Source organism: Myxocyprinus asiaticus, chromosome 14, assembly GCF_019703515.2.
Source record: "Myxocyprinus asiaticus isolate MX2 ecotype Aquarium Trade chromosome 14, UBuf_Myxa_2, whole genome shotgun sequence".
NCBI lineage: Eukaryota > Metazoa > Chordata > Actinopteri > Cypriniformes > Catostomidae > Myxocyprinus > Myxocyprinus asiaticus.
The window spans coordinates 9568884-9713062 of NC_059357.1; the positions used below are offsets into that span (position 1 = coordinate 9568884).

General features: G+C 37.2%; 9 protein-coding genes and 1 pseudogene across 14 annotated transcripts; 1 reads left to right on the forward strand and 9 right to left on the reverse strand.

The window, feature by feature from the left end:
- Positions 1–131: 131 nt before the first annotated feature.
- LOC127451405 (homeobox protein Hox-B3a-like) lies at positions 132–8633 on the reverse strand. 5 transcript variants are annotated; one of them, XM_051716099.1, is made up of 3 exons: positions 8092–8623; positions 6641–7404; positions 1145–1282 (listed from the first exon to the last, which is right to left on the reverse strand). In XM_051716099.1, the coding sequence occupies exons 1-2, from the start codon at positions 8582–8584 to the stop codon at positions 6644–6646; spliced, it is 1254 nt and encodes a 417-aa protein (XP_051572059.1). In that variant the 5' UTR covers positions 8585–8623; the 3' UTR covers positions 1145–1282; positions 6641–6643. The 5 variants fall into 5 exon arrangements, with proteins under 5 accessions (XP_051572064.1, XP_051572059.1, XP_051572061.1 ...); XM_051716101.1 differs by lacking the exon at positions 1145–1282 and adding an exon at positions 2419–2526; XM_051716100.1 differs by lacking the exon at positions 1145–1282 and adding an exon at positions 2641–2822.
- A 23492-nt stretch (positions 8634–32125) lies between these two features.
- Positions 32126–34533, reverse strand: LOC127451419 (homeobox protein Hox-B4a). Its single transcript, XM_051716134.1, has 2 exons — positions 33409–34533; positions 32126–32453 (listed from the first exon to the last, which is right to left on the reverse strand). Exons 1-2 carry the CDS (start codon positions 33830–33832, stop codon positions 32137–32139), a joined length of 741 nt encoding a protein of 246 aa, XP_051572094.1. The 5' UTR covers positions 33833–34533; the 3' UTR covers positions 32126–32136.
- A 12329-nt stretch (positions 34534–46862) lies between these two features.
- On the reverse strand, positions 46863–49680 carry LOC127451417 (homeobox protein Hox-B5a). The gene is made up of 2 exons (XM_051716132.1): positions 48591–49680; positions 46863–47977 (listed from the first exon to the last, which is right to left on the reverse strand). The coding sequence occupies exons 1-2, from the start codon at positions 49168–49170 to the stop codon at positions 47730–47732; spliced, it is 828 nt and encodes a 275-aa protein (XP_051572092.1). The 5' UTR covers positions 49171–49680; the 3' UTR covers positions 46863–47729.
- Positions 49681–50125: 445 nt separating this feature from the next.
- LOC127451421 (homeobox protein Hox-B6a-like) lies at positions 50126–53511 on the reverse strand. Its single transcript, XM_051716137.1, has 2 exons — positions 53010–53511; positions 50126–51945 (listed from the first exon to the last, which is right to left on the reverse strand). Exons 1-2 carry the CDS (start codon positions 53437–53439, stop codon positions 51692–51694), a joined length of 684 nt encoding a protein of 227 aa, XP_051572097.1. The 5' UTR covers positions 53440–53511; the 3' UTR covers positions 50126–51691.
- A 7566-nt stretch (positions 53512–61077) lies between these two features.
- On the reverse strand, positions 61078–65565 carry LOC127451422 (homeobox protein Hox-B7a-like). Its single transcript, XM_051716138.1, has 2 exons — positions 65002–65565; positions 61078–61816 (listed from the first exon to the last, which is right to left on the reverse strand). The coding sequence occupies exons 1-2, from the start codon at positions 65420–65422 to the stop codon at positions 61566–61568; spliced, it is 672 nt and encodes a 223-aa protein (XP_051572098.1). The 5' UTR covers positions 65423–65565; the 3' UTR covers positions 61078–61565.
- A 1279-nt stretch (positions 65566–66844) lies between these two features.
- Positions 66845–69505, reverse strand: LOC127451420 (homeobox protein Hox-B8a). 2 transcript variants are annotated; one of them, XM_051716136.1, is made up of 2 exons: positions 68623–69505; positions 66845–67813 (listed from the first exon to the last, which is right to left on the reverse strand). In XM_051716136.1, exons 1-2 carry the CDS (start codon positions 69044–69046, stop codon positions 67500–67502), a joined length of 738 nt encoding a protein of 245 aa, XP_051572096.1. In that variant the 5' UTR covers positions 69047–69505; the 3' UTR covers positions 66845–67499. The 2 variants fall into 2 exon arrangements, with proteins under 2 accessions (XP_051572096.1, XP_051572095.1); XM_051716135.1 differs by having other exon boundaries at positions 66845–67816.
- Positions 69506–76154: 6649 nt separating this feature from the next.
- On the reverse strand, positions 76155–80483 carry LOC127451418 (homeobox protein Hox-B9a). The gene is made up of 2 exons (XM_051716133.1): positions 79725–80483; positions 76155–77552 (listed from the first exon to the last, which is right to left on the reverse strand). The coding sequence occupies exons 1-2, from the start codon at positions 80236–80238 to the stop codon at positions 77317–77319; spliced, it is 750 nt and encodes a 249-aa protein (XP_051572093.1). The 5' UTR covers positions 80239–80483; the 3' UTR covers positions 76155–77316.
- A 4494-nt stretch (positions 80484–84977) lies between these two features.
- On the reverse strand, positions 84978–88276 carry LOC127451412 (homeobox protein Hox-B10a-like). The gene is made up of 2 exons (XM_051716116.1): positions 87241–88276; positions 84978–86045 (listed from the first exon to the last, which is right to left on the reverse strand). Exons 1-2 carry the CDS (start codon positions 88010–88012, stop codon positions 85828–85830), a joined length of 990 nt encoding a protein of 329 aa, XP_051572076.1. The 5' UTR covers positions 88013–88276; the 3' UTR covers positions 84978–85827.
- Positions 88277–101829: 13553 nt separating this feature from the next.
- Positions 101830–103176, reverse strand: LOC127451416 (homeobox protein Hox-B13a-like). Its single transcript, XM_051716130.1, has 2 exons — positions 102513–103176; positions 101830–102077 (listed from the first exon to the last, which is right to left on the reverse strand). Exons 1-2 carry the CDS (start codon positions 103174–103176, stop codon positions 101830–101832), a joined length of 912 nt encoding a protein of 303 aa, XP_051572090.1.
- A 15666-nt stretch (positions 103177–118842) lies between these two features.
- On the forward strand, positions 118843–119827 carry LOC127451504 (homeobox even-skipped homolog protein 1-like; annotated as a pseudogene).
- Positions 119828–144179: the final 24352 nt, after the last annotated feature.

Below are 144179 nucleotides of genomic sequence, written 5' to 3' on the forward strand. Positions count from 1 at the left end.
TAGCAAGGAATAATAACAACAACAAAAAAATCCTAAAATTAAGGTGTCTTTTCTAAGCCTATATTAAAATATTATTATTAAAAAACAATTCAATAAATCTTATTAAATCAATCACTCTCGCTCCACCGTAATGTTTTTTATTTTTCATTTTATTATTTCAACTATGAAAATAACGTACAATAAATAAATTTAAAATTTACTATTAAAGAATCTCAATAAATAAACTAGTTCGTAAATTATTCAACTGGGACAACGCCCGTCTTGAGAGAATTCCTAAAAGCAGTTCAACTACCCTTATGTCTGCACAATTCCTGAGATTCCAATGATTGAGTTTCACTGTAAAAGTCCGCAACCATTCAGCTGTTAGTCGACTAAAATCCAAGAATCAAAAGGCAATAAAATACCTGAAACTTCACTCTGTTTTTTTTTTTTTTTTTTTTTCTGTCTTAATTTAGGAATGTTGCGTTTGAGAAGCATGTATGACATTGTTGTAAATTTGAGTTCGATTGTTCTTGTATGCTTTTTGATATCATTACTGTCGTTCAGAACTGTAAATGCTGCAAATCTATTGTACAAAGGGTGCTCGTAAACAAGTCAAAATCTTCCTCTGAGAAGTCAACGGGACTGTCCAGTGAGCTCTGCAAACTCGGCGATAAAGCGTCCGAAATTTGTAAGCAGGAGTCCGTCGAAAAGAAATTCAAATCGGGAAGAGAGTTGGCATCCTGCGGCTCTGTGAACGAATGCTCCGGCCCAGCTGCACGGCCCTCACCCATTGTGGTGGGGTTATCTGCAGTAGGCGTTGGATACGGGGGGGAGTGAACCGCTGTGTCAGGAACAGATGTAGGCTCCGGCAGGTTCGCCTGGCCCTCCTCAGGCGTGGGCTGGCTTTTGTCCGCAGTGTTCGTGTAGGAGGCAGTTGTTTGACATGTATCACTCTCGGAAGCTGCTGTCGAACCAGAGCCAGAACCAGATATATCCAAAGATTGGCTCGAGTAAGGTGAAGCAGCGTCGGTTCCTTCAACGGGCTCGAAACCGCTGGGCTCGCCTTCTTGCCCATCCCGGTGGTGCGTAGTTTGCCGTTTGTGCTTCATGCGTCGGTTTTGAAACCATACTTTGACTTGGCGCTCGGTTAGATCCAAAAGCGCTGCAATTTCAACGCGTCGGGGCCGACAGAGGTATTTATTAAAGTGGAACTCCTTCTCCAGTTCAAGTAGCTGCGTGTTGGTGTATGCGGTCCTCAGCCTTCGTGAACCGCTACCATTATCCAGTCCACCTTGAGCTTCTGCAAGAATCAAAACAACACGCATAAGTCCCATATAAAAGGCGAAGTCATCGAACTTCATGTGAGAACTTGTCCAGACAACAATAAAATACCAGTGTATAGAAGCCCTGTTGTTAAGCTATGTCATAGTCACAATGAAAGCAGTGGTTAGGCATGTCTTGATGTACATGCGTTATTTCAGCAAGCTCCTTCTTTTCTTTTGGTCCACAGCTTCCACAATATAGGCTATACTGATATCCAAAATGGCTACCTAAAGCCATGAGGCATGGTTGAGTATAAATATTGAGTCTCAGCTGACATAAAATGCAATTAAATCGTTATACCAGATCAAGAAATTCAGCAACTTAATCTCTCAGAGTGTGTACAGTTTTGTATATATGCCAAGAAATGGGGTGTCTGTTATGTTCTAAAGATATTATAGAAATGGGATGTTTAAAATAATAATAATAATAATAATAATAATAAAATAAAATAAAATAAAATAGTACGGATTATACACACCATTCATGCACCCTTAATGGTCCTTGAAATGTAGATATGAGATGAAATCATACAAGTATTCCTAAATAGACAAAGCTGACGAGAAATGAAATACTAGTCCATGTCAATCAGGCTATGCTCCTTGTATATCACTCATAAACTGGACAAAGAACATAATTGCGGCTGGACAATAATAATTGCGTAGAAATCTCGAAGCATGAAAAATCACATCATATTAAATCTGTTCCCAATAGCAGTCAATAAGTGTAAACGAATTTTAGTTCTAGCTAAAGACTATTGACATCTATTCGGTTCATGAGCCATTCAACGGAAAATGTCGAAAATGAAGAAATGTAGAGAAAACATGTTCTCTGCTTTGATAAACGTACCCGTCGGGGACTCCAGTCCCGCGGTTGTGTAACCGGAGGATGCATGAGAGGGAGAGGCTGCTGCTGCAGGGGCTGCGGTCTTGGGGCACTTCTTCGAGGACTTTTTCTCTTTCATCCATGGAAACTCATGGGCCAGGGGTGCGCTGCCCGACAGCGGGGCCGGGCCTTGCTGGTGCAGCGTCGTCGGTGCTGTTTGTGTCCGGAGCTGGAGGCCATTGGAGACAATTCGCTTTTGGCTCCTCGGTCGCGCCTGGTTGCCTGTGCAGGGACTCAGACTAGGGATGGTGTGCTCGAAAGGAGGTGGAATTGCTGTCGAGTCCTTGATTGATGAAGTTTGAAATGACTCCAGGACAGCGGGGAAAGACGTCAGGCACTCTGCAAGGGAAGGCTGGCTGTTGATGAACCCAATCTCCCTCTCAAATTCAAAATTCATCGCTTCGCCTGGGCAAGAAGGGCGTCCAGCGACACCAACATACGCAAAAAATAACATCCAAAACGCTAGAATTTATTTTGCGTTCCTGCTATGACTGCATTTGCGGGCTTTAATAATTGTGTATATTGGTGATATTACTAGCGTATGGGGACCGGGGTCTACTAAACTGAAGACTATGGGTGAAATTGCAGCCAATTCCTGGTCACATGACTCATCTCAGCCAATCGAAATTCGTGGCCTGGTGGCAAAAGAAAGCAATATTTGTCTGAATTCATAAAAAATAAGGTACAACAGTTATTATAATTCATGTCTTGTATGAAATAATAATAATAATAAAAATAAAAAAACTCCTGAGGTCCTTGTGCTCAGACTGTCCTGTTTGTCTTGAGAGGTAAAGAGAGGGCCTCTGATGCTAGACAATAACCATCCAAATGCAGTGATGTAATCCACAGGCCTAGTTAATAAGCACATCCACAATATGCTTTCTTGCGTATTTACAATCAAGAGTCATTAATCTTTAAAGTTTTGACAAGAGTAACAGACAAGAGATGTAGCTATTGAAATGTTCTTTTTATCAAGTGCATAAATAAGGATGTGCAAGAGTGATAGAAAGATTGTCTGCCATATTTGTGCGGTAATGGATGGGAATCTCCTATCTGGCAAAGTTTTTTTTTTTTTTTTTTTTTATTTTATTTTTTTTTTTTTTTTGAGGGGTTTACCTTGAATTAGATTGTTACTCAGCCTCTGAAGGATTTCTGAAACCACAGGACCTTAACGCACGAATATTTGCAGTAAAATTCAGGTTAGACAATTATTCTATTTGGACGAATATTTTACTTATTTTCAAGCTTAACAAGGCTATAGATGAATTTAAACAGTACGAATAAGAGTTGTGTGTGTGTACGCGCGCTTGTGTGTGTGTGTGTGTGTGTGTGAGTGAGAGAGAGAGAGAGAGAGAGAGAGAGAGAGAGAGAGAGAGAGAGAGAGAGAAACGCTTAGTTTGTTAAAAATGTATGAATAGCCAAAGTTAATCGTGACTTGTGAGGTCACGTTTACGAATGGAAATTCTCACCAATTCCGTGTGTTCATTTATAAATGCATATCTTTTGCTGATTGGACGAAGTAACCAAGAATATAATTTTAGTTGATGAAAAACTGGACTAAATTGGTTGCGTCAAAGTTGAAAACGAATAGGAAAAGGGGGTAGATATTTTTAGAGCAGGAGTGGAGAGGCAGCAAGGGTGATCAATCTTTTCGCCGGCAAAGCGCTTGACAGCAGCCACCCTCAAGAATTCGTCTTTTTTCCTTCAAGATCACAACAAAGAAAACCCCCATTATTCTGCAGATTTGTGGATTTTTCCAGAATTAAGTTTTACAGCAATGGATACATTCTATTGGCGCGTCGTATTGATAGGATTATGCACAACAGAGGTTAACACTAAACTGTGTTGCAGCTGGCACGCTGTAATAAACTTCACAACATTAGTTCGGATTTGTAAAACACGAGCTCCGTTTTGTCTTTTTTTTTTTTTTTTTTTTTTTGCCTAAAAGAATGTGGAAACAGCTATAACCATGTGTGGGTGTCTTGGCATTATAAGGCAAATACAAAGCACGCTGTAGGCCGTGGGCACTTCGGGAAAAGGTCAATCTGCAAGGCCCTTCTCTACTTCAGAACAGAGTTGACTGCGAGAGACATGGACGCAATGATAATCTCTCTTTTTATTTCTTGTTTGAGTGTTTTTATGTGTTTATATTTCGCACAGTGCTTACATGAACAATTGATGAACAAGTGATTTTATTTTTATTTTTGCATCTGGATGTTTTTCACTAGAAAATAATAATGATGATGTTCTGGGACATAACAAAGGGATGTGTATTATCCGAGGACAGCGGTTTTAATTATTTTTTAAGATCTATCTATCTATCTATCTATCTATCTATCTATCTATCTATCTATCTATCTATCTAATAATGTATCTAATATCTAAAAGTAAGGCTTCCAGGAATGCATGAAACATTGTTACAACATTAGACTGTGTGATACCTCATGTTTGTACACTGCATCCGGATATGATGAGATTTTTCACTGTATTTTGTTTGTACAGCAATAAGCAAGCTTGCTTAGTGAGGTCTCTCTGTGATGATAACGCTAGTGTTTTTGCATGGGCTATTTAGAAACATCAAGGCAGTATATATGTTAACAGATTGTAATGTTTAATTCGATACAAGATTCACATATGCTACTGAGACCGTAATTGCAAACTGTTTTGTATAGAATGGAAAATTAGTTGTATCGTTTTTGTTTTTTGTTGTTTTTTTTCTTACAATTTGATATGATGTTGTTATTATTGTTGTTATGAATAAACACGGGTCCACATGTAACTTCTCTGTTGTTTATAAATCATTCGTTTAGAGTTGCTCATAACCAAATCTGAAACCATATCTATCGAGATCTAACAAAAATATGTATATGTCATATTTTACTTTCCGCTTTATTCTTGGAATTATTTGTAATCATATATTTTAATCTTATAAACAGTAAATGGTGTTCAGCAATTCTATTGGACTCGCACCATGTGACCATTGCAGGCTCAGCCATGCCCCACCCCCACAACCTCGGTAAACTCATGAATCTCTAGAGTGAAAATGAATAACATAACATTTTATTAAAGAATTGTTCAACAACCAACTCTTAACAAGGAAATAAAAGTAGTTACAAAGGACAAATTAAGTTCTCAAAATGTTTCGCTATATTCGCTAATTCTCGACTATGCAGGAACGGTTTGATTCCGTTCTTGCGCCCCCTGTACAAGTCAAGACATTATTTATACAAGGGTAACATAAACCTACATATCTCTAAAATACAAGAACTAAAAATTAATTTGTTACAATGACAAGAACACAACGTCTTTTTATAACAGGTAGATACTAAAAAAAGTACATTTTATCGATATAAATACATGGGGATAAATAATACAAAAAAGAAAGTATTTAAACTGGCTATAACAAATAAATATATATTTATGAATGTTCACTTGAACACACTTAGCGAAAGACGCTGATTGAAGGCCTTCCGATTCAAAATAAGATTTACTTTTCTTCCTCACCCATTAAATGTAAACTAAGTGCAACAATGATGCCCAGACGAGAGCGTATTAGGCGTAAACTGCGCCGTAGCTCGGTTTCCCGGACATGCATTTTTGTTCAGATATACCCTGTTTCCACGTTAAGTCAAGACATGATAAAATATGGGCCTTCCGTATTAGTTTAGACTATTGTAGGCGAACCCAAAGCTTGGGAAGGATAGAGAACTGGGAAAAGAGTATGAGGAGGAGGAGAGGGAGAGGGAGGGGGAGGGGATTGAATTTACTAGAATTCTCAACTATTTTTTATATTTTTTACCCTGTTTCAAAGCCATTACAAATTTATACGTACTTATAAATAATAGGGGTCGTGAGCATATTTTGAACTGAATTGAACCCTTTAAAACAGATAAAGAGGTGAATATCTTGATCACTGTGTCTTGCTAAAGACAAGGCACAGTTTGCTGTTGTTTGGCGAACAAGTTCATAGGAGACTGACTGTTTAGTTAGACATTTAAAAAGAGGTATGTAAAATAAGGGTAGTGGACGAAAACAATCCAGTGGTTTTCTTGCACCTGCAGTAACTTTAAATGTAGGCTATACCGTACCGGCCTTTAAAGGACCTAAGTGTGAAAAATGCAGCAACAATGCTGAAGAAATACAAAAACGTTTACAATGATGTAATGAGGTCATACAGCTAGAAAATCTATTCCTTGGCATAAACTAGCCATTTTTATGCAAGTATCATGAAGTTTTTCACTTTAAAGGGGTATTTAGACCTATGGATTCTAAATTCGTGTAAAATTGGTAGGTTCACATATGAAAGAAAGGACAACATTGACAAAAATTGGTCTTCTAGTTATGGCAAGAAACCACTGGATCATCTTATTCAACCCCATTGCATCGCCCCATGGGTTAGTCGGTTTTGTTTGTCTTCCTTTAATTTTTCTTTCTTTTTTTTTTATGTCCAAACCTGCTACAGATGAGTCAACTTGGGTGCTTCTTGGATTCTACCCTGAGAAGGATGGTGCGCAGACAGATCCGTGTATGTCGGATGTGGGTCACACGGTCCATGGTGCTGGTTCGCAGACATCTGTGTGGCTCCATTGTAGTCCATGCTAGCCGACTGGTGGTGTGGTAGGTGATTGAGGCCATACATAGATGGCCCAGTGGCAGGCATGGCATCAACATAGCTGCCTCCTACATACACAGGGCTACCCTGCATGTTTGGTGTCCCATAGGTGCCACTGTTACTCTGTAGCCCATGTGGATCATAATCCGGAGCAGTGTTTCCATACTTTTGTTGTGGTGGGCAACCCTTCATTGGGTTCTGATAGGCTGTTGACATGGCATATGCATTTTGATGGGGCTTGTTGAAAGATGGCGGGGATGGAGCATCATAACTGCCCATCGAATGCATGGAGTTCATGAAACTAGCTGAAGACTGCATCGGAAGGGGGGGACTTCCTGTGGGGGATGGCCCACCTGAAGATGAGCCCATGCCTTTTGACTTTTGATCTTTTTTGTACTTCATCCGCCTGTTCTGGAACCAAATCTTGATCTGCCGCTCACTAAGGTTGAGCAGATTGGCCATCTCCACACGCCGTGGCCGGCACAGGTATCGGTTGAAGTGAAACTCCTTCTCGAGCTCCACCAGCTGTGCGCTGGTGTAAGCCGTGCGTGCTCTCTTTGAAGCTGCAGAACCCGGAGGGCTTTTCTCACCACCGCTGCTCTCCGCTGGGGTGAGAATGAAATAAAACATAATTACTCCACACGGAAATTGAAAGCATCGTTGCCACTAATAAAGCCGGCCATGAAAAACTTATCCCCCTGATATTGGTTGTCAACACTTCATAACTTTGGCATTTATTAAGAGACGCATGCCCTAACATTGACCTTGTGTATGTAAATCACATTACAACTAAAGCCCAGGGCCAGAATCACACTGTGCACTAGGCAACGGTGTCTTCTCAACATGGTTTGTCTTTTAATAGTTTACAGTGTGGATAAAGAAGATAGAAGACTTTATGTACAAATTCAGAGGCTTGTAGGAAAAATCTTTTGTTATCTGGACACAATAACCATGTATGACAAGTGATGTGGCATTGCTCTTATCTAAAATCAAAATATGAATCTGTGTTTACTCTTATCTTCTGCCTCTTTGATGGTTTGAAACATTCAGGATGTATAATGATGTTATCATATCTATTGTGAAACGTTTTTTAACTGTACAATACATTGAAATTGACTAGTCTATCCTCTGTGAAATATCCAATCAAAAATATAATTTAAAGTTAATGAGTGTTGGGCAACATTTGTCTCAGTCAAGCAGGGCAGCAAGTGAAGAGAAGAGAAGAGAAGAGAAGAGAAGAGAAGAGAAGAGAAGAGAAGAGAAGAGAAGAGAAGAGGGTTTGGCAAACACACCGTTAACAGAGCTTGCATTGGGGGAGCTGTTTTTTTGCTTGGTGTTCTGACGTGACTCCTTCATCCAAGGAAAGATTTGCTTGGTGAGGGCTGGGTTTGGGGCTAGAGAGGATGACTTGGATGATGGTTTGGCTGTTCCCCCACTGCCAGCCCCACCACCATTGCTGCTACCACCTGGCTGCTGGGTAGCATTAGATGCAGCAACATTTATAGGGTTCTGAGGTGGGGAAACCTGGGGGGTTGGGTGGTGTTCAGGTGGCAGGCTGGGCCGCATGCAGCTGCCGTTAAGCTCTTTCGTCTTGCCATGCTGAGGCTGTGGGGGTGCACTGGTGCCGAGCGACTGTAGGGAGCATGCAGAGCTTTGGTAGTCACCCTCAAGATGCGCTGAGCTCTGGAAGGCTGGTGCCGGGGCATCATAGCCAAAACCGTTTGCCCCCTGGTACGAATAACCTCCAAAAAGTGTTGAGTTGTCGTAGTAGGTCGTTTTCTGCATTTCCAAAAGTCGAGTTACCGGCTACCAGGGTCCTGACGACCTTCTGGAAGAACATTGGCACGAGATGTCACGTGACGGTCTCTTTCCAATGGCCCCTTGGAAGCTGACCTAAAAGGTTATAAGAGGCACATAATAAGAAGGGCGCGAGGTAAATCCATCTTACTGCACTGAAAGACACCATGACATGAATAGCATGTTCCCACAACGCAGTCTGCAGATGCTCTCTCTCTCTTTCCCCCTCTCTGTTTCTCTCTTTCACACATAATAACAAACAATGCATGCAGTCCAGCAATACATTTGATCAAATCATTGTTTTTTTCTTTTGCATGTTATTGTTATTGAATTTGTACTAATTTATTATTTTTTTCTCTCTCCAAATCATTGTTTTTCTCTTGGTCATTGTTCCTTCACAGAATGTAAATCAATAAATAAATGAATGTTCAAAGTTATCATTACTCTTGTTTTTAAAATAAAGATGTTACAAATCATTGGCCTAGATGTGTTTTAGGTATTAATTGTTGACACTAGAGCACCATGCTAAGCTTCTTACACTGTGTGAAATCATAAAAATAAAAAAATAAAATGAAAATTTATATAATATATATATATATATATATAATTATTTATTTAAAGTTGTATTCAGCTTTATGTGCAATGAAAATAATCTATAACAGAACTGAACAAACGATCTGGTGAAATATGCAAATCCTCGACAACAAAGAGTTACTAAAAGAAAAAAGAAACATGGACAACATGGACTGTGATGTTTTGCGGACATATCGGTGTTTTTGCCTCCGACACAGAGGCCATCCAGAGGGCTTTCTCCAGTTACAAACAAACGTATTTGGGCAACATTAAAAACCTGAAAAACCGGCACTGTGCCTTGAACTTTGTTGCTGTCCTCTCTGAAAGCTGAAAGTAAGGGGTCCCCGGAAGCATCGGTTGGTATTATTTATAATGGTCGCTAGACCGAAATGGACATTATCAGCCCTGGAAAAAACTCAAGACATAGCAGCCTGGCGCTGAGGTTGCTGAGAGGACTGGGCGAAAACGATCACTCAAACACTTACAAGCACCTGGCATTTATTCCCACTCGCCTGGGTAGTAAATGTTATTAAAAAGAGGGGGGAGATGCTAAAGATGTTTTAGGAGGGCTTTTTGCTATAGCTATCATTTGTCAAGATACTTGCAAGTTCAATTCACAGAGGGCGAAAATAATTTTTCGACATGATTTTATGTCCTTCCTCCAGTCGCTACAAATTATGTATTTCAACTGGGAATTTTAAAAGAATTATGTGTATAGTTACAATTAAGTTACATATAAATGATACATTAATGCACTAAAATTGCAGGAACACCCATAGTAGTGTTTAACTGCCGTACCAGATTTCGTTGGCTACATATACATGACAAATGCAGGCGAAAGCATAAAATGTTTAATCGAAGACTAGTTTTACAATGTCTTGGATTGCGTCTTATGCCATTGTGTTTGTTTACCTCCGTTGAGAAAATCAGAAACCAAAAGAATCTATCCAATTGATAAAGAAAAAGAGAGAGAGAGAGGAAAAAGTAGAAATCGTTTATATCATCGTGTTTACAGTATATATATATAAAAAACAAAATCAAGTGTTCCACAAAATGGCATACGTGGTCTCCAATTTTTTTTTTTTTTAATCTTCCTGAAATTATATTAGTCTCATAAAACAAATGACAAAAATGCGAATGGGAGCTGACATAAACATGCCTAAATTAAATCTTGGGCCAACATCTAATATAAGATCATCTGAGCTCTAATGCTCATAGATACATTATTGCAGAAGCTAACTAATAAATAAAAATTAAATAAAAATATAATTTGTTAAAATAGACTATAGTGAATTTATCTTGACAGATAAAGATTATAATTGTTTTTAATGTATTTTCATGCATAAAGGGATATTTCCTAAATGCCCAGATTAATATTTTGTTATTTAAATAAAAATCTGTAAACACTATAAAGGAGAAGTCTGCGTTTCTGCTATATAACGCGTGAATGTGAGCTACAGCTTTTGGACATCAACTCTCAACACGTCACAAATGTCGGTCATTTATCTTCGAAGAGGACGGCCGGAATCCTAATCATTTACTCTAAGGAATTGTTCAGGGAAGAGAAAGGGGAGAGGAAGAGGGGGATATAAAAAAGGGTATAATAGATATGAAATCATATCGCAGTTACATTAAATGGAACACGTAATGTCTTGGCCCTCTTGTTACGGTAACACAGTAACCAACTTTTCTGTAAATTCAACTCTAATACAATTACGGAGTCGAAAGTGGACGTAGAAGGGGGACCAACCCAAACGTCAACAAAAACAACAGACAGAACATTGCTAGTGCTGAAAATAAGTTACCTCGTATTTCTGTAAATGTCTAAAAGCTAGCTGTCATAACTTTGTTTGCATATAATTTAACAACATTTAACCGATGAAAACGGTAAATAAATGTTTCCATTAGAGACACCCACACAGTCTTTGTATTAGGAGAGAATAGGCCTTGAACGTGCAAATTCAATATCAAATCAAAATACACCTCCGTGACAATCGAAAACATTTGGCGAAATCGTTAAAAATAATTTGTATGTTTCATATTGATATTTAACCACGGTATTAATTTGATCACGTAAAAAACATCACCTCAGTCTTGAAAATAAATGCATACTTCCCAATCAAAGCATATATGAAAACAAACACCCCGCAAAAATGATTTCCTTTGTTACGTAACAAAGCCAAAATGAGACTAGATAACAGAATTTATGGTATATATATATATATATATATATATATATATATATATATATATATATATATATATATATATCCAGAGGTAGAAAAAGAAAGCTCCAGCTTCGATGGAAGCTTAAACCATTGTGAACTCTTCTTGAACCGCGTTTGGAGTCATACGGTCATAAATCACTAGGACACACATTCCGCCATTCACAAACTGATAGCCTATTTCAGACCAGCTTACCTTAACCTCTGACGAAAGACGCACGGGCAGGCATCATATTTTCCACATTCGGCCACGCTGCAATCAATAAAAAAGCCCAAAGCTCATACCAGTTTCGGTTTTCCGGATAGACAGCGCGCGTCATACACCGGGTATCTCGAGCACGGCTGCCCCCGCGCCAGAGTGCGGGCGCTGCTGGACGATTCCCCTCGTTTCGCGAAAGGGGGAGACGGTCTAGCATGAAAGATCTGAGGTATGCGAGGGGGGCTGTAAATGGACAGGCAGCGCTGCTTCTGGCCGCACTGTCGACTGGTACGCCCTGCTCGCAGATAACAATGGCCTCAGATTTCGCCTTCAGTCTTCCCTCGCCTCTTCCTCACGGAGCAAATTTGAACATCATAATCCGAGGTGGGCTCCCGACTCGTCGTAGCATCTCCCCGTCTCATGTCGGGGCCCAGGGTTTGCTTGTATTATTTGTTCGTCTTTAGCTGGGTTATTGTATATAGTCAACACCAGGCCTGTCCAGCTATTGGAAATAACGGAGCTGGTTGGATGTGAGAGTCGCAAGCGTTAATCCCCATCAAACAGCGTCACCAGCGAAAACTTATGCTAATTGCAGGCGCTGGGGACAAGATAAAGGTTTTTTTTTTTTTTTTTTTTTTTTTTTCTCTCGAATCTGATTCACTTGTGTGGTTTATTTGTTAGGCTCTGGTAACATTGTTTTATAGGCAACTATAGTATGGGAGACCCATTTATTTCTCCCCTCTTCTACTCTACCGGTGAATATTAAATTACCAGGAAATACGTTTTTAGTGCCGGCTTGCTTCTAGCTTGAAGCAGAAACAACATTATATCTGTATTGTGAATATTTATTCACATCCTTGCCAACACACCCAACTAGTTTAATAACATATGTGCAAAAAATAAAAACCACTGTGGTGGGGGTTTATGAACGAGAGAACAGACAACAGGCGGGCTTAAACCTGAGGGAGGGTGTGAAAAAAAATCACCAAAAAGGAAAGATATTATTATTATTTTTTTAAATATATTTATATGCTCAGCCGAGTTCTGGTCACACAAGTCCTGCGACTAGCAAGGATGGTGAGTGCACGTTTCTTTAAAAATACACGAGCAAGTTTTGTTTTCACTGTAGGCTATATAGGACTTTGTCACACAGGAGAAAAATAATAGATCATAATATATTTTAAGGATGGGGACAGAAGGTGAAAATGCATGGAAGAAAAACGCAAGAAGAAAACAAGGAAGAAAATCAACGCGAGACCAAAAAAAAAAAAAAAAAAGTGTTCAAGAGATACTGGGATACTGGTCTTTCTCTCTCTTGAAGCCAAACACCACGTCTTCCTCTTTCTCACTCTCTCTTACTCCCTCTCTCTCTCTCTCTCTCTCTCTCTATTTTTATTATTCAGGACACTACCCCCGTCGTTTATGGCTACGTAAGATTTATGACTTCCACCATACACAAGCAGCTGTAAACAGGCAACTTTAAAAAGATGCATTTCTTCTTGGTGCTTGAATAGAGAGCATCACAAACGGTGTGGGAGGAAGGCACAAGGCAAAAATGTAGGTGTCTGCAACTTTTTACTGAACGGTATTGTTCCTTATTTTGCAACCTTTGCTAAACGGATTCAATGGGGAGCCACTTAAAAGGGCAATAATTAACTAACACGTGGGCTGAAGCAACGAAATATAGAAAACACAATTAGTGCTGTTCTATTTTGCCATCTTTCAGCTGTGATGTAAGCATAAACTATTATTTTTGAGATTATGTAACAGTGTTGAACTGTACAGTTCGGATAAAGACATGGCGGTTTTCATGGACTGGGAATCGTATTTTATTTTAATTTAAGGAGAGCACATTTAAACGCGCGGTTATGGATGTTAATAGTTCCCTCTTTTCCTGTGGAATACAAAAAAGACAACCACAACCTCGCCGCATTATTTCAATGGATGTACCTCTCGAGAGCAAGAAAAAAACAACAACTTCCGGACACACTGTCCTGCCTCAAGCGGACCCTCCTTGGACCTTGGTTTTGAAATTAAAATGAACAATGAGTTCGTTTGAAAGGAACTGTCTATTCATGTTTGTGGAATAATTAAATTAAAGAAATTTTAAAATTGTAAATTGCACAATAGAGACTGTATTTTGTACGTGCCTATATCGAGTATACTGATTTTTGTTTGTTTTATATTATTTATATATTTTAAAATACCAACATTTTCAAAAGAGTTATGATCCTTTTTTACAGTCTGGGTGTTAAATCAGTTTTACAGGCTGCAATAAAATCAAAATTTAATTAGTGGCGTAGGAAATTTTTGAAAAAGAGAGGGGATGTATAAGGCATGGGTTTCTATAAACAAGATGAATGTAGTATTTTGAAAAAACAAACAAAGAGCCTAAGTAGCCTTTTGGCAAAACATTTAATGAGCTGCTGCTTTTATTGTTTTATGTTTACTTACATGGAAGAAAACATGTTGTGAGTGTTATTCTAACGTAGGTCTCCCTGTGAGTTGCGAGTCACCGTTTGCAATCCCATTATTTAAGGTGTCACACGATTTCTCAAAGACTTCGCAAAATGTATATACGCCAGTCATCATTCCAGTCCCACACTATTATGTCATTGCAATGCAGATTTCACAGACATAAACATTTACAACAGAGGGGCCTGTAGAATTTTGTGAGATTGTTCACACAGTATGCATATGATTCATTATTTACAATCAAACATGCATGCTATTGAAACTGAATGACATGACATTAAAATGCTTATTTTTTTTTATTATTATTATTATTATATATATATATATATATATATATATATATATATATATATATATTTTTTTTTTTTTTTTTTTGTTAATAAAAGGCAATACTTCAATTCAGTGACTTTGTAATTATAACATATTTCAATAAAGCATGTGGATTTGCAAAGCTGTTTTTGAATCAGTAAACATATACATTTATAATAATAATACAAACGTTAAAAAAAAAATCGAAACAGAACGGAAATATACATTCTCTTTCTTTAACACATTACCAGAGGGTATAAATCACGGTCACACGATACAGTTAAAAAAAAGAAAAGACAAAAGGATTGAGTAACTTACCGAGATTTCGTCCTTTATCACTTCTAGATTTTATGCAAGGATTCAGCTTCTTAATAACGGGAAGGAACTGTAACTAGAAGAACAGAAAAGGGGAGAGATACAATCAAAACGGGGTCGCCAAAAATCCAATAGAGAGCATCAGACCTCATTGAAATTGACCACGAAGACAATTTGATGGTTGGTCACTGTTGACCGACATGATAACCTTAAATCATGTTCAAGAGTACAGAGAGAAATTCGACCCCAACAAAAATATTTATGCTGTATCCCAAAGTCCCTTACTTCTATTGATTTTTGTAACATGTATTGAATTAAGCATTATATTTATAATCGTTTAGAAGAGAACCTTCGGCCTTCCTGAAGGGTTTTCAGAGAGAAGGATATTTAAAAATATATTTTAATATATTAAAATATATTAAAAATTATTCTCAAAACCATAAATGCGCATCTTATTTCAACTCTGAAGCATCTGAAAAGAAGAAGAAGAGAAAAAGAATAGACGAATAAAACTGTGATCCTGGCGGTCTAGTATTTAAATTTTCTATTTCTTCAGTAATACGCGTTATAGCAACATAAGTTTCCTTGGCCTTGTGATAAAGAATGGCCTACTTTCAGTCTTAGGTATTTTTATAGTTATATACAATATCAGTAATAATAATAATAATTATAATAATAATGCATTTTATTTTAATTACAATAATAATAATTATTAGATCAATAGAATACAACAACTTAAGACAAATTACAAAACAAAAATATATAACATGCGACAAGGTATTGCGACCACTGAGAAAGCAATGAAGCACAAGCCCCACCATTCTGGTACAAAATCCGCACACAAACTTGATAAACACAACCCTTAATCCAAACGGGAGCCCGGGAGAACCGAAAATGGATATATACAGTAGGCGAGGGCTTGAACAGAAATGGAATGAAATGGCCTTGCTGGACTGCATAACAGCGCTTATTAAAAGTGGAATAAAAATGTTGGACGGTTTCGTTCGCCGGCTCGTGACAGCTACCCCAAACACATAAATCAAAATGAGGATTCCCCCGACCTCCCCGACTCTGCGGCCTACAGCGCTATAAAGTTATTTATTGCATCCCTGCACTTACGCACGCCGTTGGCTCGATTCCATTCCCAGCACCCGGGCCCGTTTCAACCGCTGTCCGGGTTGTTTTTGGTTGATTGTTGTCCCCGGTAACACGCCAGCGACCCGCAGCCTTGCTGGACTAACCTAAAGTTACCTATAAAGTGAAGGGTGCTCGTGCCCCAGCAAGCAGGAACGCTGCTGCTCTCAGAACAAAGGGAGGAGGCAGCTCCCAGCCAGAAGAGCTGATGAGCCAATTTTTAGTGAGGAAAATGGGAGAGAAAGCAACCAGAGAGCAACGACTAAGCCGAACCAGAACCAGCCTTACTTCTAATGCATGGAAAACAATATGGTATAATTATTGTTGAGGCTATGGAAGGGTCGAAAGGAAACAACAACCGGATTCACATGCTTTCATTATTGTGGGCTTTGCAACAAAGGGCTCTTGCATCATTTATATAAATGCATATTAAGTGGGTGCACAGGCATTGGGAAACTGTGTTCGTTTTTCAGACTGAGAATTTGAATTAAGCTATTCTCAAATTTCATAGTTCACACTGTGAGCACATTTACACTCAAGTCTGACGGTTACATAGTTACATTTCCAACTTTATTATTAAGTTTTCCCGCCCCCTCCTCCTCGCGCTCCGATATTCCATCACCCCTCAACTATATAGTCGTACACCATATGAAATACAGCTCTTCAACTGCAAAAAGCACTCACCGTGAGTCAGTTTCAAAAATGTGAATGCAACACGTACATAAGAGCATGGGAGATGCGCGCGGTGTGGCTTTGACAGATTGGCACTGGGTTTGCAGCTTGACCTTTCCGTGGAGGTGCGATAACTCACCAGATTAATGATCAATCAGAAGTACTTTGGAGTTCCCTTGTAATGTCTTATATTTATGTATTAATCCCCAGTCAAGTAATGTCCACAGGCTCTCAAAAAGCCAGTATGGCACCTTGGGAAGTCAGCGGAAAGCAGACCTCACCCCATTTGTTGTGTAATTACCGGGCTGTTGTGAACAGGCAAGTTAGAAGACTGGGTGATACCACAAGGGCCCTCTGTCCAAAAAAAAAAAAAAATAATAATAATAATTTAAATCCTGGATTCTTCACTCACCTGACACGCATGCGTCAAATGTTTTTAAAACGAAACACGTCTTTTTTCTAGTCTAATAAATCCACAGAAACACTATATGCATTATCTGTTATAGTCCAAAGTTGACGGCAATTCTTGACTTGACTGCCACCAAGCAAAAAGATTGATATCGCCTGCCCATCACAGAAACTGTGTTCTTTCATCAAGTCCGTTCGTTGGATTCCAAAGCTTTGAAATGAAATGAGCTCGAACGCTTAGAATACCCAAATGCCGAGAGAGGAGGCTGTTTTAAGCTGGGAGCGGCTAGATATGTCTTCCTTTCTCTTGCATTCTGGTGGATGACATGCGACTTTCAACACTACAAACTTCAATGTGAGGCCGCTGGATATGCTAGGCCTTCTGTGGCCAATCTTTGAGCGATAAAAGGGGGTTTCTGCTCTCTAAAGCAGACTGAATGGGCAGGGGCTTGGTTTGACACCCACGCATATAGCTTCAACTAAAGATTTCTGGATTGCAAATGTCTCATTCGTTTTACTAACCTGTGTACGATGCACACACAACAACAATTTTCTCTTACATGCTAATTATTTATCATTTATTGTGAGGCAAGGACGTTTTCTTTGTGCATGTTAACTTTAAACTCCGTAAACACACATTCTCTGATTTGCCTCTCTTTACTGTGAAGCTTTGACTTGATAAAGGTGATCAGACAATACCTCCTTAAAATATTGTCCAAATAGACTTGCAATGTCGACAATGTCGACGATTCTGCATTAGTGCTCAACGCCCCATAAAGCTCCATGCTCAAATAGTTCACATGAAAAAGATCTTATATAAAAAGTGAAACCTTCAGCTTTTTTAACACAAAGTTAATTTTTAAGGACCATCTGTGCACATGGTGGATAATATTTAACTTGTTTTGAATGAAGACACTGACTGAGAAAGAGCCAGGGTCTTTGGGTCAAACAAGGCCCATGCCCCCAGGGTCCCCAAAACTGCCAACCTCACGAATCTGACAAATGAGCAGGGAAAATACAACTGCACCCTGTTAGAGGCAGTTGAATCTGATTTTAACTTAGCGTAATGGATAGAAGTCAAATAAGTTCCTGAGTGATTATGTGGCATTTGGTCACTGTTTAAAGATGTACTTTATTAAAGTATATATAAGACCACACTACATTACAGCTATTGGAAGCCCATGAAATTAATTGACTATTATAATTATGGCAGCAGTAAATTGGTCTGCGACTAATATATATATATATATATATATATATGTGTGTGTGTGTGTGTGTGTGTGTGTGTGTGTGTGTGTGTGTGTGTGTGTGTTCTATTTGAAAGTTCCCACTGTACTGTAAATCGCTGTCTCACTGTACTCTAAGTTGCTATCTTGTCCTCTCGTTGTGTGTGATTTATGATCAAATCAATTAAATTATAGCCACTTAGAGTTTTGTGGTTTTATTCAGACCTGTACGCTAGTCTACGGAAACCACTGATTCACTATTTCTCTTTTATCTGGTCTAATGATGATCAAGGCAACAACAAATTCCGAAATATTAGGCTACTAAGAGTAGAGATTCTTCAAAATGTGTCCGAGTGCGCAAATCTACTAAGAGCGTTGTTTTTCTGAGCTTGTACCTTTAACATTTGTTGCTCATGTCTGCAAGTAACAATATGGTTTTTACTCGTCTGGCGTAAAAACATTTGTGTCTAAACATTTGCTTTAACTTATAGTCAGAACATTTCTTTATATTTAATTATATTATTTCCACATCTAAGGTGATATAATGACAAATTTCCTTAACTACATAATTTACCAAAGTGCCTCGTTTTTAGCATGCATGATATATATATATATATATATATATATATATATATTTGTTGTTTGTAGTTTCCTAATAGCTATATATACATTCGTGGTTTTAAAATATGGAGCGAAGCAAATACAAATAAAGTTCTTCTGACTACAAACAAATTTATGTAGAAATATACGGTACATTCCCATCGATTTATTTCGAAATAACAGCACGGCCATAGTAAAACGTGACTTTATTCATAAACACCTGATGACTCAAAGGCGGCAAAATTCTTTCTTTCTTTCTTTCTTTCTTTCTTTCTTTTCTTTTCTTTTGACCCTAAACAGTCCACATTTAAACACCCAATGAGTAGGGGAACTCAGAGTAGACATTATGTTTAATATAGCCGTCCACATAGAGGCCACATTTGAATTATTAGCCGTTCTTCTATTACCTTAGACAGCTTGTGCCTACTGTAGGTTTCAGCAAAATTTAAAAATATTAATAAGCTGTAGTGGTCATATGGTGTACATTTCAGATACCTGTGGCGCAGATAGGGTAAAACTAAGCACAGGTCGAAATTAATAGCTGTTAGAGTAAGCAATCCTCTCTTTCGGTCATAAATCTGTCAATTATTGTATTTTTACAACTAACTTTCAAGATTCACACTTAGGCCCCTTTCGCAAATCTCAACACTTACCAAACTGATGAAGATGCCTCGCAAGGTTTTGAGAAATATCTTTTTATGAGGTTAAATTATTAAAAGAAAAAAAAATAGATCTGCAGAGTAATGAAAGTGAGGTGTTATGGGGAACGAGCCGACATTTAGCCCTCATCGGTTACCAATTTGAAGGCAAATGTCTCCTGTTGTTTGAAGACAAAAAAAGTTTTCGAACTCGTCCACACCCAGGGATGACTCCAGGTCACACAACGGATAATTAATGACTTGTCGGCAGAAGAGCTCGGGACACAAGGAAGAGTCCAGGCATGCGGCATCAGTCGAAGCTTGCAAACCTTACCTGACATCCAGCATTCCTTCTGGTCTCACCGCCGAAAATGGGCCTTTGTTTTTGGAATACTTAACCAATGCCACGGAACAGATTGACTGCCATGAAAGGATTGTTGTATACAGATGTATATTATATTGGGATTCGATGCGAGAAGACACCGAACTATAGCTTTCTTGTCTATTTAAATGCCCACCTAAAACGATGCACTTAGACTACTTTGTGGATCAGAACGTTCATAGGCGCGTTGGGAACAGCAAATGTTCGCACACTCCTCTCAGGCGTCTTCAACCCAATACTCCGGAGCTCAGCGTTTTTCCTTCAGCCAAACCCCGGGCTCTGAGTCTTGGCGTGTGACTGTCAGCAGCAACAGTCACCAGCAGGCGATAGATTCCACCTCTACCCTCAAGCTGTCTTTCCGCCTCTCGCTGCTTGCGCGGAGCAGGGTGAATTGACACGGTGAACTAGTGAACCAGTGGACTGACAGGATACAGGGTGGAGAAGCCAACGGGGTTCGTTTGTCCAATAGGGAACAACACGGCTACGGGGCCAACACATGGACCATATGGTTATTACAACCTGCAGGCTTCGGCAAGGGCGAACACGGTTAACCTTATTCGATAATTGTTCTCTTTCCTGTCGACATCCAAAACGTTCATGGTCTCACATTTTTATTTGAAGAGAACTATAGCAAATTCCAATATACAGAATTGGAGTTATCCTTGAGATTTTTTTCTTAAGTTTAAAAAAAATAAGGGAGCTCATACGGTAGGGTTGGCTTCACTCGGTAGCGGTTTTGTTTTGCCATTGCTTTGCACTAATGCCTATTGACTGCATTCATAGTCTTATATTACAAACCTCCAAACTAAGCCACTGCACTTGGCTTTGGTTCTAAGAGGCTTTTGTGTGCTGGGTTGTACACTGCCCACGCAAAGGTAGCCGAAAACACACGCTCACACACACAGCAGACATAGACGGAAGTTCAATTATAACTATTTAAAGGTGTAATTATAGTATCCTTGCTATTCTTAACTACTGTATAAAAAGGCAGACATTGGCTCGAACATTTCCGGCTGAATTCTTTTATTGTGCTCCCCCATGCTCCTCAAATGGATGAAAATCCTCTGCGTCGCCTCTGGATAGCGTTTCACCGGTCATGTGCTTTCAATCGTTACTCTGTGTAGACCGTTATGAATCAGCGAGGGGTTTGATATTGATTTATTTCCAAATGGGTAATTATTCCTGCATTACGAGACAGGGAGAACACATGGAAAACTTACCTACGCTAACATAAAGTAAATCGTATATGTACAATTGCTACTGCTGGCCTACTATAATGTCGAATCCAATGAAAGACAAAGAGAATTAAAGCTTTGATATGGGATCCAAAACGTGATTTCATCTAGACAGCAAACGACGGAGAATTTAACAGTTGTTTATAACTGATGCACTAGTGGTTTGATTCATTAATAATCGGTCTCTGTGATTCTGACATGGCATTCAGGATCAGTCTGCTGTTAAATGTATTTTTCTTCTTTGTGGATTATGAAGCGTCAATCATTTTATATACCTTTATTTTCTACATATATGTAGTATTCAACAGAAAACAAGGTGGTTTATCCGACTTAGCTTTAAAACCATACGTAAATCCTTGATCGGAAATTGACTGAAATTGAAACTGTTTCTTCTTCTTCTTCTTCTTCTTCTTCTTCGTCTTCTTTTTTTCTTGTCTTTTATGTTATTTTGCACTTGGATTAGCTTAAAACCAGCCCACTCTGTCAATTATGGTACTGTTAGCCTTAAATTAATAAAAATAACAAAAGTTTTAAACTTTAAAATCGAAACAGCAGCTTGGTTCATACTTTGCTTAACCTTTGTAGTGTACATTTGGAAGCAATAAGAGTACAATATGGCCGACATCTTATCCAAGGGCTGGAGGCTATTCCTTGTGCTGAACTACTGGAATATTGTCTCATAATCAAGGATAAACGCTATCAAGCATTAAAAAACCCCGCCATATACATAGGTCTATCCAATGCATACAATTATCAAAACGTGTAGTGAATTGATAGGTTTATTTATACAATTAGGCCTATATGTTTGTGCCTATTTCGGCTTGACATTTAAATGATTTTTGTTGTTTTCTTTCAGATTTTAATTCTGGAAGACACTTGCTTGGATTAATTGTTACTTCAGTGGGTTTGCATACTCTACCTTACGTTAGTAATCATTTATATAATATGGTAATAACCTATATATAGGTTTACATACATATTATTTGATCACTATTGATGACTTTTGTGGTATCCCTAACTGTCTAGCTACAGATGAGAAAAACAACATTTTCTTCTGCAAAGAATTGTGGGCTCTTAATGTCTATCCAAACTGACTGGCATTTTGAATCATTTATTCAACCTCGACTGTCACTGAGCACATGAAATCAGATATGAGATTCGCGCCTGGCACGTCCCTGCACGAAAAAATGTACCATATCTTGGCCCCTGCTCATCCTCCAAAATGAGCTCGGATATTGTTTTTGACACAGCGCCCGGCAACAAGGAGCGCTGCTGGAATTATACATTTTGAAAGTGCTCGCCCATGCGGGTGTGCCCATTAATATTTGATAGGAGCCAAGGAGTTATTCTAATTTTGCTACACAAAGGTTTATGCTACACAGGTGGAGGGATACAAAAAAAAACAAAAACGAAAAACAAAACAAAAAACAAACAATGACAATGATAATGGGTCTTGGAATCCAACGTATTATTATTATTATTATTACTGATGTTGTTGTTGTATTATTCCTATTACTCAATTATTACTGTTTAATTAAATTACACTTTCGCAGTTTTTCTTTGACCATAAGATTATACAACACAATGCAGTATTTTATTTTTGGCCTGTTTTACAATGTGCTTATAGTTGTTTGAAGAAAATAAACAATAAAGGCTTATTTTTTATAAGAGAATAAATTCGACCTCTTTGTTTGTGGTCTTCTTCAGCGGCGCATGTGCACTGCACAATAATAACCATCTCGACGAAATAACATTAACACGTCATAAACAAGATTTACTACAGGTAAAGCCGGGGGGAGGGGGGGATACCTTGCCTTGCCAGCCAATGAGGCAGATTCCGGTGCTATTCTTTGGTTTACACACTTTTAAAATTACTTATGGAGAAAAAACAAAACAAAAAAAAAAAAACAAAAAAACACTTGAAACAATGAGAGGGCTATTGAACGTCTTCTGTATGTAACAGATAGGTTTAGGCTACTCTTAAATAGGCAGTTTTAGTTTATGGTCAAGTTCTGTCTGTCATAAAATTGAAATATATCAAAATAAAGAAGAAGTCTTCTCTGTGTCTTTTATTGTGTCTGAGAGACTAGTCCGTGACCCTCTTTTTGCTTAAGGGCAATCAAGCTCTGTCGATGGTCTAGTTAAGAATAAACAAATGCTGTAGCTACCCCTTTCTGCTCAGTAAGTTCTCCAATTAAGTTTTTTACACCATGAAGAAAAACAACTGCAATCCAGGTATGAGACCCCTGGCTATGAATTTCCTGGCGGGCGCAGACACTTTTATGAGATTTATAAGGCGGTGAGGCGTTCCCGTTTTGCCAAATTTAAACAAATCTTCCCATAATTGGTAATTGCATATATAGTAACTCAAACCCTGCAGCTACTTAGCCTTCATATTAGCCGCTGATCCATTGTCGTAAATCGTCCACAATAATCAACTTGGGGGTCTTAAAGATGAGGGGAGAGGGCAAAAGAGAGGGGTACACCGGCTGTTTCAGAATCAAAAAGCCGGTGAGCCAAACGTTAATCCAGGGAATCTCTTCCTCATTCCTACGTATCGTCGCTCCCTATCATTTTCAAAGAGAAATGATTTATCGTGCAGACGGCCATAAACAACACAACACCCTCACAAATACACAATGGCAGCCCCGCTGCCGCTGACACACATATCACTATAAATCAAGCGAAGTAGCTTGCTGAAAAGACGGTAGAGAGAGTGAGAGAGAGGGACATGCAAAGGAAGGGAGAAAGATGGGTTATGAGGAACGGTGAGGAAAAGAAGAGTAATACGCTACTTTTCAAAAAATATATATGCATTGATATAAATGGAGCACAGTGTAATGCAATGACATGTCGCATCACTCCTGTTGGCAGCTGCATTCAAACGATGGAATGGGCTTGTGAGACATACATACATGATGACAAGGGATGGCGAGGATGAGTATTTCTGGACAATATTTACCACAACATCACAAAACAGCAAATAAATGCAAGGAGTTGGGTTAGCCCGGAACGATTGCGGCGGTCGAAGTGGCGTTCCCCGTTTCCTCTGTACTCACAAGCTTCACACGGTGAGATGCTCCCCCGTCCAAATTTGTTTTATTGCAGCCTCCGCGAGGGTCTCTGCCTGCGCTTTTTTCGCTCCGCTATAGGGCTTGTTTTTAAAAGGACAGTTGAATTTAACGTCAGACACTAGGAGACCATGTCTGCGATATTCCTGACGAATACATATCTATTCTGCAACCACTGCATTAATTATTTAATGAATCACGTGACCACGAGGGGGATGGGGGCACCAGGCTTGCACGCTCGCGGGATTACTATGACCCAACACTCCACAGCTACACAACATTCAGTCTTTTTATATGTAAAATGAAATTCTCCATACTATATGCTCCATACTCCATACTCCAACCGTATACATGGTAAATGGCATCCTATAGTAGACATTAGTAAGTGGTAGAAGTTGTTTTATGTTTTCAGTAGCACTTTATTACGGTCATTTTCTGTATTTTGTCTTATATTAGTTTAGTATTAAAGGTTCATGAAATACCTTTGCAATCCACTTTCGAAATGTAACATTGTTTCATTTAATATAGTCCCACTCTGTAAAATATATTTTTAAGTTTTCGTTTTGCGTGTTATATTGATGACTGATATGAAAGTCATCCGATCTCACTGTAACAGTATGTTGACTATTAAAACAATGATCAATACGAAAGCAACTCTTTATCGTCTCTCTCTCTCTGAAGAAATTCTAGTGATAACAAGCACTCTGATGAATGACTGTTGGCATTACAACTGATATCACATACCCAATTTTCATCACTGATTCTTTGCCATCATATTTAACACTTCAGCCACGCGTTTATGACATCGTTTTATCGAAATTAAGTCGATTTATTCATATTCTATGCAGAGAGTACCTTTGGAAGTTTCTAAATGTGTTGATGGTTAATTAGCTCAAATTTACCTCACAAACTGTATTATCAAACTTTTTAGTTTTGTATTCTCTCTGAGAAGTTAATATGCTGGTATACGACAGGTAACATGCGACAGAGAAAGGGAAAAATCCCTTGTGGAGACCCTGTCGTGAGTCCTAATCTACAATGGTAAGGATGCCCTTCTGCACAGCGCCCAGACAAAACGGAGACAATAGACCTGGGGCTGTGTCAAAAGAAACCGAGCAGTACAGAGACTTTGAAGGTCAAACAATAGCCTGACTTGCTGTGTGCTTCCATGAAGTATAGAAAATAATCTGCAGCGCTTTTTCTCTAGCCAACAGCACTCATAAAATGCACATTTAAAGTGTAGCGAAGTCCAGTATAAGAGATAGTCTTTATCAAATTAAATTATACTATTTGCTGAAGAAAGTACATGCAGTAAAGTTGAGCTTTATGTGCAATTGAGCATCTGCGTTTTATTCGCCAATGTGCAATTGAATCTGTGCATTTTTCCAGCATGCAAGACAATACATACAATTATGTTTATGTTAATTCCATAAATGGTAACAAGAAGACTAATTTCCCTGAAGATTAAAGCATTCACGTGTTCGCTTCTTTGTAAGAATGAAAGGAAATTGAGATTCTCAACTACAGCGAAAGGCAGAGGCACATGTGAAATGGGGCTCTGCTTTGAATAAACCATTATACACATTTCACGTTTAATGTTAAAAGCAAGGGGCATTTTAAGGTCTGTATTCTAGTATTATTTACGATGATAAAAAGCGGGACAATGCATTTTATTATTGCTCAAAATATAAATAATAATAACGATAAAATCCCACGTGCATATCTAAAAAGTGAGATTAGAGTTAACATCCGTATTTAAATTAGTGGCCAAATCATTTGGAAAATGATTACTATATTCTAAGCCGCATCAGCAAGAGCAGGAAGAGAATTTGTTAGAATGCAAGCATGCTGAAATATACCCTTTTTATAAAATATAATATAAAATATGCATCAACAAGAGCAACAATAATAACACAATTTATAATTGTGTTATTATTATTATTATTGCTGCTGTTGTTGTTATTATTTAAAGAGAACAAATCATTTTTAAATCAGTCAGTGAAAATCGCATATCTTGAAAAGCGCTTAAGTAAACAGACGTTTTGCTAAAGGCTAGGTTTATACAGAGCGGAGGAGATTGATTTACGGCGCACAGCATACCCTCTTTTATTGGGGACTGTAAATCTGTCAAAAGTGGCAGAACGCACAGTGCCTCTTAAAAAAATATTCTTTGATAGGGATATACCGCAAGACAGTTGCTTGGTCGTTTATTTTATTTATTTTTTTTTATTTTTTTGATCGCAGTCTAAAATAGAATAATTGAATGACGAATAACCCAAATATGTGTCGCATTAAATGTAATGTCATTAAAATCTAAATATTATTTGTGTTGTTATTATTATTTTTTTATTATTATTATTATTATTATTACTATTACTATTACTTTTAGTATTATTATTATCATTAGCCTATGATTATTACTATTATTATCATTATTACTATTACTATTACTATTATTATTATAAAAATACTATAACTTCTACCTGCTATCAGTGAACTTCATTATTATCACTATAATTGTCAATTGCAATTGCTGTGGGAGAGCTGTGATTTCCACATTAAAACGAGAAGTCGCGATTTCAGAAGCACGGAGTCAGAAATAAAGCGCCTGAATATTCCTCTTTAGTGAGCTCACTCATTACTCTTCGCTATCTCAGGCTATAATGGAATCTGTATCGCAGCAACCATTCAGTTAGTTAAATATTAATATCGAATGAAGAGGGCCCAGCAGGAGAGATACGGAGAGTTAAAAAAATAAATGCACACGTTGGTCTGCATTTTTCAAAACAAGAGAATAAACAAATTTACTAAATAGTTGTAGCAAGCCAATGTGTAGGTAGAGCTCGGTAATACTACAATAATATTGATGTAATAGTAGATTAGTAATGCAGCAGAAAAGGGAGGGGTGGAGGGTTGCGTTTTGCTGGCAATGTTAATAATGGTGCTTTACCTTACTTAATATGTGTCTCTTTAAAACACACACGCACATACAGGCTCTCAGTCCAGACCCACAAAGCTGGCGCGCGCGGACCATATATCTCCGTGACTATGCGGCGCTGACCTCCGCTCCGTGGCTTTTCACAATAATAATTCAGCAATGCGCGAGGGCTATTTGTTTCGCAATTAGTGACGTGAGCTAAAACAGGCACCACACCATCACATCAGCGTTACAAGGCCAAGCGGCTGAGCTTTCCAACAAACCTTGAAGGGGTTTAGAAGAGGGAGTGTGGAGAGAAGAACAAGGAGAGAGAGAAGGAGGGGGCTTACATGATACAACACGAGGCGTTGTCACACAAAATAGCCGTCATATTTCTGAAACGAAAGGCCCTCTTGACCTCCCTCGCAGAGCAATAGCTACTGATATACATATAAAGGATATCTTAAGGTAATATCGTGCTGTGTATTCTGCAGGTCTTGACACGTGTGGAGACTTCTCGGTTTTTCTCAAGTGCTTCAAACCAAAAGACGGGAGATATGTTTAAGAATGGGTCTTTGCAAGGCCACGACTGTTGTTTTAAGGGCCCCGATGGTTTAGTAGACTGTCTGAGGAAAGAGATAGCATGGTGCCCTCGGGTTACAGTGCCCCGGCCGCGCTGTTATGACAAACTCGCCCTAGGGCTTTGTTGACCATGTAACACGTAGCGTTGTCCTGTCTGAGCCGGGTCAAGGGTTTCAGAAGGGTCAGTCTGAACCTTGGCAACAGACCTAATCGGTCAGAAAAACGTGTCCTCTAGCTGAACCCACTTCTACCATTCTGCTTGCCTGCTCCAAGGATCGATTTTTTTTCTGTCATCCTTCAACTTCCCTCAATATCGGCTCCTAAATTTTTATCGTTTCTTCTGTATTTTTCCCCCCGCAACGCTTCATGCCACACAGATCCGCAGAGGGAAGCGAAAACCGTAAACCAGAACCACTGGCCTTTCCTCCAATACGCACAAGAGATTGATTCGCAGGGGTTAAATGGCGGTGAGCCCATATCTGAGCATTCGTGCTCATCAAAGCACACAACATGCAATTGAATCAATTTGCTGCAAGTCGTTTGTTTTAGGCAAATAATTGCTCTAGAGACATTCTCTTCAGTACTTTTCATTTCTATCTGACCAGCAGAGCATCGAATAATTTATTCTCGAGACCGGCCGCTTTGCACCTGTGTGCCACCCAAGAGCTCTGATGGAACAAAAACTTTTCAAACTGTGGAAACACACACATAGCAACACACTCTCACAATATGACTTGAAAACGAAATAAAGTGCCATTAACAACAGTCATTCCGGCAGAATGTTGTAAGCAGCATGTAGTGTTCGCAGCTGAGGGGTCCTTGTGAAAGTTGTAACATAGTCTCATTAGAATTCGTCACAATACTATGAGGTTGTTACGACTTCATTTGTACGAAAGGTACGACTTATACATCAACCAATCATATATGCTTCACAAGCACGTGTTCGAAACCCGGAAGTGTGGCTTTCTTTCGTATTATTGTTAGGTTTAGGTAAGGGGTTTTGGTTAGGGAGAAAACAGTTTTCACAGAAGTGTTTCTCATTGGTACCATTTCGTACAAATTCGCCACCTCATACTATTGTGACGAATTATCGTGTTTAACACATTGCATATCCAGGTATTGCTCTCATATGTATATGGCACATGCAACTCATGCATATTCACAGTGTTGATGCAAGACACACACATGCTCGTTCACTTGCACAATTAAGGACAAAGGCACACAGATTATTGTTATTTTTCTTTTTTTTTTGTTTTTTGTTTTTTACATCTACACCCTTAAATGAGCCATCTAACAGAGGTGTTACACTAATTCAAGATGGGAAGGACAACATGACACTTCTTTCATTGTGATGGTACACACCAAGAAGGAATTACAAACATACAACAGCTGGTTTCGAAAAGCCACCCTTTCTGTCAAATCAGCCATAAAACCGATCCGTGGCTCCTACACACAACGACAAATGCGCCTCTGCTACCCAACTGCGAGATGAAGGCCATAAAGCAATAAAAGTGTTCCAAATGAAACAAAAGTACTTTACCTTACACGCTGCCATCCCTCGTCCTGCTAAGATTCTCTCTTGCGTTAACATTTCAAGAGGATTCTCCTTCATGGGACATCCCTCGCAAAAAAAAAAAAGTTTTCTTGTGGCATGACTTGGTGAATAGAAGATGGTAGAAGAGGGAGGGGGGATGTCTTCAAGTGCCCTCCAAGATTTCACTCCCCTCCTAGCAGAAGGTCCGAGCAGTTGTGCTGCCGAATGACAATAGGAGAGAAGACTTGTTTAAAGAAAAGCCGTGATTAATGATTTTTCTGTATAATTCTCACATTTTTCTTTAGGCCTCTGTCTGCAAATAATGGCTGTGAACTTTTGAGGCCCTCAAAAGAAATCTGTTCACTCCTATTCAAACCACTGTTGTAGAAGGCTATTTTTCTAAAATATATGTGAATACAAGAATAGAATTCCAAGATGCATACAGATGCCACACACAAATTCATCAATTTTATGTCGAGAGTGTCTTTTGAGGGGAGACAAATGTTTTTAAAAATGTGTTACCGTTTGAACATCACATTTGGAAGTACAATTTGGGTTCAAACCCCAAACACCACAATACCAAATGGATATATTTGGGTATACAGAAAGTCTATTTATCTTTGTTAAATATGTATGCAACTTTTCGTAGTCAGTTTTAGCACTTAACAAACAGCAGATGAGCTTGTAAATTTAACAGTTGTAATTATAGAATGATTCCCACATGATTCACTGACTCACATTATTGCGTGTTAAAGTGTTTGACGTTATGTCCTGAAAGTGTTTCATAAATAAAAGCTAGAAAACAGACAAATGGCTTCAGCGGGCTGTTTGGCGATAAGGCCCCTCTGATATCAACGAGCAAGTAATAGAAAATCTTCTTGGTGCCACGGAATGCTAGCAGACCAATTTAGGGCCATACTTTTGTGTAAAGTTCAACGCCAGCAAACGGAATGTTATTTTCTCCGGCTCTATATTTTCAATACCTGCTCTGAGAAAAGAAAATGAAAATTAATACAAGGGCTGCGCCTTCCAAAAGAAGCCATTTGTCTTCTTGATTATCTATTTGGTTGTCAGGGTTTGAGCTATGGCACCGACCCGCTCCTTTGAAATACAAAAAACACACAGCTTGTGCTGGCAAACAGTCGCGAAACTGTTGTGCAAGAATTACACTCATTAAAGCATTAAAAGGCCACGAGCCGAGAAACTATTTAACTTGTTTTTTGTTTTCAAAGGAGGATCCATATTTTAGGCGCATTCACGGCGTCGGTGAGCAGCGGGTTTGTGCACCGTTAAATTAAGGAGAGGGAGACAGAAAGGAAGGGTTTTGTGATTAAGAATAAGATTACAAGGCGTAATGTACCAGGATTACTAGCAGTGCGACGATATAAATCACCAGACAGATATGCAGTGATGTCCAAGACAGGCGAGTGCTACAGGGCTAAAGAAAATGCGCAAAGGCAAGCCAAATTCAATTAAATTGTGTTTTAGCAAAACACAATGGACGATGGTATCCATTATATAAGAAATATGCATTATATCCACCTTATTTAGAAATGTGCATTTTTAAAAGCATATCTGGCTTAAAAATTAAAAAGAAGACATGACACATGAAGACATATTATACTTTTCCGCCATTTATTAAATTTCTAGAGCTATTTACATGTAACAAAGGTAAACAGTGAAAGGTATAAGCAGAAAGGAATCAACGTACAAACATGTAATAGGGTAAATTTACAAATAATCAGTTCGAAGACTGATCTTTGGAATGCAATAATAATAGTAATAATAATAATAATAACAAAGTAAAAAGTAAAAAAATAAATATTTTTTTTTAAATTACCCAAGATGGCACGAGACAGAGAAAATGAAGAAAGAAAGAGAGAAAAAGAAAGAGAAAAAAGAAAGAGAAAAAGAAAGAAAGAGAAAAGAGCAGAGAAAATGAAAGAAAGAGATACGGTATGTGCGCATGTCTATGTACCATAAAATAAAAGTAGGGTGGTAGTAACATAATAAAGTATAAACAAAAATATAGTGTATCCACTCATGCAATATACGCACATTTTCTCTATACAACCCTGGCCACACTTAACTTAAATTACATTTCAAATTACAAACAAACGCTGAGAGTACTTATTGCAGATATGTGCTATTACTTCAAAGGAGTTTAAACGTATCACGTCATAAAACTAGACAAAAATAAAACTGAGGTAATTCAAATAGTACTTTGCAGTGCTCTCATTAAAATGCTTTGCGTTGTACCGGTTTTGGTTATGCATATCTAGCCACTCAGCCTCATTCAACTTTTATATTTAATCTGAATAACGACCTTGCTGTTCTCAACCTGAATTGCGCTGCCGTGTGGCTAGGAAACGAGTCTCTGTATTTTTTAAAGAGCGACAAATGGACCACACACACAATAACTCCCAGTCCCACTGACATTGCATTCAAAATGCAAACAGTAAATGCAAGATAACGTAATGGCTACAAAATACAAAACTTCATATCAGATGAAAACATTCGGCTGGTTATTATTAAGCCAGGGGAATAAAGGGGAGTTAGAAAACAGAGCTTCTTGACAAAACAGAGCGACTCATTTATTAAGCACAACGCTAGACGTCGAGGTAATGGACAGGCCTACGGTTCATCCTTTGTACCACAGAGTAAACATGACAAATGGGACCGAGTTTGGCGTGATTAAAGATGAAACACGGATCCATCTTCAGCAAATCTGAAAACTATCTTCCGTCTTCTGTTTTAATAGAAGGGACGAGTGAGTAGGAGAGGTGTACAGGATAAAATGTGAATCAGAGTGGGAAGGCAACTCATCTAGTATTTGAGTTCGAGTGTTCATCCTCTTAAGTATTGAAACGATTGACATTTTGCACCGTTTCCCCACACCTTCCTCGTATTATATCCCTTTAATTAAAGAGAGTGCAGAGGAGAGTAGGGAGACATAACGCAGGTAAAATCCACGCTCTACACTCCAGAAACTGAGTTTTTATTTATTTATTTATTAATGTGCATGTTTTTGGCAACAGAGGAAGGCTAGAGACTTGGCGGAGGTCCGCTTGCTCGGTTCTGATTGCTGCCCAAAATCGGGCCGCCGCTTGAATTCGTGTTTGCAGAATTGCTGCGTATTTTTGTGTTGGGAAGCTTATGGTCCTTCTTCCATTTCATGCGCCGGTTCTGAAACCAAATCTTAATCTGTCGTTCGGATAGGCATAGTGTATGGGCAATCTCCACCCTCCGTCTTCGGGTCAGATAGCGGTTGTAATGGAACTCTTTCTCCAGCTCCAGGACTTGCTGTCGCGTGTAGGCTGTGCGTGAGCGTTTGGGTTCACCACCTGAATAGTTCGGGCTCACTGTTAAGAGACAGAGAGCGACACGTTACACAAGTTTAACACACACACACACTCACACACACACACACACACACACACATACACACATGGACATGTAGGCTACACTGCAATTTATGAACAGCCACACGCAAATACACTCATTCACACATTCTTTAATAAAGATATCAAAATAAAAGTAAAACATGAACAAAGCTATCTGCTCGTGTTTTCAAATGGATTATTTGGCTGTTCAAATGTTCAGTTAAGAAAAAATGTTAAACGCAAAAATGAGTGGTCATTGTCTATTTAGGCTATTGCTTTAAGAAGGGCCCGTGCAATAACACTAAATTCCAATCTTAAAACCTCAATCTACACTGCATCAAAATAAGAATAACTTCACTTTCAGGATTAACAGGACGAAGGAACAGCATATGCTTTGGTTGAGTATTGGCGGCTTATGTTAACCGGTGACTTTGTAAACGTCGTGTTTGCTCCCCTTTTCAGCGTTCTCCGTAGCAGTGCATGAAATACATGCGCTAATTATTGCAGAATAATAGTGTGGGTTTATAGAAGAGTCCTACTGTTTGTATTACCATTAATGGTTTATTATCGTCGTCATAAATATAAATATTTTAGCTGCCATAAAGCGTTTTCACTAACAGTCGTGAAGTGAACCCATCCAACCACTTAAAATCAAATTATTAAAACATAAAACTTAACTTATGGATTACATGAGAACTCATAAACTCTTCCCAGAAAGAAATTAGAAGGAGAAAGTGGCATATACCCCGAAAGAGCTTCAAGAATGAGAGCAATAAAAAATTTATGGAGGGTGTAATTATATTGCCCTGCAAACAGGCGATCGTAAATCTCAACCAGGGGCAACTTCATAAGAGGAGCAATAGATTTAACGCCGGACATTAGGCTTAAGTAAGTGAGAGCACGGACACGAAAAGTTAAGTTTAACTGCACTTACCGATGTTTACGTGGACTTTTTTCATCCAGGGGTAAACCACGGGATCTTTTCTTGAGGTGGCCGTTGAATTGTTTTGGCTAGTGGGAGTCGGACCGCAGGCAGGCGGAGGACTTGGAGTTACGGAATCGCAGTGATGGCTTGGTTCAGGGAGTGGGGTCGAGAGTGCGGCTGTGGGTAGAACGTGACCTCGCGGAGAGATCACCGCTGCGGGCTGCCCCGGACCCTGGCACGATGAGTAGGGTGGGTCGGCGCAGCCCGACCGCTGGTGGTAGATCGACTCATGCTGGAACGATGGGTCTTGCCTTTGGGCGCTGTAGTATTCCGGAGAGTGACTGGGTAGGTAGTCGCTCTGGGAGTATTCCTCGCAGGGTGGAAACTTGGGGTCCACATAGTTGGAGTTGATCAAATAGGAACTCATGGCCATTAATTTCTTTGAATTGCACACAAAATATACTAAAATTTATATGTATCCCTTTACTCGTTTTCCTGTTTCGTAAAACCCTCCTACTTTCTGTCAAGTGAACAAAGTTAAGAGTCCATGTGACATTGTCAGCCAATGGCGTGGATCTTCGTGATTCCCGGATAAGGAAATGGGATTAGGCAGCTTAGACCGCGCTCACCAATTTATGACTGGGAGTAGTAGAATATTCCATACTTTCTCATACAATGGTATGCGCTTGATAAGATGGTGAGAGAATCAAAACAATAACATACGACAGCAGACACGCAGAAAAGGCATGCTGGAATCTAGCAAATGTAAGCAACCCCACGGTTAGTCACGCCCCCCAGACAGTCCCCCTCAGTTCATCAGCCCATCGTGTACATGGCTACTCCTAGAACTGTTCAGATTTGGTAAACTGAAATACTTCTAAAATTTGGCTAGTGCTTATGAAAAGTGATACCAGGGGGAAAAAATGCAAGGAGTTCGCCTCGGTCAAGCTCTTAAATGCACTCGCTATTACGGTGAGGGAATGGTCAATGCGTGAGCAGCATGCCAGAGATGAATCTGGGCTTGTTTAGGATCGATAGAAAATTCATCAACTAATTCAGGTTACAAAGCCTCCTAAATCACAATGGAGACCTTCTGCATTTAAACGGAGTCTGCAGTCAATCCCCTCCAAACAACGCGTTTATTCTGCACCCCATATCTACACACCTTGAATAGTAATTCACTGTTTACAATTCACTATTAACACCAGAAGCAGATATTTGTAATATTTACTGATCAAAACTCACAGCATTCGAAAGGTCACAGATCGGTGCATTTTTATCTGTACAAATTATTGGTCATTTCGAATTCGTGAAAGGTTCACCATAATTTGTCTGGCGACAAAAAAACAAACAAAAAAAACAACAATTGCAAGCAGTTAAATGAAAATCTTGAAACTTTCGTTTCTACAGGGATATTGCACAAAACAGTCGTTCTATATATTATAACAAACCAAAAGTAACAATAAACTGACATCTTCTTTGCCCGTTGAAGTTGAAATGTAGCCTATACATCAACTACATACTCCCCTAGATACGAATTTGTGACTGTGCGTCTGTTTACACAAATCCGGATCTACAGGGTATATATAGATGACAGGTATCCTCTTGACAGGTATTGAGAAAGGTTGCTCACCTTGACAGCGCCTTCCCAGTGTCAAGTCATTGCACCTGGAACAGTCTGCCCATAAAGATATCAGCAATCTGTCACTCTGCTTAATGGATATGCGCTTCCTATAACTTTGCTAATGCTGTGTGGTACACACTGGACTTTAGCAACTAAACACAGCCTAAAAAGGGAAAAGGTTCCATAGAACCATAGAAGCACCATGCACGTACAGTTCAATATATACTGATCGGAGAGCACACCTTTGTCGTTCACTATTAACAAAATTCATTCAATGTTGGGGGGAAAAAACATGCAATTTGAGGCTAAGACTTTTGCAGCTACATTACACCTATCCACAAAGGTGAAACAAATGCTCACAATAAAATCCAATCATACAAAGTCCGTGCAGGCCAAAAAGATAATGCGAGCGCGACAGATCTCAAGAAGGTCAAAGAAAGCTGCAGCGGCCACTGAAATAAAACATGTGGGTTTTATGGCAGGTCAGCTCTGTTTGCTGCCGGCTAACACCAGTCAAACGGCGAATGAATCGCGAGGTGAGAGGGTATAAAACAATAAAATATGCACGTAGTAAAATACCAGTGGTTCTTTTAACCCCCTAACACCAAGCAAGGATTTTATTACTCTTTAAACAAGGTTTCTCACGCCAAACACTCGGTTCATCATTTCACCCAAAACGTTCTGAAATAAAGAACTCAGTGCACTCGAAGGAGTTTCTCTTTATTTTGGGAAGACAGCGATAAATCCAGACTATTTTAGATTGCAGAAAAGGTAAGTTTTTTAACTATACACTGTTACAGGGTGTAGTGGTAACGTGGAAAGAGACGAAATGGATTAATATCTTGGAAATACAGTTAATCTATTTGCCATTGAAAATCTCGTCCTTATTTGATTTAGTACAGCTACACAGAAAATGAGGGAAGCATCTTTATTTAAAGAGTAAAATTAAATCTGTTATTTTTTATTTTTTATTTTATTTTATTCTACACGGAGAAAACAAAAACGCAGATTCTAAAAGAAAAATAAATTACGCCAGGAGAAAATAAAGAAACAATTGTTACAATTTCGTACGAGATTGCAATTGTATCTGCTAACATTATTATCATGCTGCATGCCAAAAAATGATTAACATGCTTAATCACGAAATAAATCATAATACAGAGAAACACAAATACTTTATATATATATATATATATATATATATATATTATGAATATATAAATATATTCCTCAATAAACTTTCATTTAGAAATATAAAGAGATCTACAAGTCTTCATTTGAATTAATAATATTGTAAGATTTTACTTTATTAAACTGCAAAGATAGATTTTGTAAGTTAGTCGTAAAATAGGAACAGATAAATATGTAACTCAATCGTCTTTATATCTCTTCGTAAAATTTAAATTTGGAAAGTTTATAGTTTTGTTCTGCACTGTTGAGGTGAAAACGTGTATTAATTTCATTTCAGAGTAACTTCATATTGACGAAATAAACGGTATAGTATCGAAATATTCTTGAGCGAAACAAAAGAATATTCTATTCACTGATCAGTTTGAATCATATAAAATAAATCTGTAGCACCCCTAGCGTTTGGCAGTCAAAGCTCCACATTTTTTTATTTATTTTTTTATTGACTTCCTTGCCATTTCAGCTCTTTCTCTCAATTTATTTTGATTTCTGTTCAGTACAAATCGTGCCAAGCTTCTGTCTCTGAAATTATCGCCCATGTCCGAGTTAAAAATTGAAAACGGCCAATACTTTCATTGCATTTTGGGGACACCTTATTTCACATTTTAGACATGCAAAGCCATTGTAGTAGCAAGGGAGAAAGTTCAGCCTCGGTGTCCACTCTAACCCTTTCACCACCTGAAGTCCCCGACCTCGCCTTCACCCCCGTGAGCCATCTCCTTCTAAAAGCCGTAGGGACCTCGAGCCATCTGCCTCATTATGGGGTTAATGTGTACACCGACAGGCATTCAAAGCCGCGGTTCAGAGACTATAGCCAAGGTAAATATTCACCATATAAAACCCACACATGCAACAGCTCAGCTCGGTGGGGTTCGAATTTAAAGTCATAACTCCGTTATAAAAGGAGGGGGACCCGTACTATCTCCACAGTGTGCACGAGCACGTGGTCCGCCCAGGGAAAGCACCTGCTGAAGAGAGCACGGCAATATGTAAATGAAGCGCAAATATCTTTACTTACTTTTTGACACTGACGGTTGCATCTCGCCTCTCGGTGTTCTCTCACCCATATCTTCTCTCCCGGTATTTCCACCGATTGTAGCCGCTCCAAAGATTTATTTCCGTTTCAACCGTTCTGCGAGCCCCTCCGTCTGCCCCCCCGACTCTTTTCTCCTAAGCCACAGATTTAGCCCGTGACCTCGCCGTGGTACCTTTGTGTGCTCAACTCCCTCTTATTTCTGTAGGTCCCTCGAGCTCCTCTTCAACAGCACCCAGCGATAACAGACAAGCGGACATCAAAACAATCCAGGACAATCTTCAACCAACATAACATATACAATTTTATAATATAAAATGCCTAGCAACCAACTTCGACAGCATCGCAGTCTTATCTGTATTGAAGCTTTATCTTGCTAGCAACAAGAAGAGGCTTTCCCCACACAACGTAGCCTTCTCTGTCATAAAACAACTAAAAATAAAATGCACGTTAGCCTCACGCAGTTGTGAGCTCTACAACACCATTGGGCGCTACAAGGCATTTTGTTGTGGACTCTCAAGTTTTCATATTAATCTTGCACTTTGGCAGTCTTTGTTAAAAAGCGAGGCGTGTCACAGTCCCAGTACATTTTAATATTTGTTAGACGCGCTGACCTCCAGTTCACCCCTTCTCTGGGTCTCTCCCACTCACAAGTTCTATAGTAATGAATGCATAGTTTGCTCGTTCATATTGAATTGTGCCCCGGTCTTCACTTTGAAGAAAAATGGTTAGAGAGAGGGGGTTTCAAAAAAGGCTTTCGAAGCCCACAAATCAGTTCAGCTCCAAAGCAATTCTTTATGTCCCTAGTTGAATTAAGAAAGCTAAAGACGACGTTGGGGAACGTCTAACAGTCCAGTCTAATAAACAACGCTTTTTATGAAGTTTGTTACCTTTATAAAATCTTTGTAACCTTTAAAAAATATTGCTGGTAATAACAATCAATTTCAATAGGGTACAATAATGTAAAGCTGATTTTTTTTAATCTTCTCTTTAGATAGTGACGGGGCCAGAATGCATATATGTTCCTCTTTATTTCAGGAAAATAATGATGCAGAAGAGAACATTAAGACATTTCCAACGTGATACAAATTATTACAGTTTTGTCCACTTCAAATAAATGAATAAATAAATGAATTAATTAATAAATAAATAAGAAAATAAAGGAATGACGACATTAGTTAACTGGGAAAATATTAGGCTTTTCACAAAATATAATAATTATAAAACAACAACAACAACAACAACAACAACAACAAAAATACAAAATTTATTTGTCAACTAGTTAAAACGCCATGTGAACCCGCCAAAAAATTGTAATGCAGGGCACAACACTGCCCAGCAACCAAACATGTTAGAATGGAATGGAAATTAATTCTGTGAACTCTAGCTGAACTCCAACGGGGACGATTTTGTAATATAATTATTCACCACTTACGCACGTTGTTTTTCAGAATACCGAGTCGTTTAGTATCACATCACATATAGTACCTGACTACTACCATTAGTACAAATGTTCATGCCAATAAATTAATGTTCATGACCAAATTATCAATTGTCCAATTTCTCTGTAGCTTTATCCAGATTCCAAACATGCCTTTTGAAAATCTATCAATTAAATGTATCACATAAATATTAACGATATTGCAAACACCTAATCACACGGTCTCAATCTTCCGCTGAATTTAAGATTTAACGTTTTATTTTATAACTGAAATGAATTTGCTGATTCTTTCCAAGTTAATACCATTATTGCTTTAGCTATAATTTTATTATAATAATGATTATAATGATTATACATTTTATTTATTTCGGTTATTTGCTTAATTATTTATGCTGATCAGTGTGGTTTGATGTAATCGCACTAAATGTGAGCTAAGGCTGCGGTTTGCCTTTGAAAGGGAAATGGGCGTCTTAAGCAAATCTCCTTTGTTTGTTCCAGTTGTGGGTAGGACGAACAACTTGTCCACATTTAAACATGCAAACAAAATACCACAGGTGGTCATCCGTTTCGAAAATGGTCCATATGATCAACAAGGAAAATACTGTGAATGTACTGTAGAAATGAATATAATATTTCTAAAGTAAAGTATAGGGCATCGCTAATCTAATTTAAATTCTCTCACAATCATCAAGAAAATATGTTATTGGCGAATTTTGCATTGAAAACAGACAGTGGGCAGTCACACACGCTTTATTTTTACCTTTTAAAGTGTACAACAATTGTCCCTGTCTTCTGTTCTATTTTACGCGTAAATGTCATGACGTCATAAAGTTGATGCCAGTCAGAACGTATAGGTAAGCAGTTGGCTATTTGTAATTACACAATTCATATAAATGGCTCTGGGCTTTTCCCAATAAGATCGATCTTAGTGGTTAAGAGCGTTTTCTACTAAAGATTTTACGAATGTTCGTTATATTTTACGTGCCTTTCCCAAAACTGCACTTAACACGTACGTGCGAGGACGCGCTTTAAGTGCTACTTAAGAGGGTCGCTGTCCGGATGAGGGTGCTGAAATATTAATGTATAGTGCTGCTCCTCATTGTAACTTTATTCTATTTGTACATAACTTTACAATCGTTTGTAATTTACCTCGTTAATATTTGTTTAAAAATATTTTCTTAAAATAAACTACATATTAACATAGTGTAATACAATAATTTTGTGCAGAACGATCTATTTATTTTACACAATCTGCTTCCATAATCAGGCCTGCTTGTGATATTTCGTTTTCACACATTTCTCTCGATATGAAAGCTTCCAGGATTGGTGAAGACAGAGGAGGCCCCGTGTATGATCTTGCTAATTACAAGCATTCATTGAATATTACGAGGTTCACCATGTTTTCACGCAGCGCAAAATAAGGAGATGTTTGGAAGATGCGCTTTAGGGACATTCACCGATAAAGCGGAGGTCTGCTCTTTACTCCCAAAATTGATAACGGTGACAGCAATGCTGCATGTGTGGTGCTACACAACTTGTAGTGCTAGCCAGAGCACATTTGGGTGTCAGAAAAGGAGACAAGGATGATGAGCCAATATATACAGACGATTTTCATGCAGTTATTAACTTTTTTCTTCTCTCTCTGATTTTAATTTATACAGTTGTCTGCATCAATCATGCCACCACTTTGCTGTTACCAACTAGTCCACAAATAACTTTATTTGTTTACCAATTAATATATTCATTCATGTAGACTGTCTATTTTATGCATTTCATTAATATTCTTACTTTTATTAATATTATTATTATTAGACATGTCTGTAAAATAAAACATGATATTAAAGTTTTAGCATAAAGTGTATACAGTATATAGGTATTACATTGTATCAGTTGTAATTTCGCGTTTGTCCTGCAGGGTGTCTGCATAAGTGTATGTGCTAACGATGCTCTTTGCGCTGTACAAGGACTCCAGAGCATTCCTGAATCTACTAGCATTTCCAAGTACCTTTAAGCTATGATTCTTTTGGGAAACAGGCCGCGAAACTAAGATGAATCGTAAGATGGATTCTACAATCTACTTAGGCTTACGATTCTTTTGGAAAAGGAGGCCAAGGACAGATAACACAGAGGAAGTGAAAGTACAGAATAAATAAATAAAATAAAAATGATGCATTATGTTTTGCTGTCAGTTACTTTGACAGAATAAAAGCTAGGAAACGACATATAAACAAAAAACATAGAAAACAAACATAACAGCAGCAACTAATTTTCGTAACAACAGCAATAATAATAAACACACACTCATGGCGAAATCGTCAGTATTCGTACGACTTTTCTAAATTTGGCTAATTCGTATGATATCATGACTGCACTTGTTTGAATCCCTAGGACTTTCACTACAGCCAATGATGTGGCTGGACATCCTTTCCATCTAATATGGGACAATTACTTGCTTCTGTCACAAGCAACAGCTTCCTATCATGTTTACACACTCTAAAGATTGGTTAAGTTTAGATAAGAGTAATAAGAGTTTATGCAAACAACATCCTGCCAGACCAAAGGACATAGCCAACTCGTAAATTATGTACGAATTTTCATTAAGATCGGGTTAATAATAATCATAATCATATCCTCTTTGGTCTATGAGGTAGGTCTAATTGTCAAACTGGCTAAGATGATTTTACCACTAATTGCTTCAGGAGTCATGTTTATAAGGTTCACAAATAATTCTTTAAATAAATATTTTGTTCAGTTTTCTTTTGTCTGGCCTTAATCGGCTAATGAACAAGCCGCTTTTTATTTATTTATTTATTTACAAAATGCATGAACTAAAAGCACACCACGAAAGTAATAAAGAAATATTTTCCACCTGTAAAGACTAAATGCAAAATTAAAACGGCCTTTTGCATTTTTGCAGAGACGGAAACAAACGCAGATTTACAAATGTTCTCAGAGCAAGACATTGGACTTTTTCGTTGACGTGCCCAACCTTAAAAAATCGATTCTTCTCCCTTTTTTTCCTCAATACACCATTTCGCTGGAACACGCTTTGTTACAAGGCCGGTGTGTGCAGCTCTGCTCTTGCTATCATTTCTCTCATCGTTTAAAAAGAGACAGTCTGAAACCCCTCACTCCCCCGTGGCTGCTCCCTCTCCTGTTTCTCCCCCTCCCTCTCTCCCTCTCCTACTTTGCCATTGACATCCAGCAATTGGTCAAGCACAGCGAGTCGACAGCCAACGACCGAGTCACGCACTACGTAAACTTTTGACCCCTCAACTCTTTGACCCGGCCAGATCTTGCGCCACTCTTAACGAGACTACGTTCACATTCTCTCGCTCCTGTGAATAAAACGTTGACGGAGAGTCGGAGACTTAGTCTTTCTTTTACCTAAAACTACCAAAGCCATTGCACACCATTGATTTATAACAAAAGCTTTGAGCCAAGCTGGTACGCATTGTAAGATATTACTTACAAAATGCTAATTGATTCTAAAGTGATATGATTTGAGATGGGATGGAATTTAGAGTAATAATGAACATTTAAATTTCGTTTTTAGACGTTTCCAAGCCTTTTATTGTTAGAATAGGCAGAGGACAAGCAGAAATCATCATCTTCAGCAATCATGATCTTGGTCTGAAGCGGGCTCTGCTGGCGACGGAGGAGAGTTACATCTCAAAAAAATCATACGCAAACATAACGTCAGAAGGAGGAAAACATATATATATATATATATATATATATAACTGAAAAAAAGGATTCAGATTTAGTTATGTCTAAACATTGAGCCATGTATTTTACACTTTCCCTGTAACCTTATGGTTATATTGAAAACTGATCAGTAAAATTTTTACTTAGAGGGCAGATATTATTATTTGCAGCTATTTACTATTTAGGCTACAATACATTATGATGGTAGTTATTTTTAATATCTTGTAGAAATGTTCTTATTTGTTATGTTTCTATTTTTTACTTTTATATGTAGGCTATGTTAATATATTGCAAAAATGGTGATGTATATTTAATCTCACATATCCAAGCTTTTCACAAAACAAATAGTCTTATCATGAGTCGTATTTCTCTCTAAAAATTGTTCACACGAATAAATGCAACCTAGTTAGACAACAACAGAAATCATAATCAGGGATTTCTCATTTCTCATTTCAAATATGATTTAAACCTATATAGTATGCAGCGCTCAATTAACTTTATGCATTTTTTCCTTTTGAGTTTTCGGTAAAATGCTTTCTTATGAGGAAAAAAATAAAATAAAATAAAAATAATAATAACAATCTTTATATGGCTGGAGCCGTGGCCTAGTGGTTAGAGCAGATTCACAGGTTGAGCTATCCTTCTCATGAGTTCAAATCCAGCTTTTTCGTTTCCCGTCTTATTCCTGCCATTTCCTGTCCACTCTATACTTTCCTATGCATAAAATTGGCACACAAAAAAAAAGAAAAAAAAAAGTAAATAAAAGAATTTTAAAATTTTGTTGTCCTGGGTTTTCCTATTACAGCTCAACACCCTCCACCACCTTTTGAGGATAAATATTGCGAAATTTTGCAATCCTTTGGCCGTCTGCTGACCCCTGGATGATCCCGTCCTTATGCATTATGAATGAGATATACTCGCAGATTGCCCCTATCAATATGCAAAGCGAATTAGGCTTAAAATGGCTATTTAAATGTTCAAAATTGCTGCGTCTATAAGGCAGAGACATCTCAGATTCTGATGTGGCAACACAACCAAATGGACAGAGAAGTCGGAGAACTGTATATTGAAATATTCTACGAAATCCGTTCTCTGAACCCAAACATTAAACAAATGAGATACGTATCAGACTAGATAAACACGACATCGTTGCATTAACAGCAAAGTATAGCAATGGCAAATGGTCGTACATTTCTTTTGGCCAAACTTTAAAACCAAATTCATAGACTGTAGCCTTTGATCCCCCAAGTGTGTGTCGAAATGTATCTCACACACCCAGCAAATATTTTTTCTGACGCACAAACACACCTAGAATTAACGCCTAGTCGCCTTAGTGACTCAAAACAAATATAAACACACGAGGTATAAGGCAATTCCTTTTTTTTACATATTATATTGCATGCTGCAAGTATGGATTGTATGAGATTGACATTTATTGTGGTTTTATATACGTTTATTTTTGTAAGTGACTTTATAGAGGCATTTTTGCTTGGTCTCCAATAATATGTCATTATAATAGGAAGCCGATAAAAAATAAAATTGTAACCTTCGATTCATGCTTTCGACCTGAGTTTCGCCTTCCTGTTTACGGCCTGAGACTTCCTAACTCTGTTTGGTGGACATACCCACACACACATACTCACAAAACAGTTTTTTCGTCTCTCTCTCTCTCTCTCTCTCTCTCTCTCTCTCTCTCTCTCTCTCTCTCTCTCTCTCTCTCTCTCTCTCTCTCTCTCACTCCCTCTTTTTTAAACACAGAAATATTACATAGAGGGCCATAAAACATGAAAACTTGAAACATTCTGCACTCTGAAAACTTAAGATCCTTTGTTTTAGAGGTGAATTTGATATTTTATGCAAAAGAGCAGGAAAGACAATCACGACATTTTATATTTTTATATGAAAAAGTAAACAAGTATATTTTATTTCCTCATAATTTGCTATGTGTTTCTAACAAAGGTTCAGGGTTATATATATATATAAAACAATAAAACATTTATGCAACATTTTGTCAGTGCCCAGTTTATTTTTTTTGTATTTTTTTTTTTTTTAATAATATGACAAGCCTGTGTCATTTTATACTATTATTATACTAAAGTTAGTATATTCCCAATAATATGGTCAATTGAATTTCGGAAAATACAATTATGTTTTATGCATGTTATTAAATTATATACGGTAAATTGTTGGGAGAAAAACGTGGATCACATTTCAAGATCATAGTGCTGACTGTGGATTGTTCTTGTAGCCAGAATCTTTGTAAACTTACAAACTTTTACTGTAGTTACTGCAAACTTTGGTAACATTTACTTAGCCATGACAATTAATCGCAGTAATATCGTCTAACTTTCTCTGTTGCTGCAGAGATAGAAAATAGTTTTCAAAGAAGGAGTAATTCACGCTTTCCTGAGTGTAACATAATGATATACAGACTCAAACTGTATACTTGAGTTGAACTCGAGCTGACCCGAGGCGGGAAAAAAAATGGTCTGACAGAACAATCAAAAATATTTACTCAAAGTATAGCCTAATTTTACGGTGTGATTCTTCTATATTCTCATAGCTATTTGTCTGTGGTAAACAAAAAGTTAGATCACAGTGCTAACTAAACACTTTCCTCGAGCTTTCAGAAGGTTCGCAGTAACTGTGTTCCTTTACGCTTCCTTTATGGAAAATACAGGGGCGGGGAAGGAACAAAGCTTTGCTTGTAGAACCTTAGGGAGGCATATTGTCATTATTGTGTGTGTGTGTGTGTGTGTGTGTGTGTGTGTGTGAGAGAGAGAGAGAGAGAGAGAGAGAGAGAGAGAGAGAGAGAGAGAGAGAGAGATGATTTCAACTAATTCATATATGATTCATCTTAGCATGCACTAAACAACTGTTACAGTCAATTAAAATACTGTCAAAAAAAATTAAATGGTATATTATGAAAAACAAAACAGCAAAAATAAAAATGTATACAAGAAAAAAATAAACTACACCACTTATCACTCAAAGTAAAATGTTAATAAAGTATTAAAAACGTAATTGAAGGCATACCAAGAAATATTTCCATACTCTACCTCATAGTAAGTGTCCATTGAATATTTTGAATATGAGAACATATTATACAATATTTAAAGGTTCCTTGGTCAGAAAAGGTAAGTATGTGATTATTAGATTCGACTGGTGTTCAAAGTGTGAAAACGTACATCGATATTTAGTTTAAGACTAAAGTAAACTGAAAACTAAATAAATTTTAGCAAAACGTTTTTTTATAAATACAATTAGTAAAACTGACCCTTAAGGCTACAGCTAAAGTTAATATGCTAGTGCTTTTGCAAGTTAACACCTGACACCTTGTTATAACGCATTAGTGTTTGACAGAACTTCGATCTAACATCGAAAGACCTCTCTTCACAGTCAGAGAAACAAAATGATTGACACAACTTGAGACGTACCCCTCCTTCCCTTCCCACGTCTTCCTAGACCAAATCACCGGCCAATGCAAGCTTAAATTGAACTTACTTTGAGCGCACACAGTCCTCTATCCATATTTCCCCCTCCAAATGGGTAGAACCGGAGAGACATTACACTGACTAGACATGGGCACTGTAGTGGCCTACTGGTAGGCTCTTCCTCTCAACTGACCCTTTAGAATCCCCTCGAAGCAGTTAAACCGTCACTTGCATTCTAGAATGTGAAATATATAGTACATTGTCAACTCCCCAAAACCATAAAACTAACTTTATGGACCCCACGTGACTTTTGAGAGCCAGTAAGGGGTATCTGTCTGTAGCTTGGGCGATTTTTACGATCTAACTTCAAGATAAAACGCTCATCCGTTTGACATGTAAATGTCATAGCTACTTGTTGTATAGTTTGGGCGAAGGGAAAAGCAAAATTGCAAAAGGCAAGTGGCCGTTGGCCGTTGGTCGTTGGCCGTTGGCACACTGCTGGGACCTATACTCGGCTCTCAAAACTCGCTTTAGAGGTAGAAGAATTTGGCACGCATGGTAAGTTTAAAGGTTCAGTGCATGTTATATATGGTGTACAGTTTGTAAATTATATCATCTTTATGGGAAATCATTTTTTTTAAAAAATTGTTTTAACAGGATGAGTTGGATTATAGAAATTATAAACACGTCTTAACTTCAATACACTTGTAAACATGTCAGATGTCGGTGAATATTTATCTTGTTGTCTTTTCTCGCTTCATTTTAATGGCTTTAGCGTTTTGCTTTTTCCAAGCATAGTAGTGTAAGAGTCAGTTTTGAACGGTTTTGCAATGTGGCGTTGCAAACAAATTAATAATTCTAAGGACCGTACAACATTTTGAGTTTCAGAGTGTAATAGGAATGTGTAATCGATAACTGTCAACCACTGACAAGAATTAGTTGACTGGACTGTGCGTAAATTAAAGAGCAAAATTTTACATTTGAGACCAAAGCTTGTAAGGACAGAATGATGCAGAAATCTCTGTATGTATTGGATTTGAATATGAGGAACTTTATTTTTTACTCCAAGTTAAACTACAAACAAATACAAAAAGCTGTTTGGCAAAATGCTAACAAGGCAGTTCGACATGACATTGCTTTTTTAATGTTTTCCACACGTTTGCCGTTCATTCTGCCTACTACAGATAGCCAACTGGTCACAATAAAAATGTCCAATATGTACATCCTTTTGGAACATAAACATGATCCAGCAATATACAATTACATATTTGGAATACAACTATACACACGAATGAACGGGTACAATAATCTAGTGAGGACTATTTACACTTTTCCCTTTTTTCTCAAAAATAACAGGAGAGATTGAACACATGAAAAATCGAATGTGATTATTTAGACAATGATAAAACAGAGGACCATGAAACATACAGAGGCTTCTGCTAAATTTACTGCAGTCACCACTGAACTACAGCATAACTTCATACTAGGACAGATGCGTTTCTAAGCTGTAAACTCAAAAAGTATACACGTGTATAAGTAGTAAATAAGTTATAAAATTTAAGAGCTCACATGCTAACTCTCAAGAAAGCATTTAACATAGCACTTGACACAAACAATATTCATAACAAGAACAACAGGCGGTATATTGATAGCTTCTTTCCCCTTCAGTTTTACTTACTTGCCAAAAATGAAAGTCACTATAGTTTTAAAAGAACAACATATGAACACTAGCTTTGTTTTCATTATAGCAGTACCACAGTAGAATTTTAAAATGCCTTGAACATCCATAACATGCCGAAAGGTGCCGCGATGTACAGTACTCTGTAAGTAATGTTTTGAAACCTATTTTCATCTGGTTTTCCTCGTGATTTTCTTTAGCACACGTGCATGGGATACACACAGCTATGGCTGGAAAGCGCTACCTGCGGTAGCCAGGCTCATGCTCTTCAGTTTATTGTCCTTTTTCCATTTCATCCGCCGGTTTTGGAACCAAATCTTAATTTGGCGTTCTGAGAGGCATAGTGCGTGGGCTATCTCTATCCTCCTCCTCCGGGTGAGGTACCTATTGAAATGAAACTCTTTTTCCAGCTCTAGCGTCTGATAGCGGGTATATGCAGTTCGGGCCCTTTTGCCGTCTGGTCCAGTCATATCTGAATAGTATGGACAAAACGCAAAGGGGAATAAAGATTAGCGAGAATGGAGCTGCACAAGATCTGAACAGCAGTTTCCAACAACTTTTTTTACTATATGGACTTTCACATTCAGATACACACGAGTAACTCACGATTTACAAATGAATGCGTGCAAGAAAATCACCAAATGACTCTGTAGGCTTTTGGCGTTTCCTTTGTTTTTGTTTCGATGTACCTTTTTAACCTCAATATGTGGCATATTTAATGAAGCATCAAGCATCCTTAATTATCATACTTTTTTTTCAAAGCCTGTTTATCCATTCCACTATCCTCACCTTTCTTTCCTTGTTGTTCTCCAACACTAAACTAATTGCATTCCCACACAGAATAAAGCTGAACTTTTCAAATAAACAACAACTTCCAAGCCTTATTGCCTCGATGCCCTCTGTTCCACCCCGCTCCCATTCTCTCCTCTACAGTTTGCGAGGTTTCACACTTGATAGATTTATGGCACTTTTGCGGAAATCTAAAATAAAGGCTGTTTCTGACGCCACACTTGGATTAAAACCACAAATGAACACAATGCTTATTCGCTAACAAACAACGAGGCGTAAACATAATACGTGTGTACCATGGCTAATATGTAGTTTCCTCATCCATGGGAATATTTGGGGAGCTTGGCCATCGGACGTCGCCAAGCTAGTGGATGTTGCCGTGGTCTCTTGCTTCTGCTGTGTCCGGGGTGCTGAGTTGTTCGCTCTGTGAGAGGCTTCCTCGGTCTCCGAAGAAACGCTGGCCTCGTCGATTTCTGTGAAATGTGTGTTGTTGGTGAGATTACTACCCGCGGTGGTGTTGCTTTGGTCGGAAGGGGGCGAAGAGCCTTTGGGTCCAAGTGTTTCGTTGTTGGAACAAGGCAGCGGCTCCTGAGACGCGAGCGAGCAGCTTGACGGCTGCCGGAATCGCGTCTCCGGGACTGGAGACTGGAAGCCCCGGGAGTTGTCCCCAACCGCCCCAAAGTGGCCAGTGTTGGTTGAACGACTGACGCTTAGGTCCATCCCATTGTAGTTGTAGCCGTAAGAGCCTGAATGCATGGTGCCGGAGTCCCTGTACGAGGCGTTCATAGCGCTGCTGCTAGTTCCATAATTTAGTAACTGATAGTCAGGGCCATTTGGGTAGCGCCCTGAGAACGAGTTTACAAAGTAAGAGCTCATTTAGGTTGTTTTAGAGGGCTTGATTTGTAGATCTTGGTCGTTATAACGCTGTGCTTCACGATTTATGATGTATTAATGAATTATAGCAATGCACTGTACTTCGTTTTTGCTATGTATGCGGCCAAATATGGGGGTGGGGGTGCGTTTGAGAATCACGTGCTTTTGTTGACCAGTCGTAAATTCTCACTGATGACTTCAAGAGGTAATTCATGCTCTATGGTTACAAATGATGACGAGACGAGGAGTCGTTAGACTAAAGTCAACGTGTTCCTCCCATTGCAGGGATTTGCTGCATGTGAGCAGACAGCGTCACCTACTGGGAATAAAATAAATTGCACTCAAAGAAGATAATGTGAACTCTAAACCCTACGTAATTCTCTTTTAGTGGGAATTAAAAAATGATTTGTTTAGCTCATAAAGTTCTTTATAGCTTGTTGTGATCTTAATAACGTTTAGTGTATTTATTGACTCTTTATGCGTTCAAAAATTGCCTAGAATCTATAACCAATGTCCTTGATACGCAAATATTAATATAACTAAAGGTAAAATCACATCCTTCCGGATTAAACAACTTGCGTATAATAGAAAATTCAGAAAATAGAAAACAACTATATTTTTAGATTTTATTTCTCGATATTACTAACCTTAAGCCTATCCCCTGGGGTCACTCTGATAGTAATAAAAAATACACTTTTTATTAAGTTCTAATCATGATAATAAAACATAAAATATTGATAAGAATATTAGCTACGTTAAATATATACATATAAATATATTTAATGAATTCCAGATTAATTCCAAATCATATATTACAAAATGTTAAACATATATAGCCTACTATTCAAAGATATATTCAAGATATAATATACAAACTGAAGGCTTTTTAGTAGATGTGCGCCAAAATGATGAGTTCCTGGTCGCACAGTGTATGGCCTGAATATAAGGAATGCGAGACCGTGATATATGATCCAAGATGATATATGGTTTATTTACAAAAAAAGCAATTGCTATTTCATGTATGTGCACGGTGACATACATCTGTACCACACTTCCATACCCTTTGCTTACATTAAAACCGGTAAAGGACAGTTGAAATACATCAGATCAGTGTTCACACTGACATTCTTTAATACGCGGAAAAGTGCAGAATTTAGCAATGAGTAACAGGTTAACAATAACTACCCTGCGCAGAAGCGTGACATACTGTGCTCCTGTCCTGTATGAACCTATACACGTGGTTTTAATAAGGATGTAAATATAATTTAATGTGTGTCGCACAAGACGTTGGTTGTCTGTTAAAAATATCTGCTTAATTTATTTTATATTATGTCAACTGTGGAGCCTGTTTTGGAGGTGGATTTCTTTTTACACAATTTGGAGCCGCCACCTGAGAAATGTGGGCTATTGAGTCTCTTAGCCCTGCAGGCTTTTGAGTCTCTCAGGGTGAGTGACCAGTACGGACAGGTCAGCTTTCTCTTTTGGTTATCTATGAAAGCCTGCTGAACCTTCTCGCCTCTCACTTTGTAGGACGTATTTTGGAACCAAGCGGGTAACTGTTGGCCTCTTAGCGATACAAAAAACGAAGCCAGATCCCTGACTGACGGGTTATTTGGCTTTTGTGTGTACCTATTTCATGTGGAGGGCACTGTCGCCTGCCTGACCACTATTGGTAGCAAAATATCATATGCACAATAATAAATATATTAAACATTTACATATTTTCAGGCAGGTACTAAAATTTAATACTGGTTACGCAGCTGTGTGGATGTTAATTGCGTTGACCAGTAGACTAGAATCACTTAAATGCTACTAAAAAAAAAAAAAAAACTCGATACATCATCACCTATTGGTCTATCGTAAATTTGTTTAATCTAGATTTCTTGTCAAAAAATAAAAAGCCAAAAGGGAAAGCATACAGGTGTCACACCGCAATAAGGATCAATCATTTCATATAACACGGCCTTCAGACAGTATGACAGTCGGAATTATTTTTTAGATTTATTGAAGGGTTGAACAACAAACAGAAAGCACGTACAAAAAAATATAGAATACTGCACCAGTATAGACTAACATACCTCTACCATGCTTCTCTGGAATATTTAAGTGCTCCAGCCCTTTCCACCCAAACTCTATAAATTAAGTCAAACTGTCTAAACGTCTAAAATAAAAAAAATAAAAAAAAATAAAAACATTTTTTGTTTTTTTGTTTTTTTGCAAACAATGGGAATTTACTTTATTTTTTGCACATTTTAAATATGATCACGACTATGACAGATTTCAAATCTCTTTGTTCAACATGGAAATTTCAGGTAAAAGAGCAAATCTAAAGTCTGGGTAATAGCGCACAAAACCACATGTAAAAAAAAAAGCGAACAGAAATCACAATAGAAATTAAATGTATGAGTTAACAGGAATGCTACAGTTGCTAAAATGGTGGAAAGTCTTCATTTGTGTGATTAGAGAGTGGTGTCTGCTGCCCTCTGTGACAGTTTCTTTTTCATGGGATTTATCGTTCATAATTTCAGTCTGTCCTCTTCTCCTCCTCCTCTTCGCCGCTGGTCTGTGAGTTGATCAGTTTGTTCTCTTTTTTCCATTTCATTCGCCGATTTTGGAACCAAATCTTTATCTGACGTTCTGTCAGGCACAGTGCGTGCGCAATCTCAATTCGGCGCCTTCGGGTCAGATACCTGTTAAAGTGGAACTCTTTCTCCAATTCTAACGTCTGGTAGCGAGTGTACGTCTGACGACCCCTTCGTCCAGCGTTACCGAAGGTCCCTGTCCATAAAATCAAAAGAGGAACAGGAAAAGTAATTAGAACATTAACACTGAGACTGTGTTTATTACAGTGATAGATGAATCCGGAGGGGAAAAAAACAGCTCGAGAAGGACATCATGACATGAAACTGAAGTCAGCTGCTAAATGCATACAGTAATCACACATGTTTGCCATATTTTACATGTGTAAATATTTGTCTCGATGATGATCTTTACATATTTTGTCCATTTGTGCAAATATGTTGAGAGCTCAAACAATTTTACATGGGAAACGCCTATATCGATATTTAGATACATATTTATTTATTTTTTAAACAAGAGATACAGCCTGTTTATTTAAATGTTTCATAACAACTTCATATAATTTAACAACATAGACGCAATGCGTCCACTTGACAAACTTGTCCTTTTGTATTAAACGTGCACGTGTACAAAGATAAACATACGTTACGTTATAGAGAATTCAATTAGAAGAGCCATATATGAGAGCATTCAAAAAGTAAGAAGAGCTTGCATTATCCCGTCGAGTTTCATGAAATAGATAGCCCTATTGCATGATCATCATGATATCTTTCGTGTGTTTTATACTGCCATGTACTCGTCATAAATCTTATCTCAGTGGTACAGTGTGCGGCTGTCAGAGCAGTTATACGATTATAAATGTATTTGCCTTGTGATCTTGATGATATCGCACAATAAGGCAGCTGGGGACATGTCAAAACTACAAGACTGGCCATTTTGCGATAAGCCACTCGCCTGATGCAGCAGCTCTTCTGTTCAAAATTAGACATGGCTCATGCATAACCCCATTATCCAATATTTTAAATGAGTTGTGGCAATCATACTTATATATTTCTTCCCTTAAAAGCAAGTACATATAAGGGATTACACTAAATTTTACAGGAGTGGCTTTCAGTGTGACACTACAGTATGGTGGAGAGGAACGTATTTGCACTGTATGGGCTTCCGGCACTGTACAATGAAGCTTTATGTCACGTAGCACGTTCTAGCTTCGTGTATATTAGCAATGACCGAAAAAACAAAAAACAATAACATGGACTCACCGTTACACGAGTTCATCCGTTGCATCCAAGGATAAACAGGCGCTGACGGCTTCTGTTCGTCGACCTCAGAGTAGATGCTTTTCCCCGTCGACCCCGTGCAGTCTGTCTTGCGGTGGTCTTGGCTGAGAACGAGCGAGTGTTCCTCTATGCTAGCGAGGGCGCAAGCAGGGTCCTTTTCCCTGTAGAAGCTTGCGGTCGCGTAATCGCAGGGACCGGCTGCGGTTGCCCTACTGTAGGCACCATTCGCTTGCTGGTAAAAGGAGGATGGGTAGGTCTTCTCTTGGACACCGGTAGCTCCATAAGCAGCCCCGGGATAGTGTCGCAAAGGGTCTGTGTATCCGGAGGAATATAACGGTATCTGTCCCAAGAACGACTCCTGTCCTCCAGGCAGAGTCACTGGGAAAGTTGAGTTTACAAAATAGGAACTCATTGGGAGGGCACGGCTCTTTTGCTTGGTTTATGATTTGTTGTGTTTTATAGTCCAAGTGGTTTAGCTATTAGTAGTTTATCGGAGATTGGGTTTTAGGTTGGGGGGGGGGGGGGGGGTTGGGGGGGGGGGTGCTGGGTGGCTATGTGCCAGTGCGGGACAGAGGGAAATCGTACCATCTGACCAGCCACTGACCAATAGCAGCGGACGTGCCTGCAAAATAGCACCCTTGAGGGGGGCTGTGATTGCACGCGCTGGGGGACCCCGGAGCAGAAAGCTATGTTTTTAATCCCTTCTCCCTCTCTACTCCAAAGTACACAGTACGAATCGCATAGGAATTTTAGAACGGTAAATTGAATACATCATCAAATTTCTGCCCCCTCATACAGTCGGCTTATACCGTTGAAGATAAAGGTGTCAACATTCAAGACCCAGAGCAGGAGATTTTCATAGTAAATATTATTCCGTACCGCTTTATTAATTTTTCATCTCTACATCAGTGAGGGAAATGTATTTACACTTTACATATGTAATTTAGTGACCAGAATCGCACAAATAAGTCACAATAGATAAAATTCATTCATTATAAATTGTAAACGATGTCTATGTACACAAACCACGAAGTAAATAAGCCTGAACAAAACTTAACAAAATAGCTAATACAAATTTAAGTAGGTAGCCTAGTAGATGTGCTGCTGTCGATACTTTGATGTTTTATATTACTTGGCCATAATATAAATATAATGTATATTCAAGTGTGACAGATATTGGCAGTTGTTGGAATTGTTATACCAATATGTGTATATATGCATTCTCCAAAGATGCGTGCTGTGCACGAGCTTTCCGAGTATTTAGTTGCTGTTGTTGTTGTTGTTGCATTTTTGTTTATAAGCATGAAAACAAGCTTTTTAACAGCATTTCGCACAAGATGTTAACTATTTTACTTTAATTGATGTTTTGGGAATGCCAGCAAATAGGTCAACCGCATTTCTGTTTTTTGTCTATGTTCCAATGCACTGGTCCAGCGTGCGTGTGTTTTTCATTAACCAAAAGCACAGTTATAGTGGCAGGGTATCCTGTCGCTATACGACCAGTAAACCATTTGCGGCACAACAAGTGGATATTTTTAAAGGTGGCGCACGGGGGGTTGCGTGCGTTTTACTTTCATTTCGGTTTCCTATGACGAGGATGCTGCGTTTCCTTTTGCATTGCATAGTATTCTGAGAACGGAAAAGCATCTATTGTGTTTCCATTTGTATAAGTAAGCGATGGAGAGAAGGGCCATGTCAACATTTGTTAATTATGAATTAGTAATAACTACTATCAGTTGTTATATTCATTCTTAGTCAAATCTCGTTTGTGATAGTCCAATAATAATACAAATAAAATAAAAATTCATCAAAAATTCATTTTTTTTTTTTTTACTTCATTTCTACTTCATTATTAACTTATTCATTTTTTTTTCTACAGGTATTAATTTTCGTCTACGAGAGACAGGACACAACTTCCAACTGAGTGACAAAGTCATATTACAACTTTTTTGAATACATCGGCTGAAGTCACTTTTGTACTGATGAGGAAAAATTGACATTTTGGTACCTATTTGGACATGGAATGGCATGCGTTGTCGCTTAACTTTTCGTATAGTGTGCCAAAACGTCCCGTTAATGCCATGGAGTGTGCAGCATTACATTGAGCGCATGTGAGTATGTCATATATGCATTATTTGAACATGCAACACACGTGTGTAACTAGTCTGTTAATAATTTATATTGCATTTACGTTTGCTTTGAATAGTTTAAAAACCTGTTTTATAATGTTTATTATGTTTGTTTCGTTTGTTTTAAAGGTTTGGCTGTATAATGTTTTAGTATTTTGTATTAAATGGTGATTTTAAAATGTATTAATTATTTCACTGATTTTACACTCTGTAAACAGCGTGCCCTTTTTATATTAAAATATATCAAAAGATAACGAGTTGTCTGTTTGTTTGTTTTTATGCTGGTATGAAAAAAAATAACAATTCTTATGCTTTCATGGTTTATCTTCTTCCCTAAATGCCCGAAGCTCATTCAGAAATATATGCTTTTATCAAAATATTTTGATATTTTAATACTTTATTTTTTATATTTGTGAATTGTGCATAACACATATGATTTTCATTATTGTGTGAAACATTTAGCATTATGACTTCTTTTAGCATTAGAACAACTAGATTTACACGCACACACGCACATATGGTTTTAATGCTAAATGCTATATATAATGAGAATATTTGTGGTGAAACACATTAACAAATGTGCATGCATTTCACTGTCAAAAAGCAGGGGGAAAACTCGCAAACTTAGGCCTTGAGGTGTGCTTTGTCCTTACACGCGAAAGTCAAACTAACGTGTAAACAAATACATCACATTTATATTGAACTATAAACGCACGCATCTCCGTGTAAAAATACGAGTCAAGAGAAGCTAAGTTCCGCAAGTTAGATAACAAATACAAAATGAATGCAGATGTCTGTTTCTATACGTACTAGTAAGACAAATTAATCATTTTTACCTTTAAAAAAAAAAAAAGAAAAAAAAAGTTCTTTATGTAGCCTATACCATCCAGTTTATCCTAGAACAAAATCCCAGCGGATAAAATCTTCAGCATTGCTTCCAGGAGCCTTGTCAGCCATCTATAACGACAGATTTGCAGATGCAAATATATTGGTTTTAATGCTAAAAGAAGGCATAGTGCTATCTGTTTCCCTCAATAATGGCTATTATATGCGTTTTGTTGGTCAACATAATAATACGCATATTAAACTTATCGCGCTGTTATCCCATGCAGATGTTAACAATACTTCAAAAGTTAAGATAATATAGAATTATCCGCTGCAGGTTCTGTAATATCATAATTCATTGAAGTTACATACGACTGCTATGCAAATAAACGGAGTGACTACTTGAATTGCTCACAAATGATCCAACTAAATGTGCAAATGGACAGAGTCGATGAATAAATAGAAACACCAAGAGACAAACCATATCACACATTCCCTCTGTACGACATTAAACAGGAGTCATACTCTTCCCAATCAGTCCCACCTCTCTCTCTCTCTCTCTCTCTCTCTCTCTCTCTCTCTCTCTCTCTCTCTCTCTCTCTCTTTCCGGCTACTATGAGCAGATTGAGCTCTACCATTTTGTTCTTCCTTAAGAGAGAATGTCAAAGAAATAAAAAGTCAGCTTTAGAAATTATTTAGGGTTTTGTGGAAGTTTGCGTGAAAGCGCACAGAGGTCGGCTTGCGCTCAGGCCTCGACGCGCTTGTTTCCCTGTACAGTGGAATAAACATAGATATGTGAAATGCTAAAATTCTGGATGAATTTCAAGATGTGGTGAAGGAATATAAGCCCTTCGGGTCTGAGTTTTTCTGTGTGCCACAAATCTCTCCCAAACGCAGACACTTCAAAGAGCAGCAACAACAGCTCCGAGAATTTACAACCCCTACATTCTTTTACGTTTCACTGCCAAAAACCCCTCCCTGTCTTTCCTGTTATCTGTGGCTGCAATGTGTGCGAGCTTTACTCCATACAACATTTAAGAGAGGAATTATTAATTTCAAAAAGCTAAACCACACATCTGTTGGTGAGTTGCACATGCTGATGCGAGTTATAAAAGAGAAAGACAGGATACGGCGCACATAGAGTGGCCAAACACTCACAAAGCAATAAAAGGTGCTTTAGAAAAACATTAAACACACTGCCATAAAAAGTCACGTCGTGCGTATACACACATACACACACAATATATATATATATATATATATATATATATATATATATATATATATATATATATATATATATATATATATATATATACTGCACTGTAATACATTTCACTGTCTTGCACTGTTAGGGGAAAAATCACCGATGTTGTCATCATGCAAGACTGGCCACTAGATGGCACCAGATAGCGGGGAAATGAAGCCTGTGTCAGAAGCGCTTACCACATGAATGCATTAGGGAATTAAAAAAGGGAAATGCATATCGGCAGATCGGGGCCACCTTAATTTACCCCACATTGATGTATTTGAAATATATACTATATGTTATATAGCCTATAATTTATTTATATACAGAGATGTGACATATATGCGAGGATTTGAACCTCATTGGAAAAGTGACTGTTCGTGATGCATTCTTGAATTGAATGAGGATAGATAGATAGATAGATAGATAGATAGATAGATAGATAGATAGATAGATAATGACTAGCATTAAATTATGTTTCTTTAAAAAATAATGTAATTATTATTGCCCATGTAATATCAACTAGTTCACGTGACATTTTTGGTATTAAAAGAATATAGTTTTGTTTTGTTTTTGTCCTTCAGTTGCAATAGCCCATAATTCTTGCTCTGGTATGCGTGGCGTCATGAGGTGTAAAAGTAGAGGGAAATGAGCATATGAACAAATGGGCAAAAAGCTCAAGGCACGTAGCAAACGGGCTGGACCGGATAGAATGCATGAGAACCGAGAGAGGAAATATGTCAAGCAGAGCCACGGGGAATCATTCCCTTCCTCTCACATGAAACTAGCAGCTGGTAGAATAACCTGGAAGGTTTGCGCATTTGATCTGGAAGTGAAAGGCGCCCCTTCCAGGAAACTTGGGTATTTTCAGCATATAGCACGTTTTACACAAGTCTAACGATTTAACAGAGGCCTTCGATTATTATTATTGTTTATCATTATTATTATTGCGGTTTACGGTATTTAGTAATGTCACTTTTAATGGAACACGGGAATGTCGCACAGCAGAGTATATCTTCATTAAGCATTTTACGTAATAAGTGACCTAGGAATCTAGTACAACGGTGCGATTGCTAAGACTGCAGCTCAGTTCAAACTCGCCCTCTCGCCGCAGCCTTTACTGCACTCTCTCCATACCATAAATACAGGAATGCAGCAGCAAAAGTCGAAATCAGCACATCGAAATCTCTGGAAAGGCACATCATGCATTTGGTTTAAATACACCAGCAGTGACACGAAGAAAACACATGGCAAACACCTAAATGCTAAATGCTTACCCAAGATGTAAAAAAATAATTGGATTTAGACAAGGTGTTTACAAATAACTAAGCCACAAGTGTACAAAATCTTAGAATGCAAATATACGAGGTCTCCATCCAGTGCGCATGATAAGGTTTAGTCAAGCTCTTACCTCAAAGAAACGATGCGGTTGCGAGACAATGACAGCCTTACCTCTGTTGATAATTCGTCATCCAGCACCAGGACAGACAGGCAAACCTCTCGCCGTAGTTCTCGCTCGGTAAGTCCTGTTGCTCTTCTTGGTCCCGCCATTAGCACGAACATTGACAATGACAGCGGCACCATTGCTTCCATCCGTTTCACCCGCTTTAATCAACGGGAGTCAGATCCCCGTTTGAAAAATTCGATGGGACCGTAGTGCGTGTCTAGATCTCAGTGAGACTCCATCGCAGTGATATCCCAATCACAGACGGCCACATTAGCATAGCAGAGCTGTGAGGAGGCTGGTCTCTCCCTGCTCAATCTGAGAACATCAGCCTGAACAATGCTCTCAGACTGTGTATTTTCTGTTTTTGCCAAAATATACCCTTTACTAGAGCAAGAACATTTAAGGAGCACAGTACAGCCACATTAGGTGCGGCGGCCAAAAGAATGCTGCAAAATAACCACTTGGGAAATCATAAAAAGTTCATGTTCACGGTTACCCGTCCACATGACCATCCTCGTCCAATCCCAGGACCAAGGCACTCATAAACTTCTATCACAAAGTTGTAAATTTTCATAAAACAACAAGGAATTTATTGCATTTCTTCATGACTGTTTTAACAGCAGCTCTTCTGCAGTCGCCATCTTTTTCCTATTCAAACGCGAGGCAATCCTCAAATTTTAAGTATTTTAGTGTTTGTTTTTCATGCTCGGCTATCCTTAACTAGAAGGATTATTAGTCGAACATTTACAACAATTGCTATGCATGTAGCCTACATTATTTGAAGTCGAAGTAAAACACATCAGGACGGTATGATAATTGTGTCATGGTTTTAAATCTATTTAGAGCGGATGTCATAGCTTTTATATAAAATGACAAAGGCCGCAAAACAAGGCATATTAAACGTGTCACTGTGGTGGAATATGTTTACGACGCTATAAACTCCTGGTAGGTGACTTAATATAGAAAGTTGCTTTGCTTGGATGGAAGTATCTACTTCAAGAGAGAATGTTCGGTCTTAATTTCTATCTTAAATTGAGGATTATTGGAATACTAGAGGCATAATAACGTACAATAACATGTATAACATCTCGGTTTATTATTCTGGATTTACTATTAAGAGTTGTCTATTTTCTTTTGGATAATATTAATAATCTCGATTAAAAAAAAAAATCTCTCCCGACTAGAATATGACGTATTATTATTATATGACTGATTTAGATTAATTAAAAACAAAAACATTTCAGAAATTGGTAATAAGGAAAATATGTTTGTCACATAATTGTAATAGTGCACCAGAGCCCTGGCAGCTCAAACGAGACACACATACAGGGCAATTTCGCACTGCGACAAAAACACATTGTTGAAGATCATAGTAGGCAACAGCAGATAGCGCTGATATATTTGCTTCAACCCAAAAAAAAAAAAAAAATGTAAAAAAAAATTAAAAAAAAAGCGAGTCACTTTTAATGTTACAGTTTATTCGGAAAAGATAGGCCTATTGTCACTAAATCTTAGCTATAAGGGCTGACGCAAAAAAAAAAAAAAAAAAAAAACAGACCAATTTCCCATTTTGCTGATTATTATTTGTCCTTTTTATGGCATTTCCGGCTTTTTATTGATGCACTAAACACATTAGTTTACAACCCATACTATAAAAGCCTTCTTTTGGTCTCACACGATACAGAACCTGTGACTTCCGTCTACGGGCTCTCTTTTTCACAAGAGGAGCAATATTATGCCACACTGCTCAAATTAATAATAATGCCTTACCACGGCAATCAAATAATATCAAATGTGCTAATCACAACAATACCATATATTTAAATAAAGATAGTAGCCCTACCAGGCTTGCTGCTTTCTCTGATTGTACCAAATCTGTGTGAAACATTTCTCCTTTTTTGTCAGAAGCAGAAGCTTTCGTGGCGACAATGTTGTTTTTAATTTAAACTGTTAATCTGTTTTCAGTCGTTTTATCCACAACAAACTTAGTACTGTTTTCCGTGATACGTGTTCACCAATTTAACTAGAACAGCTAAGATTTATCAATGAAGAACCACGGTAAACAGAAAAAAAGAGGCTTATAATTATTATTATTATTATTATTAATAAAATAATAATAATAATAATAATAATAATAATAATAATAATAATAATAATAATAATAATTAAAAGCGCCACGCAATGCTGGATTTTCCATGAGCTTTTTGTGGGACTATTTTAAAGAGGCATGTCTTTTCATATTGAAGGATAAAAAAGCATGAAATATCAAAATGCAAGTGTGAAAATCTAAGCCCATGCTACGAAGAAAAGAAAAGAAAAGAAAAGAAAAGAAAAGAAAAGAAAAGAAAGGAGAAAGGAAATTCCTACTGAGGCAAAAATTTACATCACTGTTCACTTCGTTTATTTAAACACTTCTGCGAAACAGGACAACATTCTATAATACAGAATAGCGGTGTCAAAATCAAAACCATAAATATATATATGTACAAAACTTGTTTAAAGCCGCTTTCTCCCTTCTGTAAATAGGCCGAACAAAATAGGTCACAAATAAGTGAGCATGTAAAACTTAATTTTCAATAGTTTGAGATCTCTCTCTCTCTCTCTCTCTCTCTCTCTCTCTCTCTCTCTCTCTCTCTCTCTCTCTCTCTCTCTCTCTCTCTATCTATCTATCTATTTCAGATATTTTAATAGTCTCTAACATTAATACAAGTCAAACACAAGTTACGGTGGCAGCCGAGATCTTGACACTGTCTGCAGTAACTGAGTAGTAGTAGTAGTAGTAGTAGGTAGAATCTTTTTTCGTCATGAATTAAAGCAAGTCAAATTGCTCTTCCAATTTTATAGCACAGTCTATTTTTTCTGTTCATATTCTTTCTTGCTTTCCATCGCTAATTATCTTCCTCGTCACCCGCGATTTGGTCAGCAGCAGGAGAGCAAGTGTCCGCCGATTTATTATCTTTCTTCCATTTCATTCTTCTGTTTTGAAACCAGATTTTGATCTGGCGTTCGGTCAAGCAAAGAGTGTGTGCAATCTCGATACGCCGTCGCCGTGAAAGGTAACGGTTGAAGTGGAACTCTTTCTCCAACTCTAGTGTTTGATAGCGCGAATATGTCTGGCGACCTCTCTTCCGGTCCACACCTGTGGAAAATGTAAAAGGAGCCCAGGTTAGATAGCGAATGGATCAGCCAACACTAAAGGCCTAAGCAACAGCAACAACAAGAGCATCTTTTGGATAGACAGAAATAAAAAAAAAAAAAAAAGATTTTGTGAATCCGCATGTTGCACGTGAATTGGTACAGCCCAATCTCACTTGGTTTGAATTAACCAAGAAGGAACGAATAATTTATTTAAAATAATAAAATAATAATAATAATAATACAATAATATATGCTAATTGAACAGATAAAAGAACCATTCAAATTTAAGCAAAACAACTTGAAGTTTGTAAAGACACCTGAATGTGAGTATGTAAGACAATAGATTCTACATACTCTCTGTGATATGACACACTGGGGAAAATCTAATCATACGCATGCTGCTTGATTCTTACACATGTGTGGACTGCTTGTGTTTTCCCATAAACAGTACTGCCAATGCGTTGTGATTTTACAAATACATGCTTTGATACTTATTTTTGTGACCACTTAAATACAGATATTTTTCGCTCTTTCACTTTTAGGATTAGCACAGATTAGCCCCTTGCAGTGCCAGTGCGGTTGTTCTTTGAAAGGATGTTATCTATATAAAAAAAATATTAATTCTTTACATTGTGATTACATTAACGACAGTAAAAATAAAAATAAAAAAGAATTTAAAAAGACACATAGGACTACACATTAAATACAAACAAGTCATTTGCATCTTTTTAGCCTTAATACGCAGTTGGATTAAGAAACACAATAACTAGTTTAGATAGACCAATGTTAAAAAAAAAATGTAAAGGTGAAATGTAAATTATAAGCACTGAGAAAGTCCACAATTACCCTTGATGTTATTTTCTCACATGCATATTCTCATGTCTCTGGGGCGCTGGTCGATTAGACTTCCTCCTAAACATGACGTTCAACAACAGGATCTAGTTCCTTTACACTGAAACGCTGTAGTACTGTCTGTCCATCTTGGTAAAGCAGCCATCTACATTATCTTTAAGAGGTATATTTTGTTAAGAAAAATCAAACTAGACTTTCAAAGCCTTGCTCACGGTCAGTGACTTTCTGCTGTCCCTGCGTTTCCGATTCTAGCAGACTGTCGACAAATGGAGACAGTTTTGAGTTTGAGTGCTTTTACAACTTTTTATTGCACTCTTCAGTCGCTGCATCTTATTTCCGCGTCTGACGTCGTGTCACTTCACTAATTGAAGACAAACTGCAAGTCAAAGCAAGAAGAATTTGGGTAAAAAAACGCAGAAGAAAGATTATAGTAGAAATAAATAAAAGTGTGCCTCTGGATTTAAATCCTTCGTTATTTCGTTCACTGAGTAGTATAAATGATGGTGCAGATGTGTGTTCTCGCAGAATGAAACGCTTTTGTACGAGTTAAAACAAGGCCGACCATTGTTTTCTAAAACTATGCAGTGTCTTTGACGCAAAGTTTCCCGAATGATAAAAGTGGGAATTTAACTCCATCTTGTAAGAGTGTGTGTGTGTGTTGTGTGAGAAACAAGCGAGAGAGAGTCATTTGAGACATCTGAAATATCACAGAAATTAATTAATTAATCTTTGTGTAATATCAAATAAAAGCACAAAAAGGCAGCTGCCCATAGTAAAGCAGATCCATAGTAGGCCTATATATGTCTCATACGTTCAGATTTATAGGAACACCCATTACTTATAGGCCTGTATGTTTATATACTAGTGATTTTGTTTCCTGGATAAAAGATGTCGAGGCCTGATTTCGTTCTATGTTGTGTTTTATAGCGTCTAACTACCAGCCTTAAAAGACGTATCTTAAGACCATGCATGTGGCCTGTGTTACAACAGACACGTTACGACATCAGTGTCAGCATTGACTAATCTGATCTGTAAAATACAGATTAAAATATCTGAATTAAATATTTTCACTTTAATCGAAAGAGGCCCAATCATGGCCTAATCATTACAACTGAATGACGGAATAACGGTGCCACGCCTCTTTGTACTGCATAGTAAAATACGCTTAAAGCTCACATTAACAGAAACCTAAATGATGCATTTTTCCTAAAATTACATTGCCATTTCACATAGAACTTCAACGGACAACGAAAATGTATGCACCAAAAAGTTGGGCATTTGAGCATTGCTAATGAAATATATATTTCAAAATAATTTATGTTGTTGTATTGAATACATGTAAGTCAATAAGAGAATCGCCCCGGGTTGACAGTTGACTGATATGAATATCGGTGCTTGAGGGAAGTGTCTTGAGTGGCTACAGAAAATCATTAAAGGAAACCTTGTCAGCCTTCTCTCAAATACGACAGTCAAGACTAGTCGTAGCTACTTGTGGAAAGTGTTATTACGGTTAAAAGAGACTATTATTTTAAAACTCTACGAATAATTTGTCGGAGTCTTATACTCTGTGAAACGTTCTCTCTCTCTCTCTCTCTCTCTCTCTCTCTCTCTCTCTCTCTCTCTCTCTCTCTCTCTCTCTCTCTCTCTCTCTCTCTCTCTCAATCTCTCTCACTCTCTCTCTCTCTTTCTCTCTCTCTCTCTCTTTCTCTCTCTTTCTCTCTCTTTCACACACATTCAGCCACTCAGCCACCCACCCACACACACACACACACACACACAAATGTACAACACATTCATACTCAAAATACTCACACTCGCACGCCCAGGAACAGCTAAATTACTAACAGTAATTTACACAAAAGTCAATCAAAACTTGGTTTCACACCAACGATATACAAGGCTTTTTAAAGCCAATGATTACAAAAAACTCTATTCTATACTTTTATATATGTCGGTATGGATTCGTTTATACATGTTGCAACATGTACAACGATGCAACAAAACCCTGGCAATGTAGTTAGTCTTGAGATTTATGCTAAAATAACATTCTTCTTCCATATTTATCCTCCCTTCCCCTCCCTTTTCCACAAAACACGAAATACTACAAACTAGGATGAGTTGAATTGTGGTTTTATGGTGCCCAATTAGCTATAAAAGATCTGAGGAAAGAGCTGCGTCAGGAAGTTCTTGAAGTTACTCTGGCCATTTTGCGACAAAACAGTTAAACGAACACTCTTTGGAATGATTTGTTCGCTCCCCTTAACCCCACTCCCCACAACACCTCCCTCAAGCATACATAGACACCCCTGTCGTCAAGGAACTGTTTTCACAGACCTGTACTTCTCATCCACGGATAGATCCGGAGGTTGTCGTCGTTGTTCTGAAGGAAGCCTCTCTGTTCTGCCTTACCACTGATTTGCGCTTTAGAGAGATCGTCGGTGCATACCATGGGCAGACTCGGTTGATCAAACAGAGAGCTGTGCATGTTCAAAGAGATGACCCCCAGCTCATACGTAGTTGGGTACATGCCTTGGCTCTGGCTGGAAAGACAAACACCGTTGGTATACATGGTCGACAAGGAGGAGGAAGAAGAGGAGACCGGTGCACCGGTAGAAGCCGAGCCGTAACCGCTGGCCCGCTGGGAACTGGTCGCAAATGCGCAAGAAGTTTGCTCGGGATATACGCCAGTAGAGAAGACTGAACTCGGCACTTGATATTTGGAAAACAGTGCATTCGCATAATACAATGAACTCATAATTTGATAAATGACTTATAGGCCAAGAGCTTTAAGTGTCGTGTTTACGAGGTCCAATGATATATTAAAGAATTACAGTCCAGATTTACACCAAAAATCACCCCTTTTCCCTGAGGGGCCACGTGATGGGAAGCACGTGATGAAAGTCATCCAATGAATCAACGCCATCCCAGAGCCTTTTCTAATGCGGAAAAAGGCTGCGAAGCTGACCATCCACATAAAACTGTTAAGTTATTCACTTATAGGCAAAGGTGCCTACAGTCAATACAAACGCAGAGTAAAACACAAAAATCGATTGGCTCTTGAGAAGGTTTCTGTAATCACATGACACCGTACTCAGCAATAAATAACTGTGACCTGTACAAATGTATAAATGAAAGCAGGTTGCCCATATTTAGGACTGCGACTCTTTTTTGGGTGGCTACCATGGCACCACATAAATGACAAGAAACGTATTTATTTCTATATTGATTTTCAACCCAATTTTCTTTTTTCATTAGTCTTATCACTGCGTTTTTTGCAGTGTCTGAACAGTGTGTTCTCGTCAATATGCCCTGTAATGATGTATCGTGCAAGGGGAAGATGCTTCGTGCCCTTACTTAAAGTTTATGCTTCAAAGCATTCCTATAGCCTGAACAATCACCACCACCAAGACATTTCCATGGCGACGGACTGGCTCAGTGCATCCCAAACAGTTTCCCTAAGCATAGTTAACAAACACGGCTGCTTACCTTGTCGCGGAGCTACGCAAATTTTACGACAGTAATTCACCTGACATGAGCTCAGATGTTCTCCCATTACTCAAATGCCCACATTTAACAACCACGATGAAATTTTGTGGTAAGAGAAAATTAGTGTAGTGGTCTCTGTTAGATTAGATAGACTCTGTTCCTGTTTAGTGGCGTAACGTGTCGTGTTACAATGTTTTGCTCTGACAAAATAGTAATGAGAGTTTTCAGTTGTGGTTTCACCTGTCGCTGCTCTCTTAGTCATGCAAGTCGTACATTGTACATACAGCTACAAGTCAAGAACAAGACCACACTGCATGGCTTATCTCTGTAAACATCAATTTGTACTATTCTATCTTAGTTCTTTTATAATTCCATGAAACGTTTAATGTTTAAACCTAGCACAACATGGTGTCTGGTGACCTAGAGGTTTTGGCTGATGCGGTCCTCGGGACACCAGACCATTGTTTCTCGGATTTGCACATTAAAGGCAAATGAGGTAGAGGACACAATATGTCACGGATTCTTGCTTTTGAACTTTATTGTGTCCACTTTCTTCCGGGGCATCCAGGTTTAAACACTAGAACACAGTTACGAATGACAACAAAAGCATATAGTCATCCCCACAATCTTATTCACCAGTAAACGTGAAAAACAAAATTTTGATTTGTAATAAGCAATGGGTCAAATGACATAATGTTTTAATTCGTTTTTTATTATGTTTATTTCATTTTTATAATCCACTGTGCGCATGCTTACCCCAGGAAAGGAAGACAATGAAATACCATCGATTTGAGAAGAACAAAAGACGTGTAAAAAGAGATTCTACAGCATAAATAGGCAGTTTCATGTTGTTGGAAGTCATTAATCACTACGTCAACATCATAACATATAAGTGAAAAACAGTTAAAAGTGCACCATTTAACTTAAAAACTATACAGCTGCCAATGTAATTGTTAATGACAGTATCCTAACAATAGAAACATAAGTTTCACGATAATTATTCCACAAAGAAAAGAGACTAGTTTTAACACTATCAGACTCTCCGAACATCAGGTAAAAAGTAGAAATGCTTCTTGACCTTCGATTTCTCGAAGCTTTGTAGTAATCACATTAGGTATATAGTCATTTATCTAGTCCCAGTCATTTTTTCGACTCCTTCATTGGGTGAAAGATGTTACAACTCGACTTGACTAAAATGTCTCCCATGCAAACATCCTTACTCTTCATCATTGTCTGTGTTTTATTTTCCCTTTTCATTCTTGGCCATTTTCACACACACACACATACACACACACATACACACACACACACACACACACACACACACACACACACACACATCCGTTCTATATTTGTTTTGCCTTGTCGCAGTCTTCGCCGGCTGACTGTGCCCCGGACGCCTGTTCTTTCTCCCGTTTCTCTTTTTCGATCTGTTCTTGTTCAGACTTGCTGCTTGGAAACTTGTCCTTGTTGTTTTCTTTTTTCCATTTCATGCGTCGATTTTGAAACCAGATTTTGACTTGTCGTTCGGTCAGTCCCAAAGCGTGTGATACTTCAATCCTTCGCTTTCGTGTCAGGTAGGGATTGAAGAGGAACTCTTTCTCGAGTTCGAGCGTCTGGTAGCGGCTGTAGGTCTGGCGGCCTCGCCTCCGTCCGGCAGCTACTGGCAATAAAAAGTTTATAGATGTTAGACTGTGCGCAAAATATGGACGACACCATCATTTTAGAATCAAGTAATTGACAGGAAACATATTTGTCTACAAAGGCAACTACCACATATAAAAATGAAGCCCAAGCGAAATGTTAATCTACATTACACATAATGTAGTGCATCTACATGCAGTTACATTGTTAGTTTATAAGTAGGCTTTTAGTGTACTGTGGAGACTTTCAAAAGGGTAAAACCTAATACCCTATGTAACCATTGTAAAAGCACCATCATTAAAAAATAAAGGTACCTCAACGAAAATACATTATTAGACTGTGTGAACAATATTGAGTCTTTTCCATTTTCCATTTTCTAAGGATTAGGAAAAGCCGTAAATGGCATAACCATTGTGACACAATCACTGTAGCGAAATAAACCCAAGCCTCACTGTAAGTCGTTAAAGGTTGCAGTAAAACTTTGACTTGAGTGAGAAGTGTGAAGTGAGAGATCAGCGGTGGGACAAAGTCTCACACATGGAAACAGAAAGCAGGGATGGGGCTTTTCTCTTGCCCTCTTCTCTTCCCCTCTCTCACTCTTCTCTCATTCTATGGCAGGGTCATTAAACTGTAAAGTGATTCACAAGTTTTGAACACCATAAAACAATTAAACCCGCTATTGTCCCCCCTCTTGTGCACACAGGAAATGCACCTTTAAACCTAAATTGCACGGAGGCTTTTGTGGGGCTAGTTTAGGTTTTTGTCACTCTAACACGAACAACACACATCGTGAGTTGGCAGGCTTTTCTGTCTACTAAAGCTCACCTTGAGGTCGCATCCACGGAAACAGCTGTGTGGGCGACGGACTCTGTTCTGTGTTGTCCGTTTCGTCACCGATGCCCCCAGTGGCGAGCTTGCAGTCGCTATACTGAACCAAGTCGGCGTCTTGAGCACCGAAAAGTGTTTGCCTCTGGAGAGCATCATAACCATAGAAGTTTCCCGGCTCGCCGTGACAAGTTACAGCACATGGACTCTGCTGGTATGGGGATGCAGAGAGCGTGGATGCGCCATGGTGGTAAAACTCCTGAATCTGAGGGGCATGCTGGAAAGTGGCCCCGGTGCCTGGACCGTACACGACGGTGGGTCTTGTCCCCAGGTCTTGAGCAAAACCGCACTCGTAGTAGTTCGGTCGTAGAGCATCTCCACTTTTGTATTTGGTGAAGAGAGAGTTGACGAAATAGGAGCTCATCTTTTAACGTTATTGATGCTGATATTGTGCAAGAGTTTGCTTTTTGAATGTGTTTGTATCAGCGCAGGAGCTACGGAGAGTGGTCAGTTTTGCTGTTACTGAGATAACAAACAATACCACAACAAGCGATGATTTCCAAATAACTGAATGACTTGCGTTTGTTCACCTTTGTCAAAATAACTTATCTAAAGCCCAGCTATTTATCTTCCATAGGTACGTTTCCGCTGTAGAGTTCCAGCATCACAATTCCGTTGAAGGGTGCCAGTTCCCAAGCAGTTTTCTGTGACTTACTCGACTGCAGATAAGTAGTTTCATATTTTGCCGTAAGTTTTCGAAAATGTACTATCTGCATCTACTACCAGATCCTCATCCCATTGGCTTCTTGCATCCCCCACACGGACACCGCTCTGCGCGATTCTGATATGGAGGGTGAGAGAATGAAAAAGAGAGAAAAAGAAATGCGAGCAAACACTCAGAGAGAGAGAGAACGAGGGAGCCGGGGAGAGAGAAGGAGGGGGTTAGGGGGGCAGCAAGTGAGAGAGGAGGGGAGAATATGCACATTAATATGTTCAAGCGGGCAAGTTAATGAGAAATCTGCCGCTTTGCATCAGATCAAGTGCATAGCTGCCCCTCCCCCAATCAACTTATCCACACCAAAGCTCCATTTTAAAGATTGTTGATGTATATCACAGGCAACCTAAAGTAATGCATGTTTTGTCGTTAATTTTCTAAACCTCAAACGAGGTCGAGTCTCACTTTTTGAAAATGTCAGGGTCGAAACGCTCAATTTTAAAGGGTACAGATTTTAACTGGTATCAATTTTAACATGTCATATAAACCTTACTGCAGTGTTCAAAATTGTCAAAACATTTTATGCAATTGAGGACGCATCGAAAATAAGCGAGGCATATTTAATATTTTGATAATCGTAGGCTACTTAAAAATATATTTACAGAGAAATAAAGATGTCGAAAAGGTCTGCACGTCAAGCATAATGGGAAATGTGGTTGTAAATGGTTTAACAAACTATAAAATGCAATAAACGCCCCTACTGTTTGTTGTTAACGTGATGCATCAAAAAAGCTGTTAGTTTTTATGAGGTTCCACGACCATGGCTGTAAATGCTTCACACCAAATTTTGTCCGTGCGGAGATATTGAGTCATTTAATTGTCATTTTAGCTTTGTTTTCTGTACGGTTCGTCGTTATGTTTAACATGAGGAAATCAGATTAACATTTTCTTACAAAATCAGACGGAAATTGCCTGATGTGAAAAGGCAAATATTTTCAGAAATACATACATTCTACCAAATTAATAATGTGGAATCAAAAATTACAATAAAAGATTTGTAACTCCACTAAGATTTAATTGATTTCTTAATATAATTTCGTTCTAATCTGGGGGAAATTGGTGGAAAAGTTTTATATGTTTTCCAAAAATATAACTATTTTGTCACTGATTATTTTAAAGTTGCCTAATAAAGTGAATTATTGTACACAAAACACACACACACACACACAAACTATATGACGCATATGATTTAATGCCGCTGTTTCTTGTGATTATATTAAATCTTCATATGCGTCTAAATTACTGCAGAGGTTTGGAAATAAATAACTCCTCCATATAATCAATTCAGTATCGGTATCACTAATCTTATTTAAGATGCATATTACCTATAGGGAGTGTGTTTTGTTTTTCAACACATGGATTTTGCACAACGTTAATGTTTCTGTATTACGGGTCAATCTTCAGCGTGGCAGTCACGCAAATCTTATCCTAAACTGAATAATCTTTCTATAATATTTTTCTCTCTTAACAAGGACAAAGAGTTGTACTCTCTGAGGATAATTTCTGTTCGAGCGGCGAAACGTATATGATTCGGTATTAGTTAAATATAGCATTCTTCTGGTGTAAACATAAAGCCAAAATGCTTAGCGTGATAGATTCTATTGTGAACTTTCTGTAATACGACTTTGCATGTAATAAATATGTGGGTAAAAAGTGAATCTACTAAAATGTTAATTAATGGTGTCATTTGTAGTATATTAAGTTGTTGTTTAAATGTTTCAGTGCAGACGCCGTATAGTCAACATGTATGCAACAGATTTATGTTTGTTTTGTTCTCAATAAAAACATTTTCCAAACAAGTTTTACAAGTTTTGTGTAGTGATTTTATATTTTTTTATATATAAAGTAGCATCATTGAAATCAACCATTAAAACATCACATCTTTCAAATTTGGGGTTATGTATAAGAATTTGAGGCTGTGAATTTGGCTCCATGAATTCCTAATAAAACCCCATTGTCCAGTCTAAACCAAATAAAATGTTAGGACAGAATTGTCCCAGAAAAATCTTGTTTAAGTATATCGAAGTTTTTGTATTTTAAAATGTAGACCGCATCACTTAGTAACTATTATGTTCAGAGGCTATTTCTCTGGTTATTCATCACATAGATTAAAGAATGATCTCAAGTCATTCAAAAGTTCCAGTGTGACACAGGGAAATTGTGTAAGCCTTCCTTTAGTCAAGTGTAACAGCACATGTCTGCAAATGTTTTGGTTCAAGTGATTTCCGGTTTGAGGGAGGGAAATATCGCCAACAAGTCTCTTTTGGATGGAACAACATTGCCATCAAGCGGCAATTGTGTGTTACATCTGTAATGAGACGGAAGTTCAAAAGCTAATGGTTCTATAAACAACATACATAAAAGCAGAATGAGCGAATTAACCGCTCAGTAAGTGCAAATTCAATGATGTAAAGTACTTATTTTAATTATCTATAACAAGGAATAAATTTAAACGGAGCCATATAAGATTTAGTCTTGAGTAGATTTTTTAATTATTTTTCTTTCGAAGAGAAAGAAAGAAAGAAAGAAAGAAAGAAAGAAAAGAAAGAATTCTTATTTTAATATTCCATTCACGAACTGCATTAGTTTTATATTTGGAATGAGGCTCAGATATGGCTAACATATTCCGTCCGTGCATGAGATGTTATATTCTTTATTTGGGTTGCACTCCTCTAATTTCTTTTATGAACAACTAATATTACTATTAATTATCAACAACTAAAATACTGCTGCTGCTGCTACTACTACTACTTCTACTACTACTACTATTTCTAAGAAAGAAAGAAAGAAAGAAAGAAAGAAAGAAAGATTAATTAATTAATTGCTCACGGGGCTTAAAATTAAAATTTCTTAATTTCTAATTGATTAAAATTTCTTGATTTTTTTAAATAATTGTTTTATTTTTTGTCATTTTACTTTTTTAAATCTGTAATTTAGAATTATATTTTTCATTTCGAAATCTTAGTTTGTGTTTGTAGCACAAATAATAATGCAGGTAATTATTTTACTGGTCACTGAAGCAACAAACCTGTGCGTTTCCACACATCATAGAAAAATTCTTTATATGTTTTTATACGACATGGATCAACAATTCAGCAACTAATACTTCTGCATTTTCCATGTTGACAATTAAAGCTGAACACCTAGCTGTGCTTTTAGGGAATGCAGTTGGAGAATGTAATGGAAAGAACTGTTATTTTGTGGAATTAAATATTGTTCTTTAGCAATCGTTTATTGTATCAGATGTCACCAAGACACAATCGGATGTGTACCCACAGAATAGCGAAATCCCAAAAGGTTGTAAACAAATTAAGGTTGGTCATCCAGACGTCTCGCCAGAAATCCTTTTGTGTCATTTTATAGCCTGCTATAAGGTCTGTGGTGCGTTCGGAAATGGAACAAAGGTTGGGTGTCGAGAGAACTGGACTCAGGGCTCTCATGTGGAAGTCCAGATCTCGACCCCCTACTCTGCAAGGAATCTGGACTGCTGAAAAGCAAACGTTGTGCACAATAAAATGACAAATGCAAGACAAGGGGAGAAAAAAACATGCTAATGCCAGTACCGTGTATGGGCCTTTGCAAAATTCTCTGCCTTACCGTTATTTTGTAGGCCTACTTGAAACGTGTTTCCCTTTTCTTTTCCTTTTCCACGTAGTGTTTGCTTTACAACCATTTAGTTCTTAACCTTCAGAAATGTATACCCTATAAAGTTTTATTACAGTCATATTATTTTATTGCGGCACACCACATTGAATTTCTTTCTCTTTTTTATGACAGTCGACTTCCCATTTCCTCCGAACATAGAGCGCACATCCTTTCTGCAGTTTGTTTCCTTTCAAAACACCCAAATAATGGGCGTTAATGAGTGATGCGACTAGACTCAAAATATCTCCTCAACCCTAGAATTACTAAAACAGACTTATGCTGAATTAATAAGTATATATTTGCCATTCATGAACACATCTGTGAGCCAGGACAACTGGCAGTGTCTTCAAAAACATTTAATCGTAACCGCCTGTTGTATGCAGATCTTTTTAAAGCTGCCTTAATTCATTCTTCAATGACTGCGTCAAATGTACATTTTAATTACCTTTATGAGTTGATTAATGAACATTATTTTACAACAAAATAATTGAAGATATTGATGGATTGAGTACGCAAATCGCGATATGACTATATTTAGCCTACCATCACATTGCTCTTGACTCTTTTCACAGTTATTAGTCTGCAAGAGTTATTGAGGATGTTCTGTGTTAACAGTATAGGCCTCGGGTTTTAAATCTTCTTTGATAGTCTAAAACCTGAACCCCCAGTCTGAAACACAGACCTCCCTTAACCCTTTTAGTTTGCATAATTTATTATGCATGGCCTCTACCGGCAAAATAACCTTCTTGATTTTTGACACATTTTGCATCTGGAGAATGCGGTATAGCCGAATATAACAAAAATATAACTACTATCATCGGGTAATAAAAGAATGCGTTAAGCAGCGAGCCAAAGCAAATACGAGTCATGGTTATTCCAGTAATGCTTTTGTCCACATATGATCTGCAAGTTCATTTATTCCGATTGAAGATGAATGCTCGAGCACACGATAACATATTTACAACACATGCATCTCATTATAAAATGTAATAAACATGGAACTAGAGTACTGCAGTGTATCGTTTACTCCAGCACAACGCAAAAATGCCTTAAGAGGTCGAGATAAAGATTACAACAGAAACATTAAGGGCAACTATTGACGAGGATGCCAATTAAGCTTTTTGTCAACATTTTTGTCATACCTTTAAACCACCGAACTTGAACACAAATAAGAAAACCAGATTTTTTCCAGATATTTCCAAGACAATGCAGTAGCGATCTTCATTTCAACAGAAACCACGAGTGTTCATGGATCTTGCTAATTAATAATTAACAAATACACATACCATTCTGAGCCAGGTGCATTTAACAGAATGAAATCTAGATTTCAATAGAATTTTTTCTTTTTGCAGTGATAAAACGGGCTGTGCACTAATTTCGAAAGATGGTGATAGAAGTTTATTTATTTTGTATTAGTGTATGCTTTGCAAACCTGAATATTAATTGTGTCCGTAGAAATGACAAGACCTGAAGGCGTGATCTATGTAAACTTTTAATTTGAGTCCAGCATCAGCCGTGCAATAGCACAGATTAACAACAACAAAACAGAAACATAAAATGAAACGAAGCAGTAGTGTTCAAAAACTATTGAGATTTTTTTTTTCTTTGACTTACATGAAATGTACAGAGGCCACAACAACAAAACGCTGTGTTAGAAAAATAAGACTCTCTCTCTCTCCCTCTCTCTCTCTCTCTCTCTCTCTCTGTGTGTGTGTGTGTGTGTGTGTGTGTGTGTGTGAGAGAGAGAGAGAGAGAGAGACATTAGAGAGAGAGTAGAGAATAGCAGGCGTAGGTTTTGTCAAAGATGAAGATTTGAAGATAACCACGCTCGTATTCAAAGTAAAGTCAAACCACAAAGTGTTAAAATTTCTCTTAACATACAAATCAATAAGGAGGGACGAGGAAATACAAAAATCATCACTGACAGTACAAAAAACAATAACGAATTCTGGACATATATAAAACGTGAAAACAAATTTAAACGCTAAAGATTACTTCTATTTCCTCTTTCAAGTATATGACATTTAATATATATATATATATATATATATATATATATATATATATATATATATATATATATATATATATTACAACATATAAAACACATTTAAAAGAAACAAAGCAATTAATGTATTTACAATAAATTAAAATGACAATCCTAGTACCACACATAAAACAGCTTTGAATTAATACTAGCTTTTTCGATAACACGTACATAAGAAAACTACACTATACGAAGCATGCGCAGATTTATGTAAACAAATGAATTCACAACGCGGCCGAATTATTAAAGGTTGTTATACATTTAAGCACGACTGAATTCCCACTACAAATATAGTTCACTCCGAATCTGGAGTCTGATACAAGTTTTTTGCTCTCCGTTATGTATTAATCCGAGAAACCATTGTTTAAGACATATTTTAAACAAGCATTATTTTGAGATATTTGCCATAAACGTATTTATGCATTTAAATAATTCATAATTGTAAACAAAACGAAAGAATACCCAGGCTATTGTTAAAATAAAGAAATATCTTATGGCAGACTTTGCTTTTTTGAAGAAAAACCAACGAAAAGATGTAAAAAAGGCTACATTAAGTCTTTGCGCACAAGCAAATGTCAAAAGAAACCTTAAATTTTCTTTGAAAACCAAAAGAGAAAGACTGTTTCAATTCTCTCTTAATCATCATCATCATCATCATCATCATCATCATCATCATCATTTTGTAAACAGAGCTCTGGTCGATAAGATTCCGCGTGAACGTTTGAATAGATAAGATGTCTTGTATTTTGAATGAGGCTTATGTTTTTGCTAGATACATTTTCTATCTGCTTTTATAACAGAAATGATGAACAAGGAATGCAAGATCAGAAAGAACAACTTAAAAAAAGCACAATATGTTCAGTTGCTCGTGACCTGGTGATACCAGTTCCTTATCACCTGTTTTTATCCTGATGAAGTGTTCGTTTCTTTCACACAAGTCATAAAATGTAATAAAAGTAGCTTTCAAGGGAGATATAGCAAGAAGTTTTCGCCATCCTCTGCGTCATCTCACCTCTTCTTTACAGTCTGTTTAATGCTGTCAGTTCATACGCAAAGTGGTATGTGTGTGTGTGTGTGTGTGTGTGGGTGGGTGGGTGGGTGTGTGTGTGTGTGTGTGTGTGTGTGTGGGCAGGTTTAAGTGGTTTACGAGGACTTTTTTTAGGTTACAAACTGGTAATGACAAAGGTTTTATGCTATAAATGTGGTTTATGAGGACATTTCTAGTGTCCCCATAATTAAAATCGCTTAAAAAAAACATACTAAACGATGTTTTTTTTTGTTTGTTTGTTTGTTTGTTTGTTTGTTTGTTTTTGAAAATGCAGAAAGTTTTTTGTGAGGGTTAGGTTTAGGGGTAGGGTTAGGGGATAGAATCTATAGTTCGTACAGTATAAAAATCATTATGTCTATGGAGAATCCTCATAATGATAGCTGTGTGTGTGTGTGTGTGTGTGTGTGTGTGTGTGTGTGTGTGTGTGTGTGTGTGTGTGTGTGTGTGTGTGTGTGTGTGTGTACAGGTTTCAATATATTTGTTAGTGCCACATTTTTTAAAATGCCCTCACTAATACAGAGAAACTTGTTGAAAACCCACTAGTGATGACATTTTAGGTGATCCTCACTAGTAAAGGCTCATAAAAACGGCCAAATCATGTTTAGCTTTAAATCTACTGATGTGTAGGTTTAGGGTTAGGATTAGGGTTAGGGGATAGAAAATAGCATTAGTCTGCTATGAAATCAGTGGTAGTCTATTAGATGCCCTCACTTATAAAGTGAAACAAACCTGTATGTGTGTGGGTGGTTTACGAGGACATTCTTTTAGGTTACATACTGGTTATTACAAGGGTATTATGCTATAAACGTGGTTCATGAGGACATTTCTAGTGTCCCCATAATTCAAATCGCTTAAAAAAACATACTAAACGATGTTTTATTGAAAATGTAAAAATGCAGAAAGTTTTTTGTGAGGGTTAGGTTTAGGGGTAGTGTTAGGGGATAAAATCTATAGTTCGTACAGTATAAAAAATCATTATGTCTGTGGAGAGTCCTCGTAATGATAACTGCACCAACGTGTGTGTGTGTGTGTGTGTGTGTGTGTGTGTGTGTGTGTGTGTGTGTGTGTGTGTGTGTGTGTGTGTGTGTGTGTGTGTTCTTTTTTATTAATTAAAAATCTCTTGCATCAGCTTCCAGATTTAACAGGCTCTTTGTAAAAACCAGGCATGAGTCTGCGTTATCATTCTTTGGGCTGGTCCTTATTCATTTTCTTCATTTTCATCCTTCGGTTCTGGAACCAAATTTTTACTTGTCGCTCTGTCAAGTTCAGCAGGCGAGCTACCTCGTGTCTCCGGTCCCGGGTGAGGTACATATTGAACAAAAATTCCTTCTCAAGCTCCAGGGTCTGATATTTAGTGTATGGACATCGTTTTTTCCGGGATGATCGAGCGTGCAACCAGTTGGCCGATGGGTCGTCTGCAAATGAAGTCAAAAACAAGCAATATAGATCATAACGGCAGTACAGATTACAGATTTTAACATGAAACACATGTTCACAAGGCACTCAAAGTCCCAGCCTTTACGAAGGCCACAAAAATGAAAGCAAAGGGCCTAAGTGTGCACTCACTTCCAAATAACTGAATACCAACACATTGATTTCTGAAAAGCACAGAAAGCAATGTTATTTCAAAGCATTATCTTAAGATACTTAATATAATAATTTCTATGTTTATGCTGTACCAGACCCTTCCAGTTATTAGAGAGCTGTAGTAGCTGTAGTAGCATTTGTTTGATTCTTATTTCTTTCTTTCAAATAAATAAGAAAACGACTGGAAGAAACAAAAACAGGTTGCATTTTCAAAATGAAAGAAGAGTTTAACAAACTGCAATGCAGTGTAAAATGCGGTCACACGTGAAATACGATTGTCTCCTTTTAAGGGAGAAATGTGGGGTGAATTATGGAGGAAGAACATCTCTAACTAGGCGTCTTCTCCCTCAGTGGTTTGGTCGGGAATGCAGATGGGAGTCTAAAATATTTTCATTGTGTGCCTTTGGGATTATGCACATTGAGAAGTTGAATTTTCGAGATACATGGTGTATAGTGAAGAAATTAATGTCACATGTGAATACCTCCATAACTGTTCCAGTTCAGTGACGATGAGGGAGGCTTGGTATAGTGTAATGTTTTCAACATTTGCATATAGCTCCGTACTATATCTCAATTGCTCAAACAGTTTGAAAGTGGAGCATTTCATTTAAGGAATTCTAAATATTTAAATATTTCTAATTATTTACAAATTTCGCATTCCATGCGTAGATACTCTATCGCTTCATGCCCCACATATGTACCTTAGCTGTAAATCAACCTTCCATAAATAAAATGATTCAAAATGCCCAAATTACTCAATGTTTATAATTTTATTTATGGGCATTTGGCCAGGTAATATGAAATAAATATTTTCTAAAATGTGCGTCTCACATTAGGAATGTTTATATGTCCCAAGGAGCTCACATATGAATAATGGGGATGTTGGCTCCTCTGATAGCTTAATAAACTCGGGGGCTGTAACTTTTTTCCTTCTCATAGGCAGCAATGAGCACAAAGCGGGACGTGAAACTCCCAACATCATTGCCTTTGCCTACAGTTGATTCTGGAATGCCTCCCGGGGTAGTGAATTGTGGATTTCTGTTGTGCACTATTCCATTATTTTACATTGCGTTAGTCAAGTGAATAATCCATGGCTAGTACCATGGGTCTCTGTTGGTTGTGAGCTAAAATGATTATATAGATATTATGATAGATATTCAATGCAACAATTCAAACCTACTCTCTCGTGGCAGTGCAGTAGTGCTGAGAGAGTTCGAGAAAAAAGCAAACTCCCAACCAGTCATGTATCTATTTTTTTATATACCTAGGCATAACTAAGATTTATTTTGTAGTAGTTCAAGTCATACCCGGTCTTAACGGTCATATTATGTAATTAGAACATATATTTATTTCCGCGTAGTTAGATTTCATAAAACAGTTATTAAAAACAAATTATTAAAGAAATGTTTGTCTATAAAAAAAATGATTAACTGAAATCCGATGAAACTTTCAAATACTACACCTAGCCAAGAGAGCTCATGTTAAAAATTAGAAGATTATTTTACACAAAGCTGTAATTCAGTTACGTTTTGGGGAGTTATTGGGGTAAAAAAAAAAAAAAAAAGCTGTAATAATGCCGACCTAAAACTGGCGGGTGCACTAAAGTGCACTGATGCACACATAACGACGCTTTGACAGAGATAGGAAGAGAAAAAATAAGAATAAACCAAAAGTTACTTTCCCACAAAATGAAATAAAGAAGACTGAAGGATTAGCCTGTTTCACAAAGTGTGAAAAATCTGCATTATTCGAAAACAGAGCAAAGCAAAACAGTTCGCAACAAGATCACGGCTATAAGATCAAAAGCATTGACAATTTATATATACAATTTTTTTTACATTTTTTTTTAATTCGATGACAACACAAAGAGAATCTACATTCGGAGTGCAACATGAACATACTTGGCTTCCAGAGGTGTCTGTGGTTCTCCATTGCTTTGTTTAAGTTTTATGACAGCATTAAAAGCTTTACAGTGTTCACTTCCTAGTTTTATAACTTACTTTGATCCGGTCCCTCTTTGTCTTCGCTACCTTCGCATGTGTCCTTATTGTCTTCGATTCCGGCGCTGTGACCAGAATTCATCTCCCGTGCTGTAGAGGATTCCAAGATGAACTCATGCTGCCCACCGAGTTTCGGTGGTTCTCCGAGATGTCCCAGTAGCGGCTCCATCTTGACCTGTCCTTGCCCAGGCAGTGGCTCTGCTCTTGGGGCACAGTCGAGCCATGTGCGGATGTATCGGGTATCCGTGGAAGGCACGGGCTGCGTCGGTATGTAGGGATGGTAAACCGCTGGCAAGCCATTGGACGCGTGGGAACTGAATGGGCTCCATGAAGAACTAAACACAGTAGGCTTGGGCTGGAAGCTACAAGAGGGAAACTCGGGATGCTCGCCGGGTCCCGGCTGTCTAGCGCTGGAGTACTGTACATTGGAGAAGCGAGACGTGTTTGGATCTTCTCCTTCATGACTTATGATAGAATCGACATAGTAGTTGCTTAGAGTTCCAGAAATGGACATTCTCGGACATTATATAACGTACTGTTCATTGAAGGGAAAACATGTACCCTAGAAATGTGTTTTACTCCCCTCTTTACGGTACTCCTCTCTACTCGCTCGCCAACAAAGTAGAGCCGGGCTTCTATGGTGTGCGCTCCGAGTAAAGTGATTGGTCAGACTTTTTTCGCGAGCCTGATAAAGAGTCAATGGGGTGTAAATCAATCCGCCAAGAGGCTGTACGGAGCTCTCCTCCTCTTGCGCTTTCTCTGTTTCCCTTCTAAATAAATTGTGTTGTTTATGCAATATGCAAAATGGGAGTGTGTCCATATATCTTCAGATACCTACAAGCAGTCGGGAAAATGTCAACTTAAATTATGAAACGTTTTGACATGTATTAAAATGCATATGCGGGGCAATGGGCTACAAATAAGTGAGAGAAAAAAAATTCTGTGCTTGTGTGCGCTTGTAAAGTTGCCCCAACCATCTTATCTTATTATTATTTTATTTTTTCTAAATTATTTTATACTCCCACGTGCTTAAACTTCTAAACCCCCATGTAGGCAAGTGTCTTCCTTCTTAGCAGGAATACGTTGCGATAATGAACAGCTTTACTGGAAAATTAACAGTAATTTTTTCTTAACGAGGGTTTTAAACACCACCGTGCGACAATCCCCTTGTATTTATGGAAGAAACTACTTGAACTTTTTTGGTTCTTTAATACTATAATAAAATACTACATCAGGGAGCTTTGATTTTTATTGGCTTGATATACTGCCTGTGGCGAGGACCGTGAACGACTCCGCTGTAATATTCCACCCAAGCGCTTACTTCACACTCACAAACATACAGACACACACACACACACACACACACACACACACATTCTCTCTCTCTCTCTCTCTCTCTCTCACTCACTCACACACACACACACACACACACACACACACACACACACACACACAATAAACAAGATTTGTTCTTTTTTACTCTATTGCTTTATTAAAATACACAATAGTCCATTCTGCGTGCGGCTCTTTGCAGTAGAAATTTTGAAATACGACTGGAAAAAAGTAAATGTTAGCCCATCAATATAATGCGATGGGTTTTAGCATTCGCTGTCCATCCTGGCCATTCTTAAGAAATATTTTACCCCTACAGAATTTGATATTGAATCAAGGTTATGGTGCCGTTGTGCCTCAGCAACAGAACCAATAACAATGTATATATATTATTTTCTAAACCATTACAGATAGCTACTGTTTGTCCATTGACAAAAAAATAAAAATAAATTAATAAATTAAATAAAAAAAAAAAAAGACAATTTTAATTTTCCCATTCCTCATGCAACAGTGTTCTTGTTGCCATCTTATTTCTCGGCGACTTTAGAAATACTACATTGAATTGATTGATTTATTTTTTGGCGAACCACACCCATAACCATGCATAAACAGAGCTAGTTGCTTAATGAGATACATTTGTGCAATAAGTTGTACTATAGAAGGAGATAGCTCAGAAAAACCACAAAAATGCAAATGACATCAGGACAAGGCTGTAGTTAATTCAACCCTCACAGTTTTAAAGTGAATTTAACAATACACTGAATTAAAATTAACACATCGTCGGCGCATTGCTACAAGTTATGAATAATATACATATATATATATATATATATATATATATATAGGAATCACACAGAGACTGAAAAAAAATATTTCTGAAAATGTGTATTGAATGCTACATTGTAATTCATGTGAGACATGTTTTATCACATAACATGGGCCTATGAAGAATTATATATGCCACATACTATCAAGCATTAGGCCTAGTGAAAGTGTATGACCTGATATACATTTTAAAAACAATGCGAATATTGCCTTAAAAAAGCAGTTTCACTCATTGTGTTGTGAGTGTTGTTTGGCATCTGTGACACACCTGTGGCCTAAACAAAGACATGTTTAATCTATTTTACATCTATTCCAGATTAAAGTAAAACATCAACTCGCTCTGATTATTTTAGGGCTGGTCACTAAAATATATCTCAGCACATTAAAACGGTTCTCCCTAATATTTGGCAAACACCAGACTTGTCCTCTGCTGAGCATGGCTCAATACCCTCCTTGTCCAAACCCTGGCTGTATTTACCATTTTTTCCTGGAATTTCTTCAGCTTCTCAACACATCAGCAAAAAGGAGATGATCATATCCCTGTCAAAAATAGCTGTCAAAAATCCTGTAAGGCAAAGTTTACAATGTCTTAGTATTAACACTGTTGCATAACTATCCGAAAGGGCATGCATAACCATTTTTATTCTTAAATTGAATGTAGAGGAGTGGACCGGAAGATCAAACTACATATTTTCCCCTTTAACTGGTAGGCATAGCTTCTTGGGTCAAACATATTTCGTAATCGAGTTGGACTCATAATTCATACATAGATATTCTCAAGGATAAAACTTCTTACTGTAATACTACACAGTATCAGACCAGCCAGTATTCGCTTGTAGCTAAGATTGTATTGACTGGCATTAATAAGATTACTGTAGTTAATTTTAACAGTGGCAGATTTTACCACACAATATATGATTTAAATCAACATCAAATGCAAATTCCTTAAGTACTGCACATAAAAACGCCGAGAAAGGGCCCAAGTCCGTCCTGTTAAAACGTTGCTCTTATAAGTTAGCCTACAAGAAATATTCATTTTGACCGTGCTGTTTTATAATCACTTCTTATATGAAAATGTCTATATTACAGAAAATTATAGTCATTAATTGTGAACTTTTTTACACCACATGTTCGAGAACGACGGATGTTTCTCAAATTATCAATCTGTGATTTTGTTTATTATGTTTGAAAAGAAATTATGAACGTTACCGTTCCTAAATGTGAAGTTTTGCAAGTAAATGGAAATTTGTTTTTATTATTAATTTAGTAAAATTATTCGGCCCTCTGTATTGAAGAGGTAGAATAATGTTTGTATCGTTAACGATATGTTAAAAACTTCACAATGCAGATTACAGTGACGTGTGACATGTTAAAGCCTTCATTAAAATATGAAAATAAATAAATATGAAAATACTCGCACCAGCATTGGTTTTTACTCTGACAAACTGAAGAACTTAGCATATTAGCATTAGCATACAGGTTAGCATATTTCTATGAGCATTAAATGGTCAAGAAAAATGTATGATACATATTTATAAAATACTCTAATATGTAATTGAGGCATTTCAATTATATTGGAATTTCTACCGCTTAATGTGCTTTAAAATGGCGCTGTAGGCATATATTTGCCAATTCACTGGTAAATTAGGCCAGTGTGACAATTAAGGAAAAGCTGTCGAATAAATGCAGTGTTGTGAATGGGCAGATATTAGTAGGTAAGTACTGCTTGTGGCAAAGCGTTCATTAAAGACATATCGGTGAACTGAGATAAAGGAAATACATATGCTAGAAGATATTTAGTGAGAAAAAAATCTGTTAAGCTAAGTGCAACAGGTTGTCAAAAAGAAATGTAATACAAATGGTCTTGACTAAAGTAATAAATATTGTCTGTAAAGGATCGTTGATTTAACAGGTTGTCATCAAATCAATACTGTGAATAAAGTCGTCATTGTATCCTCAGTCTAATTCGATCAGGCAATGGTGCGTTTTACTGGAGCAATTCAGGCAGTTTCAGGTTCCTGTGATATTCAACGTCCAGCCCAACAACTTGAAACTACCTAAATCACAAACCAGCTTGGCCGTCTCCGTGTTCAAAGGCAAGATCCTGAATGGCTGCCAGTAGCCTAGCGTCCAAAAGTACTGAACCGGATGAACACTCATGTTTCAGTGATATGTCCTTTCAGAGAGGAACCCTATTAGAAGACACTAGGGTTAAAATCTCAAGAAATTAAATGAATCATTTTTGACCCACTGCGGGGGAAAAAATATTGAAATCAGTCATTTAAGTTCACAAGCATTTCCGCTTCTCTCCAGCCTGCCGGCAATAAAAGGCGAGTCTATTGCCCCCGTTATAAGAAGAGGCCTGACCAATGAGGTTGGGGATTGTCTGCTCTCAACATGGCGGTTCACCAAAGCAAAGACTCGCCTCTCCTTCAGACAAAAGAGGAACTGAGACGAGTAAGCGTGGAAAAAGTAAACAACATGCAATTTAAAATCACTGAAATTAAACCTATAGCATTACAACACATTTTAGACTCATATGATAATGGCAATCCATCACAGGGCAGATTAGCATACTTTCCCAAACTTTTGTTCACAAACACAGTCTCACGTATTTAAGAAAGCTCTCACCAGTGATGTTTCTTTTTACTTCGGTCCAAATATAACGTGGAATAGTTTTAATGTCTTTAAACTGAAGTATCACACAAATATTTTGATATACAAAATCCAGATGTGGAAATATGATTGACTGCAGCTTAATTTTTAAATTACGAATAACTTTCGAATAATTTTACATTTACACGAATTTGAGACAATATAATGTGCATCTGTGATGTAATTCTTTTTATTTCTATATAGGCTAATAATAAACGAATAAATATCATAATAATGTATGGCTATGTGTCTTCTTTTCTTTTGATAGAGTTTAATTTATTATTACTCTTTTAAGAGAACCACACCACAGTAGCATTGTTTTGTCATTCAAATTGTATTTCAATAACCAAATGAATATCTCACTTTTTACCTAATAAACACATCTTCATCCAAGTATTTGTGTGTATTAAACAATATTGAAAAAATAAGTAGGTCTTTTGATCCAATGCAAACATACTACAAAAAGACGTTTCGCATAAAATCAAATACTGCAGATATAAGACATAATTATAGTAATTCACATTGGCAGTTCTGATAGTTTCAACGTCGTCACGTTCTACACCGAATAAACATTACATTATCACGTAGAACAATATTTTATTTAAAACGCACTTCTTTTCAAATACAGTAATTAGTCAGAGAAGGTAGGTTAGTGCGTTCAACCTTCGCCAATATTAAGGCCAGACAACAAACAACATTTCAAAATAATAATACATGTACTTTACTGCCTTATTTCATATTTAAAATTCGTTCCTCTGAAAACTGATTTACTTTAAGATATATTATTTACTTGGGATGTTAGAATGTCATTTATATATTATTTAAAATATAAAAGCATAGGCCCTGTCTGATATACCACAGTCACTGTAACACTCATAGCCTGTAAACAATCATCCTCAAATAATGACAAAATATGGGTCAGATATCGAAAATGTAAAAATGTCAAGTCTTTAAAAAGCGTCGCCAGAACTTAAATTAGGCTACGTCAGTAAATAAAATGCTCATAGGCTGGTGTTAGTATGGTTAGCTTACACTGAATAGCCAAACAGGGTATATTCTTATGACGATATTCTGTTCTTCATGCGAGGCACTGGTTGATTTATCGCAGCAAAATTTGACTGAATGTTTCCTCTCGTTAATCCATCACAGGTAGTTGCATCATTCCACTTGAAACTGATGATGGCTGCAATGACATGTGCGCATAGTTCGGCCTTCTCTTGCACTCTTACAGAGCATACTAGAGAGTGAAATTGTTGCCAGGGTCCCTTGTGCTATGCTCTCTCGTCATTTTTTACTGTTTCATCCTGCGATTCTGGAACCAGATTTTAACCTGGCGGTCGGTGAGATTTACGCTCCGGTTTATCTCCAGGCGGCGCTCGCGAGTCAGGTACATGTTGAAGAGGAAATCTTTTTCCAGCTCTAAGATTTGGTGTTTGCTGTAAGGACATCGCTTCTTTCTCCCTGCTTTCGTCGACAGCCAGCCACTTGCAGCGTTTTCTAAAATCACGTCTTCAGATAAAAAGAGAAAGAGAGACAAGGATTTTACAGTCGCCCTTCATTGTGAGCAAATAACCACTGAGCTTGACGCTCGCGGCCATTACCTGGTTGTGTCCGACATTTTATGACAGGAAATAATGTCATCACAGACAGTCCTATGCAGTGTGTCAGTGTTTGTGAAGAAAGTCTGTGCTGGTGGGGGGTGAACAAATGAGGGGAAAGAATAAGACGAATTACACAAATGTTTACTTCACTTCAGTTGTAATTATTATCTCATCCACAGTGATGTAGATTATTTATATTTAGCAAATAACTGTCTTATAAAAATAGATGAATGCCTAAAAAGTATTGGCTCTTAGCTACTTTTTAATGAGTGAATATCAAAATCTTATAGATTAAAAGCATTTACTTTTTATGCTTAAATTCCAAAAATTACATTCAATCTTACGTTTTAAAAATATTGTGTTTTTGGCCTACCACATTTTTTTAAATTTTATCATTATTATTTTTTTATGCTGCACACCGGTGGGCTAAACAAATCGAATAATGCAGATTTGCTGAAATTTGGGAGATAATAACAGAAAACAAATGTAAGACACTCAGAAACAATGGAGAGAGAAACACACGCGCGCGCGCACACACACACACACACACATATATATATATATATATATATATATATATATATATATATATATATATATATATATATATATATATATATATATATAACAAATTAAATAACTACTTTAATGTTGTGATCAGTCTACACCCAAATTTCAAAGGTATCTTTCGTCTCCCGCGTTATATATCAGCTAAACTTTTCGAGTATCGACACTTGGACTACTCAGTCAATGTATACTAAACTGCCAGATTAGTACCCAAAATGTGTCTGTCATTTAGACGTGAGTTTCTTCGTTTCTCACCAGTAAAATCATGTCTTAAAGCAATAGCACACCTGGATTACTCTACTGCTTAGAGATGACAATGGAGCCTTCCGCTGTTTTGATGTTCTGAGAAACGACGTGCAATTTAGTCTGTCTAGGCTCTAGGGCAATTTCGTGCAATAAATTCATTTTCAGCCTTGGTTCCCTTTGTGTTTTCGTGGCTACGCCCTTTAATAGCCTTCTGTAAGAAAAAAATCGAATTTTGTCTTGGAGAAGTTTGCTTTTGTCTACCGTTTTCTCATTTAAACTTGTCTACCCACCTTGTGTCTTCTTTTTGTGAGTTTTATCGCTCCTGGTTAAGTCTTTCTGGAAATTATTTGGTTCTGTGTCGTATCTGCTTTTCGGACTGATGCTTAGTGTGGTGATGAGGTTTCTGTTGGGACTGCTTTCACTCCACTGACTTGGGCATTTACGTCTGTCGAGAGCCAAGTAATGGGTAACATGTGTATTGTCAGATTCTGAGCAGGAAGTCGCGGGAAAAGACAAGCTGTGCAAACGTTGCGAGTGGAAAGACTGCAGAGGATTGTCAGGATTGCCGTCCGTGTCGGTGTTAAGTGACGAGTGTTTGTGTCCGGGGTAAAAGGACGGTTCTGAACGCTGGTTGTCATTAATTGGTCCTGTGCCTTTCAGAGAGCCCATATCTCTCATTAGTCTGAAGGCTGATAATTCGAGAGGCTGCCTGACTTGCCCTGTCGAGTCCAGCGTAAAATAGGATGGATCCTCTTTTCGACCTGAAGCGTCGAAGGGGCACGCGGTGACCTGAGGAACCTGGAAGGAACTCAAGTGTGCTCCATCCAAGTTCACAGCTCCGTGGAGAAACTGGTGACACGACTGAGCCATGGCTTCTTGGACCAGGGATGTCTGAATCTGGTTTACTGACTGGAACGCGGCCGAACCTGCTGTGGTGGTCCAGCTATTTTGGACTTGAGAGTCCAGGTCAAGACCTGAGCCTCCGTATGCCCCACGCAGACTTTGGCCATCGGAAAAGTTCCCCGCGGACAGTGTGAAAACGGATCTTTTGGAGAATGACATTGCTGCAGCATATTTTGGGCCAAGCAAAATTGTTTCCTTGCAATTGGCTTTTGAACAAGCAAGATGATCGTTCCTTTCCTTCGGCTTCGAACTCAATAGCACTTGGGGTTCACGGGCAAGCTCCTCCCCTTGCAGCACTGCTTAAGTCCTAGTTAAGCTTCGATCCCAAATCGTGTTATTAATCAAAACCAAATCAGATGATGGGAAAGTAATTGAGGGAAAAAGAGCCACTAAATACAATCTTATTAAAGAATTACAAAACATTGTAGTTAAGCGAACACCTTATCAGTTTTTCTTGTCGCCGTCTTTTCAAGTTATATGCTACTCAAATATAAAGTTCAGCACTCCGGTTTCTATGATGCATTTGACAGAGAATTTCAAGTTAAGAAATATATATATATATATATATATAAATAAGAGCATTTTTGCTGTGTCAAAAATACAAAGCAAATTACATATAGCCACTACAGCACAATTTGTATGTATTTGTATAGTATTTTGTATGTTTGTACTGTATGGACGTTATGTTTTATTATTGACAGGAAACCAAAGTGAATTTCTTTATTATTAATATCAGAAAGAGGGAAACATTGTTCGCACACTTTAAGCCTTAAAGGTAATAATGCCATCAATAAACATTGTATGTCGGTGAAGATATATATTACATTTGGCTAGGCTACTAGATACTCTAACAGTAACATCAACTATTTACATTATTTATAATATTATATTATTATAATATGAATTAATAATATTATTATTATAGATGCGGTAGGCGTAGGCCTATTAAATTAATTGTTAATTTAAATGTTATAAACATGCAACATGCGCATAGAATTAGGTTTTGTTATACTTCTTGTCTATAATAATAAAAAGAGAAATTACTTTGCCATAATTGAATTAGCAAACTTGTTGGTAGCGTTTGATTTTAGTAAAATACTTTCTCAAAAATGTTTTTTTTTTTTTTTTTTTTGTACATGCCTCGTTTCAATATTATATTTAGTTGTCTAGCACAGTATCTTGTTTTCTACTATATACGGAAAAGGAAACGTCGGTGTACAATTAGATCTTTAAAAAAAAAAAAAAAAAAAAAAGTTTAGGCCTAATTAAGAACTGTAAGTCTGTCCACATATTTAGATTCTATAGACACGCTATGACCTTGCGTTGTGAAGTAACTACTTTAAATTATCCTTCTTTAATAAAGTGTATATTGTAAATATAATTTTAAGGCATCGTTTGAAGTGAATACAAATACAGATACATTCTTACATTTGCAAAAAAATAAAAAAATAAAAAAAACTTTATACTTTTAAATCGCATTCATAATCTGCATTATAACCTCTAAGGACTTTGTCTGCCTCGGTTGTTGTTGGACCTCAGGCCCAAATCACGTGCTTAGTAAATTGCTGGATTTTGAGACCAAATTATTATATCAATAATTCTTACTTCTTATATGGCAAAATAAACATCCCACAACAGTTTCTGGAGTGAAGCTAATCTGAATACTGCATCGCGCTCTGAATGCATTTTATGCATGTTATGACTTATTCCTACAATTTAGAACAAATCTAGGCGAGCATACATATCTTATAGTATTTGTTAAAAAAAATGACAAAGAAAAGGGGTAAATAAACATTCAAAAATAACATTCGTATTTTCAGTGCATTTACAATTACAATTAATTTATAATGCAATACATAATATTATCGATTAATAAAAGTAATATAATACTTACTTTGTTATCCAGTGAACCCTACAGTCCCAAGTAAAATACATCAAATCGAAAAAGGTAATTCGTTTTCTCAGTCTGTTTCTCTAAATCCCAATAGCTTCGGCGCCTCCAGGCCTTTGGCCTTCGATGTCCCACGAACCATTGTTTGCAGTAGAGGTTTGACGTTGACATCACCTGTCTCAGGCAGTTGTTTACTTTTCGTCTGGCGTGCAGCACTAAAACCATTAAACATTTTCGGACAGTCATGCCTAACGCTTTTAAGAACATCAAGTGCCTGGAACCTGCACTTTTCTGCCTCGATTTCGTTTTCTAATAATAGCGAGTAAGATGAATAAATTCGTATATTCTTCACATTCCAGTTTTATTATCACAGACTGTATCGCTGGCCCCTTCCAAATGGTGAGAGGATCTTCGGTCAAACTCGTATAACTGTTGCCATGACAACTGAGCCTCCCCATTTGCTGTAAAGTTTTACTGCCACGCTGCCTCTAAATAGCATATGCCTGTGCAGAGGAGAGGGGAGTGAGCGTGAGCATATTCTACTCTTTCTTTTAAAACTTCAAGACTGTGATTGAATAATTATCTTAAATTTCTTTCCATAGGTTACGTCTTAGTCTGATGTCATCAATATAATTATTATTATTATTTTTTTTTATTATTATTTTTTTATTTTTTTATTTATTTTTTTAAGTATAGAAAGTATGGGAAAGATCCACAACTCTGAAAAAAAAATTTTTTTTTAAAATAAAATTAAAAATAAAAATAAAATAAATTCATTTTTAACAAATGCATATGCTTTTTGTGTTGAGAGAGCCAGATGTTGAACTTCGAAGGCATGCATCAGACTATACGCTACGTTTTTGTACCTTTAGGGTAATTTTATATATAGCCTGTATTGATTCTAGTAAGTGCAAGATTGGTGCTTTCCAACTATTTTTGACGCTAAAGTTTGGTGTGTCGACCACTGCCTCGACTAAATTTATATAAATGTAAAAAAAATTTAAAAAAAATAAATAAAAAAAATAAAAAACTTTTTTAACAACAATCGAGGAAGTATGACGATTTGATCAAATGAAACCTTGCAACAGCTGTTGAATTTGATATAAAGGGAAATACTGAGACAAAAGGTCATTCACCTTATTTTATTCCACAGATGAATTGCTTATATCAGGAAGGATATATCTGTTAATGTGAAACACACGATACATCATTTCTTACTACCATCTGCGCAGACTCTGGAGACAAACTGTTCACCATTCATACTTTGCATGTAATCCCCAAAAGATCCGTAGCGAATATCTTGGCGATTAGACACACTTAAAACTGTGCGAGGCTCAATGCCAGTTCTGCAAACCATTAAAAGTTCAAATGCATTAGACTACACTGCTGATAAGAGCAGCATGTTTTTAGCTATGAAAATGTCAGATGTGCGTTTTGGTGTCTTCAGTGAAGCTTGAAAATAACTGAACAGTAAGGGTCATTAACTGTATTACAGGCCTACGGCCAATCTGAGGGAATTTTTTAATGTCCTTTGATAATTCTTAACGTTTGCATTTGAGGCACTGAGCATTTGTTATTGCACAAGTAATAGATTATGTCATTTATGTTTTAAAAATGACTAGATCTAGTCCAATACTGAATAAAAGATTTAAAACATTTCTAAAAGACTCAGCAGTTCAACTGTATATATGTGCTATACAAATGCAAGAAGGTATTGCAAAAACAGAACCTTTGTAATGTTCGCATTTATATTACACCAATTATAATCAAATGTTTCTGCTGTAGAAGATAATAAGGTAGTTAATCGGTGTTCGTATATGCACTATGTTACGATGTTTCCCATAACACTGCTGTCATAATTATACAGGGAAACATTGATTAATACAAAAATGTGACTTAAACGTTGTTCATTGACTTCAAAATCTTACTCCTTTTATCTGACAAGGTTTTTAATCTTTGGAATCAGGAAATCAGTCTTCTTATAGTTCTTGTTCACGATACCACTCCAAACGTAGGCCTTACTTTGTTGGATTACTTCATCTCACCTGTAGAAGGCAGCGTTGAACCGACAAGATGGTGCTCATGGTGCTCAGAAGTAACTGTAGAACCCAGTCAAACATTATGTTCACGGAGAACAAAATTATGAATCTTAATAATCAAGCACAAACCCCACGCATCTGTATGATGTCATATGTGATGAAGTAAACAGAATAGAGACAGTCATGACACGGTGATATGGACATTCACACCACTCTGAGCTGCTTCTTAGCTTCTGAATGGTAAAAGAGTTGTGGAAAACACACATTACGACAGTCAAGATTGTCAACTGACACATGAGGGGGAAACTGCACGAGTAGACTCCTTCTCTGTTGTGGGGGGGAAAAATAGAAGGGTATAGCTGCAGGCATTGCTCCAAAAAGGGGCGTGTACTCCAAATCGCCGTTACAGATATGGAATCCCTAATCTAACCCTTTCACTTACCTTAACCGTGAGTGGAAGTGACGCGTGACGCAAAAGTGTAACGACACTTCAGAGCAATCTCACAGATATTTTCTGTCTTAAAGTTCTATGCAATGCTCGAGGTTAACTTAAACTAATTGACATAACATGTTTGACTATGTCTTTTTGTCCTTGTCCAAAACATGAGACAAGTTTTGCACTTACCATAAATATGTTTGGCACCCAGATTTGGACATGAGGGGCTGGTTCTAGCTGACCACACAAGGGATATAAGATTAAATCTTCATGTCAAGTCATTTTTATTTGTAGCGCTTTTCACGATACACAGTTTCAAAGCAGCTTTACAAAAAAATATACTGTAATGTCTGTAATATCTTAAAGTCTGTTTTAAATGTCATGTCTCAAAATCTTCCAGAAACGATTTCTCCTTATACGAAACTGACCAAATGTACAAAAATACATGCTAAATTGAGTTTTTGAATGTGCGTGTACTTTGCCTAATTATTTGAAAAGTTGCAATTATTGGTCATGCTGACAATAATTTTCTATGCTTGTGACATTTGTACTTTTAGAAACTTTTTTGTATTGGCTAGGAATGGTAAATCCATACATGTTTTATATGCTTCAAGCAATACACTTAAAACCACTTAGGTGTAGATGGGGCCTTGGATGTAGTCTACACATGCACATTCGTTGCTTAACCGTATGTAATATAAGGTTCAGAACAGACACACCGAAAAGACAAATAATGGCTCACTTTTGAAGATAATGACTCACAGCACTAACCAGAGTCGATCCATAAGACCACAAGGTGGAGACATTGTACTACTGGGAGGTTTTATATTAAGAAAGAAACGTTCTAATCATCCCAGTATCTCATACGTATCGATTTAATTGTCGAATTTACAGATATCGAAGATGATGATTATATTAAAGATGTGAACTTGTCAAAAAAGTTGTTCAAAACTGTGAAAAATGGGCTCTTCAGTTGTGTTTGTGTGTGTGTGTGTGTGTGTGTGTGTGTGTGTGTGTGTGTGTGTGTGTGTGTGTGTGTGTGTGTGTCTTGATAACCATGGCCTGCTCAACGTCCCTAACACTGTAGTCTAAACTGATGAGTAAACAATTAAAACAAAAAATTAGAATGCAGTTCAAATACAGTTTCATATTTAAGATTTTTGTTATATGGGAGCTGGAAAGACAATCTTCATCACTGGACATAGGTGAAGTCTTTTATAGTTTTGTATTTCATTGACGCTTTATAGACGCCAACAGACAATTAATTCAAAGAACACACGCCGAATGTCCTGGATGCCTATCAGGGCGAAAACAATTCAATAAAGAGGCTTCCTGTAAAACCCGCAGTGGGTGTCGTCACCGAGAGACTGACCGCCTTTTTCAGAATCGTAAAATTCCAAGTCGTGTTCAAATCAGAGCCTCCACAATGAAATCTGCTGTGACCTTGCTTGAGCGTAAAGGACAAACCTCCAAGATTTCATCACTTTTTGTAGTAGTGCCTTTCTCTCTTATTCTCTGACGCCTCTTAATGTGTTAGTTAAGAGTAACTTTCAAAAGTAACTTATGAAATATCATAGCATTTCACATCAGCAACAGATCGCAACGGATCGCCACTGGAGCTGAACAAGTTGCAGTGAACACATATAACCAGTAGATGTCAGGGACAGACATGCAGACCCGTCAATATTGCCCTCCTAATTAGTAAAACCAGTGGTTCTCTTAATAAATGAATAGATGTCAATCTTCGCAACTGTATCATTGGAGAAAGCATAACGGTCAATTTAAATCACGTGGGTCTTGAAAGCCAAACATATATTGACCCTGACGTCAAAGATCCGCTTTCAGAATTTTACGACAGTAAATCACTGTTTGCGGAGAAATGAATGGGGAGTAAAGCTATGGTTTTTCGAATACGGTGTTGCATTTTAGTCGTGCTAAATGCATCGCATCTTGAAGTACTAAAATGACATACACAGAGCTTACAAGGACGTAACAACTACATTAAAGTGAGAGTTACTCTGAATGCAAGGCTCAAGTAGCCTATTTAGGCTATAGGCTCCAACTTGAAGGACTGGAAAGCTGAAAGACGAGTCTAAACATTTAACACCATGATGTAATGTCGAAGTGAGTCCTAAACAAAGTAACACATTGTCTTTGCGGGACAGAGTAGCTTGTGTCAAAGTGGTTTGATAAGTAAATTATGAAAAGCGCTTTTAATTTCTAAAACTGCAAAAACATTGTAAAAATGCTGTTTAACAGTTTAAAAACTCATAAAAAAATTGAATTATTTATTATTATTTCTCACATAGACCTACCAAATGTACACGGAGATTCCATATTCTATAAGCACTGGACAGGATACATCGCATCACCATAGGTGAATTACGGCCCGGGGGGGCCTGGACTGCAAGGTCTGGCGGCCCATCAGCTTTGAAAACAAATGTTTATATGTGCTTAAATATGTAGGCACCAGAGCTTATACAAGGCCCCCTCAACAGGGCCCTATGATGGCCCCCAGCCCTCTTACAGGACCCCTTTGCCTTCCTGTTTCTAATTACATTTTTTGAGCAACTCTTTAACCTTATAACGCCACACGTTTCATATTTGATACGTGACTTTCTAAAGCCTCTATATCATCATCATTATGTGTATGAGATGTCTACTGTCTCCTGGTGAAAGTTTCCATGCTCTTATAGAAGTAGAAGACCTTGTTATATAAATTGGTCCGGGGCCATTGCTAGTCAAAACCGCCCCTGCGCATCACGCATAATTTTGCTCTTTTTCACGAGTATATGTTTTAATATAACTGCTCTAACACTTCTCTTCTGTATTTATAGAAATATGAGATTAATTTTAAAATATTAAGATAAGCATTATCTTTTTTTGGACTCTACGTTTTCATGTGCACCATTAATTTCTACTATTCTCTGGTGTCGTTACCTATAACTTTAAGCTACTTTTGTATTATTTGATAAACTGATCATTTTTGCGGGGATTTTTAATAAAAATAAAAACACTGTTTTGGAGTATCAGGGAAGAAACGTCACATCACGAACTTCAAGGACACGAGGGAAGTCTCTCAGTGGGTTTAGGCTATTTCTTACGAATGAACTCGTACTATTGCGACGATGCTTGGAGTGTCAATTAAAGGGCTCATACAGCTGCCGTTTCAGTGGCATTTACAAAGATCCAGATGTTCAAAAATGTTAAGCCTGAGCTGAGAACAGTTATAAATATGTGGTTTTGTGTGGAATTAGCGTGATGACTTTATTGGACCTTGGGTCCCCAGGCCTCCCAACCATAATTGAAATAAAATTACGAAACTTCATCACTCTTTCCCACTTAGTACCACAAGAAATTGACCTTTTTACGCCATACAATCAATTACGAACGAATGAGCTCGAGTTCAAGTTCACCAAAGCTCATGATGCGACAAAGCGTGTAAATGATTTCAGTGGAAAAAAAGTGCTCACATTATCAGCGAAATTGTTCCTTCCAAATCTCGGCTTTATAGGGTTAGCATAATTGTAGTACCCTGTAAAATTCCACACATGAGTTGCATGTTGCATGCCAATACATTTGGTTATTTTATTGCCACACATGTTAATGTCTGTTTAGGCGGGATCCTTTCCATCAAAAGAGGATCTACGATTAAATTCTATCGCGTGAGTGTGACGGATGCTCATTAGCGCGCCTCAGGGTTTAAGCGTTTGGCAGTGTTACCAACAATCTCTATTACCGCTTTAAATCTCTTTGTGGCGTGGCCTTCAGATAGAGAATAGAATCCTTTACCTTAAGGCAAGCTCATTAAAATTATGATAAATAGCATGACCATGTCTGGTGACTGACTAATGAACGAAGAAAGAAGAAGCGGTTCAAAAACAATGCAAACGCACCGAAGTGCAGCTGATTATTAATCATATTGTCAGATAGTTGTTAGAGTGATATTAAAACGAGATTTTATAAATACAAAATTAAGCTAACATTTGAGACATGGTGATATCTATGTACATTAAGGGCATCGTCTGTATCAGTATTTTCGCGCAAATATATTAATTGTTCTTGATCAAATTACGTGTCCACCTTTTTCTGTTGATGAAAACAGGACAGCAAGGATAGGATAGGTTAGGATAGGATAGGATAGGATAGGATAGGAGAAACTGACGTAACCATTTTCAGTATTTGGTTACATCCTTGGGTTGGAGCACCGTGCTCAATATTCTCCAGATTAGTAAAAAAAATATTCAGGATTTAGATGTTATTTGCTAGAACAATTAATTTTCTGTCATTTTGTTGTCAAATAACGTAGTTTATGCACCAAACATGAATTTATGACAGGTATTTGATTTGATTATAGTGAGAGAGTATTTCTTGGCAATATTTAATGCTCTAACCTTAATTGACTGAATGTACATCCAGCTTCACTGACGGTGAATGAATGGAAAATTACGCTCGTAAATGGGTCTGTTGTTGACATCACTTCAAGACTGAGAGAATTAGGTCACATATTAGATGGGAAAGTTGGCAACGTTAAAGAGTGCACAATACAACCACCACGAATCCAATAGATTTCTCGTGGTTTAGACCGATGAATCAATGCAGCCTTACATTATGTAATAGAAACAAAGCATATCTGGGGACTTTGAATTGCACAGAATAATGAAATATTTCTATAATAGTGCCGTATACAATAGATGTCGAACAGGCACAGATTTTGATTTACATTTACCCTATTAATTACCATGATTTCATCAACTTAACTTTACTTGTTATTTGAAAATATGGCATACCTCATTGGCCGTATCAAAATCATCCATCCAAACGTTCAACCAGGCAAATACTAGCCTTACCATTCATTATCATGGAAACCCGTTCACAGACGAATTTGGTGGACGGGCTCATCTCGTATATTCTCCTCAATTACAAATTGCAAAAAGTGAACATTAAGTACATTAAAGAGTGCTCAGTTTACTCAGATTTGCCTTTCATTGTAAAATGATTTACCGATGAGCAAACATTCAGTTTAAATTTTACTATTAAAAATAGTAGTTGCAGTTGTTCCCCTAATAAGGGTCTACTTCCACCTGATCTAAGCTTTAAAATGAAACATGTTAAAGAATTTATTTTTAAACTTTGTACCCAAATGTATTCAGATTAAAATATTAATTAATATTATGACTTTGAATAAAAGCAATTAATTTAAATGGCACATGAAGCACCTGTTAGTACTAAGAACATTTTTACATTGTGTTGTGCTTCCTTTTGATTCAGTGAAGAGTGAAACAACCTATTTCACTTCCAACAAGCCTGTCATATATGGAAATCTGATTACATTTAATTTTGCAAAACTTTCCATTTAGTAATTTAATATCAGTGTAATATTATCTCTATGTGTCGTCAAGTTTCGTTAAGAGTGCGATGGGCTCTGCGTGATATAGCCTACCTAATATATTATGTATATCAAAATCTTTAGGACTTTGTTTTAGTTTAAAAAAAAATAAATAAATAAATAAATAAATAAATAAATAAATAAATAAATAAATAAAAGCGTCATTTGGTTTTAAAATGCAGAACGTGGTTGTGTTTTTGAGACTTTTACTTTTGATGTGCTGATGCTTGTTATCTATTTGTAGACAAAAGCTCATGCTATAAGATATTCTTAATAACCATTCATTTGCCAGATTGGACCGCAGTTCCTAAAACGAAACAATCCGTTTATATTTAAACCCATTTTTGTTTTGTTACATTGGAAATATCAACATCTCATTCATTTATAATGTAATAAATGTTCAATTAAAAAAGTATATATATATATATATATATATATATATATATATATATATATATATATATATATATATATATATATATATAGTGCTTTAACGGAGTCAGTTTCTTTTAATAAAAAAATTAGCAAAAAATGATGTGCGACAGAATTGAGAGTGCTGATGACCACCTATCATGACAATACTGTGAATACATCGATCATTTTCCAGAATGTCAACTTTGACGGTAATTTTTCTCCTTCGTCGGCATTTCGTGTTAAGTCGTTTCCTCTCCCCTGTCTGCGGAGGTCTCACGTTCTTCTACAGGTCTGTTGACAAACTCTGTCCAGACAAGGGCCAGACTACTTATTGTTTACAAGATGTCTCAAGTTCAACTGTGAAGTCTGTGCTGTAAAACAAAAGCCTGTCCGAAATGCAGACGTGGAGGAGAGTTGTTTTAGGGCTGGGGGCGACAGATAATGTGGGGGTTGGGAGCTGGACGTGAACTTGAAAATTCAGTTGATAGGGCTATCCTGATCTTGCGATACGCTGCGAAATAGCATACACTGCCGTTCAAAAGTTTGGAATAACAAAGACATTTTTGTTTCCAAAGCAATTGATGCTTCTGTTCACTAAGGTAGCAAATCCAGATAAAAAAAATAAAAATAAAAAAAAGTTAAATTCGAGAGTTATAGTCGATTTTTAAATCGATTATTTTAAAATTAATTTTGTTTAGATTGGAGTAACATGTTGTCTCCTAATCCTTAAGAAATCGTTCTATAATGTGCTAATTTAGCACTCGCTTATTATTGGCGCTGTTGAGTTTAAAATTGTGCTACTTCATAAAGTGATTGAAATCACAATACAGTGCCCTTTTCGGTGTTTTTCAGGTGCCGGAGTATTAGGCATATTTGAATCTGAAGACCCATTTTGGTTTAAAAAATGGTCAAGTCAAAAAGAACATTCTCTAGAAACTCAGTCTTTGGTTCTGTTGAGATGCAATGTACATGCGTGTGCAGTATTGTGTTGAAACAGGACAGAGAGGGAAGTGGACGACAAGGACGACACAGATGCACAACAACAAAACGTACAGTACATTATAGTCTCTAGTTTGAGAAACAGACCTTCAGTGGTTCTCAAGTGGCAGCTTCATTAGAAAAATATGTTTCATCTGCAACAGTGCAGAGGAGACACTGGAATGTTGACTTCTTATGCATTGTTTAAAAAAAGAAGCTATCTGAAACTGACAAATAGGAAGAAAAGTGTAGAATTGGAGTAAAAACTTAAAGATTGAATGGTACCCAATTAGAAAAGAGTATTATGGGTGGATGAAATCTATATTTGAGATGTTGAGCTGTTGTGGGAAGTTGGAATAGATTGATCTGACCTTCTATGGTGCAGGAAGTCTGAATACAATTACTGCAAAGTGTAATTTGTGACCAGTCAGGGAAAAAACGTCCACATCCTAATGTGTACAAAGACATCGGAGATAATGTTGTGTTATTTCAATAATAAAGGACTCTTTATCAATCATTACCACTCATGGAAGGTCCAACAACTTATTTACATTTTCACCAACCCTAGAGAGCACAAAGGTTTTTAGATCAACGACAAGGCCCAAGGAATTTTAGTTCAAAAAAATGTGGCACTTTTACTGTGAAGCATTGAAATTGGGCAAACGCTGAGTCTGATCTGCGCTTTGTATATTTTCAAAAGAGAGAAAAGAGCCACCATTAAATAACAATGTAAACTTAAAGCAGACCCACCGTTTGTTTGAATGCTTTTGTCAAGTTCAATGTTAACTAGACGTGGAAGGAAAGACTAGGACATTTTACGACCCCGTGTTGTCTAGGTGAGGTAAATGTAACATCGGTTGCCACTTTGAGTTAAGAATAATGTTCCAATTATATATCACACGTCTGAAATGTAATGCAAAATGTATGATACACAGTATGATAGACTATTCATAACTGGATGAGATACGGGATTATAAGCATTGTGGCCTATTTTAATTTTGCGTCGTGACATAGGTGCTCACCAACGCGACACGTAGCCTAGTTTAATATCCATCCATTCAAGAATTTACATTGGACCAACATCAACATTAAATCGTATTATTAAGTGAAATGGTGCAAGTTACATTTACGATCTTTCTGCAGTTACTGAAAGAAGAAAAAGCACAGCTTGAACGTGGAGTGTAGCCAGCCGAATGTGACAACATGAAGATGTATGAGTAACAACAACCCGATCTCATCGAGTGCAGTCGCATGATATCATACGAATTAGCCAAATTTAGAAAAATCGTACTAATCCTGACGATTTTGCTGTGAGAGTGTGTTGGTAAGGACGGACCTTTTACACTCTCACTAATCTACCGATATTAAGTGAAGGTTGCAAAGGCAGTAAGTAGGCTTTGGATCTGTTCACTGTCCAACAATTAAACTTTTTTTGGGACAGAAATGTAAATTATGCCTGCTGGAGACTATAAAAGAGATCATCGTTTGTAAATCTGCTTAAGAGAATGGTTAAGTTAAGGGAAGAGATGACTTTATATCTTAGCTCAAGAATTAACCTACTTTTGTGAGACAACGTAACATAAAACGGAACCCAGATTATATTTTCATTCTTCTGCAGTCTTCTGCAGTCTCAAGACAAAATGATTAGCGTTTAATTTGTACACTGGATCTGAAAGATAATTGCCTTCAAAGAGCCCTCCGATTGGGAGCAGTGTTGTCGTTTGGATCGTAGTATACTTGAATAGTAACATTTTCGCCAAAGACAAAAGCTATTTCTTATCTTTAAGCTTGTGACTTTCATGGTCAAGGTTAAGTGCTGATTTAGTGGATCTTCTGAAAGTCGAGCGCCCCCTCCCTCAACGCCAACATCAAAACACTCCGACTCTTGCGTTATCTAACCATGTTTAAGGATAAGTTCTCTTCCTCTATGAAGGTATAGACAAAGATAAGGATACGTATATCGTTAATAGCGCAAATCTGCTATCAAAATCGTTTTTTATTTAGAAATAAAATTGTCTAATTCAAAGATGCCTCACAGCTAATGCTTCTAGGAGAAAGTTATGTGTTTTGACGCCGCGCATTGAAAACATTAAAGGCCTTAACTTTCCAAAAAGTCCAAAAAAGGAAGCGCAAATCTTTGCTAAATCATTCAATCATACATCTGATGTTAAATAGGCCTATGTCAAGGAATCAATGCGGTAACGTTTTCGAAATAAAACAATATACACAAACAGTATCCTATTAAAGAATCAGAGTTTGAAACTATCAACTGATTATCTTGATTTCACATTGCAAGTGACATGGGGTAATTTTGTCACAGGAAACACAATTAACTAAGGACGCGACGCTCGATAAGAGTAATACAAAAACTCTGATTTACTTAGCTATGTAATCAGAAAACACTGAGTGGAGTTAAGACATTTATTAAGTTTTGTGATATACGTTATATTGTTTTACAAGCGATAATAAACAGAGTAAATACGTACTGACAGATATTGAGTAATAAGCGATATGACTTACATTGTATGACTTACATTGACATATAACATTTAAATGCAAACTCGAAGCTAAAGCACGACTAAAAGACCTGAAACAACACAGTTACATATAGGCAGGCACGTGCGATATTTACAAGCTATGTTGTCCTATCATGTTTTCTCTTTTATTCAGATTATCAGTTCAATCCATTTATTCTTTTTCGATGTAAATAAGCAGGAAAAAGGAGCACATTCAGACCCAGTCCAAGAAAAGTCCTCTCGACGACTTTTTGCTTTCCTTAATTTGAAGTCACCAAAAAAAAAAAAAAGAATTTCAGCGCTCAAGCCTGCACTATGGCGCGCTGTTCTTAACTTTGGCAATGAATTTCTTTTCCTTTACCCTTCTGTTTTGAAACCAAATAGTGATCTGCCGCTCGGATAGGCTGGTTACCGCTGAAATCTTTCTCCTCTTGTCTTTTGTGATGAATTTGTTGGCTGCATACTCTTTCTCCAGTTCCTTTAGTTGCAATTTTGTGTACGGTATCCGCTTCTTTCTACCACGACGGAATGAGCCCCCGTCATGTTGGTGGGCCACAACATCTGGAATGAATAACAAACAGGTTTATTATTGAAGGTCTCATTAATTGTCTGCCTAATCTACATTTCAAAAAAGTTTACTTTCGCTCAACACTCGTTGACTTTCGTATCTAAAACAATTAGACGCTGTTCTTAGACGTCAGTTCACAGACGCTGTTTGATAAGTAAACCTATGTAAACGTGTGGTATTTGTATACTGCAGAAAATAAAGTCCCGCTGTTGCTGTTGCTCTTGCTTCTGAAATGTAAAATATAAATTATTACAATTTCACTCAAATAAGACATCTGGCCAGAAAAGTTACATTTCTATAACTGTTTCCCTGGAAATGTGTGGTACTGAGAGAGTGCAACTCATTCCTTTTACGCTTATTTCTAAGATGGGGCAGTTTAATTTTGTGCATTCTCATTTTATTTGAGTTGCAGACTGCTTAAAACTAACCTGCTAGTGCAGACTTCCAGAGATGGCCTGCCTGGCTCTGATCCTTGGAGCAATACATCTGACCACCCCATCCGTTAGCCAGAGCCCAAGGCTGGTAGCTGTCCATTGGCAGGAGACTCTCGTGTCGCGGCTCTCCCGTTCCAAGCGTCTGCACCACTGACACGTCCAAATAACTGGCCATGGATTGATAGGGACTGGGGTAGCCGTGATAAAAGGCGAACTCTTTGGCCCTGCTGGGATATTCTTCAGATGTGACTGGGGTATCCATGTATTTCTCTGCGGAGTAGCTGAGTGCACTCGGCTGCGTGCAGGACTTGAGGGAACCCCGCCCCATTCTACAAGGATAATAGCTGTTTCCAAAGTAGCCATACGGTATAGGACCTGTGGACGAGGCCTGGGGAACCGTTTGGCAAGGGGTGCATTGTTTGCCCGATTCTGCAGAACTCGAAGTCGATACGTCCACAGTGGAATAGCTGGAGCCGTGAACGAGGCTAGAAGGGTGACCATTCAAAGCCGAATGGGCCATCAGATTCCTGCACTGGTTGGCTGCAAAACTGCCGTTTCCAACCAGACCCTCCATGTTTTTCAGCTCATCCAAGTTGTTTTCATACACAAACATAACCGTGTCCGCCCAGCGAGGATTCAGGACCAGGGAGGTGGTCATAGCACGCTCACCATTCGGACGGCGAAATATGTTGCAAAGACTCAAGACCGAAGCAGGACACTCAGTTACATTCGCACAGCTGCATTGACGCAATGAACTACCGTCTGCATTACCGTGCCTTCATAGGATAAGAGGTGTACCACGTGATGCATAAAATAAACCTTGACTAGAGAATGTCAAATTTTTTTTTTTTTTTTTTTTTTTTTTTTTTTGTCAAGTCCCAGATAAATGCGCTTCAAATGCAGCCTTGTTGGTGCATTGCTTTTATGCATTAATATGCCTAAATAAGCCATAATTTTCTGTAAGCTGCTTTTAAACAACATGTATTCTGAAAGGTGCTATGCAAATAAAATTACTTGATATGACATAATTTGATACCTTTATTCTTTTAGTGCATAAACGCAATCTATTGCGTCTTTAGTTTTGGGGTAAAAACTAAAAGGACCGAATTAATACTGCTATTTGTTCGTTTAGTACTTATTGCAAGAAGATATGTCTTAGCTTAACGTTTGGTTTGCCAAACCGTTAAAATAATTTTAATAAGTGTTTATATTTTATTTGTTTGTTTGTTTTTTGTTTTTTTTATCTTATGCACAATTTTTATTCTATATGTATCATTAATCAACATAGGTTTTTTATATATATATATATATATATATATATATATATATATATATATATATATATATATACATACATATATGTTCTTTTATCGAGCTGCATGTGTGCAACAAAAAATAATATTTATATATAATCATGTCAGCTCCCTAGCTGATCATCAAATGTTCTAACTATTTCTCCCAACATCTCATTGCAAAAAGCAATAGCATTTTTTTAATAGGTCATTTTTATTTATGATTCTATTATACCTTGGCCATGTACACGTTGGAATGCATTTACATCTTTACAGACAGTTTAAAGGCCTATAATCAGCAGCGCCAAATGAATAAATGATTTATCATTACCATAAAAAATGAAAATCATAACTTGTTTCATACATATATTTGAACAACGCCTCGGACCCTTTAACAAAACGTCGTACTGAAATAATCCGCTAATATAAAGAGGCGAAATAATTTCAAAATTGTTTTAAAAGTATCCTATCAACTCTCAGATGCCTTACAGCATTCTTAGCTTTAGTGTTAGTTTAAAAAAAAACTTGGACTGAAAATTGTAGCGGTATAACTCGCAAATTATGAACATAATTTTAATGGATTTATTTATTTAAAGTCTTAGGTTTTTAAAGAGATACATCAACGGGTTTTGCTCCTAATTTACGGGCACACTGTTTGAGTTTCTGGAGGGTATCTCTAAAACATTGTTTAAAATGCAGTGAAATGACCACAACCATCAGGATTTTTCTTCAAAACAAGCATTTGTTATCAGTATTTTACCATTTGATGATGTGATCCAGAGAACAAGATCTAACAACATTACTAACATTACTAAAACATTATTAAGATTGCAATATACCTCTAAAAGAGCAAATAAAGAAGTTTGCCTTAAGAGGATTTAAGAGGTTTAAGACATTTATTTTAAATGTACATGGAAAAATAAAAAAGTATATCTATATGTAAATAAGTACATGTAAATGCATTTTAAACGAGTAAATTGTCCAACTTTTTCTCAAAAATGCTGTTAGAGATGTTCACCCGGTTTGATCACGCTGATAAATGTTTTTCAAGTCAACACCTTAAATGACAGGTCTCAGTGCTTTGTGTGGGAAAAGAGATTTAAAATTGTGTATAGGGAACAGAGGCTTCTTAATATTCCTTCCCACACACACACCTCCCCAGACAGTCGTCTTTACACACAGGTCAGGCAAGGCCCTCAAGGTCAAGGCCAAGTTTAAAGGGACTAGTACAGCCCTCCCTGAAGGGCTTGTTTAGAAGGCAGTGATAGACACAGACAGTCCCTCCTTAGGCAAACTATCCAAGTTCAATGTCTCTGAATTGATCTTGGAATCATAAGCGCACGCATTTTACAGAATAAAGCTGCACACAGTCAAACAAAACTGCCCAGCTTTAAGAGAAATGACTCATCAGGCCGACCTGAACCACATGCAACTGTGTATAGGAAGAATAAAAAGTTACTTTCAACATATATTGAAAGTTCTGAATAAAGACAAAAACTATCTAGTGTCTGATTTCCAGGTTTTTAAAATACTATGAGTCATCAATAGCAGCCTAATGTGAATGTTACGCCTGCTGCCATTGCTGTTACTCTGCATTCAAGGCAGTAGTCAGTGCTGAGCAAATGCCTCACAACACGTTTTGCTTACGCGAGGAAACAATTATGAAATGCCTAATAGCATAATTGTCAAACGTCCTGCCCACGTGTAAGAAACCATAACGGATTTTCTCACAGCTGTGTGTACAGTCTTTCCAGAATTCATTAACTTAAGAAGACAGACACATCTCAATATGGACAGGGTAAGTTCGATAATCATGAAGCATTCTATAAAACAATTTTCTTTTAATGCAAGGTGTGAAGTTCAAATGACAGCGAACTCTGAAAAGCTGCTATACAAGTATGGCGCTACACAAGTTTAACATGTAGCCTACTGAGAAGTTCATAATATCAAAATCTTTTTAAACGTAAAGCAGAATGTATAAAATAAGATAACGTTTTTAAACCCACAATTTTAGCTGTGAAAACGTGCCCAGACTAAATGTGCTCTTTGTCCATGTATAAGAACAACAAAGTGTAGGTGGCGTTTATTAAATGCATTGACAAGTATTACACAAGTTATTTTCCTTCTAGTATTGAATGTTGGGTAAGCGCCTTTGAGACGTATCTCATCCTCGAACATAAATGGTTTGGATGTAACATTATTATGGGCTTTGATATTACTGGCCTAGAGAATTTGATTTAGAAATCCTTTCATTTATTTAAACTGGTCTGTACCCAGGTTCAATACAGTGACACTACAGCGCGATTTCATCAATAGATGTAAAGCTGGGTGAAATGTGACCGTCTGCATTTTGTGAGTTTAATCTGGTTTTAGAATTGAACAGATAAATTGTCAGTTTCTCTCATTTTTAGAGTGTTTGTTCGTTTTTTATTCATTTATTGATTGTTTATTTTTTAAATGCGAATGGGGTTTAACATTATGACACGGGATGGGTTTCCCGACGTTAGTAACACATAACTTAGTGGTTATTTTGAATAAGCATTATCTTAAATAAGCAGTATCTTGCTGTCTCAAAGTATTTGCATGACTTGACAAATTTTGCACTTTAACTATTGTCCCTATATTTACACGATATCACTGTAACCCCTTTTACCCCAAATGTGGTATAAAAGGCCCCCTCGCCACTTTTCATTTTTAATTAATTTTAATCAAAACAACCTTCCGTTATTATTTATTTCTACACAAATGATGTTGCTGCATCAATATTCAATAAAAATACATTTATTTTTTTCAATCTTGATACACTTTGCAACCAGAAAAAACAAAGACAAATTTTCCATAAGGTGTGCCTTTAGCCCCGTTGTACCCTACCGTTTTAAAAGGTAGTCCGCAGTATTTATGCCACATGTACGCATAACATGACAGAAAATAAATAAATAAAAAAACTTTAAGGCCTACTTTGATGACATGGCGTGAATAAATGAAGTATGATATATTGTTAATTTCAAGAAATCGATACCTCCTATTCATTTACTTTTCTTCTGTCCACAGGTAGTTACAGTATAACATGGTATAAATAGTTACAGTATAACTAATTACAACATGGTTGTTTAAACGCAAAGTACTCCAAAAGTGCTGTTCTTGTACAATACGATCACAAGCATTGGCCTAACTATAACCAAATAATAGAAGATCTGCAGTCGTCCCTTGTCGTGCTTGACCAGTATATTGATTCACTCGAATAAAAAAGTAAATAAAAAAAGTTTAATATTAATTTGATGGTGGTAGTAGACCCATACGTAAAAAATTAGTTATCACACAGAATTCCATCCAGTGAAATAATACCTTGCTACTCATGCCGCCGTACCCTTGAATGTATTCAGAAGCGCCATTGTACTTCATGCTGAGTGACCTCATGCACAGGGTCTGTCCTCTATAGGGAGCGTAAGGTGTAAAGATTCAACATCTCTAAATAAGGTATAAACATCAAACTCTTTCTTATGTGAAAGCTTGGTTTATAACGCGATGGCCAACGTGTACCATTTGAAAATATTTGCATTTTCAAAGACAATAACGAAGGCTATTCGTGTACATTGTGCAGGGTTGGTGTAATGGCCGTCAGATTACTGTGGCAAGGGGAGAATGAGACCGACTCTATGAAAATAGTACAGGCCTTGGATTCTGGTGGAGAATGTGTCCATACAATGCAATATAACTTAACTGAAACACTGGTTATCTTGTGCAATATGATGACGCAGAACCTCCTCTGAGGCAGAGGACATCCTGATGGGAGACATGCTATGCCCCTAATCTCTCATGGAGACGAAAACGGATTTTGCAATGGTCCTGGCAACGTCAAGAACATCGATTACTTACAATGTTCCAAGCACTATCAGAGCGCAAAATTGGCAGAAGGAAGCTGCGCTTAGGGGACATTCCACAATTAAGCGGTGGTGTGCCCAAGCAGACTTCTAACATCGCACAATGATAAACGCCCAATTTATGCAAGGAGACACTCCATCAGAGACACTTAAACCTGGTTGATGGATTTGTGAAGTCCTGCCATGACAAAATGGCAACCAGTAGGAGAGGCACCAACCGGAAATGAGAGTGAAAAAAGGGGAAATTACACCGTGCAAAAGGCATAAAATGCCCAGAAGCATTGGTAAATGCAAAATGCAATCCCTCTTTTTCCCTGCTTTTATTTTATTATTAATATTATCTAACCATTTTATTTCATCCTATTATAAATATTTTATTTTAATTATTTTAAATTGTATGTATAGCTTGGCAATGTAAAACTGTGTTATCATGGCAATAAATCAACATGAATATGAATCTGGTGTGCTCTTTGCTCCCCTAAAGTGCTGTGCAATGGAAACTGGATAGCAATGCTGCACAAAATTGCGGTTAGATCAAGAGCACCCTTGGGTGACAGAGATGAAGATGGGGTGACTGAGAGTGATATGGAAGATGGTGACATGATGATGATGAGATAAGCCAAATATGGCCGGTTTTAACGCACGGAAGCAAATTATTTTTTGTACCCCTTTTTATTTCATTTTTCTCTATTGTATTCCTTAAATATAATATGAACACTAACCCGGTATTTTATTTATACAGTTTGGGCAAAAATCATACCACCACTTCGTCTACACAAACTCACCATAAACCCTAAAATGTTAGCAGAACTCAACCAATTTGAGGCAATCAGTTACATAATTTGTTTTAAGTTAATAATGAAAGTTTAACTTAAAACTTTCAGATTTTGTACTACACATGCATGTTACTTGCTCTTAATTTGACATTTTGAGTAAGCTAACTCATGCATTTAAATACCTCATATTAAATTTAATTCTTTGTCTGAACTTAAAATTACCACATTAGTCCAACTTTAATATCTAGCAGAAACACTATGCTTTGATTAGCATAGCAAGTAAAGCAATATACTGTAGAGTTAAATTGTAGCCTTAGCCTACCTGTTCTCAACCGGCTCAAGCTCCACTATTCGCCATAAAGGTAACCCCCAAATAACTTTCACATTACAGAAACTCTTCAAAATAACATCAACCCTTTACATTCACCTTGCACCTTTATAAACTCAGAACAATAAAACAATTCATGTTAATTAAAAGTTGATAGTTTTGTGAATTCAAAAGAAAGAGAAAATTCTAGATACTCATAAAGGTCCATTTATTTGAACTATGATCTCATTTTTTTACAGTTAATTATTTTGAGCATTAGGGTTTACAGTTAACTAGTCGTCCCCACCATTTAGTGTCCTTTTATTCGTTTACTTATTTATTGATATACTTCTCTATTCATGTTTTATTTATGCATTAATTTATAATAATAATAACATGCGAAATACATTTCAACATTCAGAAAAATTCTGATCAAACTTCATCATTTCAACCAATTTTCAATCCAAACTGGATTAAATCCCGTGTTACAGTCGCAGACAAGAAAGTTTCTCAAATGTGTTGTTGTTGAGCTGGAACAATTACGAGCATGGCTCTGCTTTTGAATCGTAAATAGCCTTCCTAAGACAAAGGTCGGGATCATACCGATAGGAAACTCAATCATCGACAGGCATTTATTTATTTAGTTTGTAACAATGGAAAATGTGCAATTATTATAAAAAAGTTTGAATCCAAAAAAACGTAAATATTGCATCAAGAAATTGCGTTTAAATCTATTCTCATCATTATGCAAAACATACAGGCACTACTTCATGATCTGGGTATCACAGACCGATCATATACGAAACGAGACATATTTCAATGCATCGCTGTTTGTAATAGGTGAAATATTGCCTTGCATGTTTCATGCCATGTTTTATCTACTTAGAAAATGTTGTAAACTGTCATTAATTAGTCCAATATTATACAAATGATATAGGCTATAAAAAGGCTTTCTAACCCCTACATGGGTCTAAACAGTTCTCACAAGCAGTGACAGAGAGACTACTGTAGACTTCTCGCTATCATCCTGGATTTTAGAGTAATTCTGTAATTTACAATCTTTCACAGAAATTATCTTTGTTGCTTCTGAAATAAGCATTCTGACGCTGAACATGTGTGTTTGATCCTGCTCATTGAGATCCACATTCCTGTAGAGGTTAATGTCTCTAATCAAACGAAAACCTCTAATCAAACACACCTCAATGACACCAGCTCTAACACACACATACCTGAATTTACTAATCTTTATGTAGCATAAATATAAATGACAGCTAGGTGTTTTGGAGCAGGGTTGGAACTAAACTCTGCAGGAAGATTCCCAGAGTACAACTGAGTAGCTACTGATATTCTACATCAAATTTCCACTCCACGTGAACGTAAGACTAACCGTAATCAGGCTGTATAGGTCTGCGTTATGCCTGCAATCAGCGTTCATAAGAAAGCAGGCAGGTGAAGCTTTTATAAGCCCTGTTTCAAATTACATGTTGAACTTACCGGTCTCCAAAAAGCATCGTTGTATATGTGAAACGTTAAATATTAGATTATAGATATTTCTAGGGTCGTCAGGCACGATGTCTTTTGGATGGGTTATTCAAATGCAGAAAATGTTATTTAAAAAAAAAAAAAAAAAAAAAAAAAAGAATCGTGCGCAACAACGGTGGTGTTGGAAGCTTCGGCAACGCTCGTAATTTTTATTGTGAGCACATTCATGGGAGGTGCATTGACCGAGTATAGCAGGTAAGACTGTAGGCTACCTGTTAAACTCTTTCAATCGGACACCGAAGAGTGCTAATGACGGCCACATGGACACTTCGTTTCAGTTGCATTCATAACTAATTTACTGTAGATACTGTAGAGGTCTGGCACATCTAAGCATTATGCAGTAAGCTCATATAGGGAAAGATGGGAAAGAAGCCCTCCAGAATAAGATGACTCCCCCTGCCCCAACTTCATGAGGTTTTACGTTGGTGATGGTACATAGTGATGCGTGGCAGAGCTCATTTCATGATCACCGGTGGAAAAAGTAATGATAAAGAAAATTACACAAAACTGAGGTAAATTTTAAGGTTATAAAAAAAGGTAAAAGTTGGCCTAATGTTTGTAAATGTTACATATAATGGTGTGTGGTGTGAACGTTTTTCAGAGAATGTAAAAAGTTATTCCAAATAATTTGTTGATATTTTCTATAAGTATAATTTTTCCTCCATCCCACTTTACAGGAGTTATATTGGCAAAATGGGACCGGGCGATACTGGTAAAGTGGGACAGCATGTCAAAAAGAGGACTCATGAGCTTATTATTAACTTGCATAGCAATAATAATGATTAAATGGCAGTTCAGTGTATAATGTAGTGTATTTACATGTGTGGTGCATCACAGTGCATAGTGTACTAGCATGCAATGACTAGTTAAAATTAAAAATTTTAATTAGTTCTCTTGATCATTTACTGAACTTTATGTAGCATAAATATAAAACACATATGAATGTTACCTATTTTTTTACATTTGTTGATGATTTGTTTTAGCTCCTGCACCTTTGTTAGAGCACCTTTCCAAGCAAAATTATAATATATTTAAATACTGAACTGTTTATCTTTTTCAGACGGATTTTTTGCACGTATATAAAAACATTAAAAATAGTTAATGTTAATGGAGAGTTAACAACTTTAATTTGTTATTTTAAGTTGTTTTAACAAGTGGATATTTCAATGTAAGCCTAAGTTGCAAACAAACTATGTGTTACTGCCTGATAAAATCTGGGATTTGGACAAAAGAGGGTCTTCAAAGGTTCTTCTTCCCATAGGGATGCTAATTTTCAGACTTTTTCCTAATCAATTGTCCTGGAAATTAATGTTCAATTAATCAATTAATCGTTAACGTTAGCATGCAAAATGCAGGTGGACTCCAAATAATATGTGCATGTGATGTATGTAGCCTACTGTATAATTTAAATACACTTAAGAAATGCAAGTATTGCCATATTCCTATTCAAATATAGTTTAGTGTATTTTAATACATTTAGGCTATGTTTAGTACAAAATTGTTTATTGTTTAATTACTGTTAGTGAATTACTGTTGATAATAACTTCTATACAAGATACAGTGGCAAGAAAAAGTAAGTGAACCCTTTGGAATTAGCTGGTTTTCCGCACTAATTGGTCATAAAATGTGATATAATTTTCAATTCACAAGTATAGACAAACACAATGTGCTTAAGCTAACAACACACAAACAATTATAATCTTTCATGTCTTTATTAAACACATTCCTTTAAACATTCACAGTGCTGTGGAAAAAGTAAGTGAACCCTTGGATTTAATAACTGGTCGATCCTCCTTTGGCAGCAATAACCTCAACCAAGCATTCCTGGTAGCTGCGGATTAGACCTGCACAAGGTTCTGAAGGAATTTTGAGCCATTCTTCCTTACTGAATTGCTTCAGCTCAGCCAGGTCATTCCACAGCATCTTTATTGGGTTAAGGTCTGAGCTCTGATTGGGTCACTCCAAAAGGTGGATTTTCTTTCATTCTGTAGTGGATTTACTTCTATATTTAGGGTCATTGTCCTGCTGCATCATCCAACTTCTACTAAGCTCCAGGAGGCACACAGCCACCCTGACATTATCCTGTAGTGTAGGATATCTTGATAAACTTAGGAATTCATTTTTCCCTCGATGTTGGCAAGTGGTCCAGGCCCCCAAAGCAGTAAAGCAGCCCCCAATCATGATGCTCCCTTCACCATATTTCATCGTAGGGATGTTTTAATGTTGGTATGCAGTATCCTTTTTATGCCATACGTAGTGCTGCGTGTTCTTCCCAAACAATTCAACCTTAGTTCATTCGTCCACAAAAAAATTTCCCAGTAGCATTGTGGAGTGTCAAGGTGGTATTTGGCAAACTTCAGGCACACAGAAATATTTTTGTTAAAAAGCAGCGGCTTCCTTCATGGTGTGCTGCCATTGACATCATGCCAGTTTTATGTTTTCCGTATAGAATACTCATGAACAGAGATGTTAACTAGTTCCAATAATTCCTTTAAGTCTTTAGCTGTCACTCTTAGGTTCTTTTTTACATCACTGAGCAATCTGCGGTGTGCCCTTTGAGTTATCTTGGCTGGACGGCCACTTCTAGGGGAAGTAGTCACAGTACTAAATCATATCCATTTATAGACAGTTTGTCTAACTGTAGAGAGATGAATATCTATGCTCTTCTAAATAACTTTGTAACCCTTTCCAGCTTTATCCAAAGCAACAATTCTTGATCGTAGGTCTTCTGTTTTGCGAAGCATGACCTACGTCAGCAGATGCTTTTTTGAATAGCAAACTCAAAATGTTTTAGTGATTTTTATAAGTCAATGTAGCTCTAACCCACACCTTTAATCTCGTTTAATTTATTGGATGTCAGGTTTGCCAACTCCAGACTCTTATTAGCTTTTGTTAATGTTATTAGCCTAGGGGTTCACATACTTTTCCAACCTACACTGTGAATGTTTGATGTATTCAATATGTACAAGTACAATACAATAATTTGTGTGTTATTAGTTCAAACAAATTGTGTTTGTTCATTATTGTAACTTAGACGAAGATTAAACAAGGTTTTAAGGAAAATGTATACATAAAAGCAGGTAATTCCAAAGGGTTCACATACTTTTTCTTGCCACTGTACATATTTGAGTTCATTAAAACTCACGTTGTGGATCATAGAATATTTCAAACCTGGACGTATTTTTTTATTTGAATTCAAGTCAAATCATGACACCTTTTGTAAACACCGTAGCCTACATAACATACTTTTCTCTGGTGCGGCACAATCAAGTTCTCACATTATTTATGCACAATATTTATTGGAGTGCTAAAATTGTTCATCAAGAATGACTATATCAAAACAGTAAAAGATTATTTTACATGAGCTCAGAGACTATTTATCAGAGAGGGGCCACTTATATTAAAATGAATGGGAGAAATTAGAATGCCCAATGGTCAATCGATGTAGAAAAGGAAGTCCCACCTTACAGGTAAAAGAGTCAATCACCTTTTAGATACAGACTTTGCCTGTCAATCAACTCGAAAATTGCATTTGTTTAAGCATTATCTGAGATAAAGAAGCACAATTTATGATTCCAGTGTTGTCAGATTTTAATGCTGATTTGAAATATGTTCTTTGATTGTAATGTTGACCAACCGCTTTTGAGATTCGGTATTCCCCCATTCAAGTAGATCATGGCTGGAAATAGCTTCCCAAGAGTGTTCCAAAGAAGATCACCAGTGGACTGACTTGCTAGAAAGGCTTTGATTATCTGCACATAATATACACGAGCATGTGAATGTGCCTTCGTGCTTTTCTGGCGATCACTGATGTAATTGTAGGTTGGGATGAAACAAGGAGACTAGCAGTTCAACAACAGCTTGTTGTCATGTTGTAACATGTCATGTTGTACTTTAACATTATTTCCTTTTAAAGCGTTTTGTGCACATTACTGGCACAGTTTAAAACTCTTGATTTTGCTCAGTGGTTGCTTGACAGGTGAGTGTGGTCATATGCATTTTTGGCCCCGTCTGCACCTGGTGTTAAGATCCATTTTGTGGGACAGCGCTAACAGAGAGGTGTAAATGGGATCCAACATGTTTTCAGATTTGTCCACTTCAACAAGGGGATCAAAAAATCATGTGACCACACCAGGCTTGTAGTGTAAATGCTGTTTTGTTCGAATGCATTTGAACAGTTTGGAAAGGAAATAACCATCCTATCAGAAGATTTATAAAAGTGCGCACATGTATATGCACAAAAACTTCATGGAACTTCTTCAGTATGCCTGATATCAACATGCAGAGACATAGATAAGAAAAACGCACATCTGAAGCTCAGTTAATACAGGTACTCCACTAACATAACTGAGTATTCTGCTCTAAACACCACATTTGTGTTTTTAGATTAAATGTATATTAAATATGTTTTATTAGCCTATGTTTCTGCTGGTAATTATGCTCCAGTACACAGATGATCTCATCTCCCTGATATCTTCAAATAGTCTTGATATCTATGTGTTATAATCTTTCTGATCATCAACCCAACACTTGTCAGTACAGTAAAATTGTGCAGTGCCATCTACAGACTATGATTTATTCAAACATTTATAATGTTTTAAAATGAATATTTGAATATCCATATTGATTGGTCAGTTTACTAATTATAGGAGGCGATTCATACAGTGATGAAAACTCACCTGGGCAATAGACCTTTTTTATCACTCCGGGTTTTGGAACGCAGAAGTAAACGATTGCAGGGTAAACTTCGACAGTGGGAGACCACAGCAAATATTATTTTCACTTACCCATTTTCTCAAAGAGCAAAATAAAAAATCCACTATTACATCTGAATGACTTTCCAGAAGAAAAAAAAAATAGAGAGCGGTGGATTAATACAGATTAAGATGCCAAATTTACTATCATTCTTTCAGCAACTGTAATCGAAATCCCCTCGCAGCTGTGGTAATTCATTTTTTAAAACGAATTCCAGGGTAATATAACACAAAGCATAATGTTATAAACCTACACTCAATATTGAAAAAAATTATATATAAAAAAGTTTGTTAGATTTACACTGCTAAATAAGGCGGAAACGCGTCATCACAGTCTGTGAAAAAGGTCTATTGAGAATGAATGAAGAAACAAAAATGTTTTCATTAAAGGCATCTGAGTTATGCATGTCAGTAGGAAAATTAATTAAAACAACTGATAATTTTAACACTTTTGTTGTTACATTCATTTTAAATACATTTATGAGGAGAAAGGCCTCTGTAAACTTGATACGAAAGCAAAGAACGGACAGGTTTGACGTCATTTACAACTAAATATGGCCAAAACAATGGTGTTTTGAGATCGTTTCGGTGGTTTGTAATAGCTCACCAGGGCGAACTTTCAAGAAAACTTTGTACCGGCTGCTAAACACTCAAACATTCATGGAGTGGTTAAAACAACTTATTTTACTGATCTCGTGTGAGCCAGTGGCGGATTTAGGCATGGGTGACATGGGCAGTTGCCCAGGGCAGCATTTTGTGGGGGGGCGGCAAGCTAGAACCGCTACTGGTGTGAACACTACTCATAGAATGAGGCATAAAGTCATTGATAACACATATTAATGTCACATTAGTGAAGGAGATTTGTGCATCCTCATATTTAAATGCTCCTCCAAATGCCTTCCAAAGCGATGTGGCCAGTACCTAAATGTGTACTGTAAAACAAAGCAGCTGATGTCTCATGACATGAACAGAAGCACTGCTGCTGCGATGCGTTCAGCCACCCACCGCTATTCTCCCATTGAAAATACAGAGCCCACGACTACCAAGGAAGCATGTTAAACCGCCTTTTGTTACTTAAAGTTGAATCTACATTAGACAAAAAAAAAATTTGTCTCTTCCACAGACATCAAACAGAGTAGGCCAATGTTAACTTGACTAAAGTTGATGCAATTAATACGTTTTTATTACCATAACACAGCGTTTTCCCTTGGTGCTCGACCTTCCCCTTGAGCGCAATCTCCGAAGCAGCCACTGGACGCCGCATATAGTGGAACATATGACTTGATTGGACTTGGACTGACGGAATTTAGACATGTGAATAAAGATTAATGCACCATACATTCATTTTTACATGCAATAATCATTTCATTTAAATATCGAAGGTACAAATACATTTGTGGAAGTTCAAGTAATCCATTCAAAATCCTCTTGGCTCAAAAATCTAAGGGGGCATGTGCCCCCTCAGTCTGAATGGGCATGACACCTCTGGGTGTAGGGGTGTCATGTCATTAGTGAGCAAGTCATGAGCAACTGCACTGAGCACTCTATTCATTAATTATGGTTCATTAATTAATTATTGTTTTATTATTATAACTAATAATAATAATAATAATCCTGCATAACCTGAAAAATATTTTTTTCCCCCCATTTTTAAAGGATAAAAATAAAAAATAACTGATGAGGATTCGCCTGGTTAAACTGGTGATATCAAAATGGTTGGTGGCCTACTATATTATATATTATATATTTTATATATATATATATATATATATTATATTATTATGTAGTATTCGATATACATTTTCAATATATTGCTTATTTGTACACTAACCATTGTAAAGCTACCTGAACATTAAAATACTTATTTAACCTGTAATGCAGATGACAATGACCTATGATGCAATAAAATTTCCTAAAACCCTAAAATTCACAGTGCAGACAAAACATGCTTGAGCTTCCCATAGTTTTTACAATGCCGTACAGGCAACAGAAGCTGGTCTGTACATTAAAGTGCAATTTTTGTCACCCTTCTGCGACATCAGTCTCCAGATATAGCCTGCTACAGCTTTGTTGGAGCCTTTTCCCAACAGACAAATGATCAAAGCACTAATTTATAACAAAACAACCAATCAGCATGGGTGGGGCCAGAAGCGTGGCACAGGGTGGGAGCTGCCACCTTAAAAATGAGCTTTGCCACCCTACTTGCACCCCAAATTGGACCCTGCTCACATCTTGGAGATGGTGCGTAACGGCTTAACCCATCTGTGTTGCGCATGGTCCATAACAACGTTCCGCCTGTGTTTGGTAGGACACAGCGTTCTGTCTCAGTAGACCGATGACACAGACACTGCACAACAAACATATTTAAGGTATGAATAAAAGGCTGAAAACCTAATCTAGCAATTATCTTCTTATCGTGGTCAGGCTACCATGACGGATCACAATATCAATCAAAACGATTCATCGGACAGTGCCATTTTCTCATTTGCTTTATCATATGCATGCCACAAACAATATAGCTAAGTCGTAAGATTTTGTTATAACGTTATCACTTGTTAGTGAACACTACCATATACATGTGTTCAGTGATTACTGATGGATCGATTAAAACAAATCTGCAAATCTGTATCTACAGTTCATTGAGACATTTGACAAGCAAATTAACACAGTTTGTTTGAATAAACCTGAGCTAAAACAATATTGCCCCCCAACCCAATCCAGACTGAATGGAGAAGCTAAATATTATGGTTTGTGTAAGAAAGTTTAAGCAATGCCAGCACGCTCTGTCTGGAAATGTATTTATTTTAAAATGTAGTGAATATTTAATTGCTCAGAAAGTAGTTTTTTAATAAAACTCAATCTCATGTGCCAATGTTATAGGTGACATAAGCCTTTGTACTGTTCTGAAAAGCTTTCATCTCTATTATAAACGGTAGACATCTACAATTTAAAGACATTAGGATTCTAATGATTGACTTCTAAAAATACAAACATCAAACACCATGGAACAATCAGGGTTGGCCTATCTCAACAGGGAAGTCACTGTGACATTACGCAAAGGGAGGTTGATGTTAATACTCCATAACAAAAGTACAAAGGCCAGTCGGAGACCAAAGACAATTTGACACCTCCCTCTGTACATGCGCCTAGGCGGCGCCTCGATGGATAGAGCGCGTCTCTCATTAGTACAAGATGGGACGAGCTGAAAGATGCAGACCGGGGGAGGGGAGGGGGGTGGACCACGACTACAAAAACATCTCATCTTTCCCCTCATGAACGAACTTGGCTCGGAAGACAGGTAGTGAAAAGAGATAATTCCTTCCTTTTTGGGCCTGGTCCTGGACCATTTCGTGGAATATGAGAAGCTTATGAAAATCCACTTGGGTAATATTTGGATTACTATCATTCATCCGTGGACGAGTGGACGTGGATATCAATGGTAAAATGTGTGAGTACAAGATCCATTTTGGTATAGGCTTACTATACAATATCAATATCCGTGTTATTTGTGTGTCGTTTAATTTGTGATGAGCTTAAGGTTTTGTTATTGTTTGTTTGTTTGTTTGTTTGTTTTTTATTATTTATTAACTTCAAAAATTCATGGGAAATTCATGGAGTTTATTTAAAACCCCTGCAAAATATACAACTCTATGTAACAATTAGATTGAACTTATTGAACTTTAAAGATTTTATAACTGTTTAATATGGAAGGGGGGACCCTGGAATATTTTTCAAATTTGAAATGGTAAAGAAATCTATGTGAAGTTAACGAATGCCTAATGTTTACTTTTCAGTAGCAGAGGGCAGGGAGTCGCCTACTGTTGCTCATGCTGACAGTGACCAGGGAGAAGAAGAGTGTCCTCGAATTTCACTACTTAACAGGATAGACCAGAGTCGCCGGCAAAGGACTGCTTTCACACGGGAGCAGCTGAGCTGTCTTGAGCAAGAATACTGCAAAGAAAATTACGTGTCTCGACCCAGACGATGTGAACTGGCAGCTGCGCTTAAGTTGCCCGAGACCACGATAAAGGTAATTCATGATATAGACCTTTTCATCACTTGCAGAAATGGCCCACCAAATGTTTCTCAAGACCTACCAATATTTAAAGTGAATTTAAAGTTTCCTTGTAAAAGTGTCAATATAATAATTTATATCTTAAGAGACTGATTACTATAGGCTGTTATCAAGAGTTTTTTTTAGTGAGAGTTGGTTGTTTTATGTGACCTGATCTCTGTCCCTGCTGAAATGGAAAACTTTTACACACCTAAGTCCATCAACATGCTGTGCCTTTCACTGAAACTCTAACCTTGTAATCACTGTAGGTCTGGTTCCAGAACCGAAGGATGAAGGACAAGAGGCTGCGTCACAGTCTACACTGGCCCAGTCCACTGGATCCAAACCTATGTGCCTTCATGGTGAGTCAGATGGCGACGGGACTGCCCTACCCACTGCTACCCCACATACCTCTTCATCTCTACTCTCATCTGGTAATGGGTAGCCTCTCCAGTTTCTCAAGCCCTTACAGCGCTACCACAAGGCCAGTGGACACTTTGCACCTCCCTCCCTCAACCTGGCTGGGTGGACTTCCACAGCCAACTCTCTACTCCCCATTCCAGACAATGCACCATACTGCAGGATGCCCCTGTCCCCACTGCTTCCACTGGAGACCAGATCAACTGCTTAAAGCTAGAGGGGGAGCCAGCCTGGGACTAGGACAGGCACAAAGCCCAAAACCTTTGGCAGTGCTTCAGGATAATAGGGAAAATGTGACTTTGTCTCAGTGAAGAGGATGCCATGATAAAATCAAAATTAAATCAAAATTGACCCTATATACTTTCTTAAAGGGATAGTATATTCACCCTCATACCATCCCAGATGTGACTTTCTTTCTTCTCCTGAACACAAATGCAGATTTTTTTAGAAGAATATCTCAGCTCTGTAGGTCCATACAATGCAAGTGAATGGTGACTAGAACCCAAACGCTCCAAAAAGCACATAAAGGCAGCATAAAAGTAATCCATAAGACTCCAGTGGTTTAATCAATGTCTTCTGAAGCAATCAACTTGGTTTTGGGTGAAAACAGACCAAAATATAACTCCTTTTTCACTGTATATCTTGACATTGCAGTCTCTAGGCACGATCATGATTTCTAGCTTGATTACACTTCCTAGTGCTTGATGCATAAGCAGAGCTCTAGATGGCGCCATAGGAAGTGTAATCGAGCTTGAAATCATGATCGCCAAGGTGACTGCTGCCAGGATGTACAGTGAAAAAGGAGTTTTTATCTGTTCTCACCCAAAACCAACTGAATCACTTCAAAAGACATTGATTAAACTACTGGTGTCTTACGGATTACTTTTATGCTGAATTTATCCCCTTTTTGGAGCTTTTGGAGTTCTGGTCACCATTCACTTGCATTATACGGACCTACAGAGCAGAGATATTCTTCTAAAATGCATTGTTTGTGTTCAGCAGAAGAAAGTCATACACATCTGGGATGGCATGAGGGTGAGTAAATGATGAGAGAATTTTCATTTTTGGGTGAACTAACCCTTTAAAGCACATTCCTGGGCTTATTGTAAATGGCTCATTGGTGCATGTTATTCTAAAGAAAAATCATAATCTTTAATCAAAATGTAATAATTTCCTCTGAAACAAGTTTCTTTTTCCACTGACAACCATGCAGGTTATTGGATGTTAACCAATAGCTAAATAGATATTTCAGCATTGTTTTAGCATTTCAATAATGCAATGGCCACTTTTCACAATCCAATCAATCCTGATGGATAAAATAAAGCCCCATCTTACATGTTTTCTCCTAGAATATCCTTTCTCACTCAGAAATACACTACGGAAGTAAAATGGGTTGGGAATGGCATTTTACATTGACTCTAAGGACATTGTAACTGTGCATCTATATCTGTATAGTCAGAATTCAGAATCGAGTCACTTGAGAGGTGTAGGTTACCTACAAATCTGTGGTTTTATATTTTACTCACTGTACTTATTTTCTTAATATATATATATATATATATATATATATATATATATATATATATATATATATATATATATATATATATATATATATGACAAATCTGACTATTAAAAATATTTATGGAAACATTTCACTTTAATTCTTTGACATTTAAATTAAAAATAAACAATGGGGCTATGAAAGGACAGAAAAAAAAACATTTCCCGCCCATTACTGGCCTCTAGCCTTGACAGCTGGCATGTCTTCCAGTCATTTACACCAAAACTTTTGTTATCCATTTTAACCAACCTGTTGACCAACCAGCACTGTAATCTATAAGACCACTTATTAAATTACAGACATGAAGCCCCTGTCATTATACTCAATCCTAGGCACAACCTGCTAAATTATGATCTTAAAAATCTAAAAACAAATAGCATGTGAACAGACAAAACATCAACAGGTGGACAGAGCAGTGTCTGAGACTCCAAAGCTTCACAGACCTTAATCAGACTCCATGGATCTAAAAAAGAATGTCTACAAGTTTGAATGTGAAATTTCTAAAACAAAGGCAGAGAGATTCATAGCGTGGCCTATGTTTAAGGTTGTATTATTTAATTAACTTGTCTTCTCTGTATATACTGTAAGGCTAATTATTTGTAGCTACTGTTTTCCATGAAATGACGTCATGGAGTTATAACTTTTAAGAAGGTTCTGGTTAAAGAAAAACACATCTTGTGTACTGAACACATTGTACTAAGAATTAATAGCTGTCGAGAAGATAAACTTAATAAAGGCACTGGTTATGTGAATGAGAGCACCTGCTGAGTTTTCAGGTGTGGTGGCTTATGTCCCCTCCACCTACTACAGGTAATTTTAATAATTAAAATTTGAAAGGCTGCTGAATCTGTTTATCAGCATTAGCCAACATGTTCTCTGTTGTGTCATTATTACTTAAATTACTTACATTAAAAAGAGTAGAATGAATTGTTTCTTATTGTCATGCCATAACTCTTATTTTAAAAGTTTTGCTCTAAATTCACATGTATTTGTGGTTCTCAAAACAATATCTGTGATGTAAATACTACCAACCACAGGGAAAAAGGGTTGCTGATTTTTTATGGACAGATAACATCATTTAAACATTTTTCTAGTAGTTGCAAGGCAAGTTCTAGCAGTACTTTACACATAATGATTAACATGGGTGTATGTAAAGCTATCACATCTCTCCAAGACTCCTACACCTCTGATGCTCAGATCATGAAAGAACAACAGTCAGAAAGCTTGCCTGTTTTTGGCAATAACTCAATGGTTGATGTCTGCAGTAAAGGCAGGCAATAGGTTAGAAATAACAGTAAAAAAAAATGACCGTTCCTGCGAATTGTAAGTGATGTGGTAAATTGAGACAGACTGTAAAGAGGTTCTCGTATATGGTGATTGTGGGAACACTGAGTGAACACACATTAGTGGATCCTCTTTTGTCTGGAGAGCACTACCGTGTGATTTTTACAACTTCCTTCTCTTAAGCCTGCCTTGGCCCTGAGGAAGTCAGAGGTGGACAGGTTGACATGACTGCAAGGTCTCCATAATTATCCCTCATCCAGCCGCAGTCTACAGAGATGATATGAACATGTTGCATATATATATATATAAACTCAGCAAAAAAAGAAATGTCCTCTCACTTTCAACTGCTTTTATTTTCAGCAAGCTTATCATGTGTAAATATTTGTATGAACATAAAAAGATTCAATAACTAAGACATAAACTGAACAAGTTTCATAGACATGTAACTAACAGAAATGGAATAATGTGTCCCTGAATAAAGGGGGGGTCAAAGTCAAAAGTAACAGTCAGTATCTGGTGTGGCCACCGGCTGCATTAAGTACTGCAGTGCATCTCCTCCTCATGGATTGCACCAGATTTGCCAGTTCTTGCTGTGAGATGCTACCCCACTCTTCCACCAAGGCACTTGCAAGTTCCTGGACATTTCTGGGGGGAATGGCCCTAGCCCTCACCCTCCAATACAACAGGTCCCAGACGTGCTCAATGGGATTGAGATCTGGGCTCTTCGCTGGCCATGGCAGAACACTGACATTCTTGTTTTGCAGGAAATCACACATAGAACAAGCAGTATGGCTGGTGGCATTGTCATGCTGGAGGGTCATGTCAGGATGAGCCTGCAGGAAGGGTACCACATGAGGGAGGAGGATGTCTTCCCTGTAACGCACAGCATTGAGATTGCCTGCAATGACAACAAGCTTAGTCCGATGATGCTGTGACACACCGCCCCAGATCATGACGGACCCTCCACCTCGAAATCGATCCTGCTCCACAGTACAGGCCTCTGTGTAACACTCATTCCTTCGACGATAAATGCGAGTCTGACCATCACCCATATATATATATATACACACACACACACTGGCAGCCAAAAGTTTGGAATAATGTACAGATTTTGTTCTTATGGCAAGAAATTGGTAGTTTTATTCACCAAAGTGGCATTCAATTGATCACAATGTATAGTCAGGGCATTAATAACGCGAAAAATTACTATTACAATTTGAAAAAATTTCAGAACTTCTTAAACTACTTCAAAGAGTTTGAAAAACAAATCCTCCATGTGCAGCAATGACAACTTTGCAGATCCTTGGCATTCTAGCCGTCAGTATGTCCAGATACTCAGGTGACATTTCACCCCACGCTTCCTGTAGCACTTGCCACAGATAATCTTGTCGGGCACTTCTCACACACCTTACAGTCTAGCTGATCCCACAAAAGCTCAAACATTTTCCTTTTGTGTTTCTGTTTCAAAAGTGGCTTTTTCTTTGGAATTCTTCCCATAAAGCCTGCACCCCAGAATCTTCTCTTTACTGTTGTACATGAAACTGGTGTTGAGTGGGTAGAATTCAATGAAGCTGTCAGCTGAGAACATGTGAGGTGTCTATTTCTCAAACTAGAGACTCCGATGTACTTAGTTTTTTGGTAATTTCAAGCAACAACCAAGAAAAACTGTGTCCAGGTGTACCTAGGAGAACAGTACTATATATATATATATATATATATATATATATATATATATATATATATATATATATATATATCAGTACTGTGCAAACGTTTTAGGCACTTGGGGAAAATGTTGCATAGTGAGGATGTCTTCAAAAATAATGGCATATATAGTTTTCATTTATCAATTAGCGACATACAAAGTCCAGTAAACATAAATAAAAACTAAATTAATATTTGGTCTGACCACCTTTGCCTTCAAAACAGCACCAATTCTCCTAGGTACACCTGGAAACAGTTTTTCTTGGTTGTTGGCAGATACGATGTTCCAAGCTTCTTGGAGAATTTGCCACAGTTCTTCTATCTATTTTGGCTGTCTCAATTGCTTCTGTCTCTTCTTGCGATCCAAGACTTACTCGATATTCAGCGGGGGGCTCTGTGGGGACCATGCCATCTGTTGCATGGCTCCCTGTTCTTCTGTTCTATTCTATTCTATTTGCAACATAAATGTTTGGGAGTCTAAAATGTATATTTCCAATTGACACTAAAGCTGAAAATATAAACAACCATCTAAGACAAATGTTTTTGTGAAGCATCTTATGTGCCTAAGACTTTTGCACAGTACTGTATATACACATACATGTACATATACATATACACACACACATACTAGTCACACTACTGAACTCTTATTTGAAGACCTAGAAGTAATTTTTAAGCCCATTGTAAGCTTAGTCACACATTGCAATGCAGTCTCGTAATATGTTATTCGGTTTACCTGCATATGATACATTTTGAAACAACCTCCTAAAATGACTCCATCTCTCACACACATAAATTTATAGGATTATTTAATGTCAAATCAAACAAATTTCAGAAACTTCACTGTCTGAATTTTTTTGTTTATATTTTTCTAAAAAGAAAACATAAATGATGATGAAAGCCAAAATCTTTACTCCCATGGATCAGTATATTACTGAGTAATCAAAACTTTTTCATCACCACAGAAATTGGTAGGAATATTACTTAAATGAGTAGATTTCAGCACTTGCATTATATGCCAATGGTAGGAGTAATTTTTGTCAGGATCATCTCTAGATGACACAGACCCCTAATGATGCATCAAGCTTTGCAGATGTACATTTTGGAAATCCAAAAACTAGATAAATGTATTGCACTAACTGAAGAGCCACATGTGTTGCTATTTGTTTATAATAGTGTGTTTTTGGACTCTCAAAAACTGATATATTGACATTTTTGTTTTTAAGTGAACAAATAAATGCAAGGTTTGTTTCTAGTTTCAGCATCAGGTGTACTTAAGACCTTTGTTTTGATGTACAAGAAAATTCATATTCATATGTGACACACATTTGTTTTTTGAAAATGGGTCAAATGTAATTTTCGGATGGAGAAACATTGAGAGCCCCATGGCCTTAAAAAATTAAGAGACATTAAGGAAAGTTTGATGTGAACCAGAATCTAAAAGGATAATAAGATATCTTTAATTCTTGATATCAAAGTTTTCCAACTTTGGAAAAACAACAGTGTTTTTCCCATTTTTGCAATCACACCACTGGCATATAATGCAACAAGGGCTGCTTAAGTTCACTAATTTTAGCAATATACCTACCAAGATCCAACGTAAAAATAATGATGCTGCCACCATTCTAAGGTAACCAAAAAGTCCGAATTTATTTTAAGAGGACTATTTTTAACCCACTATCTTACCCTTATAATTAAACAAGCCATTTTTTCTACTGTATCTACAGGTTTCTGTGAAAACACCTTTGTCGCATGTTCCCGTTCCCTCATCTCAGGCATCATCGAGCCCAAACTAAAGTCACAGTGCCAATGTTTACCTCAAGAGTCCCAGTGCAACAAAGGAGGGAACAAAAACAGAGATTGTGAAGAATATTTTGTTTTTACATCCTACACTAGAGCATGAGTCATACCTCCACCCACTTCATCACTAAAGAGAGAAATATGGTGTGGAAATAAAACACAGAAATGAAGGCATAAACATTTCAAGAAGGACTCTAGGGAATCCAGATGTATAGTTAATGATTGTTATAGCCAAGATATGTTTTATGTGTATCATTTCATGGCTCTCATGCTTCACATATACTGCTTCAGTTGAAAGTAAAATGAGCAATTAACAGTATGCACAGAGAGCTTTGTCTGGTTCATGAAGCAGTACGGGCCCATATGTCTTACCATGCCCTGTAAAAACAGATTTTAAGGTTTAGTTGCATCAACTAGCTTTTTTGAGTTGGCACAACTAAAATTTCATGCAAACTTAACTTGTTAAGTTTTGATTCTATTAACTTGTACTTAAGTTGGATTAACAATTGTATTTGCCATTTCAACTCACTTAAAGTTGACTGAAAAAGAAAAGATTTGCCAGCTCCCAGCATGCATTGCAGCATGAATAAATAATTAGGTTAGTGTTGTAGGCTTATTTTTTGCAATTTGTGGACTTTATTTGTGTTGTTTTTGTCATTACTGTTAGTTAATAGTTGTGTGGTGATGTTACGCGCTTAAATTTGATTTAATTCAAACTATTGGATGGCCAGCCTTTGCTGGTGCTCATAAAGTTCTTTAATCAGAACATAAACATCAAAACTTTAGGTGCTGCAATGCATACTGGGTTGCCTTGTGTGTCACAATATTAAAGTTATTTAAACAAAACCTATCCAGAATACTAAAAATAAACAGTTCTGTCAATGAATTATTAAGTTGTCTAGACAAAACTTCTTAAGTTCAAAGAAATTTTTTTTTTTTAATGTAACTTAACTGAGTCAAAGCAAAAAGAAAACTAGCATAAGTTGAGTGAACACATTTTTTTACAGTGTTTAAGTTGTACAAGGTGCCACACTGAGAGCCTAAAGTTATGACAATTGCTTTTAATTTACAAATTGTAAATTTGTAATTTGTACTACATAGCTGACAACGGTAACTTACAGCACACTCACAGGGACAGACATTCTGAATGAACCAGAATGGCTTTCACAATGGTGAGAACTCAGGATGACCCTTGTGGGGTTTGAACCAACAACGTTTGGGTTACCAGAACAGATCCTTAAAGGTATATTTCAGGTACAATACAAGCTAAGCTTAATTGACAGCATTCTTGGGATAATTTTAATTAACACAAAAAAAAATTTCAATTCTTCTCACTTTTTCTTAAAAAAAAAAAAAAAAAAAAAGCAAAACTTTGGTAAACAGTGAGGAACTTACAACGGAAGTGATTTTTTTTTTTGGATTTACAATGTTACGTTGTCACTGCAACAAAGTTGTAAAATTGAATATAACTTTACACAGAAAGGGTTAGTAAGTGATTTTATCACACTTTGCTAACACATTTTGTTTACATCTTGTAGCTATACTTTTAAAAAGTGAATATTTAAACATTTACAGATTGGCTCCATTCACTTCCATTGTAAGTGCCTCACTGGAACCCAGATTTAGCTTTAATTAAAGAAAAGGAGGGACAAGTCTAAATAAATTTTTGTGGCAGTCAACATTGTGCCACAAATGCTGTCGATTGAGCTTGTCAATACCAGCTTTGAACACTGAATATTCCTTGAACCCCTAGGTTATGCCATCCCAGTTTAAAGCCACCTTTCCTAAGCTGTAACCCAAACAAGTAAGCAACGTTTTGAGAAACACTGTTTCGGAATTTGATGTTTCTGAACTAATTAGCAATACAAACTGTAATTGTTATAAACTTTGGCACTATGAGGGTTTGCATAAATATGCTTCATTTACACAAAATCGACTTGTGTTTAGGGCTGGGAAAAAATACAGATTTTTTCGATGCCTCGCAATTGTCATGTTTATTCTCTTGGTTCATGTTTTTCATGTTTTTTATTTTGCGCCGTCTTGCTCCTCCGAGCCTCCGGCACCACCTTGGTCCTCCCTGCCTCCGGCTCCGCCCTGGCCCTTCAAGTTCCCTGGTGTCGTCCTTCAAGTCTCTCACGGCTCCGCCTTCCATGTCTCCGCCCCTCAAGTCTCTCAAGGCTCTGCCCCTCGAGTCTCTCTTGCTCCACGCCCATGCTCCACGCCCTGTCTTGCCAAGCCATGCCTCAAGACCCCACTCCCCCCCCCCAGCTCCCTACAGAACTTACAGAAATTATGCCATGTTTAATGTGTTCGGGAGATGCCCCTAATGGGGGGGATATGTCATGTTTATTCTGTTGGTTCATGTTTTTCATGTCTTTTATTTTGAAAATCTAGTTCCTGTTTCATGTCATGTGGTCCCCAATCATGTGATTTCATGTTTCCCTCCTGTCTTGTATTCATTGGTTTATTGTCTAGTTATCTTGTTATTAGTTCTGTCTTTTCATTCTTTAACTTGTTGTCTTGTTACCCATGTCCATGTATTTAAGCCTCATGTTTGCCATTGTCCATTGTCAGGTATTGTTTGTTAATGCAACATTGTTGGTGTCATGTCAAGCCATGTCAAGTCAAGTCAAGTCAAGTCAAGTCAAGTTTCATCAAGTCTAGTTAAGTTCATGTTTATGTTTTATTCACGTTTGGATTTACTGTTTTTTTGGATTTCACGTTTATATTAAACTGCATTTGGGTTCTTCACATCATCTCATCTTCATCGTCTTTGTCAGTGCCTGAGCAACGTTACAGCAATCTTTATATCAATTCTTAAATCCCAAGATCCATCAATACGATAACCCTCTACAATGTGAGTAAATCGCTCGCATATGTGACAAAATTTTGTGCTTTGCTACTAAAAATGCTGTGATTAGCTACTGGCTGATAAATGTTCAGATTTCACTCACCAGAGATTAAGTAGTATAGTGGTGGAGCAAGTAAGCACCAAGATCCTTTTACTGCATGTTGAGAGTAAAGTTTGGTTTGACTCGTTCCATATAATGCATGTCCAAAGACGAGATCCACACAATCCATTTGTCATTGAATAATGTCTCTTTTAAAATCCTTAATATCTGTTCTTTAAAGACAGTTGTGGATCAAAAACTACAAAAATATTTCATTCTAATCACACATAGCACGGATGTGGTATAGAAGCCAGGAGTACTCTATAAGCCCTACTTGTTTTAGCACTTTGCTTATTTGATTACACATAACTTGTTTTGATTAGGTTCTACTGATGCATTTCTCAAAAGCTTTCCAAGCAGTGGTATCTCTAAAAAATGTTATGGGTACTGTACTGTATGCATCATCACTGAATCCCGCTCAATCACTATTGCTCCCTTGAACAAATAAAAATCTGTCCTTCTCTCTTCATGAAATACTCCATGATAACCTCACATTTTGCTCCCAGTTTTGTAATCTCTTACAAAAGTTTGTTAACAGCATAATTACTCATGTGCATGCAGACATCCTTCTAAGATAAAAAGAGCAAGGGCGAGAGAGACAGAGAGAGTTATGAGTATGTATGATGTATCTATATTGTTGCTAGGACAGTGCTTTAAGGCGCCAGTAAAATCTACAGGCTTGGCCTGAGTCAACTGAAGCTATTTAAATACTGTGAAACTCAGATATAGAGACAGAGTGATGAAACCAGAGTGTGTCATAGTTGTCTGTCTTTTTTAACTATCTGTTCAGAGCAAGTAAAGTTATAGTATGATGACTTAGTCGGACCATTTATGTCTCCTTGGAGATTTGGGCAGAAGCCCTTTCACATGCTACTGAAGACTTATGCCTTGCAGTAAATTAAAAGGCAAAAACTGAAACCCATAGGGTTATGGGTATAAAATTGTCCGCAGGACACCACATTTGATTTAAGACATGCCATTTATACAGTATTGTCAATACAGCAGTGAACACATCTGCCAAAAATGCATCTTGTCTATTTCTGCTATGATCAATAATGCAAGCAGAATTGTAAATCAAAATCATATCAAAGTTGAAATCACACACGCACAGGGTGCCTACCTGATACCAGAGTTTTTGAGTTGGGAGTAGGGATGGCAGATCGATCCTTAAGTATCGATACTTCTGATACTGATGTTGTATCGAAAATGTCGATCCTCACATTTTTTTTAACTTGTGATTTTATTATTTAGTTACCATGGTAATGAATGCATATAACTTTCAAAGTGAAAAAAAGTATAAATTAGCAAATGGTTGAGTAGCATAGGAGCTATTCGTTCTTTCACTCATCTCAACGCAAAAACTGCTGAAAGAAACAGTTACAGACAGAGAAAGCAGTGCTTGTCTGAGGTAATGACAGAAAAACAAATAGCATCTGGAGTTAATTCAGACTAAATATGGACAAATCTGAATGGGACATTTATTATAATGGGCTTGTTTGTAAGTTTATTTAGGTTTTTTTATTTATTTATTGTTGTTGTTAATAAATAATATCCTTATTGAAGTTAACCATGGTTTTGCTTTAGTTATAGTGTAGTAACCATGACTATATTAACCATGGTTTTGTTTTGTTTGTTTTTTTGTTTTGTTTTTGGCAGTAACCATGTTTTTACTATATTAACTTGAATTATGACTGTAGTAACCATGTTTGTTTTGTTTTGTTTTGGCAGAAAATGTTTAAATTAACAATGGTTTTACTACAGTAATACTGTAGTATCCATATAGTAACCATGGTTTTACTATAGTAATATTGTAGTAACCATGATTGTAATAACCATGGTTAATTTTGTTGTTACTATGGTTTTACTACAAATACCATGGTTAAACTGGTTACCGTCACTGATCTACAGTGGTTACTGTAGTTAATCTATAATTTTCAGAAGTTTAAAAAACAGAAGCCTAATACTTTTCCTATTTATATCTATAATTGTAAAAAAAAAATACATATATAGATTTTAAACATAATATTTATGACAAATTTTATCACAAGAATTTGCAAAAAAATAAATAAATAAAAATAATCTATTTGATAGAGGTATTGGTATCTGTGATATTAGGTTTGATGTTACTTGGTATCCGATCGAAAAAAAGAAAAGTGGTATCTCCCATCCCTAGTTGTGAGGAAATGTAAATATTCAGCATGGCAAGGGAGAGTAGGTTTTCTGTTTGGGTGTCAAAATAAGAGTTCCTCTAGAAATATACAAGAATGAAACTGGCGTCCTCCATGTTTTCTCTCCTACAACAAAACACTTAAACGTGAGTAAAATACTTGTAGGATATTTCTGATAGCACGTCCGCTAGGCAGCATCACTCCATGATTGCTTGTAGCGGATATCTTCCACATTACAGTTATACTATAGAGGAACAGAGTTAAACTAACAGCTTCAGCATTACTGTTTGTCAGTGCTTGGGAGTCGCGAGAGACACAGGAAATCACACACGCTCAGATGCCCGCTCTGTCTACAGTATCTATCCGTCTATTCTGTCCATATTTCAGCACAGCTTTTATTACCTGAGGCACGAGGCCGCAGCTGTGCTGATATACGGCCATAACAGCACTCTTGCTCATGTGATATTGCTTTAATATATATATATATATATATATATATATATATATATATATATATATATATATATATATATACACACACACACACACACACACACACACAGTATATACACACACAGTATATACACACACATGCACTTTTGATTGTGTATTGAGCTGGGATAGGAGAAAGTATTTTAGAATAGTAAAAAATAAACACAATAGCTTTAAAGGAATATTTGGGGTTCAATACAAGTTTGTGGCATAATACTGATTACCAAAATATTCTCAACTTGTCTCTCATTTATTTAAAAAATAAGAAGCAAAAGTCACTGAATGTGAATGGGGTCAGTCCTTAAACAGTAAACTACACACTAGTTTCAAAAGTATTGCCACGAGACAAACATTATATGTGTTAACATGATTTAAGTTAAATAAAATTGCTTACTAACCAGTGTAAAGATATAATCAGTGTAAAGTTATATCCAATATTACAACTTTGTTGCTATGACAATGCAACAATGGTAAACAGTATAAGCAATTTTGTCACACTAAAATCATGTAAAACAGAGATTTAATCACACTAAAATCATGTTAACGTGTAAAATGTTTACATCTTGTGGCTAAACAGTGTGTATTTGAATGTTTATGGAACATAAGTGGCTTACTGTTACCATGATCTTTTAAATAAACGAGGGACTAGTTGATAAATATATTTTGTGGTAATCAACATTATCCCAAAAATGCTGTCGACTGAGCTTCACTTTTGGTATTGAACCCAGAATATTCCTTTAGCACAAGATATATTCCTGTGAGCCACATCAGCTAATGCTCTGGAAGGAGGCTGAGGCTGAGCCCCCCCATAAGGCTGAAATCATATAATCACCCCTGTTTGGGAACGTGGCTAATATAAAGATAACCTATCCCAATCTATGAGCTGTGGTTTTTACACGGCAACTCGCCTTGATGATCATGTGTGGGCCTGAAGGAATGTCTTCGCTGGTCTGATAAGAAAAATGTGATAGTCCTTGCAGTCTGATGCAGGGTTGCACATATAAGTTTTGCGTTTCTTGACTCTGATTGATGTAGACCTTAAAGTTCGGTAAAAACAGCTCAAGAGTTTTCCACACTAACCTGCAACACAACTAAAACTGCTAAATCAAACCTCACATTACTTGCATATCTGGTTTGAGGTGGATGCTGCTGGCAGGTAATGAAATGACCGGTAACATGTTTACAGAGATAAACATTAACTTATCGAAACTCATAACAGGTGAACTTTGGTAATAGCAACAGATAGTTTTATATGGGGAAAAATCTCCTCATTAGACAAGGCCAGAAGAGATAGAAAAGCATGTGGAAAGAAAACACTTACATAACATTACACTCACTCTCCTGGGTGGTACCAGGTTTTGGGGAATATATTATATATATTCTTTATGGAAATTTTGTAATTTTCATTTAAAGGGCCAGCTTTTACGTGCAATAGATCATTCCAGTGAAACGTTTTAGGGTGGGCAAAACACTAACAAACATCTGACACCAGTTTAATTTCTGGTAAAGACTAGAACTGGTTCTAACAATTCCACATGTTGGAGGAAGGGAAGGATTTGTTCAGCTTTTAGGGTAATAATGATTAACAAACATGTAAACAATCACATGAAAATCTTTGTCACCAAGTACCCTACAACCTGTTTAAAGCAGGTCTGTATTGCATAGCTTAGGGAAATGCACTGTGTCTAATACTTGCACAGTAGTGGACTGATTGACTAACCTCATTCCTTTATATGTTCATTTGGTTCTCCAGGAAGAGCACAGGTTGGTCCAGTATCCTTGGTTGTAGTGTTGTCACGGTACCAAAATTTCAGTAGTCGGTACCGATACCAGTGAAATTTCACGGTTCTTGATACCAATTTCGATACCACAGAAAAAATTTGCTAATTTGATAATGTGCTATTGAACACACTCCTTTAGCCTATTTAAAGTTAAATTTCAATGTAAAAAATAAATTAAAAGATTTGCATGTTTCCTTCAAGTGTTTCTAACACGTTTTTAAGCAGGGCCCTACTGAAATCTGTTTTATTTTTTCCCCAAATCTTTTTTCCTTTTTTTTTTAAATTATTATTATTATTTATTTATTTTTCAAAATTCCTTGTTTTAAAGTTTAAGTTAATTTCATTATCAAAATGGTGTCTAATCAAAAAAAGTCCTTAAACTTTTAAAAACTTTTTAACAAGTAAAATATAACAATTACATATCAACATACCATTGTATTTTTTAACAAACATTTATTCAGTACAAAAGCACTCTTGATGATATTGCATAATTTTTATTATTGTTACAATCATTATTCATTAATCATTATTTATTATTATTATAATCATTATTATAATTTATACAGTGAGGATTACATTTTACTATACAGTTATAATATATTTCTGCTGCAATTTCTTCAATTTCAGGCATTTAGCTTTTATTATGAATCATGCTTTTATTTGTAGGTGTATTTTTGATGGAAGTTTAACCTCTCCTGATAAACAGTTCACCACAGGGCTCAGTGAGATCTTTAAAGTGCAAATGCTGTGATTTAATTTGATAAATTATGTAAAAATAATGCTTCAGAGTTGATTAGTGCTCTGCTCTGTTATCTCTCATTCAATGCGAATGATTCTCATAGTCTGTGGAGTTTCCAGAATATGAGCGGTCTGCTTCACACATTCAATTAAAGCTCATGCAGCTCATACAGACTAAGATTGCAGCATTTCACAGCTTAATAATCACACTAGGACATATCATGATTTTAATTTGATTAGTTGTGCATTTCAGTGTTAAAGGAATAACAGAGCACACATTCAAATAAGTGTGTGAGCATTTGAAAGCAGTCGTGTGTCAGTAAAACGGTGCTCTGTACTACCGATAATGTAGAATCACTGGTATCCTTACCTCTTTTTTATTTTAGTACCGACTTACTTTTGACAACACTACTTGGTTGATCCAGTTATTTCCTTTTAGTACCTCCTTTAGGCTATCTCTGTATGCCACACTGTTGACAAAACAAAAAGAGTTTTTCCTTTAAAGATATAATTAAAGTTTGTCAGGTTCATGTGCTCATGCATGAGAAGTATTGCGCTTGGAGTTCAGTCCAAAAAGTTAAATATTTGTCTCATCTGACCATGGAGGATTCTGATGCCATGTGGCAAAAGGTTTCATGGTCCGATGAGACAACAATTTAACTTTTTGGACTGAACTCCAGGCGCTATATTTGGAGAAAACCAAACACAGCACACCACCCAGAACATACCATACCTACAGTGAAGCATGGTGGTGGCAAGCAACATTATGTTGTGAGAGTGTTTCTGTTCAGCTGGGACTGAGCAATTCATCAGGATTGAAGGGAAAATGGATGCTGCCAAGTACACCCAAATTCTTGAGGAAAATCTGTGGCCCTTTGTTCGACAACTAAAGATGGGCAGATGGTTCACCTTTCAGCACGACAATGACCCTAAACACACCGCCAAAAAAACAATGCAGTGGCTTAAGGACAGGAAGGTCAAAGGCCTTGAGTGGCCAAGTCCTGACCTAAATCCAACAGAAAACCTGTGGATGGGCTTGAAGGGAGCAGTCCATCGCCACTCATGCTGCAATTTGACTGAACTCGAACAATTCTACAAGGAAGAATGGGCAAATATTCCCCATCTAGGTGCATGAAGCTAGTAGAGACATATCCAAACAGACAGATGCCTGTCATTAATGCTAAAGGTAGCTCTACGAAGTATTAAATCCAGGGGTATGATCACCTTTTAAACCTTGTTATTCTAGTTTTTTTTTTTTTTTTTCTCTCCAGTTTGGAATGCCCAATTCCCAATGTGCTCTAAGTCCTCGTGGTGGCTTAGTGACTCCGGGTGGCGGAGGACGAACCGCAGTTGCCTCCGCGTCTGAGACCGTCAATCCACGCTTTTTTTCACATGGCTTGTTGAGCCATGGAGACATAGGGCGTGTGGAGGTTTCACGCTATTCTCCGCAGCATCCACGCACAACTCACCACACACCCCACCGAGAGTGAACTACATTATAGCGACCACAGGAGGTTACCTTATGTGACTCTACCCTCCTTAGGAACCAGACAAATTTGGTTGCTTAGGAGACCTGGCTGGAGTCACTCAGCAGCCCTGGATTCGAACTTGCAACTCCAGGGGTGGTAATCAGCATCTTTACTCGCTGAGCTACCCAGGCCCCCGTTATTCTAGTTTTTAATCTTTTATACATTTTTGTAACTGTTGCCTTTATTTCCATTACAAAATTTGTAAATAAAGCTGAGTTTTGATTTCAGTCTGTAAGACAAAAAAAGGCGATTATTCCAAAGGGGTTGTTAATTTGTTGTTAATCATGTGAAAAAAAAAAAAAAAAAACGTTGAAAGTGGTAGTTTGGTCATTGCTTTGAAAACTGTCAATCCACCAATACATCGGAAGCATTATCATTCATAAATAGATTTACTTTCCAAGTAAAATTTAATTTGCAATATGAAACATCTTTTTTGCATTAACCACAGGCTTTGTCATAGTGATTTGTTATTTAGAAAGTAAATAATTAGCAATATAGAGTCCAAAATTTTGTGTTTATGTGTGTATATACTTGAAATATAGGATTTTATTGAGGTCATGGCCATGTTTATGTAAATGCTTGCATCCTGATTTTTTTTTACAATTAATCTGTGGGTTAATGTGCAGAGTTGTGGTTATGTCTTGTGGTTGACAGCATATGCCTCACAGCTAAATATGACCTCAGTGTTTCAGCTATACCAGAACCTGTTAAGTGCTGCCACAACCTTATCTGTGTCTGTTAAACTTGCGATGGTTGCATATAAATGGTAAAATATGCATGTCTGTGGGTATTTGTTTTTTTTTTTTCTTCCTTTTGCTGTCTAGAATGCTGCAAAAACACACAAAGAGACCAGTGATTGAATCTGCTTGTGCCTGCCAATGAGATATGCTTTGATTTTATGGGCCTCCATGAAAAATGGGTCCTAGATTTTTTTTTATTTATTTTTTTTATTTTTTTATATGATGCATATACATTTGTGCTATATTTTGTCTTGCAAGAGCTACGGTGTACATACTCAGTTTTGCTAAACAAATAATGTGGTATAGAAACAATGAATGGCATGTTACAATTCAAAAGACGTGAAAAAACAATATATGTCAAAGGCTTTAAAATAGCCAAGTACATTTAAAAAATGTAAAAATGTAATTATGATAGATTAGCTTTTTTGTAGATTATGTATCTAACACGGTCCAATATCTAACATGCCTTTGCAGTTAGCACTGTGCATGTGTTAGCTACCAATTAAAGTAGTAGGGGAAACCAGGGCTAGCTGTCACTATTCACTCCAGTAAATATTTCACATGATAGTTTATTTTCAAGACAATTTAGACTGGTTCCTTAAAGTCTTGGCTTGTGTAAGTCTTGTTAACCACTACAGGGGCATGTAGTCACACTATATGGAAAACTGTCATAATGGGAACCTGACATTACATTAGCCTATAAGTGAAATTTAAACAGTTAAACAATTATGTTAATGAAACAGCAATAATTTCATTATGTCAAAAGTGAAATATCCAACCATAGTTTTGGCCAAAAAAAAAAACATGGTGCAACATAACATTTATGAAAAATAAATACCACTGTCCAAAGAACACCTTCATTATGTAGATTAACCCAACATACGAAGCTAGAGAACACAAGCATTTGTGTAATGACTTTGGATTCTGTTAAAGCCTTATACTGAGCTGCAGCCAATGTGAGAACACTAGCCCCAGTCTGTTGATATTATTCAAAATAATTATTCATTTGTCTATTTAAGATTTTTTTCCTTTTAAAGAACTTTTAAAGAATTCACATGAGGCCTACAGCTTACCACATCACTGTATTGCAGAAGTTGCTAATCGGGAGAGTCGAATATAAATTGAATAAATTCAAGGTGGGCCACATGTTGTACATCGGTGGAAGGCTATTAAAGGCTGGCAATAGTCTACTACAACATGAGCCCGGGACATTATTTCGAATGTTCGAAACTATAGACTCCAAGTCTACAACAGGATAAACTGACATAAGTTTATTACAAAATATTCAAACATATACAAATCTCGTCAAGTTGATTGTGAGCGTGTGGGCCTTCTGATTCGCAATGTTTTATGGGATAAGTTGTTTTTCGTCTTTTAAGCATCTTTTACCTTTGTATTTGTCTGATTTCCAAATATATATATTCAAATTTTGAAATGCTCTGAGCTGGTTAGTTTGGTTCAAGATATTTAGTGATTTTTCTTTCTTTTTCTTTTTCTTGTGTGTGTGTGTGTGGGGGGGGGGGGGGGGGGGGGCAGGTTTAAGTGGTTTACTAGGATTTTTTGTTGTTGTTACAAACTGGTAATTACAAGGGTATTATGCTATAAATGTGGTTTATGAGGACATTTCTAGTGTCCCCGTAATTTAAATCGCTTAAAAAACATACTAAACGATGTTTTATTGAAAATGTAAAAATGCAGAAAGTTTTTTGTGAGGGTTAGGTTTAGGGGTAGGGTTAGGGGATAGAATCTATAGTTTGTACAGTATAAAAATCATTATATCTATGGAGAGTCCTCATAATGATAACTGCACCAACATTATGTGTGTGTGTGTGTGTGTGTGTGTGTGTGTGTGTGTGTGTGTGTGTGTGTGTGTGTGTGTGTGTGTCATTTTCCCCCATTTTTTCTATTGCAGTGGCTACTTTTCTGTTTGGTACATTTTTGATTGATTTTAGTTTAATTATGACTTCGGCAGTAAGACATGTTTTTATTAAGCTGAAATCATTTTACAGAGGAATATGGCTATCATGGTTTAATAACCTCAGAATACATGGTAGGTCTTGAAAGATTTATATTATAGCTCAAATATATTAAATCAATTTCTCAATGTCAGCCCACATTTAGTAATGAGAGTGCAGGGATGTATGAAATAAACACATATTTGAACATTTTCTATGTATTTTCTTTTATTTGTATTAGTGGTTGGTAATTTAGCAATTGTATAAACCCAACAGAGTTTCACATGCTTGATTAACATTTAAGGCATAAACACAATGGTCATTTTAGGCAGGCCCACTATAAAAACTTAAATAAAAGCCCACTCTGGTCATGACTGTATGGCACATATGGTGTGGTAGTCTGTCTAATGTGAACAGTAACATATAATTAATATGCCTATATTATACAATTACAGTATAAAATAAATAAATAAATCAGACAAAAAAATAAACAGAGTTATAAGCCTACACTTCTACCCAAAGCTTTTCAAATTTTGCTGCAGCCCAGTATTGAAATCACTTTTTTTTCTGGTGCTGGACTGGAAACATGCCAAACTCAAAAGTCCTTTCAACCATGCACACTGTCTCTCATGCCACCTACTGGTTAGCAACACACAGCCCTGCACTGCAGCATTTTATACAACAATGAGAACAAAGCCCTGAAAATCCAGCCACCTTTTATTTAAGAGAAATTACAATAAAAAAATAAATAAAATAAAATAAAATAAAATAAATTAATGGGGAAACACAAGCAATGCCTTGTAGGGATAGATTAACCAAAACTGAAAATCCTGTCATCATTCACTCATCCTCATGTTATTCCAAACCCATATTTCTTGCATGGAACACAAAATGAGATGTTAAGCAGAATGTTAGCCTCTGTCACCATTCACTTTGAATGTTTTTTTTTGTTTTTTTCATCTCATTTTGTGTCATCCCATAGTTTAGGATAAACTTTATGCTGATTTTTAGTAATTGAAGAGTATGCACATAATGATCAAAATTATTAAGCTAAAGTGTCCCACTTTACCAGTTGTCCCACTTTACCTGTATTAACCCCAAATAAAAACAGCATTTCTTTTTATTTTTTATTATTCTGTATTTTTGTTTAGTATAGATTATAGTTAGGGACTGATTAATTGTGTGTGCTTTCTCAAAATACAAAATGAATGTTAAAGGACTTGTTATGTGGAATTAAAACTGAAACCAGAATTGTTAAATTCCCATCCCTATACTTAAATATAAACTGATCCAACAATGATTATGATTTTCCAAAGGTCAAACTGATGCTGACAGAATTATTTATTTACAACTAAGTAATCAAATAAATAAATATCCCAGGTATTCTATCCTAAAACAGGAAGAATTAAAACCATGGAGTGAATTGAATTGTGATTGGCCTCCTAGTAAAAACCATACACCCTGACAGTAATTAAGCAAGGGGGCAATCTGACTTTCTGCAGTTGTGGAAGAGTCTTAAAAAGGCTCAGCCCTTGTAAACAGCATCAGAGGGAGCTCATTCAGACAGACCTGCATCATTCACATGCCACATATTACTCATTCCCCAACCGTTAAGCCTTCTCTCTACCCTGTAAAAAAGGAGAAAAAAAGGTGTGCACCAGTGTGCAGTAAAGAAATCTGCAATAAACTGCCTTCACTGGAACTGCACAAGAGCCAGAGGTTTAACTCCACTGTCTCTGAGTCCTTCAGCAGCCTCTAGAATGTCAAAGGGAATGTGAGATATTTTAATGGTGCGAGAGGTAGTGCAAAGGAATGATTGTAACCCTTAGGCGACAAACAAGCAGCTGTGATTACAGAGCACTTCTTAGCCAGTACAGTAGCCTCTGTAAAAGAACTGCTAATGCAGAGACATAGAATTTAGATAACCAAGGGTCCAGCATAATTTCTCAAATTAAGACTAAAAACTGTATTTTCATGTAACTGAACTACTGGCCAAACACTGTGTAACAAATACATTATAATGGAAAAATGGTTAAAGACTTCCTTTCTGAGTGATATTTTTAAAAGGCCCTCCAGATAGTTTCTCTGTGCAAATTTCCATGCACCACCCAGTATTTGTGTATTTGTGTGAGAGCGCCCATAACCAGGCGCAGACATCAAACAAGGGCTCATAAACAGGGTGGGTTTGTGAGGACTGCAACCCAATACATGGCTTTCATCGTTGGTGCTATTCGGGGATAACCCTGGGGGGTCTGGAAGGAGAGGGATGCTGGACACGGGAGTGGTTTTTATAGACAGGTACTGTAACCGGAGAGCAATGCTCCTGCTTGGTTTAGTGTTGCCCGTTTTCTTTACAGACCAAGCAGCTGGCCATAACCAGTGTCCACCTCCGGGCATCAGGTCCCACCACCCTCTGCTCTCGACCTCACTTGTATGCACATGCACTGTCCCTCAGACTGGGAAAGGCTGGAAATGTATTTAGGGTGATTTTAGCCAACAGACACAAAGATTTTGTGTATGTGTGTGTGTGTGTGTGTGTGTGTGTGTGTGTGCGCTTTACTGCATTTTTTCAACAGAAAGACTGGGAATGCACAAAATCTAGTGAGTTTTCAGAGGCAAAGTACACTGACAATACAAATAGTCTTTGAAACTTAAGGTTTTATTTTCAGTTTCAGACAATGTGGCCCAAATAAAGACCTTTTAAGTCTCTTAATTTCATGTCTTTCCTTTGAGATTTTGGTAGAACAATGTGGCTTAGGATCAACATAACCCGCAGACATGCTCTGAGTCAGCTAAAGCCTGTTAGAATGAGAAAGGCCTCACCTTGACCTTTCTTGGAAAGATGCACTGTTTAGTGTAGTGTAAAAATATTAGTCAGTAAGTGCAAATGATTGAACACATCACAAAGTTCAAACAAACATGTAAGGTGTTTTCTGCAAATACAACAGAAGTGTCATTTGCATTATGCAGTATGTCTACAACAAAAATTCACACCATACATTATTTTTTAGCATCTCTGTGTACTGTTGGATAATCTGTATAGTCCTAAAATTTGTTTGGTGTTGGTTTATTTTGGAAGGCAATGCAGCCCCATTGCTCCAGAGTTCTCCAATTGTAAAAACTCAGGAATGGAAAGAAGCATCAGAAAAAAATGAAATGCTATTCTGCTCACTACAATTGTATAGAGTGGTTGCCTGAGTTACTGTAGTCTTTCTGTCAGCTCGAACTAGTCTGGCTGTTCTCTGTTGACCTCTCTCATCAATAAGGTGTTTCCGTCCACAGAACTGCCACTCACTAGATGTTTTTAGTTTTTTGCACCATTCTGAGTAAACTCAAGAGACTGATGTGCCTGAAAATCCCAGGAGATCAACAATTAGAGAAATACTCAAACCAGCCCGTCTGGCACCAACAATCATGCCACAGTCAAAACCACTGAAATAATGTGTTTTTTTTTTTTTTCCCATTCTGATGGTTGATGTGAACATTAACTGAAGATTCTGACCTGTATCTGCATAATGTTATACATTGCACTGATTAGATAATCGCATGAATAAGCAGGTGTACAGGTATTCCTAATAAAGTGCTCAGTGAGTGTATATACAACACCTATATATATAAAAAAATATATGTCTGATGTTTGTTGATTTTCAAGACCTACATGGAAATGAAGCATTCTTATCTCCAAAGTAACAAGATAACAACAGATCCTATTTTGCGTGTACTAAGTGTACAGACATTAAACACATTTAGTAACAAAAACTGGTGCCACTGTAGTTTATTCTTTAACCTGCTTCATCACTTTGTCTGCGAGTAGCCTGCTAAAGATGGCAATAAAGATTAACTCATGTTTACTATACAGAGTAGAAGTAACTGTTATCAGCAGATCAAGACCTTTATGTATCTGATCCTTAACAAGGGAAAGATTTTCTACAATTGTGTTTTCCAAAAGAACAATACAAAAAATCTGTTCACTAGGTTTGGGTTGAATAATTTAATTATTTCATTCAGATTGACTGATGTCTTCATTTTCTTCAACAAAACATACACGTTTATAAACAAACATCTTTGACATAGTGATCATCTTACTATAATTGTTTATTAAGGGAAAATCCCATTTTACTTTCTCCATTACTTCAGGCCTGTGTACTCAAGAAAATATTTATTTGGCTGGCCCTTATTCAAATATATATATAAAAAAAAAAAAATATATATATATATATATATATATATATATATATATATATATATATATATATATATATATATATATACAAAAAGCACAACCAATTTTACAGAGTTCTGTACTGTGGGTTAACAGAATTAATGTTATATAAATCTGTTATTATTGAGGCTAAAAATCTTTACTGTTATGTTACAGTGGGACTTTAACTGGTATGTTTTCATTAAGCATAGATTGCCACAATTAATCATGTGTAATATTCAAAGACAAATTTAAAAATGACTGCTGCTATATAAATAATAATAATGAGGCTGTCTAAACTAAGCTAGTCACATTTTTTCCAGGACAATAACAGGTAGGCTCACATGCTGATTGGTCAACATGTGTTCATTGAGTGGATAAATCATTGAATTATTTTCAGCTGTAAGACTTACCTCACAAATCCTCTAGAAAGAAGAGACAATCTTTATTTAAGACTTGAAAGAGTTGTTACACAAGCTGCCTGCTTACAAACCTGTAGTGCATACCATGTCAAATATGCATGTAATTAGATTTATTCTCTTTTTTAAGGTTTCATAGTTTTAAGTCAAGGTGCATTTTCATATGTGGCTCGAATTTTATTCAGTGATCCTTATTGGCCTCTTTATGAGTACCAATAATGCTGCTTTGATCCAGCTTGACTGAACTTTATCCCACAGGTTTAATTCCTATGCCAAAGAAAGATTTTTCATAGTGTACATGCAGCATTTATGTTTGAGTTTAAGGTTCATTGTTCCTTAAATATGTAATCCTTTGTTTACTAAAAACGGCAGTTCCCTTTCGATTATGGTTCACTCGACATTGCAGTAAATGCTTTTAGGGAATTCCTTCTCAAACAACCTAACTGAAGCCCTTGTATAATAACACCAATCCTATGATTGGCCATGGTGTTTGAGCCCCACCCCTTTAGGTGCACAGTTGGCCTATATACACTGCGTGCCCAATTATTAGGCAGGTGAGTATTCTGATCTTATCATTATTTCCATGCACATTTTCCAACTCCAAACCATATAAACTTGAATGCTTATTGGATTCAATCATTTTCAGGTGGTATGTATTTGTGTAATGAGGGAGGGTGTGGTGAAAGTGACTAAAACCTTATATCAAGGTGTGCATAATTATTAGGAAGCTTCATTTCCTCAGGTAAAATGGGCCAAGAAAGAGGTTTAACTGACACCGAAAAGTCAAATATTGTAAAATGTCTTTCAGATGGATGAAACACTCTCGAAATAGCTAAACTATTAAGGCGTGACCACCGGACAATCAAACGTTTTGTTGCGAATAGTCAACTGGGGTGCAAAAAATGCATGGAGAAGAAAAGGTGCAAATTAACTGCAAAAGACTTGAGAAGAATTAAATGTGAAGCTACCAGGAACCCATTATCCTCCAGTGCTACCATATTCCAGAACTGCTACCTACTTGGATTGTCCAGATGTACAAGGTGCCAAGTGCTCAGAGACATGGCCAAGGTCAAGAAGGCTGAAACATGACCACCACTGAATATATTCACAAGCTGAAGCATTAAGATTGGGTAAAGAAATACATGAAGACAGATTTTTCAAAGGTTTTATTTAGATGAAATGAGAGTGACTCTTGTTGGACCAAATGGATGGGCCCGTGGCTGGATCACTAATGGACACAGGGCACCACTTCGAGTCAGGTGCCAGCAAGGTGGAGGAGGGGTACTGGTATGGGCTGCTATCACTAAGG

What these genes read in the sequence shown, in the direction of transcription:
- LOC127451421 (XM_051716137.1), bottom strand. Translation starts at nt 53,439, where the DNA reads ATGAGTTCCTATTTTGTAAACTCAACTTTCCCAGTGACTCTGCCTGGA. An exon ending in ACGGATGAACTCGTGTAACG is followed by an intron (nt 51,946 to 53,009) that starts GTGAGTCCATGT and finishes TTTTATGGACAG; the next exon opens with GGACCTTCGGTAACGCTGGA.
- LOC127451417 (XM_051716132.1), bottom strand. Translation starts at nt 49,170, where the DNA reads ATGAGCTCTTACTTTGTAAACTCGTTCTCAGGGCGCTACCCAAATGGC. An exon ending in GAAACTACATATTAGCCATG is followed by an intron (nt 47,978 to 48,590) that starts GTACACACGTAT and finishes CATACTATTCAG; the next exon opens with ATATGACTGGACCAGACGGC.
- LOC127451419 (XM_051716134.1), bottom strand. Translation starts at nt 33,832, where the DNA reads ATGGCCATGAGTTCCTATTTGATCAACTCCAACTATGTGGACCCCAAG. An exon ending in AAAAGTCCACGTAAACATCG is followed by an intron (nt 32,454 to 33,408) that starts GTAAGTGCAGTT and finishes GTCTCTTAACAG; the next exon opens with TGAGCCCGAACTATTCAGGT.
- LOC127451420 (XM_051716135.1), bottom strand. Translation starts at nt 69,046, where the DNA reads ATGAGCTCCTATTTCGTCAACTCTCTCTTCACCAAATACAAAAGTGGA. An exon ending in TCCGTGGATGCGACCTCAAG is followed by an intron (nt 67,817 to 68,622) that starts GTGAGCTTTAGT and finishes TTTTATTGCCAG; the next exon opens with TAGCTGCCGGACGGAGGCGA.
- LOC127451416 (XM_051716130.1), bottom strand. Translation starts at nt 103,176, where the DNA reads ATGACCACCTCCCTGGTCCTGAATCCTCGCTGGGCGGACACGGTTATG. An exon ending in CTGGAAGTCTGCACTAGCAG is followed by an intron (nt 102,078 to 102,512) that starts GTTAGTTTTAAG and finishes TATTCATTCCAG; the next exon opens with ATGTTGTGGCCCACCAACAT.
- LOC127451412 (XM_051716116.1), bottom strand. Translation starts at nt 88,012, where the DNA reads ATGTCATTCTCCAAAAGATCCGTTTTCACACTGTCCGCGGGGAACTTT. An exon ending in TCACAAAAAGAAGACACAAG is followed by an intron (nt 86,046 to 87,240) that starts GTGGGTAGACAA and finishes TTTTATCTGAAG; the next exon opens with ACGTGATTTTAGAAAACGCT.
- LOC127451405 (XM_051716099.1), bottom strand. Translation starts at nt 8,584, where the DNA reads ATGCAGAAAACGACCTACTACGACAACTCAACACTTTTTGGAGGTTAT. An exon ending in CAATGCAAGCTCTGTTAACG is followed by an intron (nt 7,405 to 8,091) that starts GTGTGTTTGCCA and finishes TTCTCACCCCAG; the next exon opens with CGGAGAGCAGCGGTGGTGAG.
- LOC127451422 (XM_051716138.1), bottom strand. Translation starts at nt 65,422, where the DNA reads ATGAGTTCATTGTATTATGCGAATGCACTGTTTTCCAAATATCAAGTG. An exon ending in TCCGTGGATGAGAAGTACAG is followed by an intron (nt 61,817 to 65,001) that starts GTCTGTGAAAAC and finishes CATTTTCCACAG; the next exon opens with GTGTGGACCGGAAGAGAGGT.
- LOC127451418 (XM_051716133.1), bottom strand. Translation starts at nt 80,238, where the DNA reads ATGTCCATTTCTGGAACTCTAAGCAACTACTATGTCGATTCTATCATA. An exon ending in CAAAGAGGGACCGGATCAAA is followed by an intron (nt 77,553 to 79,724) that starts GTAAGTTATAAA and finishes CTTCATTTGCAG; the next exon opens with ACGACCCATCGGCCAACTGG.